Source organism: Ochotona princeps, chromosome 12 (assembly GCF_030435755.1).
Source record: "Ochotona princeps isolate mOchPri1 chromosome 12, mOchPri1.hap1, whole genome shotgun sequence".
Classification (NCBI taxonomy): Eukaryota; Metazoa; Chordata; class Mammalia; order Lagomorpha; family Ochotonidae; genus Ochotona; species Ochotona princeps.
Genome location: NC_080843.1, coordinates 46,971,022 through 47,115,200, shown reverse-complemented (window position 1 = coordinate 47,115,200; position 144,179 = coordinate 46,971,022). Strand labels below are relative to the sequence as shown.

The 144,179-nt window shown below is 41.4% G+C and overlaps 1 protein-coding gene and 1 non-coding gene across 2 annotated transcripts; both read left to right on the top strand.

Moving 5' to 3' along the window:
• Positions 1-78,670: 78,670 nt before the first annotated feature.
• On the top strand, positions 78,671-78,772 carry LOC118758036 (U6 spliceosomal RNA). The gene has a single exon (XR_004995497.2). It is a non-coding gene; the product is annotated as a U6 spliceosomal RNA (small nuclear RNA).
• A 7,973-nt stretch (positions 78,773-86,745) lies between these two features.
• On the top strand, positions 86,746-143,897 carry HTR2A (5-hydroxytryptamine receptor 2A). The gene is made up of 3 exons (XM_004577478.2): positions 86,746-87,375; positions 90,393-90,593; positions 142,637-143,897. The coding sequence occupies exons 1-3, from the start codon at positions 86,964-86,966 to the stop codon at positions 143,437-143,439; spliced, it is 1,416 nt and encodes a 471-aa protein (XP_004577535.2). The 5' UTR covers positions 86,746-86,963; the 3' UTR covers positions 143,440-143,897.
• Positions 143,898-144,179: the final 282 nt, after the last annotated feature.

Below are 144,179 nucleotides of genomic sequence, written 5' to 3'. Positions count from 1 at the left end.
AAGCAAATCAGAAGGTAACTGGAATGAGTGGTAAGTGAAACAACAACCTACAGTACCCACTACTATCTGTTCCTATAATTTATCAGCATCCCTCATGTCTTGCCTCTCCAACCAGGAACAAAGCGAAGTAACACTTTTGCATGTCATATTACTTTTGCCTTATATGAATGGAAAATTTAGCCTCTTTCTAGAAGGGTTAATGCTATACTTTCTGTTATTTTTCTTTAAACTCTAATATTTTCATGTTACACTTCCCTACACTCGGGAATTTTCCCTTCTACCATCTCCCTTCACCTCCCCCCGCTCCGCTTTCACCTATATTTTTAACAGCACTTTAGTCCCTCAACAGTCACAAGTTCATCATTGTTCTATTTAAGTGTATCCTGGCATAGATATAGCAAATGGTATGAAGTCCTGCACTTTAATGTCAAGGTATATTTGACATTTCATTGGAAGTCCATGCTTTATTCAGAAGTAGAAATGCATACAACAATGTATCTCCACTTCGTGGTATACTTGCCTCCATTGTACAGATCCTCTAGGCAAATGTACATATATACATGCCTACCCATACATCTATTCATCTTGCATTTTACAAGAAGGTTGCCTTATAAGAGAACATATGATCTGTTATTTTTCGATTGACATGTTTCACTGACCATAGCGATCTCCAGTTGGGATCATTTGAATGCTATTTTTATTCTCTCCTAGCTCCATATGCATTCCTCTAGCTCAAATGCAATCGTAGCCTTCACAGTTTATGAACCATGAGCTACATTATGTTCATGTTTAACATAACAGTAAGGCACAAAATGATGGAAATGAAACAGATTATGCATTCTTAAGTTCTGGAGTGAAGAAAGCGAAAGAGCTGACCCACCAAATAATGACCCTCATGAATATGTGCTGCACCTTGACAGCTGTCTACAGATCCTCCTAACTTGCCTTAGACATGTTCTTCCAATGACCTTTGGTGATCATGTAAATAACCACTTGACACTGCAAACCTTAATCTCCCTTCCAATTTCCATGGGATCCTTACTGCTGTCAAGCACATGAGATGCCCAACCCCAGATTCTCATTTTCTGAGATCAAAACTCCTGTAGGATTTATGAAGTTTGAATAAGGAATTTTCCACTACCTAGATTTATAGTAGGGTATAGTGTCTTGCTAACAAAATGAATTAATGAAATAACTTATTCAAGGGTTACATATGAAAATACTAAGTAGAAACTATGTATTTTAAGTTACTTTTGAAGTCCTTATTCTGGGTCCACCGCAGAAGAGCAGCGAAGTCACTGAGGTGAAACTCAGCACAGAGGTTCACGGAAAGGGATACTGAGGGAGCCAAGGTGAAGAAGCTTACATACAGCCACACAGCTGGTCAGGGAATGTATTAAAAAGTCACCCGGGTCCAGCGCGATGGCGTAGTGGTTAAGGTCTTCGCCTTGCAGGCACCGGGATCCCATATGGGTGCTGGTTCTAATCCCGGCAGCCCTGCTTCCCATCCAGCTCCCTGCCTGTGGCCTGGGAAAGCAGTCAAGGACGGCCCAAGGCCTTGGGACCCTGCACCTGCATGGAAGACCTGGAAGAGGCTCTTAGCTTTGCATTGGCTCAGCGCCAGCGTTTCGGTCATTTGGGGAGTGAATCATTGGACGGAAGATCTTCCTCTCTGTCTACCCGCCTTTCCAATAAAAATAAAATCTGGAAAAAAAAAAAGTCACCCAAGCCTCATGCTTCAAGAGTCTGAAGGAGCATACCTCTCTCTTCTCCGCTAAGACAGAGGTAACCAGTTTCTCCAAGCATTTTCAGTACATTGGCAACAGGCAGCCACTCTTCAATCAGGCACAAATGCAATCCCCAGCTCTGCAGCTGACAAGCTTTATGATCCTGGGGAGGTAACTCATTCACTTTCCCTCTATGGGAGCTAATTGCATTTTAGCATTGCTATGTGATGAACAGATCCGAGATCATGTCCATAAGAAGTCCCATCCTGTGCAGCATACTAAGTAGTACATCTTAGAGAGAGAAGCCATGGTCACACGACTTTTGTAAAAATCTTAGGACAACTCTATCACATGTTTTATTAAATAAGTGTATGAAACATCTGAAACTAAGAAGCAACATGCTTGGGATTTCAGATTTCAGCCCACTGGTAGAATCAAGACACACAGACTTGACTTCAAAGTCCTCCACTGAAAGGCAACTATGGGGACTGAAGTTCTCTGGATCTCAATCATAAAATACTGAAAATATCATGTAAATATTCTCCAAGCAGTAGAGGCCGAAGTATGTAAGACATTATCAAAAACTTCCAATACTAACTAGGAACAATCTTAGCACTTTAGTGAGATCCATGTGATAATCCTGAGAATTCATCACAGTTTAAGACTCAATGAGAATGAACAGATAAACCAGCTGGCTCGAGGTTCAAATGGAACCAGCCACACACTGCATTTCTTCACAGTCCATGAAAACAAGTCAGGGATGTGGCCCCACACCTCAGAGTCTACATACCACCTCTCAGCCGCAGTAAGATTAAGCTCATGAAGGAAATGCCTACAAGAGCAGAACACATACATTGGGTTGTCAATCCCAACTAACTGAGCAGGGGTACAACCCTGATCAAGTGACAGTCTTCTCTGTGGTCTTTGTGGCCTTGTATAGATGATCCCAAGCACAGAACAGTATACTAACGCTTGAATTCAAGCAAATAGCCAGAGGTTCTGCGTAAAGCAGGGGCTGCTTAGGAGTGAAATGCAACTTGGCCCTTTAAACCAGGTAGCTGAAAAACACAAAGTAAAAACAGTGAGGAAGATGACCTTCTCCTGGCTATGTCTGGAATTAATTTGAAGATTGGAAGACTATAAATCAATCTTAAATAGGTTATGAATAGTCAGACTGGAGAAAAAGTCAAATGATCCGGTATGAAAGTTTACTCTATTTTAGATCAAAGAGCAAATAAGAACATGAAGGAGAAAAACAGCCCTGGAGGGGAGAGTGTTACTTGAGGAAAAGAGTTGACTTTATTCATCCACCTTTCTGCATTTCTCAAAGTCCACCACTAAATGGGGCAGTATTTTCTACCCATGAACTTGAACCCCAGACTCCCATTCGTGCTACGTCAGGTTCAGCCAATTTTGTTCTACTCCAAGCTCCATCACTTATTGACAGTGTGGTAGACATGGAACTGGACTGCCCAGTCCTTTCTCAAAGTAAGCCTTGTCACCCAGCTCCTCAGAGTGGGCAGCTGTCATTTTCAGAGAACCACCTCCATACAACACTCCCACTGAAACCCTTAATAGATTCCTTTTTACACTGAGCTGGAGACAGATTTCCTTCTCCTGACCTTGGTTATGTCATTTAGTTTTTCTAATTTCATTTCTAACAATGTTATCTCCAATTGCTTCACTCCAGCAGCCCCAGATTCTCCTTGCTGCCGTAGGAAGTTTGCATATGAGATTCCCTCTTCCTGAAGACTCAAGTTATCCCCCTTTACTCTTTTACTCATCATCCCTTAATTCAAGTTTCACTTTCCCAATGGATTTTTTAAGCCAAGTCAAATCTTTCAAAATAGCTCTAATACCTTGTATCTGTTCTTTGTAATTGTGCATGTACATTATTTGATGATCGTTTGCCTTTCTGCAAGCTGTATTCCAGGAGCACAGAGAATGAGTTCAGTTTTACACATCATCTATTCCCAGTACCTATCACCATCCCAGAGCCTTGGGACCCTATATCCATGTAGGAGACACAGAAGCTCTTGGCCTTGGATCAGCTTAGCTCTAGTCATTATGGTCAGCAGATGGAACCAGCAGATGGAAAATCTTTGTATCCACTTTTCTCCATAAATCTGATCTGCCTGTCCAATAATGAAAAAAAAGAAACGTTGATGACAGTGTTGTCTCTAAAACCACACCTTGCTTGCCAAGAAAGCAAAGATCAGGAAACCTAAAAAAGAACTGTCATTGACATCGGCAAGTAAGATGCAAACTGACAATTATATTGTCCAATGTTTACTCTAGACGTGAGCAAAGAAAACATTAGGAAAACAATATGGGACAGCCTGATGCAACCAGTAAAGCTGTAGTGTGCAATGCTGGCATCCTATATGTGCACCAGTAGAGATAGTACTGACTGCTTCACTTCCCATCCAGCTCCCTGCTTGTGGCCTGGGAAAGCAGCAGAGGATGACCTAAAGCCTTAGGACCCTGCACCCACGTGGGGAACCCAAAGAAAGCTCCTGGCTTCGTATCAGCTCAACTCTGGCTGTTACAGCTGGTTGAGGTTTGAACATCTTTGTAATTCTGCCTTTCCAGTAAAAGTAAAATTTCAAAAATGACCTGAAACTTTGAAGATATGCCAGAAAAGAGGAAATGCTTCATGAATGGGCAAGGGTTATATCAAACTCCAAAGCACTGGAAATAAAAATGCAAATACACAAATGATTTCAGAACAAAGGGAATATATAGTAACTATAATAGAAACTATTATATTCAGATATGAAGATACAATTCAGTACACAGCTCTAAATTCAAATCAAAGATGGACTCCCGTTGAAACTGTTTCACATATCTTGACAACAGGATGCTGGATTCTACCATGGCCCATGCCTAGATTACCAGGATACACTTACACAGCTGAATGAAGAACTTAGGACTGCTTATGAAGGACTATACTATAGAGTATAGTGTAGAGGAAATCAGTGGAGTGGATGAAGTTTGGGGAGAGTAAAGGAATCCTACAGCCTATGGAATTGTATCATTTAATTAAAAAAGAAAAAACACCAAGGCAAACACAGTGAAGATGTAAGGGGAGAAAGCTGTACATCTGACAAGGGACTAACATCCAGTATACATAAGGGATTCAAACAATTCTATCACACACAAAAAAAGAAATCCAATTTAAAAACAGGCAGCAGATCCATATACAAATTTCTCAGGATTATATGCAAATGAAAAGATGTTCAACACCCGAAATCAGGGAAACAAGTCCAAGGAGATCAACTCACTCAAGCTACAGTTGTTACTATTTTATGAGAGTCAAAAGATAACAAGTATCAGTAAAAGTGTAGAGAAAGTATGGACGTTTCTCAGTGTATTATCATTGAACAGTGTATTATCCAGCAGCCCCATTGCTGGAAGTATATCCAAGCAGCATCTGGATCCAGAGTTTACTGAAGCACTATACATAACAGCCAAGAAACAGACAACATAAAAGGTCTGTCCACTGATAAATGAAGAAAATGTAGTACATGCACACAAAGGAATGCTACCAGTCATACACGATCAAAACGTCACTTGCAGTAACTGGATGGAACTGAATGTCACTAGTCAAACATGTCAAACAAAAAGTATCACATGATCTCATTCATACATAGAATTCAAAAATATTCTCATGGAAGTTACAATAGTGGTGGTTACCAGAGGCCAGAGAGGGAAAGCAAGAAAGACAGACTGAGAAAAATTAATGCATATCAAGTTAGAGCTACACAGGAATTAAAAGTTTTGAGGTTCCATTGTACAGTAGGATGAATACAAGTAATACTAGCATACTGTATCTCTGTAAATAGAAAATCCTATAGAACAGTATTTAGGATTCCTTAAGAAATAGAGATTTGAGTATCTAGATCATTTTACCCTGAATAGATATTGCACATATGTATATGTGTATCCAAATATCACCTGGGGGCCCATAAAGTTCTGAAGTACTGTGTGAAAACTATGAATTAGAGCCTCTGAAAATTAATGTATCTCCCTTTAATGCAAAGTTTTCCTAAATACTGAAATGCTGTACTCCTTCACATCAGTTTCAATTAAGGATGAATAAGGTCTAAAATTAACGCATAGCACAGTGACTAAATTTAAAAATGTCTATCTTCAAAAATGTATTAGTGTGGGAGAGTTGCAGAGGAACTCCCAGGCCCAGAGCAAGAGGAAGACATTCCATCCACTGCAGATCTCAATATCCAAAGCCATCAAGACTGAGCTAAGCCAAAGCCAGGAGCCTAGAACTCCATCCATATCTCCACATGGGTGGCAGAGGCACAACTGCCTGGATCTTTCACTGCTTTTCCAGGCTATCATTGCCGGGAGCTGCTTAATGTGCTGTGCCATAACACCAGTACCAAGTAATGTCTTGTTTATTTAAAAATTCACTGGGTAAATGGAACTTCAGTGTTTGATCACACATACCAAGAACAGTTAGGTGATACATGAGGTCATAGAAATTATCATAAACTTGATGTATGGTGATGTTTCTCAATGTATACCAAAACATCTTGTGCACCTGAACTGTTGTGACTTAGACTTCAATCATGCTGAAGAATAAACCTCAACTACATGCCATCTTAAAAATACAACACAAAAATGTGCTAATTCTGTTCAGGTAAAAAGTGAGTCATTTGAACATTATACTTTATTAAGTATAAGCCAGGGGCTGCCAATGCAATATAGCAAGAAAGGCATCCCATGTCAGAGTGCGGCTACATTCAGCACCATTACTCCATTTCCATCTCTCTTCCCATTGGTGTGGCTGCCAAGGCTGAAGACAGCCCAAGTGCATGGGTTCCTACTAGGATAGAATTCCCAGCTTCTGGCTTTAGCCAGGCCTAGATGTAGTTGTGGTGGCTATTTGGAGAATGAACCAGCAGATGATATCTATCACTCTTTAAAATACTATTTTTCAAAAAAAAAATTTGGAAGTATAGGTCAATATGGCAAGTAAAATAGATCAAATGTAGTAGGATCACTGCCAGTGCCTCCTAAAAAGCCAGATGCCTAGATTGCATCCTAGATATGAGAACTGGAACCTATGGGACCTGGGGGTCCAGTTGACTGCACTATTCAGGCCTAATAACCCTTGACACAAGTTCTATGTGCAATAGATACCACATAGTAAATCTTCAGATTCTAGTTTAAGACATTTAAAGAATGCATAAGCATTACATTCATGGTTGATGTACTGCAAATCTATACTCAAAATAACATACCGCCATCCTATCTTGGGCTCTGTTCCTTCTAACCCCTGAGTTGCAATTGCTGTACAATAAATGGGTTCAGAGTGTGGCTTGGAAAATACAATGTTCAAAACAGTAAGTGAATTCCCATTTTGCTACTATACATTGAAGTGATTCTGAGTCTGGATCGTCCTGTGCTGCCCACATTTTCCACAGGAATGAATGATATCACTTGAGGTAATGATGCTTTACCATTAGGAAACTGATGGCAAACACTAAGAAATTACAGCGTGTTTCAGTGGTTCTTTGGGGCACACTTGACATCACATATGAGATAGAAACAGAATTATATATATGGAACTATTTATCATTTTCTCCTAAAAACTTGTTTCTGCTGGTAATGACTATTGTGTAATTGTGCCTAATTATTTTAATGAATCAAAGATGATGAAATATAAGCACATCATGTAACTTTAACCATTCTTACAAGCCAAAGACTGGTCAGATGTCAGTCCTCTCGTCTACACATAGAAGTTCAATTAATCCATTTCTAACAAAGCCAAAGGCAGCTGCATACCAATTCTCACCTAATGAGATTTACTCAAGTGACAGTGACCTTTCTCATGATATTTAAATACACACCAACACCATTTAATGGGTCCCTAACAGTTACATATCCAAATTTTCCAAAATTATTCAATGAAATTTTAGTGGACATAAGCTATCCTTGTAAATAAAAACTATAAAAACGTTTGGTGACTATTAGAGCAACATTACAAATGTTATCACCACTTACACCTATTCCAAGAAGCAGAGGAAATAGAATTAAACTACATTTTAAAGGAAACAAATCTCAAGACTACCTCATTATTTTTATACAAATTCGATGAAATTCACAAGCTCAATCTTTCTACAACCATCAAGAAAAATACTACGTATCACAGAAGTACAATTTCTGTTTCCAACATGGCAGATTATGAAAAATAAAGTTGAAAGTCTCTGAAGTCTACTGCTTGATTTTTGGCAGAAATTCCATCCATTTTAAAACTACTAATATGTTTAACCTAAATTAACATCAGAAAGACATTGATCTAGTGCCTGCAAATGCACTGATCAACGTATCAGCTGATTAATAGATGTGAAGTCAGTTGGAAGTATTTATAACAGGACTTCACCTGGAAGGCCTAACCTACAATGGGATGCTGTCATTTACTTCAAAAATTTCAAGACCTTCCTGGGGACCAACATGCTTGCATTCCAAGGCTCACAGACAGACAGACAGACAGACAGACACACACACACACACACACACACACACACACCACACATCTAAAAACTCAGAAAAGAATTCATAGGAGTCAGTGCTGAAAGCCCACAAAATGACAGGTAGTAAGTACAGGCTGGATTCTGGACCCAAAAATGGAAACAAGATGTAGCTACCCTGTCACAGATCTGGACAATAGAACATGGGGCAAGGAAAAGAATCCAACAGTCAGTCTGATGACAAAGACAAGAGGTAATATATGAGAAAGCATCTTGTACAATGTCTTTCTCATAATATTCATTCTAAGTTTGTTTTTTAAAGTGTTAATTTTTATGGCATATGAGATTGAAGACTATAAGCCTCAAATTCCCAGAGTTCATCTGTGCCCATATCTGGCTATAATGTAAGGTCTGAATGGGTCAGTATAAGGACCTGCAAGAGTTTAAGAATAGATCCTCAAGAATAACACCAAGGAAAATTCAGCAGCAGGCAGGGTTCAGAACGAGAGGGTTCTTTCCAATAGATGCACACTTGCTCTTCTCTACAGAGGGCCAGTATTCTGCCAGTGTCCTGTCCTGCGATGTCCATCACACAGATACACTGACACGGAACACAGACAACTAAACAGGACATTGTGATGAAACAGCAACATCTCACTACTCTGATCCTTCCTTCTTCTGGCCAATTCTACATCTCAAGGGAAAGGGCTTTCTGAATTCTACCGAAGTAAAGATCAAAGCAAGATCAAAGACTCAATCCAAGCAAGCTAGCCCTGAGAAGTTGACAGCCTTTACAAAATCGAAATCAGGTTACTGCCCGAGAATGGAAGTGTGTTTCTAGAAATTCAGTGTGATGGAATTCCCAAGAAATCAGGTTAGAAGACGAATAATTTTACAGATGGAGAAACAAGATTTGGGGACTTCTTCCATGTGCCGGAGCTTACTGATAGTTTAGCATTGGACAAGTGCCCCATCTCCTTTGGGCCAAAAACATCAGTTCTTCACTGCTGCCTCTACTCAGGACAAATACTGATCACCCCTGGCCAGCAAAAAGCACAAATCAAGCTTCAGTGATCTTTTCCCTCCACTTGCCTTTCTATCTGTATCCAGGTAAAATAATATTTTGATGACCACAGACTCAGCCCCAATAGTGGAATTCTGTCTTTTTCAACAAAATACATCCAACTGGAAACCAGCAGGCTTAGTGTAATAAAACATTTCCAAAAGGAAAAATAGCATGTTTTCTGATATGTAGTGGTTAACACTGGATTAAAATATAGGTATAAGATGGGCATCATGCACTTTTGCTGATTTTGACTCTATACTCATATGTAACTATGGTCTTTCTACTTTTTATTTGATAAACATTATGGTTAGTTGTGCATTAAGCCTTAGATTGTAGAGTGCAATTTGTTTTTCAAAATTGAAGGAAAAAAAAATCAGTTCTCTGCTAGTATGCCTGGGAAAGCAGCAAAGATGGCCTAAATACTTGGGCCTCTGCACTCAAGTTGGAGACCAGAAGTCCCTGCATCCTGGCTCAGATTCAGCTGCCATGGCTACTTGGAGAATGAACCAGCAGAGTGAAGATTCCTTCTGTAACTTTCAAATAATTTATTGAATAAAATAAAAAGTAGGGCTACTGGGACTCAAACCTGGCACTCAGAAATTGGTATAGCACTGTACATTGCTGCTTGTGATCCAACACCTGCTCCATATTTCTAATTCCACAATTCATTTGTTTTTATTCCTTTATTTACCCCTTGTCACTATAGTCAGGGATAAAGCATTTGTGTAGAGATACTTTACGTATCTTTACTGAAGATAAGACTGCTATATATCAATGTGTAACATTGTAGTGAAAATTCTAAGTGTTTTTAGAATCAAGAATTATTTGTCTTAGAAACACAAAACTAGGGCCTGTCATAATGGCCCAGTGGCTAAATCTTCACCTTGCAAACACTGGGATCCCAGCTATTCCACTTCCTATTCAGCTCCCTGCATGTGGTCTGGGAAGACAGTGGAGGATGGCTCAAAGCCCTGGAATTCTGCACCCATGTGAAAGACTGAAAGAAGCTCCTGGATCCTAACTTTGGATTGGTCCAACTTTGGTTGCTGTGGCCACCTGGGGAGGGAACCAGCAGATGGACAATCTTTTCGTCTCTCCTATCTATCTCTGAATGAAATTAATCTTAAACACACACACGTAACTCAGTAAAAGAGGAGGATCATGGGTTGCTGAAGTGTAGAATTGTATAGGCAGAGCACAGAGTATTCTTAGGAAAATACATTACTCTGTATTGACATGATAGTTAATACATGGTATCATCCATGTGTCCAAACCCATAATTTATTCAACACAAACAAGCTCAAATGTGAACCTTGGACTTCATACATAAGTATAGGTGAAAAACATACCACTTTGGTTCAGGATGTTGATACTGAGGGAAGTTATGCTTGTTTAAGACCAGAGGACAGATGCTGTATCTTATCACTTCCATTTTCAATTTTGTAAGGAAACAAATTGCTGTTAAAACAAAGTCTCCCAAACATTAAGAATTATTATAGATCTTGATAAGGCCAGGGCTTCAATAGATCAGGCCATACTTAAGTATAAGGCCCTGAGATTCATGTTGACATGTTTACTTTTGTTTACTTTTCACAAAAATGTGTTACATATAGAAGGGAAACAAGATACTTCTAAAAAAGCGTCCGATAACAGAACTATTTATCGGCCCAGCATAGCCTAGTGGCTAAAGGCCTCACCTAGCATTCACTGGGATCTGATATGGGTACCAGTTTGTACCCCAGGTGATCCATTTCCCATCCAGCTCCCTGCCTGTGGCCTGGCTGTTGAGGATGGCTGAAAGCCCTGGGACTGTGCACCTGTGTGGGAAACCTGGAAGAGTGTCCTGGCTCTGGATGGGCTCAGCTCTGGCCATTGTGGCCACTTGGGGAATGAACCAGTGAATGGAAGATCTTTCTTCTCTCTAGATTTGACTTTGTAATAAGTACAAAATTTTTGGAAAAAGTATTTCTGTAAAGGTTTCTAATACGCAAGATAGCCCTTTAACAATTTTAGTTACACATTAGAGGATTACTTACTCGTATCGTAATATAGTAAGTCTAACTTGATTTTTTTTCCAAAGATTTCTTTTATTTGAAAGTCAGATACGGAGAAGAGAGGTATAAAGCAAGATTTCCAGACAGAAACAAATCCACAGACGAATGAAACAGCATGGAGACCCTAAGAAACGGTCTTAAAAATGAAAGTGAACCTTACAGGAAGTATTAGAAACGTGAAAAGTAAAGAGACTTTAGAAAGCATGCCTTAGAAATTGAAAGTTTTAAAAGTTTAACAATACAAGCACAAACTGGATTACCCAGAAGAAATGAGTGAATTCCTATAAACATTGTATTATGAAGGAACAGACGTGGGGAAATGTCATAATTATAAAACTGAGTCAATAGTAAAACATCCCGCTGCAGGTGATTTTTCTTAATTGATTCCTTTTACAAAGACAGCATTACCATAACAAAGACATAAAAAAACAGAAACTAAAGGCACTAATATCCCTAAAATTCTAAAATGCTCAAAATATAACTGTATTGTACAGTGTATCACAGGACCCATACACCACTATCATGCATGATCTGTTCTTGGGATGCCAAGATGGCATAGAGTGAAAAACCAATGCACAGTATAGCACATTATCAGAACTAAAAATTTTTATGACAATCAATAGATGCCATAACATTGGATGTCACTAAACTCCCTTTTCAAAGAGTTCATTTTTCTCTCCAGCCAGAAATAGTCACTATAGTTTAACAGATTTCACCTCTGTATTGAAATTCTGTATTAGAGAATTGCAAATTTTCAAAAGCTTCAGTAATATCCAAATTTACAGAGCAATGGTAAGAAATTTACAAAGGCAAAAACTAGAATTGCCATGAAGAATATACTATTGAAAAAACATTGTCACATTAAATTTTGTGGCTCTGATGAACTAAAAATCCTGTATGTCTGCTCAGAATTAAATGTTTCCCCTTTATGTGATCTTAACCCTTTACATATACTATTTTCTCCTTTAAAAAGTAAAGTTTCTTCTGGGTCTCCCATGCAGGTGCAGGGTCCCAAAGCTTTGGGCTATCCTCAACTGCTTTCCCAGGCCACAAGCAGGCAGCTGGATGGGAAGCAGGGCCGCTGGGATTAGAACCGGCGCCCATATGGGATCCTGGTGCATGCAAGGCGAGGACCTTAACCACTATGCCATCAGCTCCAGCCGTTGCGGCTGCTTGGGGAGTGAAACATCGGACAGACGATCTTCTCTCTGTATATCCGCCTTTCCAATAAAAATAAAAAAATCTTCAAAAAAAAGTAAAAAGTTTCATGGTTTAACAAAAAACATTTAAATGTTAAAACTGAATTACTAGTGATAATAGTTGGTAACTGCCAGTTTTTAATGCTGATGAGCAGGGTTTTGCTTTAGAACCTGATATAAAGCCAGCCATATTATACTCATTTAGCTATAGCTACAAAATTCAGGATCAAAAAGAGCTAACTCCTAGTGCACTGCACTTCCAAAGCAAGTGCATCGCAACAGTGCCACAAATTTGAATGGGAACTACTCAAACTGAGTTTCAATTTGAAAAACGTACCCATTATCTTGGGTCCAATTTGTCCCATACCTGATATTCAGGACACTTCTGACAAGAGAGCTAGTGTCTCAGGTTTCTCCACTGGCAGTTCATGAGTGTGAAACTTCAACCAGCTGTACAATTTAGTCCTCTTGTTTCTCCTATTATGTACACAGTTTGACCCCTTTTTAAACTGCTTAAATAAAACCCAGCAGTCAGCGAGTGCTTGTGGCTAAATACAAATGCAATGTCAGAGAACAAATTACATTTTCTACCCTCCAACCGATTCTAAAATGAGAAAATACAGCAGTCATTTGGAATAGAAATACATATACCAAGTCAATTAGGAGAACTTCACATTATGTTTGCTTTTCCTAACTAAATACACATATTTCATAATATTAGGCAGAATATGAGGGGTCCCACATAAACATGGCACAAAATAAATACAGAAATGCCAACTCCATTTTGCCTGAGACCTAAATAAACAAGTAGCACACAGTTGAAAGCATTAATCATGAAGTTTCAGAAATCAGAAGGCATTGGGGAGTATGTCTGATGACATTGAGCCCAATTGCATTAAGGGAGAAAAGCTGGGAGAGTGACTGAAGGGCTATAGCCTGTGGCAGCAGAAAAAGTGAATTGACAGAGGAAGAGAAGACCAGTTCAGAAATATTACCCAGGCTGTGATAGGGTTCTCTATTTCCTTTTGAAAGACATCGGTTTAACAGAATTTTAATCAGAAAAGCTACATGGTTTGGGGGATTTCAAGTGATTTCATTAGTTGTTCGGTAGAGAATGGCTTGTGGGGTCTGAGGGTGGGAGAGAAAACCAGAAGAGAATCTCAGGCAACCAGACAAAAGCTGGTAGTCTTTGACTAATGTAGTAATGAAGGCATGAGAAAAGGTTTGGGATGAGACTAAGATTTAATTCTAGTCCTGCTGATGGATATAGTAAGAAAAAAGGGCAATAAATTATTTCACCAGAACTGGGAGCCTATAATCAGAACACAACATGTACATCTGCAGCAGTAGGCAAAATCTGCACGATTCATTTTCATGAAAACAAGTTTAAAGTTCTCTACTTAATGAAAAAAATCTTTGAAAGTATTTGGGCTAATACGAATGTATGAAAAAGGATTTAGAGATCCATGTAAGTCCATTCTCCATGGAGACAGAGACACACACACACCAGGCTATATAATGGCAATACAGTATTTAGAGTAAGAAAAACATTCTCATCATTTCTTCCAGAGAATTCTGTTTTTACACCACACTGAAACATACTGCTTGATCAACATTTTCCACATGAAGGAAAGTATGAAAATCTTGTCTTGCTGTCAACACCTAAAGGGAATGAGATAGTATGAAGGACAGAGAGTAAGGAGCAGTGCAACAACTAAGTGCTAATGAACAAACCTGTTCCATATGATGATCTCCCCAAGAAATCGTTGAATGTATCTAGACAATAAGATGCTGGACTCTTGCTTGTTATATGCTTGCAATGAAAGAATCTCAACTGAATTTGATCTGTAATACTGCAACAAGGTGGAGGAATCCACCATGGGGGGGAGGGTATAGGGAGGGGTTGGGGGAATCCCAGAGCCTATGAAACTGTCACATAAAGCAATGTAATTAGTAAATAATGCAATGTAATTAATAAATAAAAGAAAAAAGAAATGCATGTGTTCCTTCTAATGCTAATACGCTAACATTTTCTCTTCTCTAAACACATATTGGGGCACTTTAAGAGTCAACTCCTAAGTACTGAAGCATGTAAGTGAAATTTTATAAAAAGGTCCAATTCAATCTAGGATGTTTGTCACCTAAGTATCAGGACCAGAAGCATATAATGTATATGTTTTTTGAGTAAGCAAGGAAAGGTAAAGGAACAAGCCACTTAAAGTTAAATGTTAAGGGTTTGGTGTGATAGCCCAGTGGTTAAAGTCCTTGCCTAGCATTCACCAGGATCCCATATGGGTGCCAGTTCATGTGCTGGCTACTCCACTTATATTTTCAGCTCCCTATTAAGAGCCTGGGAAAGCAGAAGACGACAGCCCAAAGCCTTGGGACCCTGTACCCACTTGAGACTCGGAAGAAGCTCATGGCTTCGGACAGGCCTCTCTCTGGCCACTGCAGCCACCAGGGGAGTGAACCAGCAGATGGAACATGTTTCAGTCTCTCCTCTATGTAAATGTGTCCAATTAAAATAAATATTTTAAAGTTTAATACTTGATTTGGTATGGTAGGCATTTCAATGATTGAGAATTCTTAATGAAGTTCTAACATGTTTATAGTGATGACACGGTATAGAAAAGTGAACAGAATGGTTAAATCCTAATCCCTAAGGAGTATTCTAGCTTTGCTCGATTCCACAACATAACACAACACAACGCAAAACATACCAAGTGGTCAGCTTGTGGTGACTGGTTAAGTCAACTTGACAAGGTGTTTACTTAGCTATGTAGCCAGTGGCTAATCCATGTGTCTCTGGGAAGGTAGTTCATAGATATGATTGAGAACTAGAAAAAATTGACTGTAAGTAAAGATTGCCTTTGTTATAGGTAGTTTTCACTTTGTTGCTGCACTTGAAAACAAGTTGCCTGCCAAAGGAATTCTGGCACAAAGCCACTGTATCAATTCCTGTAAGAATTTGCATCCTCAGATGCTAACCCATTCCATCACTTGAGCCAGGTCCTACTAGCTCTGCTTCTCTAGACAATGCTGATGCTGAGAGGGATGGGTCAATATTATCAAACTGCAAAGCATGAATTATTAGAGCATGTTTGAGCGTAAGGAGGGTAAGCGTAAGTTTGTTTCACTGCATGTTTTGACCTATTCAACTTAATCACTAATAATGATCTCAGTATTGAATAGGGCAACCAAAGGTACTAAATCCTGATACGGCTACTGTGCTTTTTCTACTTCAGTTTTATGACCTTTTTCTGAAGTGCAAAGATGGAATTAGCACACTAGTTTTGGTTCAAAACAATGAAGCTTCTTAATAGTTTTCAAATTCATACACACATTTTCCAGGATCTTTTCTTCAAGACCCTTCATAAACTTTCATCTCCTTAAATGTATAGATCTTTCGATTTGTTAATGTACCACTTATAATTTTTGCTCTTGTCCTAAAGACATTAGAGCTGTAAAAATCAAAAACAGTTCTTCCCAGGCTGTTGAGGATGCAGGCAACTCTGTAGCAGCTTAGTCATTGAGTTTTCTCCCTCAACACTTGACAATGTTATCTTGACAAAAGTAATAATTTCATTGTGGCAAATAAAGCATGCAGGCAATATATCCCGAAATGTCATAAAATGTTCAACTAAAGAAATTTGACAAGATTACTGCTAGTGAGATAGTCACCCTCCAAAGTTAGTCAAATTTTAACACTTCCAGCTTGAATAATTTCAATAGTCATGCAATGAATGACTTAATTCAGTCACAAGCACAGGTGGACCCTGTTCCAAATGACGGGATACACTCTACAGAGAAACCATAGGGAGGAAATCTTGGAAGTTGTGAGAAGACTAACATAGGTAGAATTCTGTTATAAACATTCTCATTTATTTTTACTTCATTTTAAAGGCAGGAACAAAAAGGGATGGTTTGGGGGGATACATGTATGCATGCATGTATACCTGCCATGTGAGTGAGTGTGAGAGAAAGAACTGAATGGAGAGAGATCCATTCAATTCTCTCCAAATGCCCTCCACAGCCTGAGGGCTCACTCAGCGAGAATTCAGGATCACAGAACTCAAACTGATTATCCCACATAGATGTTAGGGACTCAATTGGCTGAGCTGTCAGACTGCTACTCCTAGGATGTGCTTTGATAGAAGCCTCAATCTGAAGCACAAGCAGAACTTGAACCCAGGCACTCCGACGTAGGAGGTAGGCATCAAAGTGTTATCTTAACTGCTGCAAATTTCTCACAAAACGAACTTATTAAATCTACCAAATCAAGTTCCAAATTATCCAGTAACACTTTAAGTAGATGGAATAAAGTTAGTTTTTAGATTAAACATCAATACAATCACTTCATTCAATTTCTTTATTCCTTGAATATATCACCCAGTGAACTCATATGGTAAATAAAACATGCACCAGAGCCAGCATCGTGGCACACTGGGTTAAGCAATCTTCTGCAATGAGGAAGTCACATATATGCACAAGTTCACAACTCAGATACTTCACTTTTGATACAGCTTCCTGCTAATAGGCTTGGGAAAGCAGAACACGGTCCAAGTACCTGGGATCCTGCCACCTAGGTGGGAGACCCAGGTAAAGTTTTAAGTCCAGACTTCACCTGACTCAGTACCTGCTGTTGTGGGACATTTAGATTAAATCAGAAAGATCCAACTCTGACTCTTTCAAATAAAGTTAAAAATTACTTACTTATAGGGACCTTATTTAGTTGGCAAGGGGGACACAGAAAACTTAAACTGAGTTCCAGCTTGAATAATTTAGAGAACTGAAATTTCATGTTAATTGGAGAAATTTTAGTTGAGAAAAGGCAAGTTCTAACTTCAGAAGTTAAGAAATATTTGAAGAGGGAATGAAATGAATGTTCACTCAAGTTACAGATAACATAAGGAATAAACAAGCAGAACTCTTCCCAGAATAATGAGTGGTTGCGCCTTGCTACTTTAAAGAGTACCAGAGATGTTACCCACTCTGAACCTTCAGCATGGGAGCTTGGATAGTTCCCTTACAGATAGGAAGTCAACAAAAAGCCAACTGACTCAAACGGACAAAGCATATTTGGGTATAGAAGGTTAAGAACAGTCAACTTTATGATGCATCAACAGTCCAGATAAGCAGCAGCAAGGCTGTAACAATGATGCTCGGCTCCCTGGGAGTCAAGAAAAGGGAAATCATTTTTTAATCAGGTAAGTAGGAAAACAAGAGAATGCCATAGAAAACAATGGATTTCCAAGCTAATGTGCCTCTTGTCAATTCTGTCCTTCCTGTTAATCAATATAGTACTGCTCTCCATGCTTGGCAATCTAGGCACATTTGCATAAATTCACACTCCATGTTCACCCAAGAAGCCTTCTGAAATTTGCTTATAATTAGGCTTTTTCCAAAAGTGTATGGACTGGAGAGTGTTGGAAGTCTTTTGCTGTGGTCACCGAGTACCCACACTTCCTTCCTGAGTATGCACAGCCAGGTTAACTTCTGTAACTAGCCATCCAGGCAGTTACATGTGTCAGAGTGACTTATCGTCCCAAAGGAGGGGACCAAGTTGTTTTATGTTTACCAGAAAAGATTGTGAGCCTTGGCCATTGGTTCTGTCATACTACTACACATAGGCTTTGCATGTAGCCATCATGCCCTGTGGAACTTAGGAAATGGCTACTGCAGGGATGTTCCTGCTTTTGCTGTATTGAGTTGTCCTACACTTATACACATGTCTTGTATACTTTTCTACTTGGAAAATTATGGTACTGCTTTCCTCTATTAAAGTGGGTCTCTTAAATGAAAATCTGTAAAGGAGTTAAGAGCTAGATTCACAATGTGTCAGGGAGTAAATGGTCTCTCAAATGCCCATCTGTTTATTAACAATAGTTAAAACAATGAACGTAGGTCAGTTCGTGAGAGCTAAAATTTAAACAAAGTGCCTCACTATGATCCTGGTTGCTTTTGTTCTCCTATGGAGAACCTGGGGCCTCCATTATACATGGAAGCAAAACTGCACCCTGTTTCAATGCCCCAAAATTATAACTAACCATGAAGGACATGGAGAGGAGGAAAGCCAAGGACCATTTTCATCACTGAACTGAGAATCTTTAAGATGTAGTTAGTGCATGTGTACGAGGGTAAGATAAATACTAGGCCTTTAGATGATGGATGGCAACTTAGCTAGTATACCTGCAAAAGTATACTTCTAATCCAAGACTGGTGAGATGCAAAGTTCCCCAAACCAAATTCCTCTACAGAGATCAAGGTCACTTACTAATGAAATAATGGTAGCTTCTTTGGAAATAACTCTCAGTACATCCACTGCCTATGTACCCTGTACCCTGATTTGATAGCTTTTCCAAGGCAACTAGGGCTGAATACAAGGTTTCTCAATCCTCCAGTGAGACATTTAAGACTCACTTATTTCAAAAAGCAACAGAGGAAACGGGAATTTTTCAACTGCTGGCTCTCTGCCAAATAACCAAAACAGCAAGACTGGGCCAAGCTGAAACTCAAGGTCTAGAACTCCATCCTGATCTTCTACAGGAGTGCCTTAAGACCAAGTATTCGAGTCATCTTCCTCCGCCTTCTTAAACATTAGTAGAAAGCTAGTTCGGAAATGGAGCACTGAGGACTCAAACTGGTGTTTCTATGTTGGATGGTAGCATCCCCAGCAGCTTAACATGCTTTAGTACAATGTGGCCCTGGTTTTCAGTAGCCCTGTCTGCATGAGCCTATAACTCAAGACTTCTGCTCACTCCTGACAGTGAATTATATCAGTACTTTGTTTGCCATCACTGGTGTCCAACAGTTATTTACTTTTGGTCCATCTATGAACCACAACAGCAGCACTGGAAACTAAGACACTTCATGTGTTTGGATACTTACATGGTTTGCCAATCAGTTACTTCCCATTATGAGGAGGCTGCCATCAAAGGCAGAGAAATAGGGCATTCAACAAGCTCACATCCTTCTGTCATCCAGTTAAAGTGAGTTCAATATTTAAGATCACTAGACAGAATATATTAACACTGGAGACTACTATCTTGAAAATAAATTCTGCAGTTTACAGCAAAATGTTCTTCATTAGAGATCATTATGCTCAGTGAAATAAGCCAATCCCAAAATGAATCATGTTCTGTCTGATGTAAGGCAACCATCATGCAAAATACAAGATCAATATATAAGCAAACATGCATGTACATATTGTCCTCTAAGAGGAACTGTAAAATAGACTACCATATCCAGATGTGAAGATACAATGCAGTATGCACCCACATTTCCAAATCAATGATGGACCCCAAGGAAACTTTTACATTTATCTTGACAGCTCATAGACCCACTGGTGTGCACAAGATGTGACATTGGTAGAGGTTCTAACAGAGGAACTTGGCAAACTCCTCTGTCGGAACAGTCCCTGCAGGTGAGCACAAGAACCACTATAGGGAGCAGCCCAGACCAGACCAGGGAATGATGCCCAGTGGCATACATTTGGTGCAGGTCAGGAGCAGACCAGGCTGAACCAGTTCACATCACCTGCTGGCGCATCTGAGAACAAGAACAGTGTAGGTCAGGCCAGGTTCTGTAGCAACATGTACCACTACACATTAGGACTGGGACTGGATGCCTGCTGGACTGAGCTAGGCTGTAACCCCTACCATGTGAGCTGGAATTGGGGGTGGGATGGGCCAGGCCAGGCTACAGCACCTACTGGTAAATGCCGAAGTGAGGTGTGCCTTGCCAGACTGGGCCGCATAACCCAATCAGTACATGTGAGACCCAGGGGTGAGGGAGCAAAGTTGGTAGGGAGGCTGCATGGGTTTCCACTAGAGTGTGAGTTGGGATGGGGGCATACAAGACCAGGTGTGGCTACAACACCTGTGGGCCTCATGTGAGCCAGATCAGGGAAAAGCCAAGCTGGACTAACTGTTCATGCTGGTGCAAGCATAAATTTGGTGTTGGTGAGGGCTGGAGGGGTTTTGCTGCAGCATCAGCTGGCAGAGGCTGGCACTGGGGGCTAATTCTGTCAAGTTAAACTGCAGAACCACCTGCAGAGAGCATGATGTGGGAGTGGGCCCATTAGAGGAAAAGTGGGCACCTCTCTTGGGCTACCACTCCCACAGGAGTGGGGCATATGTGGCTGAACGGAACAGCACCCACCAGCATGTGTGTGGGCTGGATAGTGGGACTGGTTGGGTTGAACTATAGGCTTCAGTGCCCATTGACATGTAGGAGAGCTGAATGGGATGTGTGACAGACTGGACCAATCTGTTGTACGTACTAGCAAGCATGGGGACCAGGGCAGGGAGTGGGCCTGGTGGGGTTATTGGGAGTCTCCCCAGCTAGGCTGCAGCTCCTAGTGGTTTGTATGAGGGCTGAGTGTGTGGTGGGCAGAATCAGGCTTGACTGCAATACCCATTGGTTCCAGTGAAAGACAGGGCTGGAAATAGAACTGACCCAGCAATTGCAACGACCAGCATATGCATAAGCTTGTTGGGGCTATGGAAGGTGCCAGATCCAGTATCTGCATGCACACACAAAAATCAGGTCTGGTATCACCTTAGACAAAGTTTCTTTGGGGATTCCTCCAACTGAACTGCTGATCTCAGAACCCCAACCATGAAGAGAAGTGCAGGTTCCATGGTTTGACCATGGAGTGCAAGTGTCAAAGCTGAGCCTTTCAGAGGCTCAGATGAAAAAATAGACAGCAAATCCAAGTGCACATGGAGGATATGGCAGACCATAGGAACCTGCACAGGATAGTTGGTACCACAACAGAGGATGGAGGACAGAACAAATTTATATCTACCCTAGCCATCTGGTGGCAGTGAAAATCTGGGCAAATGGAGACTGTAAAGTAGATTAGGTCAGTCAGTGGATTCTGGAGAGATTTCATCGTGCTTGGAATGATGAGATCTGCAGCAATTCAGAACTGTTAGACTATCAAAACCACTTGAGCAGGACCCTCAGAGCATGCCCTACATCAGAGACCTGGGATGGGTGGGAGGCTGGGTGGGGCTTCTCCCTTTATTCTCCCCTAACCCAGATCTAGAAAACATAATGTGTAAACAATGGTCTTACCCACTTTTCCGTAGCCCTTGATCCTTTGTGCCCCAATCAACTATGTGAAGATTATCAAAATAGTTATACATACATAGTTTTATATATATATAACTATCTTGACGACGGAATGCTGGACTCTGCCATGGTCCATATCTACAATGTCAGGGTACACTTAAATAGCAGAATGACGTACTCATTGACTGCTTCTGAAGGACTAAACTATTGTAATAACATAGGCCAAATCAGTGGGAGGAGGGGAAATCCCAGAGCCTATGGAACTGTATCAAATTATAAATGAGTGAATTTTAAAAACAAAGTATTGGGGCCACTGTGGTGTTCAACAGACTAATCCTCCACCAGCCATCTTCCACCAAGCTAGTCCTGCATCCCATATGAGGCCAGTTTGTGTGCTGGCTGCTTCACTTCTAATCCAGCCCCCTGTTTATGGCCTGGGAAAGCAGCAAACGATGGCTCAAGTCTTTGGGACCCTGAATCCGTGCAGGAGACCTAGAAGGAGGTCCTGTATCCTGGGCTTTGGTTTGGCTCAGCTCCTGTCATTTTGGCCAGTCAGAGTAACCTAGCAGATCAAAGATGTCTCTCCAACTCTGTAAACCTGCCTTTCAAATAAAAATGTTTTAATCTATTCAGCGGAGTTAGAACTCTTTCATCTGTTGGTTCACTCATGAAATGACTGCAAAGGCAGGGATTGGGCTGGGCTAGGCTGAAGCCAAAAGCTTGACGCAGGTTTCCCATGTGGGTGGGTGGCCCAAATATGTTGGCCATCTGACTTCCAACTAGTATCTTCAGGGAACTGGATCAGAAGTATAGCGCTCAGGGCTCCAAACAGTACCCACACAGGTTTTTTCAGCACTTTAAGTAGCAACTTAACCTGATAATCCACAAAGCCAATCCCATGGGACTAGTATCATGTATACGAGAAATATTTAAATACAGCTGTTCCCCCCTCAAAGAAAACATACTTGGAAAATAAAATCAGGACACAAAGGGAAACAGCGCAAGACAGATAAGCTTTGCAGGTCAACAATTCTAACAGACCCTAACCCATCCTACTTTTTCCCCATTCATCCCATGTTTGAAGGGCCCGGTTAATTTATCTAATAGTCGCACTATGAATGCATGGCATTTGTGACTCAAACCTACAGCCTAAACTTGACAGGTTTCAGTAGCTCAGTGTGAGAGACCACATATCATGCATTTAAGTAGCCAGTAGAAAGTATACACGTAGAAAGGCTCACTTTGGATAGCATTGCGGGCATCTTAAACCCTTATATAACCCAGCCCTTGTAACAACCGACCCATTGGGCTAGCCAGAAGTAGTGGTAATTAGCTTAGGAAATTTGTCTTTGAAGAAAGAAAATCTTTCATATAGGGAGAGAAGGATTCATGCATGTTAAGTACTGACAGGGAAGGGAAGTTAGTATTCTCCTTGTACCTAAAACCTGGCAAAATCATCACATGAGCTTGATGAGCCAACCAGTAGCTAGGCTAGGATGTGTTGTCCGTATCCATGCTGTAGTTACAGGAGAAGTAAGCCAAGCATGACTAATTTTGCTGGACTTGATGCTATGGTCAAGACCTTCTGATGTGTATCTCCCCTTCCTAGTGTATATAAACACAGGGAGTAACAGCCTTGGCTCAGTGGAACTCATGCTTGTCTTCTGAGGCCCAACCAGCCTTGAGTGATGCCATATAAGTCAACTGAATCTGCAATCACTGAACAACACTGCCCATAGTCTTAACAATTGTCCATAGTAAACCAAGTGAACTTCAGTGATGAATTCTGAACCAGTGACCTTTATCCTTCAGGTTTTGTATTTACAAGTGAAATCACCTGGGTCATATAATATGTCTTTGGGTTCAGAGACTACTTTATGCATCCTTTCTTGTGTTCTGAATTCAACAGCACTGACATACCCCTAAAGTCCACATTCTCTTTGTGGAACATAGGACTAAGATATGTGTATGAAATCAGGATCTTCCTGTTACAAATATGAGTATTTCCTGGCCCAGAGACAATATCCAAGGTCACACCCTCAAACTTACTGATGAAATCCAGTCAGTGTCAGCAGGCCAATCTCAACTCCATCACTTGAGTCATAATGGACAATAGACTGATCTTAGGCTCTATCCTGGGTGAACAAAGTGCAACATGGTCACCTGTGTTTCATTTGACAGCATCAATTCCTGACAGATGAATAATCCACTGCATCATTGGTAAAGAGGCTAAATGACCATGTAAAGTAAAAGCCACTACTCTCCTCTGGGACTTTCTCTGCAGAGTCAGGAAACCTGGGTACATGACTAGATCCAATACTTCAGACCAGCATCAGCCTGCTAATCAGCAATCTGTTCACAGTAGCACTGTGGCTAGCATTTGATACAGCCATTGAGACAACACACAGCATGTCCAAATCTCATGCAAGTCCCTGGATTTCAGTCCTGCTTCCAGTCATCATTAGATTCCTTGATTACAAGGAATGTAATGTGCATCCAAGGAGGAACAAGCAATGGGGTCAAGTAGTTGGGTTCCTACCTCCCACGTGGTAATTCTGGATTCAATTTCTGATTCCTGTTTGCCTCACTCAACCATAGATGCAGCAGGAATTTGCAGAGTTAATCAGGAGATGGGAGATTTCCCTCTATGCCTCTCCAATAGGTGTAGAAGCCAAAACCAAACGATATATAAATTGAGTGCTGGTCAAACCCTTTTTTGTGCATCTAATTTAGGTTACCCACAGGGTGTTCTATCACATTTGATATCTGTCTAAGAATGTATGGCCAATGGGTGAACTATTGAGAGGGTCAGGCTATCATGTTCTCTGCAAGTTTCTCCATGTCCTGGCGAATGCACCAAAGCCTGACCTCCAAAGCTGGGCATTTCCCACAGCTAGTTACTCAGGCAAATAAAGAAGTCAAAACAACCACAGCAAAAATTATGTTACAACTTCTCTCCAGAACAGAGGGTAACTTGTTTCCAGCTTGCAATAAAAGGGGCTAAATTGTTTGTTCTGTGTTTCTTCCCTGTGGCACAACCTGCTATAGACTAGGCTTATTACATTCTCTGCAGAACTTAGGAGCAAGGAAATATCTATCCATTGATGCCTCTTTGCTGGTCTGTACAGTAACTTTCACTCATACCATTGTCTACTTCTGGTATTTATGCACTTTTGCAAACTCCGTTGCTCTCTATTATGAAATTGGAACACATCTGAAGAAAATTAAGGAAACTCATCACTAGAATAAACTACTAAAAAAGCAGTATGATCCTCATTACAGGAAACACAACTAAAGAGATGAAAGAAACCAAGTGAGGATGCGTGAACATAATCGTCGTCAGTTTATACATGTGTACTTGATACAGAAATAAAAATACTGATGGCAACCCAGATTAACAAAATGTCCTGAATCACTGACTTAAAAAGATTTAGAAAATGTTCTCTTGTGCACTTATGAAAGTCCAGCACATTGTTAACCAGACAGCATTATGTTTCACAAGTCTTCGTCGTAAAAGCAGTGCTAGTAAGTACTCATTACCCATGGAAACAGTACAGTTTAGTGGCAAATAACTGTTGTCACATGCATGTTTGGGTTCAAGAATCCTTCACAACATAATATTTTGTTCACTGGAAAATTACTCCCATTGTTCTTAGCTTTGTCTTCCCATGTGTACAGTAAGAGTAGCAAGAATCCTATCCCTGTGACAATATAGGATGAAGACAAATTTCCTTCATCCTATCTCCCTCCAGCACCACCTACTGACAGAGTGTAACATTCATTAAGACAGTTGACAAGATAAACAGTGGGCTCAAACATATTCCAAGCAATTTTAACTATGAAACAATTACATATGCATAAATCCAAGTACTTTTAGCAAAAGAAACACTATTTCAGTTTCTTGCATACTAAAAAGAAAGAATAAGATCCTCTTTGCTTGTTTCTCCCCCCAAATACCTGCAGGTGCTGTGACTAGCCCCAGTCCAAAACGAGTAATTCAATCCACAAATCTACATTGGGTGTCCAACTGAAATCAGCTGAGCTGCAACCATTGCTAACCAGGATTGTCATTGGAAGCTGCAATCAACAACCAGAACTTAGTACCTAACCCAGGCACTCTAGCATGAGATATGGGCATCCTAATAAGCCAAATGTAGAATCCTGACTTTTCATTCCAACATGTTCTGGAGGTGCAGTAGCTAGCACACCATCAGAACCGACCTGGTCTAAGGATCAGGACAGCTGCTTCCACTGCAGGAGAAGGATTTGATCTCAGTACCTCGTGTGTAAAAGCACCACTCTTTCATTCTACCACATTATCATGGATCTATTGAGTTAGAGGCAATAGATACCCATTCTCATTTAGGATCACACTTCTCAATGATCAAGGCCAAACACAAACTGGCAGTTGGAAGGCTTCACAAGATCTTTGTGTGAGTTCTAAAGTTTACTGAGTCATGGTCCTCCCTCCTGGAAATTGTGGCCAAGAAGGTACACAACCCTGGTACCTAAAATGGCACATGTCCAACCACAAGGTAGTAGGAACTTAAAATTGCAGCCTTTTTAAACACACACATACATGGGAATGAGCTGGAAATGATTTCTCCACAAGGTACAAGATAGAATATTCATCACCAGTATTTCATAAGCATCATGTTCTTCCTTGCTTTTGCTGTGAGGTCATTAGCTAAGGCCTTCTGAAGGAAATACTAAGAGGAAAAGTCTGAAAACATACCATGAAGGAAAATAGGTTCTTGCACCACCAGCATATTCACTGTTTTCATTCTCCCCTGCACCCATTTCTGCTATGAGTAAAGCACAAAGGTCTGATCCTGAGCACGACATACCACCATACAAGGAGACATAGTGCTGGGTTGAATTCCACTGTTGCAGCTTCTTAAAGGCAGCTTCTTAAAAACAGGGGTTAAAGGACTTAAAAAGCATATCAAAGTTTTGTTCATGCTACAACAATGGTTTTAAATTTACAGTTTCAGCAAACCAGTCGAAGTTTTCACTCAAGGATGCTGAACATACATTACAATATCATTTGGCCTAGTGTTCCATTTTTAATTATGTAATGGATAAAAGCTGAGAATAAGTTTTATTGAGCATTTAGACATTGATTATAAATGATTCTTTTGAACTATGCAATTGCAAATGTAATATGACTGGTTCTTTCCAACTTCTCAAACATCTGGGACAGCCAACATGTACAATATAGATATGATTACAAAACATTTTATATCAAATTTGTGACAACCCCAAGATGTGTCTGATGGCAATCCTTACTGTTCTCCTTTTACTGATACCCTGCCAGTGTTTGTACTTTGAAATGTTCCTACAATTGATACTTTTACCAGCCCTAAAATGGAATAATCTCACAACTCAAGCTTAAGGATGGAGTTGTTGGCTAAACGATCCAGGGGTGGGATCTTGGATTGGAATGATTATACTTAAACCTTATGATGCTCAGTGTTGCATTTAACACCATTAAGCTTCACATTTTTCCAGAACACACAGCTTCAAAATAACATATTTCTAACATGTTGGATGTCCTTGTCCCTTTATCTATGAAAGCAGTGTAATTTGGTGTAAAATGCTAAAATCTGTCTTTTTTCAAATATACATTTTATGTGAACTTATTGGAGCTACCTAAACAATGCCTGGATTCCAAATATTTTCCCAAACTGAATTCCTGTGTTCACACAACTTTTAAATAGTATTTTATTGCCCTGTCACTACGATATATAGAACTAAACTGTTGTCATTGTTCAAAAATGCTTACTAGATTTGTTAGTTTAATTACTGGAACCCTCTAGAGATGAAATCTTATTAATAACCTCATTGAGATCAGGCTATTTCTCTAGGGGAAAAAAACATGAAATTTTCTTTGTAACCACCAGGTCTGATTAATTTTCACACCCCATTTACCAGGTTACTTTATATGATTGCTGGTGCTAGTCAGTAGTTTCTATTCTTCATGGAGTTACTCATTTGCATAGATTTTGCTCACATAGAAAACATACTGCATATCAAGACCCAAAAAATATGACATTGGAAGTACCTTACTGTAATAATATTTTTAAAGATTTACTTTTATTAGAAAGACAGATACACAGAGACACAGGGGAAGATCTTCCATTAGCCGATTCACTCCAAGTGGCTAGAGCTGAGCTGAACTAAAGCCAGGAGCCAGGAGCCAGGAGCTTCCTCCAGGTCTCCCATGCAGGGGCAGAGTTCCAAGGCTTTGGGCCATCCTCTGCTTTCCCAGGATGAGAAATGGAATGCCTTGGACATGAACTGGTGCCCATAAGGGATCCCAATGGTTGCAAGGTGAGGATTTAGCCACTAGGCCATTGCACTGCACCTAATTTTTCTGAGAAAAGCAGAGCTGCAGAAAGGAGATTCTAATCCCATTGGCCCTGATTCCCATCCAGCTCCCTGCTTGTGGCCTGGGAAGGCAGTTGAAGATGGCCCAAAGCCTTGGGATCCTGCAACTGTCTGGGAGATCTGGAAGAAGCTCCTGGCTCCTGGCTTTGGATTGGCTCAGCTCCAGCCGTTGCAGCCCCTTGGGGAGTGAATCATTGAACAGAAGATCTTCCTCTGTCTCTCCTGTCTATCTGCCTTTCCAATAAAAATAAATCTTTAAAATATACATATTTAAGGAAGACTAACACCAGTCAAATGAAAACAAAGCATGTGGAGTGTCCTCTAGTTGTGCAGACACAAGGGGTTCACCTTTTTGGGCAATTTTAATAGAATTACCAAAATGGGTGGTCCATGTCTTAGAAATACCTAAGTAGATGCATGATGAATACTTTGTAATTAAGAGTTCAAGATTTACTGAATAGTTCAATCTGCTGCATGAATAGTGAGAGGCTCTTTGATTCATCTTCCCAAAGGAGATTTTTGGTTAAGTGGTTAAAACATTTTAAATTCTCATGTGATAACATTACAGGTTAATCCTACACACGCAATGCAGATGGGTGCTGGTTATGTCCTGAGTGCTCCAAATCCCAATCCACCTCCCTGCTATGGCCTGGGAAAGCAAAGGATGCCCCAAAGTGTTGGCCTATGGAAGACTCAGAAGGAGCTCCAGCCCCCAGCTCTGGACCAGCCCGCCTCTGACTGTTGCAGCCATTTGGAGAGTAAAGCAGCAGATGGAAGACCTACCTTTCCCTCTGAATTTCTAAGTAAAATAAATGCTTTAGAAAAGTAATTCTAAATTCTGATCTTTACTGTCAAACATACCAACCTTATAGAGTGGGCTATGACTATTGACTTCCACTGTTTCAATCAGAACAGAAGTAAATATTTTGCTTTTGAGAAACTAGCTTACAGGAATTAGGAAAAATTTAGATGGAAACCAGTAGCCTACAAATCGAGTTTAGTAAAGGTTGAAACAGACTAAATTTAAAAATAAAAAGAACTATTTACCATAACAAATGCCTTTTACTTCTCAAAGTGAATGTCAGCCTGATACGCTGCATATCTAATAAGGAAGTTAGAAATTATTATTCTTCATCATCTCATGCTATTAAGGCAAAAGACCTTTTTAAACTGCCTTGTGGAAACATTCTATATATGGCTTCACCAGCAAAACTATGCTCCATTAGGGACTGTTGAATTACTGTGGCCTGAAGTATCTTTAGAAATGTTCAATTCCCCTGTATCTTTCCTTCCTTATTTCATTGTATGAGTTGTATTACAGAAACATTAAACTTTAATGAAGGAACCACAAATTGTGAGGTAGGTAAGTGACTCCAGAGCAGAAATTTTTTTATTCTAAAATGTAATCTCTTAACCATTCATGAGTGCTTTCAGCATAGCAAATGAGAGGAAAATAAGCAGTCCCCAGCCCTCAGTTACTCCATTATTTGTTTAAAGTCTTCCTCTCTTTAGCTAAATAAACTACCTAAAAAGCCAAAACTTTGTCTTGTCATGGCTATGTGTCAAATGCTGACAACATAAATGAGAAGCAATGAATTGGAATAAGTTTATATTATCAGCATTATCTTGGAATACTCCGTGTAGATTCACCTGGCTCAATCTGGTAATCCTTGCTTTCACATAGGATGTCCATACTCAATCTTACAGTAGCTATTTAGCACAACAATGAAGACATCACTTGAAATACAACCATCCCCGTAGTCTAGCAGCTAAAGTCCTTGCCTTGCAAATGCTAGGATCCTTTATGGCAGGCCCGCTTTCCATCCAGCTCTCTGCTTGTGGCCTGGGAAAGCAGTTGAGGATGATACAAAGCCTTGGGACTCTGCACCCGCGTGGGAGACCTGGAGGAAGCGCCTGGCTCTAGATTAGCACAGCTCTGGCCATTGCGGCCACTTGGGAAATGAACCAGTAGACAGAAGATCTGCCTCAAAGAAATCTTAAAAAGATAAAATTTCTTTTAAAAAAAATAAACATGAGTATCCCACATCAGAGTGCCTAGATTCAAGCCCTGGCTCCTGTTTCAATTCCAGTCCCTTACTGATGTGCACATGTGGGAGGCAAGTGTTGATGCTTGAATTAAGCAGCTGGCTGCTACCCACATAGGAATCCTGCATTGATGTCTGGGCTCTTGGTTTTTCCCTGGACCAAACACTGTTATGGGCATTTGGAGAGGATAACAGAAGAGACTTCCTCCTTTGACTTCCCTAGTTTAAATATAAACTTAACATGTAAATATGTACATTTTGCATAATCAGCATTTCTTGTTATGACCAAAGCTGATCACTGTCTTGTTCATTAGATGTGGTTTCTATCACCAGTGTGCATAATTCTCATCTAACCACCTCACAGGTTTTTCTGAACCTATGAAGAATTGTCTTCCCATCAGTGAATTCTCCATATCCATCTTGTATTGAAACAACTGGAATAATTCAGTTCAGTTCTAATACCAACTTCTTCAGTTACTGCAGACCCCATGGGCTTGGGAGCTCAATTAGGCATGATATCACTTCAGGTGTCAGCTGCACAAGGGTGGTGAGGTTACTCAGTTCTGCTCAGCCAACTGCAAATCAGAGTTCAACAACCTCCACTCACACTCCAGGATTTATTGTGAATTACTCACAAAATTCAGGTCCATGATTTAACTCACTACTGAAGCTGAACCACAATATTTGAAAACATGGCCTGGACCCATGCCCTTTCACTTAATCCCAAGCGTCCTTGGCTCGTCTCCCCTTAGCACAAGGTGTCTGCCTGCTTTTTATCCAAAGGAATGCACCGACTTAAAGGAATGATTCTTCAGGAGTCATTCACCTCTCCGATCAGCAAGAATCTTAATGGCCAGGATGATCTGGAAGAAAATTCTGAGACTATATTTAGGTAACCCCTCTCCACGGACTACAGCCCACTGGATCATGAATCCCTTAAATAAAGATCATGGCATAGCTGGCCAGTCAGGAATGTTACACAAATATACCTCTCAGTCCCAGAATTCTGTCTGCAAGAACCTTCACCCCTTACTACTCAGGGAACCTGGGAATTAAGTAACAGCTGCCTGGCTCCTTGCTCTGTGCTTCGTAATAAATGCCTACCTTCTACTACTCCCATGTCAGTAAATGGTTTTCTGCACATTAGGCAAGCATATCCGGTTTCAGAGTTCTACAACAATGCTTCCAACCAGTTTGGGGTGCTGTGGCAACACCATCATTTTTGTTCCTATAGTGGACAACTGAGGAACAACCAAAGAAGGAATATGCATAGATCAAGGCACCAGAGAAGGGGCCTAGAACTAACATGCCCTTTCCAGGAATAGTATTCTCCCAGAAATCCATTGTGTTCACTGATCTGGAAGCTCCCCAAATCCTCTGTTAAAAGCTTTTATAGTATTCCCATTGTGCAAGCACTATTGATTAAATAATTGACCATTGATATAACTTAATATCCACCTTTTCTTTCCCTGGAAATTAGGGAGTAGAGGTGAAAGTTCCCCATCTCTAACCAAATCTTTATTTTTTTTCCACCTCCCAAAGCTGCCTCGGAGCTCACAAAAAATTTCAGTAGCATAAACTCAAGAACAGTTTATGAAGTTCTATTACAAATAGCAAGGGGGAAAAAATCTCATGATCTTTACTGCTTTAACACTTCTAAAGGCTCTAGCTTTACTGGAACAAAGACAAAATGTTTTCCCACTTTATTACATCATGATTGTCATTGCTCGTTTCCCTGTGATCTGGGATTATTGTAAAGGGGGAAATATGACATCCTGTTTGTGTCCACTGTGAAACTACAGCACAGAACATCCCGTGCTCCAAGGCACCAACATGACATAGCTCCCCACAGCCTCAATACAGCTCCACCTGTGTTCTTTCAAATCCTGTCCCTGCAAACCAGATCTCACAACAAATCCCCTTTCCCCATACTTAATGCCACTCCCTTCCTGTTGGTTCAAACAGCCTAAAAGATGTTCATGAGTTTCACACAACAATTTCTTAAAATAACTAAAGTTAACTAAAATAAGTACAGTGCCAGTTTAATTCTAGGATTTGTTTTTATTGGAAAGGCAGATGTACAGAGACGAAAGAGAAAGATGTTCTGTTCCTTGATTCTTTCCCCAAGTGGTCTTGATGGGCCAGAGCTTAGCCAATCCAAAGCCAGGATCTCTTTGTGGGCCTCCCACATGGGTGCAGGGTCTCAAGGCTTTGGACAATCCTCGATTATTTTCCCAGGCAACAGGCAGTGAACTGGATGGGAAGGGAGGTTGCCAATACACAAATTGGCACCCATATGGGATCCCAGCACATGCAAGGGAAGGACTTTAGCTTCTAGGCCTCCATGCCAGGCCCTACCTTAACTCTTAGAAGCTAAGCTTTCAGGGAGGCAAAAGGGAGAAGCTCTATAACCATAAAACCATAGTGGAAAATGAGAATTTAAAAATGCCTTTAAAAAAGTAGATCTTTCAAGTAATATTTCCCATATACTCCCTAGATAAGAAAACATAGGCAAAAAGCAATTAAACAATTTGCCCTAAACAATACAGTTAGCATGTAGGAGCCAAGATTTTAATTCTGGAAGTCTGGCTCCAAGAACCTACTAAATCAGGATTTACCTTATAAAGTAAAATCTAGAAACCATATCCAACTTTCATCTGGGACCTTATGAACTGTAATGCAGAGAACAGATCAGATAAAGCTGAGTGAGAATGCAGAGATAGGAGTAATTTCCATGGGCAAGCAATATTGATTGTGAAGTAGTACAAATCCTTGGTAAGAATCCTTCAGGGAGAACCAAGGCCACAGGACTGACAAATGTTGCAAATGCGCACACTTAGAAAAAATGCTCATAAAACAAGGGTTCATTAATATTCGGGTTTGCATGTGCAGTTTCTGGACATCCTGTAACCCTGCAGTCACTCCAGATGTCTGTAATCAAAGGGTAGAAATAACCAAAGCTCACATTTTAAGGCAGCAACTTCAGACTTGCATAAGTCCAGCTTCATTAGTGGCCTGCTGTCCAGCTGTATTTTGTAAAATGATTTCACTGTTACTTTCATCATGATTTTCCCTGTTATTTTCACAACTAAGAAGATCCCTGGGCTTTCACATAGATCAAACCCCTCATCTTCTACTGAATGGTGATAAGGATTCAATTGCATAATATCGCTAGTATTAGGCTCCTCATTGGGAATGTTATTTCTAATGTCCTGTCATCTGTTCTTCCTTCCTCCCTGTAAGCCTACCCATCTGCTTTCTCTCATTTTAACAGCTGCTCTAAGAGCACACTATCATACTCATGGCTCCTTGAGAATTGCTTCAAAACAGCAAGAAGGACCGATGGCGATTAACGGATGTATTGATGAGAACTCCAAAATACAGCCTCATATCAAACTCCAACTTGATGTGAAATTTCAGGCAGATGGATGCCTAAGCCTCTAGGACTGTGCTAAATAACTGAATTGCATCACAGATTATGGGATCAAGAATTACAACAGCTCTTAAAATTAAAGTAGCCTATCTCTGCCAATTATCTCTTCTTTTGGTGGGGCTGCAAGAGGGTCTTAAAATCTGTTTCAGTTTCTATCGGGGAAAAATGAGTCTTTGATTAACACCTGTGCCTTAGAGATAAAGGCTGACAGTTTCTCATGCCTCCCTGTGTATTTCTGCAAATAAACATGTACTTCCAGTTCCCCAGAAGGTAGTGTGGCTAGTTGACAATTTGATGCAGTTATGTTTAATCATAACTAGCATCAGGAAGTTGATAAACAGAATATTGTGCTTGTATGTCCATATGAAGTGATTAGAAATGCCTTCCTGCTATTAAAGTATTCTGTTTTCATCTTAGCTGATACCTCAAAGATAGTGCCACCTTCAAGTGTTCTGCTACCAGCTCAGAGGTTGAGTCCATTTGCTGTCTTATCCTAGTACCATGAAAAATCATTGGGGAAAAAAAGATATCAGCTCCATAAATCTTAGTCATGAACTAGTACTTGACTACAGTTCCAATCCAGCTCTCTAATGCATCTGGGAAGAGGAAACAAAAGATATCCAAGTGCCTGTCATTCATATGGGAGACCCCATTGGGGTTTCTGGTCCAATAGTGGCCAGGATAGCTATCTGGACAGTCAAGCCAGTAATGAAAGCTCTCCCTCCCCTGTGTTTTTGAAATTTATATTGTAAAAACAGAAGAGCAGCAAAAATGTAGTAGCTGAAGAAAGGATGCCAAATTAAACAAGCCAATGATGAGGAAGTAAACCTTCAGCATCGAGGTCCTTGGTAGGCTGTAACACTAGATCAAAGCATCTTAACTGAAAGAGAAGGTAACTAGTAATCTCAAATTTCCTAGCTATACTAGATTCCAAAGTGAAAACCATGAAGCTGATTTTGTATTACTCATTTCATTTCAGACCCCAGATTAACATCCTTAAGTAATTTCTGGGAACATTATCTGAAATGGAATTTTGGAAATTGTGTTCTGCAGTCCAGCCAGTTTCTTTTATAATTACACCTGTTCATGACATATTGTGGCTACGAAAGCAGAGTAGTTATGACAGGTTTCACATCACCTTAAACTTGAAATATTTACTGTCTGGCCTAACAGTGACAGAATATCAAGTTAAATCTAAGTTCTAGGTCAAAGTTGCCAATTCTGGGCAAAAATGGAGTGAGGATCTCTTACTCTTCATAAGCTTAATTTACTTCCAAAACCTCCACAAAATTCATGAAGAAGCTACTGAAGGATTCTGGAAATTGAACAGAAGTAAATGCATTGAGAATAAAGGATACAACATGCCAAAGCAGTGGGGATTTTGTTTTCTCCATTCAGAATTGTTACTGCTTGTCTCCACATAAATGTATCTATGGAAACCCAGAGCAAAGGGTAGTGAAAGCCTCTCATGTCTTTGAAATATGGGCTGAAAGGGGACCTCCAGCCTTTTTACTGGCCAAGTAGATATGGGGTAACCTTGTAAAATCAATTCCATGAAGTTGTCTATTAAAAACTGGATTCACTCATGAACTGTGCATACGTGGGTGAAGTATTAATCAGAATAGATATTGGATGAATAGCTTTCCATCTGTATACAAGTTATGATATATAAGCTATCAAAATACTTGGTTCTGGGCAACATGTAGTAAATCCACTCCTGACTACCTCTTTCACTGCATTCAGTTAGAAAACCTGGAGAGAATGCATGGGGAAGTTAATAAAGGATTCTAAATTAAGTAATGGTAGCTGCATCAGGGAGAAGAAATGTTGAAAACATATGTAAGACCCAAAACTCTAGAATTTGTAAGAGGCAATGAAGGAAACTTCACATCAGTACTCTAGGCAAGGTTTCTCAGGGATGTGACTGAATTAAATTTAAAAGCATCAATACACCAAGACAACCAGGAAGCCCATAGAGTAAGGGACAACATTCGCTAACCATCTGACTCATAAGGAGCGGATATCCAAACTATGTAAGGAATTCCTACAATTCAACAGCAAAAATAAACTAATGACTTGTGAAATGGACAAAGGGCTGGAGTAAACATTTATCTAAAATATGACTGAAATGTATATGGAAATGCTTGATGCCATTCACCAATAAACTGGAAATGCCAATGAAAACCAATTTGAGTTATCTCAACTACAACTATCATTGACAGGGCATGGCAGGGTGAAATCCATCTGCAAGAGTATAAACATAGAAATTCTTGTTCTCAGTTGGCCAGTGGGTGAGATTGCACAGCCTCTATGGAAAATCTCAAAAAAATATTTTAAAATTGTACCATCACTCCTACATCTGAGTATCTATTTAAAAATAATGGAGATCATGATTTCCATGCGGTATTAACATGCCCCTATTATTGTAGCACTATTCACATACCCAAGATATGGAAACCTGATTTCCTATGAACAAAGCCTACGCAAGCTAAAAAGGAAATTGTGCAATGTGACAATATGCATGAGCCTTGATAACATTATGAAATACGGTGAAAAACTTGCCATCATCTTACGGATAGAAGGTGTGTAAAACTGTCACATTCATGCCACCAAGGTCATCATCATGGGGTGGGGAGATGCGGAAATAGGCAGTTACTAATCCAGGGGTACTAGAATTTCAGATGAGAAATTAGCTCTAGAAATCAGTAAGATCGTCTATAGCAAACAATTACATGTAGGGCACGTAAAACATTTAAGTGGGTGTATTACCTGTTAGATGTTCTTGTCATATGTAAAATTGAGTAACTAGTAGACCAACACCTGCACCCAGGTCCCAGACTGGCCACTGATGGATACACCAATGCAGTAGATCTAAGCACGGCTGCAAGGCTTCGGAGACTGACTTTGGAACCACTGCACGTGGTACAACATTTGAACTCACAGCCTGATTCTCGGACTGCTTAAACAAAACTGCCAACATTTCCCAAAGCACTTAGGTAAACCCAGAGTCTCACAACTTAGTATCTATATTCAGACTTAATCCAGAATTATTTCTGCAAGGAACCAGGAAATTCTCCAGTTACATTAAGAGAACACTTTACAAAAATCAACACTGAAGTGATGTTACTGCTAGGGCTGTCTAGAGAAGAATTTAAATTTCAAACATTATCCAACTACCCCACCAAGGAATCGAATATTCAAGGGACATGACCTATAATGCCAGCATCCCCAAAGGGCACCAGTGCAAGTTCTGACTGTTATACTTGCGATTTGGTTTCTGCTAATGTACCTAGGAAAGCAGTGGAGGATGGCTCAAGTTCCTAGGTCCCTGCACCCATATGGGAGACCCAGAAGACACTCCTGCTTGATATCTTCAGATGGGCCCAGTTTGGGCTATTGTGGCCATTTAGGGAGTGAACAGCAGATAGAGTTTTCTTTGCTTCTCCTGTTCTGTAACTCTGCCTTCCAAACACAAAGGGTACAAAGTCTTCCAAACACAAAGGGTACAAGTAAAAGGCATAAGACAAAATAAAGTTTTGGAACTTTGAAGTTCTTAGTTTGGGCTGCTCTGAGAAGTTGCCACAGACCAAGTGGCTTAAATCATCAACATTTATTCCTCCAGGATCCTGCAGTTAAGAAGTTCAGGATGGACATACCAGCAGATCTTGTGTCTGATGACAGCCTATCTCACGACTTGCAGATGGCCACCTTCTCACACCCTCACAAAGCAGAGGATAGAGAGCAAGATTCTGGGGCTATGCCTCATGTTAGCACCCCCTTTATGACGGCAACACACATGACTTGAGTATCTGCCAGAGTCCTATCTCCAAATACCATTATACTGGAGCATAGGAATTTCAGAGACAAAAACATTGAGAAATTCAAGGAAAAGGTTCACTGTTGAAGCTCCCATCAGAAATTGGGCCCAATGGCTAAATCCTCACCTTGCAAGCACCAGGATCCGATATGGTGCTTGTCCCAGTAGCTCCACTTCCTATCTAGGAAAGCAACAGAGGACAGTCCAGTGCCTTGGGACTCTACACCCATACAGAAAACCAGGAAGAAACTCCTGGCTCCTGGCTTCAGAACCAGCAGATCTCCTTTTCTCTATAAATCGGCCTTTCCAATAAAAATAAGTATTTTTAAAAATGAAACACTAATTCTTTCAGAATCCACAGAAATGTCACACTGAAACAGTCTAAGTTCCAAGTTCTGAATATGAACTGCAATTTCTAGAAATAGAGTCCTTTGGAACAATTTCAAACATACAATTCATTAATGATGAATACTCGTATTTGTGCGTATGCATTTTATTTGTTTACTTGCTTTAAACTAAATTGCTGCCAAACTCGGTAGAATTCTGGCACCAACTTCTGACATTTGCAACATCGGCTAGGATGCTTAGTGCCACTTAGAAATAAAGACAACTGAGTGGGTCAGGAGGATACAGGACACAGAAAGGGCTGTATCTAGAGTAGTGTAATCAACAGTGAACAGTGAACACCATGAATTCATAATGGTGATTTATGAAAAGTTAATTGTACATCTTTGGAAGTACCCAGGTCATTTTTCCTGGAAGCCGAGAATGGAAATTAAGAGCAAAGAATCACCCAGACTTCAAAGTTTTTGGAGAAAGTATTAAACATGCATGTTTTCTTATTTAAACAATACAATTATTTACATACCAGCCACATAACATAAGATACTGTAAGTACCTGGAAGATCAGAGTATTCTGGAAGATGTACATAAGTCATCTACAAAATTTCACTGAAAGAATTCCACTCTGATGCATTTCTGTATCTGCAGGTGCTAGAAGCAATCCCACAGATAAGCAGGTAAATTCACTCTCATATTTGAGTGTGCCAAATTTTTATAGTCAAGTATTTTATAATGGGACGGCTTTTAGAGAAGCCATGAAGAAACAACAATTTCATGTCAACCTAGATTTGAGTCCTAGCTCTACTTTTTTTTCCTCCTTTTATTATTTTTAAATAATCTTACTCAGTTGATTAGGGTACAAAGGGTCAAGGGCTACAGGAAAGTAGATAATGCCGTTGTTTTCACACTAATATTTTTTTTTTCCTGTTTCTGGGGTCAGGGGAGAAACAGAAGGAAAAACCCCACCCAGACTCCCACCCAGCCTCCCACCCATCCCCAGTCCCCGATGTGAGGCACGTTCCAAGGGTCCTGCTCATGCAGTTTTGACAGTTCAACAGGTCTGAACTGCTGCCAATCTCGCCATTCCAACCGCAATGAAACCTATTCAGAATCCACTGGCTGACATAGTCTCTTCATGGTTGGGGTTCTGAGATCAGCAGTTCAGTGGCAAGGATCTCCAAAGAAACTTCATCTGAGATGATCCCAAACCTGATTCTTGTGTGAATTTGCCAGTACAGGGTCTGGCACAGTCCATCGCCCCAGTCAGCTTATGCACATGCTGGTCATTGCAATTGCTGGGTCAGTTCTGTTTCCATCCCCGTCTTCCACTTGAACCAATGGGTGTTGTAGTCCAGCTCGATCCTACCCACTTCATACTTGGTTCTCACGCAAACCAGTGGGAGCTGCAGCCTAGTTGGGGCAACTCCCCATAACCCCCACCAGTTCGGCCCCCTACCCTGGTTCCCATGCTTGCCAGTATGAACCGCAGGCTTGTTCAGTCTGCCCCAATTCCATTTAGCTCTTGTATTTGTCAATTAGCATTGAAGCCTAGTTCAACCCAACCAACCTACTATCCAGCCCACACACATACTGATAGGTGCCTTTCTGTCTAGCCACCCCTGCCCCTGTCCTGGTTCTCGTGCTCTCCAGTGGAAGTGGTTACCCATGAGGGAGGTGCCCACTATCTCCCAACTAGGCCTCTCCAACTTCCAGATTATGCACTCTCCAGGTGGTTCTGGGATTTAACAGAATTAGCCCCCAGTGCCAGCCTCTGCCATCTGAATCAGTAGCAAGGTCCAACCAACCCTCACCCACTCTAGTTTTTGCTTGCACCAGTCGGAGCAGTAAGCCCAATCTGGCCCTTCCCCAATCTAGCTCACATGAGGCCCACGGGTGTTGTAGCCCTGCCTGGACTGGTCTGCCCGCATCCCAACTCATGCTCTCCAGTGGGGGTGGTTGTCTAGCAGGGCAGCCCACATTCCCCTGCCAGATTTGCCTCCTTCCCGCCCCCCCCCGGGTCTCATGTGTGCTGTTTGGGTACTGTAACCGCATCTGGTATGGCTCACCTCACCTTGGCATTACTTAATGTGCACTGGTACGTGTTGTGACCGAAACTGGCCTGACCTACACTCTAGCTGGCGCTCGGATTCGCCCGCAGTTGATATGAACAGTTTCATCCTGGTCTGCCCCCCACCTATGCCATATGTATGGTGCGTATCTTCCTCTGGCCTGGTCTTGTTACTCCGTATCATGGTTCTTGCACTCACCTGTAGGGGCTGTGTCCTGACAGAGGAGTTTCCCAAGCTCCCCTTCAGAACCTCTCCCTGTGCCAGGTCTTGCACGTACTGGTGGTTCCATGGGCCAGCCCTCATTGCTGGCCTTCAATCCATTTCAGTTCTTGATGTTAGCCGTTTCACCCCAGCCAAGGCTTGTCCATACTCATACACTGCTCACACATGGCTCAGTAGGGGCAGAGACCCAACCTAGTGTGTTCTATATCTACCCAGGTTCTCCAGAGCGCCAGATGGTGCTGGCATCTAGCCCAGCCTGGTGCGCCCAGCCCCAGTCCACATTTGTGCCTAGCGAGATTGCAGCCATATCCAGACCCGAATGCAACCCCCGCTCCAGCCCCCGCACCCTCTCGTGGGAATCCCAACCCACCAAGAGTGTACTCACAGCTCCAACAGTCTATTCCCAACCCTAGATTGTGTGTGTGTCAGTGGCTGCTCTGACCCAGTTGGCTTAGCCCCTTACCTGCGTCATCCTTTGCCTTGGATACTGTGCCATAGTATTCCTGCCTCATGAAGAACAGTTGGGGTAAGAACCTAGGTCAGAATGACACATGCTCCATCCTGATTTCTTTTTGTGAGTTGAGGTTTGCTTGGCCCTGCCCAGTCTGCCCCCTTCAGGTTGCAGCTCAGCCCAACCCACATCCTATTTTAGGATGCAGCTTCGGGTACTGCTGCCTTGACCTGCCCAGAATGCCACTGGTTCCTTTGCCATGGTCACTCCTAGCTTAGCCCATCGCCACCCCAGCTCGCGAGCTAACCTACGGGACTTGTATTTCCACAGGGTTGGTCCTACACTTCTCCCACAGAGTTTACCCCCTGACCAAGTTCTCTCGTGTGCTGGTTAGTGTCTTGACCCTGCCAAATGTGAACAGTATACTATTCCACCACCAAGTAATGGTACCTAGCCCTGCCAGACAGCCCCCATCCATAGCTTTGGTGTTGACTGGTGTGTGGCAGTCAGTGACACTCTATGTTAACGGCCCATCTTAGGATTCCTAATTTAGCTAGTGAATCAGTCTGGCCCAAAAAGATCTTATGGACACTCCCCTCTAAACCATCAGGTCTCAGTCCCCATGCTTGCCCACAAGTTTCATGACCCTATTACTGTGAATCACCCAGAATTCATCTCTCACCTCTACTAAAACTGGCCTTATTCATGGGTGTCCCTAAGCAGCACTTTCATATCCTAAAAACCCCAGAGCTTGCCGCTGGGTGGCCAGCAGACAGAGCCTAGCACCGTTTGATGCACTGGCCACCCAAAGCCAAGGACTCGTTCACTGCCTTTCAGCAGTGGCTTTGGCCTGATTCCCCAGCCTTGGATCTGGCCTGGCAGGGGCACCACCCCCCCAACCAACACACTATAGGGAGCTGCAACCCGCCCCCAGCCCCAAGGCCCGGACCCCTCCCAGACTCAGCCCGCCGCAAGTTTTAGTGGCAGGCAGAGCTAGGACTTTAATCCAGTTCAAGTTCCCCTCATGGCGTATTCACCCTGTGGGGAAGATCCTAGTTCTACTTTCAGTTCCAGCTACCTGTTAACCTGAATTATATAAAGAGTGTCAAGTGATGGCTCAACTGGCTGGATCCACGCCACCAATTGGGCAACTTTGATCGAGTTCCCAGGCAATCAGAATGAATTAGTGGATAGATTCTAACTCTGTCAAGTATGTACACACACACACACAGACACAGACACACCCCTTAGTAACTTTCCATGAAAGAGTTGCCCCCGAGGACATCGTTAAGATATTCTAAAAATCTGCTAGGCTCCAAAGCTACTCTGAAAAAAGTTGGGTGCATTTGCAACCTCAAATATGATTTGCTTTCCAAGTTAATTTCAATGAAGAAAATTTTGAGGATTAAGGTTTGAAATATTTTAATATGCTTACTTTGGGGCCAAGTGTGGTGGTCTAACCCTCTATCATGCAGAGTTGGCATCCCATATGGGGACCACTTCATGTCCTGGCTACTCCACTTCCTGAGCCAACTCCCTGTTTAAGCATGGGAAAGCAACAGAAGATGGCCCAAATCCTTGGGCCCCTGCACCCAGCATTGGACCAGCACAGCTCTGGCAGCCATTTAGGGAATTTACCAGAAGGACGATCTGTCTCTTCCTCTTTGACTTCCCAAATAAATGTATCTTTAAGGAAACAGTTAATTTGTGATCTTATTCCTTACTCTATGACAGAATTCTGTTTAAGAACATCAGATCCTCCAACAGTAATAGAAATGACAGGGGAAGAGCAAGAAGGTCATTGGACCTCAACTAACTTCCTAGAGATTCATCTATTGCTTCAATATAGCCACTTCAATGAGGAATGGAATTCTTTAATATCATGGTCTAAATCGTGACATACAACTCTTACATCACTCGACCTCCTTCAGGTAAAGTGGAGGCAAGGCTGAGACATTTACATGTTATTTTAATAGAAATTGGCAGAGAAAATAAGCACTGGGAATAATGTATCAGGGATACTACGGGGGTAATCTTGCACCTTCAGTATCAGAATCACTTGAAAGTATGTTACAAGTGTTGCAGAAACACTAAGACTTAGTATGTCACAGTGTCTTCTGTCTGCACACAGGTCTCAGAAATCGGTGTTCCAAGAAGCTCAGGTGTTCCTCTCAGACAAGTTTTAAAACTACTGAGCTTGGAAACTGACGCATCTGGTGAAAAACAATCACTCAAATCTTGCTATGCCACAAATCACATAGGGATCTTTCAGTGGACTCAAGAGCTTAGAAAAACCCACATAAATGACTATCAGGATAAAACCTAGACATTGGGAGCTTAACATTCCAGATTATTCCAATCCACATGCACACTTGAGGACTGCTGGTCTAAAATTCCAGGACCCAGATATTCTAATGGGTTATCCAGATGAAGCTGAAATTCAGCCTAGCCTGAATAACAGTGAATGAAATGGCTTACATTCAAGCTTCACTGCATTCATCTTGACCTAAGGGTCTTGTAAGTCATCTTGCCACATGCCTCTACTCTGAAGTGCGTCCTTTTCATTGATGCCCATTGATGTCCTTTTCATGTATGCCTTAATGGTATTGAAGCCAAGAGTGCAAGACTGAAGAACATCAGAAATTTGTTTTCCATACTTCAGGGTACGCTTCCCAAGTTCTGATTCCTTCATGTGATGATTAGCTCTTTAGTCAGGAGACTTTTAATCACAGCAGACCTTACCTTCCTACTCATAGTGAATGACCTTACTTTACAACCTACCAGGGCAGTGTCACTTCAAGATGTGAACACAAGGCACTAATTTATAGCATTTGCAAAGACTTTATGTATGTTACAAATAACTCAAATTTCAGTATCCAGCAGCTGAAAAAAGATTATGCAAGTACCACATACATGCATAGGTTACTCTAGTTTATGATTTAAATTCATGTATAGTTATGAAGTATGTGGAGTATATATTGCAATGTTTCCTAAAGTCAAACAAATGTACCTAACTGATGTCATCCTGAGCTACTGCTATACAGGTACTGCCTCATGACTGTGCTGTAGATTCATATAGCTGCATTTGAACCCAGACCCACTGTTCTCCATCGGTGGGATTTTGAACTTATTTTATGCATTTGAACTTCAATATTTTCATCCATATAATGGTAGTGGTAATGGTATCTGTTCTTAACAATATCAACATTAGATTTTTCTATTTTATATACAAAGAGCTACAAAACAACCAAAATGTCAAAACAAACAAGCCACTCAAGAAATAGGCACGGGAAATGGGCAAACACTTCACAAAAGAACAAACCCAAATGGCAAATAAACATATGAAAAAATGCTCAAGTTCCCTGGCAATAAGGGAAATCCAAATTAAAACATCAATGAGGTACCACCTAACGCCAGTTAAGACTGGCCCACATGAATAAAAGCACCAACAACACTTGTTGGCGAGGTTGTGGGGAAAAGGGAACCCTACTCCACTGCTGGTGGGGCTGCAGGCTGGTACAGCCGCTATGGAAATCAGTATGGAGAACATTCAAACAACTCAAATTCAACATACCGTATGATCCAGCAATAGCACTCCTAGGAATATATCCAGAACACTTGTTTTATGAGAAACCAGCATGCACTCCTATGTTCATAGCAGCACAATCAGTAATTGCAAAAACATGGAAGCAGCCAAAATGTCCATCAGCAGACGACTGGATAAGAAAGCTATGGTTCATCTACTCCATGGAATACTACTCAGCTATTAAAAAAAACAAAATGCAGTTCTTTGTGGCCAAATGGGCCAAACTGGAAACCATAATGCTAAGGGAAATGAGCCAATCCCAAAAGGTTAAATACCACATATTTGCCTTAATTTAAGATGACATGATGTTATGTATAACATGTTATGTTATGAATGTTATATGTTGTGTATAAACTAAAATTGAAATGTCAATGAGAGGGTCAAGAAGGTGGATAAGAACTCGCATTTACTTTTACCATATTGGTTACTCATTACTATGTCAATTAATTCCATAATGATGTAAATTTGTGCTGAAGGTATGTTGGAGTTTTTAATTGATCGGGATGATACTCTGCTGGCTCTGTCTTCAGACCAGAGAGGGTATACCTAAGAAGCCGTTGAACTTGACTGGACAATAAAAAAAAAAAAAGCCTATTAAAGGTCTTGTAGTGGCCGGTCAATAATGGATTCAAGGAGAGAGCAAGATAATGGTGTAGGGTGAGAACAGATATAAACTGATGGGGAATGATTAGCCAGGGTGAAACAGTGAGAACAGATTCCAGGAAATAGGAAAGATTAGGCCAACGGTGGAGGGCCACCTAGAGACCCATGGAAAGAGAAAGCAGAAAACAGCGTGGTGTTGCAGAGACCAGATATCCTAGTGGCAGTCAGCTGTCAGTGATTGGTGTTTGGAGCTCTATCAATGATCAGGTGGAAAGTAGAGTTCACCAGGACATTAAGAGGTGAACCAAGGCTAAGAGTGCCCGCCTTGCTGACTTGTTTAATCTGGTCATGGGCAAAGACAGCAGCAGACCCCAAGCAGTGGTGTAGGAACAGGCTGTATTTCCTGGCCCAGATCCCCAACAATGCCATACCGGGTGCCATATTTTGTACTATGGCAAAAGCTGAGGGACCAGAGGGACAAGAAGCTACGCATGTGGTACGCTAGGAATGAACTCACTTCTGGTTCAGCACATTGTACTTATCCCACAGAGCAATCAGTATCAACATGGTATCCTAGAGGTTCCACCCAAAATATTTCTAAGTGGTCCCCAGACCTAACAACTAGCAGATCCAGAACCTCACCAGTGCTGTATCAGGTGCTGTTGTGTGCATTGTGGCAAAGGACGCAGAACTGGAGGGACAATAGTGAGGGACAATAGTGAGCTGCACATGTACTAAGCCAGGAAGGAACTCAATTTCATCTCAAGACACTGCACTGGTAGAAGTACCAGCATGGCATCCTATGGGTTTCTACCAAAATAGGTCCAAGTGGCCCTCAAACGTCCAGCAAGACCAGCACCCAGTGACTTAGGACAGCTGGCGTCTCCCTAATCCCAGGCATTGCTTGAACCTGGAGTGGGAGAAAGGCTGTGCAGGCAGGGTGGGGCCACAACATGGGATCACAGAGGGTAGACAGGGGTGAGCCAGGAGCCGAGGCGACAGAGACCAGGGAAGAAGCCTACCACAAGGGCATGGGAATGAAACTTGCTGTACGAGTGGCACAAGTGATTACAAATGAAGAACCACATACCAAACAAAAATCGACCTGCAGACCAGTGGTCAACACAGCCTTAGGAAAGTGTCTAAGCTAAGAATTTGCCTACTAGAAGTGTAATGACCAAGAGTGAAATAGACAGAGGCATAATGCATATTAGTGCTGCCTCCCCAGGGAAGAAGCTAAAACCTTTGTGAACCTCAGAGTTAACAGGAATACATTGAGCAACTGGGAGATACAGAATTCAGAAAACTCATTATAAAGCTTTTTTTTTTGTTTAAAAACAATGAGATCCATGTACCTTAAATTCTTTGAACTGTCACGCAGAAAATAGCAACCATGATTCACATAAAGCTGGTACGTTAGATATGAAGAGCAAATCCTAAACAGGTTGTAGAGAAGGCCGGGTTGCATCACCGATCAGCTCATACAAAGGCTGGCATGCAGGGGGCAGGCTGTGCTGGTGGGAGCCTGGCACCCACTGGCATATACGAGATCTGGGTCTGGGAATGAGCCAAGTGGGGGAACCTGGGCAACTCCCCCATTTGGGTCTTAGCTTCAGCTGGTGGGCACATGGTGCAGGCCTGGGTTTTGAGCAGGCTGGGCAAGGTAGCTATCCCATTGTCAAGTTCGCGGACTGGTTTTGGAAATGGGCAGATCAGGCAGGACCAAGAAAATCTTAGCCCACTAGCAAGTACAGAAACCAGGACGAAGTACACACATTCTGGGCTAGGCTACCACACCCACCAATTTGCAAAAGCCAGGGATGGGAGCAGACCAAGCAGGTACAGGTTGCAAAACCAGTGAGGGTTGGGACTGGGGGCTGGCCCAGTCAGGCCAGGCTGCAGCATCCAAATGCAATGACCTAGACAGGCGCAGGGGGAGCAGGGGACGGGGGGGGGGGGGGTGTTACGCCAGAAAGATCAAAGCAACCACTGGCATGCTAGAGATCTGTGGCTGGGAATAGGCCTGGTTGGGAGCTAAGGGAATGCCCTGGCTAGGTTGTGGTTCTCACTGGCAAGTGCAAGGGACAGAGTAGGGAGCTGCTGTCTGATCCGGACATGGATACAGTCTCCCTTGGTATGGGTGTGGACTGAGTCTGGGGTGTGTGCCAAACTGGGATAGATTCTAGCACCCATTGGAGCTCGTGAAACCCAGGATGGGTGTAGGATGGGTTAGGCTAGGTCTCTGTTCCTACTGAGCCATGCATGAGCTGTGTCTGGATGTGGACCAGGCTTGGCTGCGCTATAGCTCTCAAAAGGAAGAACCAGAAAGGGAAAGGGCCAGTCAGAAAAGGCCACTGTTCCTGCTAGGATGGAAGGTGGACTAAGTAGGGCTGGCCCATGGACCCACCAGTATGCACAAGATCTGGCATTGAGAGAGGTTCTGATGAGCTTGGGAAACTCCTGTTGGAACACAGTTCCTGCAGGTTAGCACAAGAAACAAGAAAGGGAGCAGCCCGGACCAGACCTGGTAATGGTACCCACTGGCATACATTTGCCTCAGGTCTGGGGCAAGCCAGGCTAGAGTACTTCATATTACCTGCTGGCAAATCTGAGACCCAGAATGGTGTGTGTGTCAGGCCGATTCGGGCTGTAATACCAGCCAGTTCACATTAGGGCCAGGACTGGGGGCTGCCTGGGCTTAGCTAGGTTGTAGCCCCCACCAGCATAAGCTTCAACTAGGGGCAGTGCTGGGCCGGGCCAGGCTGTAAAACGCACTGTCAAATGCCGAGGTGAGGCAGACCATGCCAGAATGGGCCAAAGCACTCAACCAACACACATGAGACCCAGGGAATAGGCAACAAACATAGTATGGGGGCTGCATAGGGCTTCCCAGCTGGATCACTACTCCTACTGGAGAGCGTGAGAGCTAGGATTGGGAGCAGACCAGGCTGGGAAGGGCTGCAACACCTGCAGGACTGCATGTGAGCTGGATTGAGGGAAAGCCAGACTTGGTTGACTGTACCTACTGATGTATGCAGAAGCCAGAGTAGATGTGGGTTGGTTGGGCTTTGCTGCAGCATCAGCTGACAGACACTGGCAAGGGGGCAAAATCTGTCAACTGTAGAACCACCTGGAGAGTTCAAGTCCTTGGAGTGTGTGTGGGCAGGGAAACAGTTGCCACCTCCCTCTTGGGTTGCCACTCCAACTAGTGAGCATGAGAACTGACTGGGGCAGGCATGACTAGAGTTGACACCTGCCGGCATATGTGTGGGCTGGACAGTGGGACTGGTTGGGTTCAACTAGGCTTCAGTGCCCATCACCATGTACAAGAGCTGAACGGGATGTGACAGACAGGACCCGTCTGCTGTGCATACTGGCAAACCTGGGAACCAGGGCTGGGGTGGGCCTGGTGGGGGTTATTACAGGTCGCCCCAAGCAGGCTGCAGCTCTCACTGGCTTACGTAGCCAAGTATGTGGTGGGTGGGACCATGTTGGTCTGCAACACTCATTGGTGAGCATAGAGGAAAAGGCTGCAGGCAGAACTCACACAGAAATTACCATCACCAGTGTGCACGTAAGCTAATTGGGGTGACAGACTTTGCTAGATCCTGTACTGTCAAGCACACAAGAATCAAGGCTGAGATCACCTCAGATAATGTTTGGGAATCCCAACTGAACTGCTGAACTCAGAACCCCCAACTGTGAAGAGAATTGCAGAGTCCATGTTCCAACTATGTAGAGCTTGTTTCAGATCTGGACCACCTCAGTGGCTTAGACCAAACAGTGGACAGCATAGCCAGCTGCACATGGAGGATGTGACAGTACATTAGAGCCTGCAGAACACCTGGTACCACAACAAAATGAAGGACAGAACTAATTGATCAACTACCTCAGCCAAGTGTTGGCAGTAAATATCCAGACAAACTCTAAGGTGGATTATGACAGCCAGTGGATTCTGGTGATTTCATCATGCTTGCAATGGCGACATAACCAGTAATTCCGAACTGTTGAACTACCACACTTGCTTGAGCAGGACCCTCGGAGCATGCACCATGTCATGGACCTGGGATGGGTGGGAGGCTGGGGGTGGTGTTTTACCTCCTCTCTCCCTTTCCCCCAGATACAGGAAAGGAAAAATGGGCTTACCCACTTTTCTGTAGCCCTTGACCCTTTGTGCTCTTATCAACAAATTTAAAAAGAGCACAATGAAGCGCAGTAAGAACTCCATGGAAAGTCTCAATAGTAGAATGGAAGAAGAAAAATTCAGTTGAAATACATTTCTTTTCACAATGAGGAAACAATCGAAAAGCTTGAAGGAGCTGGAACAAAGTTAAAGAAGAGACACTATTAAAAGGCCAAATATAAGAGTCATGGGATTTCTTAAAGTGCGAACAGAGAATCTGGGTTTGAAGATGCGCTCAAAAAAACTTGCTTAAGAATTGAGGAAAATACAGGCAGGGCACAGTACTTCCAAAAGGATTGATTAAAAGTCAATTATTACTAAGACTCATGATAATCAAGCTCTTTCCAGTTGAACTTAAGGGAAAGATCCTGAAATATGTACATAAAAAAAATACAGGAGCCCTAGGCAGATTCACAGCTAACATCTCAAAAGAAACGCTACAGGCCAGGAGATAACCGAGTGATATATTCCAGATTTTGAAGGGGAAGAATTGTCAACCTATAGTAATTTACCCAGCAAAGGTTTTTCTTTGGCTTTGAAAATGATACAAAATTCTTCCACAGTAAATAAAAGCTCAAAAAATTTGCCTCTTCTGGGCCTTCCCTAATATTGATACTTAAACATGTTCTCTTGACAGAGAAAAGGAAAAGCACATACCCAAAACAAAGGAAAGCTGGAGAACATACCAGTAAAAGGACAACAGAAGATTAAACCAAACAATGGACAACCCATTGCTCAGATGACTGCACACGATCACTACCTATCCATATTAACCCAGAATGTAAATGGCTTGTACTCAAAAATCAGATTAGTAGACTGGATCAAAAAACAAAATCCATGTATCTGCTGCCTACAGGAGACACATCTCACCAACAAAGGCAGGTGGGAACTAAAGTCAAAGGATGGAAAAAGATTTCAGGCTAAAGGGAAGGGAAAATGAGCTGATACAGTTATTCTTGTATCAAGTAATGAACTTGAAAAGCATTAAAGGAGATGAAAGACACCACGTAAGATTAAAGGATCCATTCAGCAAGAATAGATCACCATAATAATTGTATACAGATAAATGCCAGGGCACCTAGCTATATGAAACATTAATGGATTTAAGGAGAGAAATAGACAGCGACACAGTTATAGTGGGAGAGCTTAATATCCCATTAGTATCAATGGAGAGATCAATGGGACAAACTTATATAGAGCTCAACCGGACAAGCAAATGCACTTAATTGATATCTCCAGAATCTTTCACTCTATAGACAAATACACTTTTCATTATCACATTAACTTTTCGCAATATTGACCTTGTTATAGGCCACGAAGCTTCAAATTTAAAAATTGAAATCATACCATGCATCTTCTCAGACTATCATGGAGTGAAGCTGGAGACCAATAGGTCTAAATACCCAGAAAACATGCAGATACTTGGAGACTGAACATTATGCCACTAAATGAACAATGTGTTAGAGAGGAAAGCAATGAAGAAATTTTAAAAATGCTTCAAACAAATGAAGGCATCAACACATCAAAACATTTGGGACACAATCAGGGCAGTTTTAAAAAGGAACATTCGTCTCAGTCAGTGCCTGTGTTAAGAAATCAGAACAGCAGGAAGAGCCCACCCAGCCACCTGGCCCAGGTCCCTGGGCCCATCTACAGTGGTACAATGGTGGGTGCCAATATTGTGAGCCCCAGGGACAGGTCCAACAGGGCCTGAGGTTCCTGGCCCAGGTCCTTGGGTCCACCTGAGAGAACACATTTTCCTCAGTGGAGAAGATCACTAGACAGCGGGCCCTCATGCACATGGAGGGTATCAGCCCATTTGTGGACTACAGCGGATATCTCGTACCACAGCAAAGGAAGAGCAAAACAAACTGGACAACTGCCCCAGCCAAATGACAGCAAAAATCTGGTCAAATGCAGACTTTAAGGTCAACTATGTCAGCCAATGGACATTGGAAGGGTATCCACATCCCTGGATCAATGAAATTAACAGCATTTCAGAACTATCCAAACCACTTGGACTGAACCCTCAGAGTGTGTACCACATTGGGACCTTGAATTTGTCAGGTGACCATTCTCCATCCCCAGGTACTGGGACAGTGGGGGCGCTGGGAATGGCTTCTTCCCTTATCTTGTCCTTTCCCCCAGAAACACAAAATTTGGAAAGGATGCTCACACCCATTTTTCCCTAACCCTCAATCCTTCCCACCTTGGAAAGATCAAAAATTTTAAAAAGGAATTAGAAAAGCACCAAGTAAATGAGCTAACAATACATCTGAAGGAGTCAGAAAAACAGCAAAGCAATCCCAAGATTAGCAGAAAAAACTAAAAGAAAATAGACCAAGTAGAGTCTGCAAGAACTGTAGGGAAGGTCAATGAATCAAATGTTGATTCTTGGAGGAAATCAAAAGATACCTCGCTAGCCCACTAATCAAAAAATGAATATGATCAGACATGAAAAAGATAATAGGTACCTCAGACATCCATAGATATTAGGAACTATTACAAACTCAGCAACAGCAAAACTGTAGAAATGGATAAAGCAAACGAAGTAAGTGGGTGAAGAAATGAGTATTTCTCAAAATAAGAAATTCAATGGTAAACAGACACAAAAACATGCTCAGGCACTTAGCCGTCAGGTAAAAGCTGATGAAAACCAGATTGAGGTTCTACCTAACTCCAGGAGATTAGCGTGGAGAAAGGTATCTTCCTTCACTGTTGGGAGTGTGTAGGATAGTACAACCATTGTGGAGGTCAGTGGAGAGACTGCTAACTGAACTGAAGTCATCTACTATATGACCCAGCTATACCACTTCTGGAAATATATACAAAGGAAGTGAAATCTGTATGAGAGAAATCTGCAGTCCTAAATTCTCAGCAGTACAATATACAAAAGCAAAGACATGGAAACAACCCAGACGTCCATCAAAAAAAGTGGATAAACAGTGGTACATATCTTCCATGGAGTACTACTTACCCATTAAAAAGAATCAAATTCTACTTTTTGTAACCAAATGATCCTAAGTAAAGTCCATTACATTCAGGGAAATAAATCTATTCCAAAAGAACAAATATGTTCCCTCTGATGTAAGGTATCCTCCATGCAAAATAGAAAATCAATAACCCTTTCAATACTGTTAGATCTCAGGGGAGTTAATTTTTGTTTTTATTTTCATTCAAAAGTCGTATTTCCTCACTTATTCATAGGTCACACAGTCAAATTTGCTTCAAGAAGTTTGATTTTCATTTTTCCAGTGACACATTAGTACATTTAACTTTGTGTTGTAAATGTTCTATTTTTGTTCCCGATTTTGTTTCACACCTTTTAATTTAAGCAGATGTATAGTAACTAATAAACTACCACATACAGGTATGATATAATACAGTATACATCTATATTTTCAAAAGAAATATGGATTCCCAATGAAACTGTTCAATGTATATTGACAATAGGATGCTGGACTCAGCCATTGTCCCTGACTACAATGTTAAGCTACACTTAAATAACCAAATGATCCTAAGTAAAATCCATTACATTCAGGGAAATAAATCTATTCCAAAAGGACAAATATGAAAAGGACAAAATAGAAAATCAATAACCAATAATGATGGACTTAGAACAGATTATGAAGCAGTGTACTATTGTAATGATATAGTGGAAATCACTGGGGGGATATAGGCTCCAGGAGTGGGGGAAGGGACTGTATTGACATACATGCAACTGCATCAGAAAATAAACTTATAAGTGCAAATGTCTAAAAGTTAACCTGTGTCCAACACAACTTGAAGACTATCAAAACTCTTCAAATGTCTTTCATTTTCCAAATCTACTGTAACAATCTCACTTCAAACAATTTCACATTCAGAAAGTATTTGATTGGTCATGCAAATTATCAAAATAAACATGTTCCAGCTGGAAAAAAAAGGGACAGTCATCATTCTAGCATACCCGTGTCATTTCATGCTTCCAACTTAGCCTTCTCATTTACTCTACCTGGAAAATCTTTTGCTGTGGTCATCCTAATTTCTCCATCTAGTATTTGGTGAGGAACTCGTATTGCTGGTCCTATTAGATACTGAGGCTAAAATAAGCAAAGCAGAAAGTGCATGTACTCATGGAAAGACTTCACACAAATTGGAAATGCAAACATGGAAAATATTTGAGTTGCTAGATTGACAAAGTCTTGGAAACTCGTGTAAATATGCAGCCAGAAATTGATGTGTAGCCCAACCTAAAAAAAGCACACAGATTGCTCATGAATGGTGAAGTCTTGTAAGGAGAGCAGATATCCATAGCAAATAGGTTATACTGCCTCAACATCTTTACATTTTTCTTCTAAAACAAAGCCATCACAGGATTGATTAGCAAACAATAGTAGGCATCACTGGCAAGGCACCTGCCAGAGACCTCAGTGGGCTCATAGTGTATTATAGTGGGTTGAGCCACCCTTTGCAACACTTATACTGGGCATATCAGAGTGCTGTTGAAATCCCTGCTGCTCCACTTCTGACCTGCTTCCTGCCAGTCTTCCTGCTAAAAAAGTTGATTGCAGCCCCACTTCTCAGCTCTTGCCATCCACACAGGAAACCAAAATCAAACTCTTGACTTCCAACTTCAGCCTGGTTTAGCCCCTGGATGTTGTGGCCATTTTGAAGAAAATCACCCCCACCAGCTTATCTAATAAATCTGCAAGATCAGGAGAAGGAAAATGTGTCATCTGTGTACATCATTGAATTGTTGGTGTTAAATGTTAGTGATCACACAAATACCCAAAGACCAGCTGAACATTCATACAGTAAGATGTGTTCTCAAATTCATAGGACTTCATATCTGGCAAGGGACTGAATATCTCCCAGAGTTACATGGCAATGCACCGGGTCTCCTGAAAGGCAACCTGAAGAAAGATATTCCATATGGGCTCAAAGTTCAGAGAAGTTTCAGGAGGCTGCAAGGAGCAAACCTGCAAGAGCTGAATGCAAGTCAACTGCAAGAGCTTCTCCTATGGAAGCTCATACAGGGTAACTTCGGACTTTATCCAAAGTGGCTTCCTGGTCTTTATACAGTGTGTGAAAGGGGGAGGACAGAACTGACTTCCCTGAGCAAACTAAGGCACAGAAGCATGAAGACTGCCTTGAATAACTGGATGAGCCAGAAATGGTTTGGCCCCAATAGGTAAAATTCTCCGCGCATCAGCCACCCTAGAAGCGGATCAAGTTCAAGTAAAATGCTGTACTGCAAGAGTTTCTTCCAGTGTGATTGGGTTTGCTGGTAAAGATGGAAATGACGGGGGGCTAACAGACCCCCCATAAAGAAATTTACCACTATGATTAGCCACAGGTGTCTTCCCTTGCATGGGGGGGGGGGTGGCTCCAGAAAGAGCTACTCAAGTGAGCAGGCAACCTCTGCCAGTGCACATTTGCTTGTAAGTTGTTTTAGCCCTTTCAGGCTATCATGACACACCATGAAGCAGATAGCTGAGAAATTTCCCAATTTTGGAGGGGATGGGCAGAGCAGTACCGAGTCTAGCTGTAGGCCAGCAGAAGTGAAAGGAACCCACGGAGCCAACCACACTTAGACTGTGCGAGGTTGTCCTATGAACCAGTAACATTGTCAGGCAGGTGACAGAAAGCACCTGTGTTGTATGCCACCCTAAGCTCTGATACTTAGAACTGGCAGAGGATTCAACTAAAAATCTTATTGTAAACTAAGAGCTATCAGGACAAGGAATATATCCTGTGATGGCAGAATCCATTCAAATTATCTCTTGACCTATGTATCAGTCAATATCCAACAAGTAGATGTAGCAGCTTGAACACAGTCATGTGTGTTACTTCTATGGGTCAGGAATTTGGACAAGTGTAGGTTGGGTATCATGTTTCATGATAGTGTCTTTTGGAATCATTTTGCAGCAAACAGCTGACAGCTGGGCTCACCTGATCCTGCACTCACCTTCCTGGGAAGTGGTGGCGGAGCTTGCAAACTTGGGTGAACTTGAATCCTGAGACTTCTCCATTTAATCTCACAGCCTCTCCACAAAGTTCCTGTAGTGGCAGGGTACCTAGACTACACATGGTGGTCCCAGGCCCGAAGAATCAATAAGCAGGAACTTCAATACCTTACAGGAGAGACCCAGAAAGGACCTAGTAATATTCATACTCAATTGGCCAGGGCTACTGCATGCCAGTCCAAATTGACCAAGTAAATTCATATCCATCTCCCCACCCCCACCTCCGCTGCCCACTGTTGAGACCATCCTTTATCTGCCAAAGAAACACATAAAAGGCAGTTTTTTCTGATTTGCAAAGTGAGGCACAATTTCAAATACATGGACTATAAGCTATTCACACTATCCTCGAGCACAGAAACACAGAACTTCAGTGTCAAGGCGAATAAAAGAACATCTTGAGAGTTCACAGGAAGCCGAGGATGCTCACAGCTCTGCCTCCAAGCAAAATACAAATGGAGCTGCAGTCTCTTCAATGTCAGGTGTAGAACAGTCTAGGGGCAACCCTGGCTCTGAGCATCCCTGTGCATCACAGCAGCAGAGAAAGTATCCCAACCTCCACAGCCTGGCAGACAACTCAGATGATCAGCATAGCCTCTCACATGTAAGCTGTCACCAATCCTATGACTTCAGAGAGGAGCTTCAGGTTCAACCTCCTGGTAGACCGAGAATCTTGCAATATGCTTATATTCCTGTTCTATGGTTCCTTTCCCTCCTCATGAAATGCAGGTGCCATCACAGACACCAGTAACATTTGGAATCTTCTGCTAAGGCTGAAGGAAGATTAGCCTTTACATGGACTTACAGCACATGACCAGAAATAAGCAATTCCTGCCAAATAATGCTTTCTCTGTATTCTGGAATTGTCGTCAGTTTGTTCTGCTGTCAGATTTAGAAATAGTGACTTGTTGCGATCAGTGGGAGAATGAGAATGAAGCATTGAGGGTTTTTAACAGGACTGGTTATTCTGAGTACATATGCCTCAGATTCAAATCCTTTCCATACATGTCAACAGCACGACCATGATTTAGGCCCATACTGGTAGCAACACGGTATCAGATCCTTATTAGTGTTAGGGGGAAGAAACTTGGAAATAAAACATCACCAACGTCCTTCCTCTATTTCCTTCAGTTTCCATCCCTAACCTTTGCAGAAACAGAAAGCCCACCTAATCAAAATGTCTCTCCATCGCTTAGTATTCTTGTCATCCAGTAAGTTGGGTACTCTTAAATCTCATTTTGTTACCGGTCATGTAACTTAAGGTGGTACTAAGACAGCCTTAGACACAGGTGATAGCAATTCATGTAAACTAGTGTAAGCACAAAGAATTCCTGGCGGGACAAATGGGTATCTCATGGCAGAATACACTCAAACCAGACAGATCTGCAAGACTGAATGCCGCTGCTCCCACCCTGTCTCACCTGCAATAGGCCAGTTCTCTGCTTTTGTTTCTGTATTTCCCTCATCACTCACTACCTGCAGGTTGCTCTCCAAGAGAAAATGGATCATTCTGTCTCATGGTATCTACATTTCTGATCTCATGGCCTTCTTATACTCGATGTACACACCTCAACTTGGTACAGTAGTAACCAAGAAATTGTTCATCAATTACAATTGCCAAATCCTGAGCTCCACTTAGAGTTCAGCAGGCAATCAAAGTGGGTCTCAAAATTCTTGGACTTGAGATACATGCCACACTGGATGTCACATGACCAGTCCTGTGTTTGGTGAAACTGTAAAGTGTTCAAAGAAATCTGAACAGTGCTTTAAACTCATCTGGTAGCAAACTGATTGCTGCATAGTTTGTCTTTTCCTTTTTGTGAGTAAATGCAGGTGGTTTTACGTTTCACTGTATCTTTCTGCTTTGACATAGCATCCTGTTCTAAATCCACAGACTTTTTAGTCCCCACTTATCTGAAAGCCCTCTGCTAGAAACATCTTGCAATCACATTTTGTCAATCATATTCCCAAGTCTCCTTCTCCTGTCTATTTTTCAGTCATTTTTGAGACGTTAACTGGCTGAAGAATGTCAGTTCTGGGGTTTCACAGTATCTTGCTCTCCTGATTTCCTCTTACCTCCAGGACTGAACCTCCTCTGGCTCCTTGCCCAAATCACCCTCCTCCTGACCCACTATACATCAATACTTTTCATATCCACCTATTCATTCTGTTAGGCAATTCAAACGAATGCCTTTAAACACCATCTAAATGCTGGTAGTTCAGATATCATATTCAGACCTTCACACGTCAATTACATTCCTCACTTCAATTGCATAGTAAAGCTACTTGAGTAACTAGCATGCAACTCAAACCTTGTATATCCAAATTAAATCATTCTCCACCAAAAAGTATTTAAAGAAATTAACATGATTCCTTTGATTTGAAATTTCTTAATGTATACACAAATCAAAACACATGGTAACTGAAAAGTATTTACAGTTTCTACGAGTTTAACATTACATCAAAAACTCATTTCGCCTATAAACTCACACCTCAGATGTCACCTCCATCCTCATTCAGGCCAAACATTTTTCATTTGGCCTGACTGCTCCCTTTCTCACAACCCATATTCAAGAAATCAGCAATTTGTAACAGGACTTTAGACTAAGAAGTAAGAATGCTACAGAGAAGAGGCAGATTGACAGATAAAGTTTGAGATCTTCCATCCACTAGTTCACGCCCCAAATATGTCAAGCACAAATATGTCACTCCCCAAACTGCAACCACAGCCAGGATTGTGTCAAGCTGAAGTCAGGAGCTTCCTCCTAGGTCTCTAATATGAGTATCAGGGGCCCAGTACTTGGACCATAACCTGCTGATAACCCAGGTGCATTATCAGGAATCAAAAGCATAGCAGATGGGAAACCAAACAGAACATAGGAGATAATGTTGCAGGAGGCAGCTTAACACACATGCCAAAATCAATCACTGGGTTTTCCTTCAACACATTCCCAAGAGCAATATCCCACTATATCCAATGTTGGCTAGCTCAAGCCTATAGTATCAATTAGAATTCCAAGCTGGAAATCCTTCTCCGTTTACCTCCAACAGTTTTCTATTTAGGGACCCAAGTACTCTCCTGAAATTCCAAGCTTCCTACCCAGCGCCTAAAGAGCAGTTAGTAATCTGGTGGCTCCCTATTCTTAAAACTCATGCCTTGGGCCCGGCGCCGTGGCCTAGCGGCTAAAAAAGTCCTCGCCTTGAACACCCCGGGATCCCATATGGGCGCCGGTTCTAATCCCGGCAGCTCCACTTCCCATCCAGCTCCCTGCTTGTGGTCTGGGAAAGCAGTTGAGGATGACCCAAGGATTTGGGACCCTGCACCCACGTGGGAGACCCGGAAGAGGTTCCAGGTTCCCGGCTTTGGATTGGTGCAGCACTGGCCCGTTGCGGCTCACTTGGGGAGTGAATCATCGGACGGAAGATCTTCCTCTCTGTCTCTCCTCCTCTCTGTATATCTGGCTTTGCAATAAAATAAATCTTTAAAAAAAAAAACTTGTGCCTTACCTCTGACACACCCTTCCTCCCAAGTTGTATTGTCCCTTAACTATCTGAGTCAATTCCAAGGGGAGGTTATTTGTATTTCATTTTCCCTGCATCTTGCAAGCTTTCATCCCAATTTTCCTGAGAGCCCTTTTGTTAGTCCAGTATTGGCCTTACTAGTATCACTTCAGCATCAGTGCTGTGGCACAACATGTAGAGCCACTGTCTGTGGCACAGGTATCCTATAGGAGCACTGGTTTAAGTCTAGGATGCTCTACTTCCTATCTGGCTACTTATTCATGACCCTGGGAAAGCAACAGAATAGCCCACATCCTTTAGTTTCTATAGCTACATGGAGACCCAGGAAAAGCCCCTGTGTTAGGACTGGCACAGCTCCAGCTATTGTGGCCATCTAGGGACTGAACCAACAGTTAGAAGACCTGTCTCCCCCTCCCTCCCAATTTTAATTTTCTAAGGAAAAAAGTACATCTTTCAAAAAGAAATTTTATCTTCAGCAAGGCCTTTTACAACCATCCTAAGATACTGCCCACCTGTCCCTGTCAATTACTCTCCAGACACTTACATTGTGCCTTCATTCTTACTTGTAAGCATTCACTAGGACTTGGCCAAACAGTAGACATTTTGCATGTAGGCTTATGTTCATTCTTACCAAATGGAACCAAAGCTCTGTAGGGGAGAAACCTAATCCCACTCTGCTCATACCTGCAGGCCCAGCAGCCAGAGCACTGCATGCAAAATATTCAATAAATGGTTAATGGGTGAGGGAGAAAGGGTTATTTGAGAAATTGAGGGAGGAGGGTCGTGGTGGGATGAACTGTCAGGGTAACCAGAAATAACACATTTCAAAAAACATACCTCTGTTCAGAGAGCATTCTTAATCAGGGCAGAATATCTCCAAGCTAATTATGTTTGCAATAATCTGGTTTTTAAATACTGTTAAGTGACAGCATAAACACTGTAGAGGATGTCAGACTTCTGACAGAAATGTGGCACTTGGAATTTCTCAGCAATTATGTAAGCCTAGGTTGCAGCTTGAATCTCATGTTTAGTAATGGAAGTCAGTTATTTACAATTATCTGTAAATATGAAACTATGGTTCTTCATTTATTACAGATGGCTAATTTAGAATTCTATCCTTATTCTCAGGTTGGTTCATTTAGTTATCAAATTTCCCAGTTATTGCATAGCTAGTGCTTTCTCACTGTAACTAAGGAATAAAGCGGCAATTTCTGAAAATTTGAAAAGATCTCTATAGCATCCATCTCCTAATAGATTATTCAAAGTACATTTCTATCGTTTCTGCTTTTTCCATTCTAGCTGAATGTATATAACCAGGCATCATACCTCTACCACTTCTGACAGAAAAAAAGAGGACAGATACCCTAAATGAACTATTCAGATAGCCTTCAAAAATTTCAGAGGAGGACCTTCTCCTAATAGGCACAATTTTACTTTTTCTGCCAAGTACTGCCACATAATCCTCAGAGTTTCAAAAATTCACAGAAAAATGGAATTCAAAGATGCAGTCATCCACACACTCTAAGATCCTTGCCTATTATATCTAGAAAGAGAATATAACATGATTTTGGAGGTGGGTTCTGTGGCCAACATGCTCTACCAGAATTCTAGTTCAAGTTCTTGCTTCTCTGCCTCTAATTCAGCACCCTGAGAGGAAGCAGTGATGACTCAAGTGATTCAGTCCTTATCAATCAGTGTGAGATTCAAATAGGATTCCCAGTTCCTAGCTTCAACCTAGCCCAGCAATAGCTGTTAGGTATTTGGGAGGGTGAACGAATATGTAGAAGATTCTCTTGTCCCCTGTGTTATATACCTTTTGTAAAACAAAAGCTTCAAGAGATCTCTGAAAGAATGTAGGCCAGCAGAGTGCTCAAGCTCCATGGAACAGGATAGTAATGGTTTGTAACAACAACAACAACAAAAACCTGTGGTATGAAGTGAGTGAGTGTGTATGTAAGCATAATAGTGTTTTGGTCCCTTTTGTAGGTCTAGCCCCAAATGCCTGCTATAGCTATGGTTTCTAGCTGAAGCTGGGAATCAGGAAGGCAACCCGGGTCCTCAAGTCAGTAGCAGAAACCCAATTACTTGAGCCCCTACAGCTCCTGCTCAAGGTATACATTGTCAGAAGGCTGGAGCCCAAGTCAGAAGTCACAGTCCATGAGTTTCTCTTTCTGGGTTCCTAAGAATATGGCAAGTACAAAAAGCCAACAGAAATGACAAGCTCCAAGAAAAATGGGAGAGCGAGCATACATGCACCTAGCACAATGGTTCAATTGGCTTATCTTCCACCTCCAAGCTCCGGGATGCCACGTAGGTGCCAGTTTGTGTCCTGGCTGCTCCGCCTCCCTTCCTGCTACCTGCTCATACCCTGGGAAAAGGGATAATCCATAGTCTTGGTACCCTGCACCCAAATGTGAGACAAAGAAGCTCCTGGCTCCTGACTTCAGATTAGCTCAGCTCTGGCCATTGTGGCCAGCAGATTGATAATGTTTGTCTCTTCTCTCTTCAAATCTGACTTTTGAAAAAAAACTAAGACTTGTCGAGAACAAAAAAAAAAAAAAAAAAAAAAACCAGACAAAAAAAAAAAAAACATGGTGATGTTAAGTAAAACTATAGCCTGCTGAGGGAGTCAGTGTGCTTTGGAGAAGAGCATGAGCTAGCCAGGCTTTAGGGAACAACGTATTCATTCTTTTTTGTTGGTAGGAAACCTTGCAACAATCCCATGAGATTAGGGGTGTTTGAACAAAGACTGCCTTGAAAGATGTTTAGCCAAGTCGACAACGGAGCAAGTGGGTAGCTGTAGGGGCGAAAGCCACCAGCATTTTGGGCTGTGAAATTTCATCTGATGTCATTGGGGTTCTTAATTTTATACCTGGGAATCTGAGGCCCAATTAACTTTTGTCTCAATGGCTCAGCATGTCCTGATAATATACATATGATCTCATAACCATATTGTAATCGAATTATTAATGATTGAAACAAACGGAAGAATCTCCACATACGTGGAAATTAAGCTGAAGACAAGCCATGGACCAAAGTGGAAATCTCTAGAGACACTTAAACGTTAAGCTGATTCAATAGCCTAACAATTAACAAAATGTGACGTAGCAAAAACAATACAGAAAGTTAAGATTTAAAGGTCTACATGAGAAATTAAAGTTTCAAAGCTTCCACAAGAGTGGAAAAATAACTCCATGTGGAAATTATGAAAAAGCTAAAGTCAAAATGTGTGGAAAACAATTGATTTGAAAAGAATTCCATACTTAAACCGGACCAAAGGTAGACACAGAACATAAATTAAACCCCAAGTATCACAAAAAACTTTGCCTGCAAGGTTAGTGAGCAATACAGCAAGTGTAAATTTGGCAATTTAATGGGTCAGTTTCTTTGGAAGTACCAGATACAGTTCACTCAATATGGAATTTCTTGAAAATCTTCTTTCTTGAAATCTTCAGCCGAAATGGTTTCATTGTGGAATCCCACCAAATGTTTACAGATTAACCTCAGTATTATACAATACCTCCCAGAAAATACTCGTTCTGTAAAATAAGTTATACTGAGACAATCCAGGCCTGCTGAGGTCTTGGCCACACCTTCAAGTGGGCAGCACCAGCACTGTCCACCCATTTCCTAACTGATTAAGAGGCCGCAGTTGGAAAACACCTTACCTCCAAGTTCCCACCCACCAAAGAGGGGTAAGGGAATGCTGAAAATCCTAACATCCTTCCTCAAAGCTTTGGTGTCTCTCCTTCCACTTTCAACAGGCACTCCACCTCCTGGCTTTCTCGCTGGAGGTGCTTTCCCCTTCCCTCTCTTCCCGGCTCACCTACCTGGTCCCTTCGCAAATAAACTTTTCTGTCTGCAACAGATTCCCGGCTTTTTATTTCTATACTAAGCTGAGGAAAGAACCCACCGAGCATTTCTGGTAACAATTCAAAGAGGGAAATTGAATATCCCACACAAACACAAGAATGTATGATCATGTGTCAGCAAATATTAGCAAATCAGATTTGCTAGTTTAGAAAGAATTCAACACCATAACCAAGTCAGAATTACTCCAGGGACTATCTGCAGACAAAACTAAACACTCCACCTTGTTAATAGGTAACTGAAGGAAAATTAAAAGCTTCTTTCAATTGATAAAGAAGCATATTTAAGAAACTCCAACACATTCATTTAAACTCCATCAATGGGAATGAAGAGGACCCTTGACTTGGCAGAATGCCTGAAATACATTTACTGCTAACATTTGCTGTGTTTCTTTAACCATTAAGCATAAACAGTCTTTTCTTACCATTATCATGTATCATAGTGCTGGGAAGTTTTATCCATTAAGACAGCTAGGTAGACATTAGCCTATTAGAGGCCAAAGAAAATGAGAAAGGAATGCTACATGCAAAGAAAAGGAAGATGAGATCTATGTAGATGAGAAAGAAAGATCTCCTTTCACTGGTTCACTCCCCAGATGGCCACAACGGCCTGAACTAAGTTGTTCCAAAGCCAGGAGCTTCTTCTGGATCTCCCACAAACTGCAGGGTCTCTAGGCTATGGGCCATCTTCTGCTTTCCCAGGGTAGAAGCAGGGATCTGGAAGGGAAATGGAGTGGCCGGGATATTAACTGTGCCCATATAGGATTCCAACATGGAGTAAGGTGTGGATTTAGCCATGGAGCAATTGCACCAGGTGCAAGGCCATAAGGTTTAAGACTCAATAATCAGCTTTATTTTTATGTAATGTACTAACAATGAATCAGAAGCGTGGATTACAGATTAGTGTTTCCAAATTTATACAGGAAGGCAAAGAACCTAGAGCACTTATGAGCAGCAAGCTCATTTTTATCAAGTGGTATTAATATACTTTCAGTAAATGTAATATTGTGGTATTGGTGTAGGTATAAGCATTTAGATAGCAGAAATAACTTAGTAGCCTCACAAGTATCAAGTTTGCTTTTTTTTACAACATCATGAATATATGGAATATCTTTAACAAATAGTGATATAACACTTGGAAATCTTAGCAAGATAGGAAAATGAACCTCAGCCTGAATGGAACTTAGACAAACATTACCCAAAATGGATCAGTTACACAATATCAAATTATAAACCCTTAAAAATATAGGAATAAGTCGTTAGGTTTTGGGGCTAGTGAGGATGTTTAAACTGGATACTAAAATTCGACTCATGAAAGAAAAATGCTTCATACATTCCCTTGAAATTGTAAAAATTTTGTTCCATTAATGATTCTATTAATAAGATGAAAATAAACTACACAGTGGGAGAAAAATGTTTGCAAAGCACATATCCAAAGTATCAGCATCTTGAATATAAAACACAATAGTAACAAGAAATCCAATTTTGAAATGGTAAAAAAAATGAATAGTCAGCTCACTGAAGAGAATAAACTGAGCAACAGGAAAACATTTTCCGGATCATTAAATGTTAGGGAAATGGAGATTAAAAGCATAATGAGAAAATTCTAAGGTGGAAGTAGTAAAGCATGAACTTTGGATAATTAGATAACATTGAGTCAATGGTTTCATGCACACCTGTTGCAATTAATTTTAGCATTCTAACTTTATGAAAATTCTAGCAAGGATGTGCAAATCCCAACTCACTTACTGCTAGTATCTCTGTGAACAGTGCAATCGCTGTGGGCAATATTTTAGTAGCTTTAAACTCACACAGCTGACCTTAACAATCCAGCAACTGTTATGGGGCATTTGCTGCAGAGAAATGAAACCTTAGTTCATAGAAATACTTGCACCCAAATGTTTCAAAAGTTGTATTGTTAGTATCAAAAAGAATTCAGATTTCCTTCAACACGTAAATGATTAAACCATGGCACAAATGTGTCATGGAATACTAAAAAGCAAAAATAAGAGAAAAATGATTCATCCGAGTGATATGTCTGTGTTTAAGCATCTCACTAAGAAAATACAACTCCCTGCTGGCAGCAAGAGCAGCACCAAGAAGAAAACAGCTCCACAAGGCCTCCCAGGAAGACTAGCAAGGACACCGGACACTGCTTGGAGGGTAACCCCCACAAGGCAACCCTTCCCAACTTGTGCCTCCACCCCAATAAAAACAAAATCACACACACACAAAGAAAAATACAACTCCCAAAGTTTATTTTCTATAGGACTCTCCACTTCTATACTCAGATTAGTTATTGTAAGAAGCTATCAAAGGGTAGAACCGACTGTGACTATAAAAGGCCAACAGTTGGGCATGCCTGTGGTGCTGTAATTTTATCTTCACTTTATGATGCCTGTTTATGCTATTTGGGAAACTGGCAAGGTCATAGTTATACTCAGTATTATTTCTCACATCAGCCTGTGAATCCTCTCAGAATAAAAGCTTTAAATCAAAATTTTATTTTTTATTTTTTTATTATTTTTTGACAATCTTTACATAGTTAATTACAGTTAAAGAAAGAAAATTTAAATCAAAATTTTAAATAAGCAGCAGTACTTTTGTGAGCTTCAGCCATGGACTTATTTAAAGTAGAGACTTAAAGTCAATGTTAGAGTAAGGTATAGCAAAACATCTTTTCTAATAAAGATGGAAATTTGATCAGATATTGCTGATATAAAATCAAAAACATCTGAAGAGCTCTGCAGACAGGGCTCCTTGAATGCCTTTGGACAACCAAGTTCTTAGAACCCACATCACTCAAGGACAGGCACTTGCGAAACTCTTTCCCTTTAGTTGAGACTCCTTTGGGCTTACATTGGTTTGGGTGGGTTCTATGTACCACTATCAAACCATTCTCTTCAAGTGGTCATGTTTGTGGTTACCTCAGTTGTTTATTGCAAAAAATATAAAAGGTGAAACTGTTCTGACCATGTGATCCAGCAATCCTATGCCTTGGTATTTGTACTCTCCCCGCCAACACACCACATTCCCCCATATTAATGCAATAGTATAGTCCTTCATCAGTCCCAAGTTCATCATCCTGCAATTGAAGTGTATCATGGCATTGTAGGTACAATGACAGTAAGTTCAGCATTCTGTCATACCAAGAAGGAATATAGAGTGAGGTATGCATCTCTACTCCTGAGTAAGAAATGGATCCCCAATGCAACAGTTAAATACCAAAACAGAATGTGGAATTTTATATTTGCACCAAGACAATGTAAACTTTCAGGCAAAACAAGTGCATCATGTTGCACAAGTTGTAACATAGAACTTGGTCTTGTTGCCACCACTGAGAGTGGTCCCAACTAAAAAACAGCTTCGGGGAGCCTGACATATTTATAACAATATTACAAGAACATTATCTGATCTCTTTTTGTGAATGGGACAAGTGTGCAGCTTCTCCCTGCTCATGTGGCAATAGGATTAAATTGGAGCAAACACTTTAATGAGATCAATCATCCTGCTTGGGGATATTGTAAAAGCCCCTCTCGTCTTTCCTTTTTAAAATGTTTTGTTCTGAACGTATATGAATAGACACTATCCCAATTAGAATCCTAACTAATGCATTTATTAGGTGCCTGTCACATTCCAGGTGTTAGTACTTGGTACTTTCCTGGTTGTCACATTTAATCCTCACAATAATCCTATGCAATACTGCCACTCCATTTTATAGAGGAGGAATCTGCTGTTCAGAATGGTTTAGCAAGCACCGAGTTCCATGCTGCCAGATGGAAGTCGGACACCTCACACAGGCTGAAGAAGCAGAGAAGGAAGGGGGTATGGTGACCAAGGCGGCAAATTTCCATTTCAGCTCATCTTCAGTTTCTTTTGTTTCTTAGCCCAAGAACAAATTACTTGTAAAATTTTATTCATCTGAAAAGACACTTGCTATACCAAAACGATGAATTCTTTGAGTACTGACACAGTATTGAATGTCTACCTGCTATATAGAACTGCATTGGGTTAAAAACTGAAAAGATTGTAGAAACTAGCTAACAAACCTTTTTTATCATAGTTCATGAAGTACGTTAGAATGTAGGTGTATGTATCCATAGCAAAGGTACATGGAGAGCATTTAATGTTGTTCGCCACTAAAAGTCATTATCAACTTCTGTGCAACTGATTTTCCATCTAGTTTTACTTTAATAACTTGTCCCTGCTCTAGATGGATGACCACAGTCAAATCTCTAATGGTCGAAGTCAAGCATATACAGTCTGAACAATCTCCAATAAGCATCTACTGGAACAGTAAATGAGTCTCCCTATGAAAACTGTTTTTAAAAAGTAATTCCAGCCCCCTAGGTATGACAGGATTTCAAACTGTTAATGGAGAATGGGATTCAAAGAGTATTTTAACTCTCCTTTGCATTCCCCACAGAATACAGTACTTAGGTTTCCCAAGAACTACACATAACTAATCATGGCCCTATTACTACCAGCCTGAAAGTAGCTATTATTCCAAAGTGTATGAACAAAGTTGTAGTGTATTCACACAATAGAAGGCTATGCACCGTTTACAACTACATGCAACAAATGAATCGCACGAAATACCCAAAGATAATCTGACACAATAAACACACACTGGAGGATTATATTATGGTCAAACTATAGAATAGACAAAACTCATTTCTGCTGTTAGATGTTGGAATAGTGACTTTTCCTAGAGTGGGAGCGGAGGCTTGGGAGAGTAACTCAAAAGGGACACCCTCACGGATCTCTAGAAAAGTAGCATTTTCTGTTACTTAGTGTGGGCAGTGATAACCTAGATATATTCACTTTAGAAAAAAATCAAGCTGTACACTTGGGTTATAAGCAGTTTGCAGTAATACATAATACTGCAGTCTAATACAAAAAATGTCCTTAACAAGTCAAGGCCATTGCACAGTTTAAGAATCTGAAAGGCCAGATGTGACAGAATTTGAAATACATGAAGAAAAGGTGATGTCATTGAGAGTGTGTAATGGAGGCATCAAGATCTGGTAGCAGCATTGCCCATGACAAACTCAGCTCGAACTCTTGACTTTGAGGAGCATCCAAGTCAGATGCTGTTTCACTACTAACAACTGTCATCAAGAGCATGTTACATGTGGATAGAAAGTCTAGTTCTTAGCATATGATTCAAAGATCACTCACTCACCTCCATTCCTTCATCGTCTCTAAAGCAATATATCAAGATCAGTTTCATAAAAACCAATAGCTATAGTTTTAAATGCATACATAACAAGCATGTAACTTATTATAGGCAAATATGCTGTAACAAAATGTTGCTCAGGTTTAGGTAATTTGTGGAGGACTTTCAAATAGTTGTAATTTACGTTTCTAACCCAGGACAGCATGGAAAAGCACAAGTGGTGACTAAGCTAACAGACCAAAATCTTGTATCCAGATCCACAGGGTATACAGTGTGCTGTCTAAAACACCTGCTGGAACACACTGTTTAACAACCCTGGGACTGTGATCCTCACTCAGTGCGGTGTCCCTACACTAAGCATCACTACAGTAGGAAAGGTGATCAAACTCCAGAAGTCAAAGGCAAATACGACATAAAAACTTTCTAGGTATCAAGAGAATTTCAAACTGAATAGGAGCCAGCACTCAAATGTATCCACCTGAAAGCAGCTCATTGTCAGATGTTGCAAGAGCCGATCATTATCACATCCACTGCATGTTCCCCGTGCATGGAGCCTCTGCCCTCACTGTCCAGTCTCCATGTGGGCTCTGGAACAGACAGGACAAGTTAGTGTACAAGGGTTCTAACTCCAAACAACTAGGCACAAATTAAAATTAACCAGCATTACTCACATGAGGAACAGTACAGAGGAAGCTTCAACATGTGGTCAACAAAAACACAGCACATATGTATACATACACATATATATACATATATATGTATATATATGTATTATTGCACTTTTGCTGCCCATCGTATTGATTCCCTTATAACTTTCCTGGGCAAGAATGATGCATCCATCACTGGCTTTATTTTGATTTCAGGAAAGCACACACATTCAGGACATAAAAATCATAGTGCCTGCTTACAATATTTAAGTCTGAAAATAAAAGCCAGTAGTATGGGAGAGAAAGCAATGGTTGAATCAGTTGTTCTCCATTCCATAATCATACCATGGTCCCTGGTCATTAGAGACCATTAAAAAGGACTAGAAGCTAAGGATCATTCTCTTCCCCTGAAAGATAACAAAAGGGCAATTAGATGCCCATGAAGATCAATACACTATGTGATATACAAGATGACCAAAGAGCAGTGAAATATAACCTTGCTTCTTTTTTTACCTTTAAGTTTGGAAATTTAGTTTTCTAGCATTTTATAGGAAGCAAATTAATCACTTACACCAAGGATCAGGTCTGTGACTCAGAATTCACTAGAAAATTATGGTACATGTATTATTTGTTCAAGGAACAGAAATCGAAGATGGGGACTTAGCTGAAGTCAGTGTTGCTTCTTTTAGAAGCATAGGCAAATGCTTTAGAAGTTAAAGCCTTACATGTTTTCTGTCAAACATTCTACACTACCACGTACCAAAGCCACAGACAATATTTAAGTAAATGAGCATGAATCATGTGTTCTCAAAGTTTTGAGTACTTCTATTTAGCCTGAGAGGCCGTTTGTCAATTCCTGCAAGGTGTAGTACTAAAATGTCATTCCCATTGACAATACATCAAAACGTTAAACCTCCTAGTATCTACTGTAAGAGGTTACTCGTCCTTATGACGTATCAAAATATTGGGCACCCATCTCACTGTGAAACAACTATCTTCAAACCTGCTTTGGAAAAACCAACATCTTTGTTCTTGATTTATAAAACACACATTTCACCAATTTTCGAGTTTGTAAATCACATCAAGAACTAATTGAGGATTCAAGTTCACCAAGTCACTTGGAAGAAAGTCCAGTCTATGTGACTGATTCAACATGATTCAAACCAATGAAACAAAGATATAGCCAAGATAAAATATTCAGGCAAGGAGCTGGCACTTGACCTAGGAGTTAACATTTTGTGACATTTTCACATCAGGATGCTTGGTTCTGATCCCCAGCCTTGGCTCATGGTTACAGATCTCCAACACAGATCCCGGGGGACTAGTCACGGTTCAACTACTTGGGTCACTGTCACAGACGTAGACTGAGTCCCCGGCTCCTGGCTTCAGCCTGACTCGGCTTGACACCTGAGAAGGCAATCAGTGGATGGGAATTCTCGGCTTCTCAGACTTTATAGAACACATGTATGCCTCGCCCAGCCAGCCAGACATTTCTAGAGAGAATCAGTGGGTGAAATTTCAACATCTCCATCCTTCAATGTTGAAAATGTTTTAAAAGTAATGACTTTTTAAAATAGTACAGCAAAAAAACACCTTAGGTGTCATATTAACGCAGGCTCCATTTTTAACAAAATTGGTAGCCCAGTGTTACCTTTAACTACCACATGAGAAACTTTCCAACTTCATGGATTCTGAGTGCAACAGGCTAATTTCAAGAGTAGGTGCCTTTCTTAGACCGCTCGGCCATATGGTTCATCTACTCTATGGAATACTACTCAGCTATTAAAAAAAACGAAATGCAGTTTTTTGTGGACAAATGGGCCCGACTGGAATCCATCATGCTAAGAGAAATGAATCAATCCCAAAAGGTTAAATACCACATGTTTGCCTTAATCTGAGATGAAAAGAGAACTTGGAAAATAGTACCTGTATATTGTAATATTAGTGCAATCTCTTATAACCTGTATCCAATGCAATAAGATAACGCGATATAATCTATAAACCAACAATTAATGTCAGAATACTTAAGATCTACATCGAAAAACTGTAAAACCTACTATACCCTCAATACGCTATGTTAACCTGTAATGGGGGGGAGTGCAGGGAAATCTTTCAGGACCATAAAAAGAGTGAGAAAAAAGTACAATATAGCCTATCAAGATCAAATCTGGTAATTCATAGACAACAGACTCAAAGCAGCACTAAACAACAATAAAACTACTATACCAATGCATGAGGGGGGAATCGGGTGCGATCCTGACAACCTCTTAACAGGAGGTCATGTGCGTGGAGCAGGGGAGCACTCCAGAGTGGAGCAGGTGGTAAGGAGGAAGCTTGGATCCCAACCATGAAGACTCCCAGACCTTCACCACAAACTATTAATACGAGCAACAAGGACTATATCCCAACTGCCAAGGAGGCCACAGGGAATTGGATGCCCTCGGAGGCCGAGTACTCTGAGGTCACCCACCCCCAACCGGAGCTTCCACAGGGGATGGAAGAAGTCCAAACACTACCGTGCAGAAACCAACGTCATTGGAAAGACAACCAGAAGCCCTGAGTGGTCTGCAGAAACAGAAGAACAATAAACGTCCTTCGGGACCAGGGAGGAGAGCTTTCTCTGGTCCGAGCCTGGCTCCACCTCTGGACCCCCCCTCCCTCGCAATGACCATCGGGATCGCTTCGAAAACCCCTCACAGCAAACAAACAATCATACAAACTAAAAAACAAACAAACAAACAAACCTAAAATGAATAAACAACAGAAAGTAGAACTTGAAATCTGACAGGAAAGAGCTGGCATGGATTGGCTCATGCCTCGCTGGGTGGGTCACAAAGATTAGTTACTCCTCACCATGGTGTTGAGTATTTTCCTGCACACCCCCCCCAAAAAAAAAAATGTTCTGCACCTAAAATGTTGACATATATCTTGTTAGAGTTACAAGCCAGTCTGGATTATCCTAAAATCTGCCAAGATCAGCAAAATTTTACTTCAACACAACAACTGGCTAAATACTAAGATGAAATGGACACGAAACAGCTGAATGGTGCCTTATGGCCATTTTAAGGTATAGAGCAGCCGGTCCTGTATATGAACTAAAATTGAAATGTCAATGAGCTAATCATAGGTGGTGGCTAGGACTTGTTTTCCTTTTTTTTTTTTTTCTTTTTAATACACTGGTTACTCAAAACCATGTCAATTCCATAACATTGCAAATTGCTGTTGATGTTATATTGGGACTCTTAATTGACTGTGATGATATTCTGCCAGCTCAAACTTCAGACCAGAAAAGGTCTCCCCAAGAAACTATTCAACCCATCTGGACAATAAGTAGCTGGACTCTATGCTTGGTATATGTTTGCAATGAAAGAATCTTGATTGAATTTGAACTGTAATACTGCATCAAGGTGGAGGAATCCACTGGGGGGAGGGGAGGGGGAGGGAGGGGGGGATTCCCAGAGCCTATGAAACTGTCACATAATGCAAAATAATTAACAATAAAAAAAAAAAGAGTAGGTGCCTTTGACCACTGGTCTTGGGCAAAAGTGTACACATTTTCCCAAGGGGATGGTAAACTATGTAAGGGAAACCAATGACCCCTCTAATCAACAGAATGGGGTAGGCATGGATGCTGGTGAAATAACTTTCCTAAACTTACTTGGCACAGAAAATGCAGGGGTAAGTGAGAAACCAGCGAACAACCTGAATGGGCCAGGGTGACTAAAAGAGTATGTTTGCACTGCCCAATGTCCCACAGACTCTGCTGGCCAAGAAACACATACGTCATCAGGGATTTGCCCAAACCAGGTATGAGTCTACTCAACTTGACTAAGCAACCAGCCTCTGGCCCAAAAACACTTAGAGAAACTAAGAATAGAACAGATAAAAATATCCGGCAGGCCAAGAATATTTCTCCTGCCCAAAAAATTATGGAGATTACCATCTTAATCGAACATCTGATACAAAGTTGATAATCTTAAAGCATGATTCTGTTTAAACTATAATTTAAGCTGTGATTCTAAATCTTAAGGAATTTTAAGTGAGGTTAGCAGAAACACCAGCAGGAGATATATAGTGGGTGACTCATGAAAACAATAAAGACAAAAATATAGATCACCTTGAAAGCAAGAATAGGCATTGCAAGAATACAGTGCAACAAAAAGAACACAACTGCAAAAAAAGTGAAGACACAAAATGAAGGCATTATTATGTACTCAGAATTTGAAGAAATCAAGTAAAAAATGTTTAAATATAGAATGTAGTGAACTATGAAATTCTTGAATGTTTCCAAAACTAAGGAAAACAGCCCAAGATGTATCAAGAGGTAAGGCTTTGGAACAGCCATCAAGATACCCCTGGGACAGCCACATCCTATATGGTGCCAGGGTTTGATATCCAGCTTTGCTTTCAACGCAACTTCTTGCAATCCTGGCAGTTATTCCCATGATTCATGTAGAACAGACAGACATAATACACAAGAAATACCTGACAGAACCAATGATATAGAACCTGGTAAAAAAACCGATTTTCAAAATCTCAAAGTCTGAGCCCCAAGAAACAGCAACAATAAAAAGCCACTTAGTACATCTAAGAAACAGTCACTCAGTCGTCCACATCCACTTTCAAGCTCAGATGATTCAACACCTACTAAGTGTCATCTCTAGGTGAATTGTTCATTGAAAACTATTCTGAATCATTTGAAAAACCAGTGATTCTCACATATCCCAAACCAGCATCCTGCATCATTACCTCAGTGTATGAGTTTTTAGGCAGATAAAATTGAAGTATAAAAACAAATGTTTTTCCATTTTACAATGTTGCTATATGTACTTATTTGAAAAGCAGAGAGATTTTTCCATCCAGTGATTCACTCAAAGTCACAGTTAAGGCCACCCAGCATGGAGCTGAGAGCTCCAGTTTCATATGTGGGCGACAATGACCCCAGTACTTGAGACTTTGCCAACTGCCTCCCAGGGTACAGGTCAGAGAACTGGGGTTCACCACTAGGCACTGTGATATGGGATGTGAGGAAGTGGCAGCTTACTTGCTGAAAACATCCATCCTTGTTTTAAGCTTTTATGCACCAGAAAATATGATCCATGATTGTTTTCTGAGGAAACCGCAGAACCATCGTTACCCAGCCAAGAGCTAAAAGGATAGCCATGGAAGAATAGATGTGAGCATTTAGCCCATTCAACTGCAAGACTTGAGATCAGAGCAGTCATGGGCATTCACGTCACAGAACATTCTAAACCCTGAACAAGTTAGGAAGTTATGCTGGAAAAAAAAACAAGTAGAAACTCAAGAGACATAGGTTGACTTCTTCCTGTCATGCAGTGCTGCCACACCTTTTATGTCAGGAGAACACCTCCCAGAGCAACTCTGCAGACCTTGATGGGAGTCTGCTCAGTGCAAGTCGTTGATGCCACACAGTGCATTTTTAGAATCATCTCTGGACATGGTGTACCCCTGGACTTTTCCCCCAAGAACAGATGCAGAGAAAAACACATTATCTTTGTACAAATTATATGTAAGCAAATCACTAAACCCTAATTCCAAGTGAACACTGGTAGGACTAGGAAAAGTAGGCAAGCTGAAACAGTAGGATGGTGTTACTCATTTAAGAAAATCAAGGCTTTGAGTTAAACTTTGACTTCCAAAACATTGCTATATTTTTAGGACATCAAAATTTGCACAGAATTGATCATATAGAAAAGCTGTTTTATACGGAGACAACTTTAGATAATAAATCGGTGGTTCAAAAGACACAAGTATATGAACCTCACCCGAATTTTTAACATCTGTTTGTGTGAAAATCAGTGACAGGAAAACTTCACCTGCTAGTTCTTTCCAAATTCCCAGAACAGTGCTACATGAGGCAGGAGCCAAAAAAACCTTTCAGGTGGTAGGAGCCCAAATACTTCGGCCATTAACTTCTGTCTCACAAGATCTTAGTAGGTAGCTGGACCAGAAAGGTACAGCAGGGCCCAGTGCAGCATCCCAGCAGCTAAAGTGCTCACCTTGCATGCACCAGGATCCCATATTGGCACCAGTTCTAATCCCGGTGACCTAGCTTCCCATTCAGTTCCCTCCCTGTGGCCTGGGAAAGCATTCAAGGACCACCCAAAGCCTTGGGTCCCTGCACCCACGTCAGAGTCCTGGATGAAGCTCCTGGCTCTGGATTGGCTCAGCTCCGGCTGTAGCGGTCACTTGGAGAGTCAATCGGCAGACAGAAGATATTTGTCTCTCCTCTGTACATATAATTTGTTGGAAAGTCATATCTTTAGAAAGGAACAGCCAGAAGCTGAACCAACCCTCCCTAATAGGGGGAGCACATCTCAAGTGGTAGCTTGCCCCAAAGCTGCCTCGTGTAAAACACTGGATTAGGTGTGAGAAATATGCTCCTAAATTGCTGGGAGAGATCTGGAAGATTTATCTTCATATCAGCTTAAATTTGGCCCTGGAATCCAGTTGGGAAGTGAAACTGGATGGAAGATCTGTTTCTCCTCTATAAGTCTAACAAAAAAAATGAATTCTAAAAAAATGAACCTACATGATTTAACATTGAGAATCTTCACAGGCATGCCAATGTGAAATTCATGGAAGCATAATAGTTCCATTTGATTAGAGATGGAAAATACAGAAGTAATGTGACCTCAATGTATAGTACAGTCTTGAAAGAACGTAATTTGAAGCAATCTGATCCATTTCGGCTTTCTAGGACCCCATCTGATATACTTGAAGGCCTCCAGGGATTTAATGGTCTGTGTCATTGATGCCATGTGAACAGAAACCTGACATATTTTAGAAGAATAATTCTTGGACTAGTTAAATTATTTTTGCTTTATAGTTCTGCATTTTTTTGTTATAAGAAAGGTCACTTTGATCTGAGAATCTGAATATATTCATTTCTCCCAAGCCTAGGTCATGCCTAGTAGTAAATTTGACATTTCAAAAAAATACTTTTAGGTCACTGAGGTGCTATTAATCTCCAAAGCAGAAAGGCACCAAACAGCCTCTTTATGACCTGAAAGAGTGTGATGCCCCACACAAAGCAACTCAGTGTGAGCCACACAGCAGAGCCAATGTGGCTGAATGCGAACTACCGCAACTTCCACCAACAGAATTCAGAGTCACTTTAATAGCACAGGTAAGAATCTACTTGAAGATTCATGCTCTACAGCCCAGTGAAGGTAGTCCATTTTGTTGTCCTGACCCCTCACCACGTGGGTGCTCAAGCGTTTGGTCCATGCTATAAACGGGTCCTATAAACGGGTCAGAGATGGGTTGAGCCAAATTCCAACAGGAATCTTACCTGTAAGTAACAAAATGTGACCAAGTTAAACTCTGTTTCACACACTGCAATGATGTAAAAGTCACAACTGTTGAAGCTACCCATTTGAGATTGGAAGGGAGACATGCATAGAAGATAATAGGGTCAATGAGAAAGACTGGTTTTAAAACGCAGTCTTAAGATCCTTTCAGCCACTAGATCCAGTAAGACCTGAAATACAGTCAACCTTGGACTCAATTATGTGATAGTCTCTTGTTGTTTAACACTAAAGTTCTACCCTCTGCCAATAAAAATCCCTGACAGTGTGACAGCTACGACTGAAAAGTAACCTGCTTCCAAGTCTCACCTGGTATCAACAGGCAGAATTAGAATACAGCCACCTCTGATCCAATTCTCTTCCTATGAAGTTGCTTTCAAAATTCAAGTTAAAGCCACTGAACATTATAGTGCTTCCAGAAGTTTCCAAAATCCCAAATCAAGGGGGAAAAAAATTTGCCTTCACTGAGGTAATCACTATTAGGATTTTCAGATTTCCTTCCAGCTTAGCTACATGAGTATTTTGAAGCTGGGATCATATCCTGTATTATTCTACAGCTATTATTCAACACTGGTTATGTGTAATTTCCTACCTAATGAAATGTACTTCCAGTATGTGATTCTTTACAACTTCATAGTGTTTGGTGGGTGTGTCTCCTCCTTGAAACACCTGCTGTCTTGCCTTGCAGTGCATCATCTCTGCTGTCTTCTTCCTCTTCATCTCCAACAATCTTCCTTGCAGAATATTCATGCCTCCCTACTTAGACATGTCCCTGGCATCAACCCCAAGACTGCTCCTCTGAGACACCCAGCTAAGAATTCTCTCAGCTTTTATAAGGTTCAAGCATACATCTGCTGTCTGGATGTCTCTAGTCCAGGCTCTTATTTTTAACCGCCATGAGTTGTCATGTTAAAAAGCTCAAATTTAGCACATTCAAAATTGGGCTGCTAGACACCCATAACCTTCTGCTCCCAAATTCCTGTATCCATCAGAACTCATCCTTCCCCTTGCTTAACTAAAAAACCTTTAGAACTACTTTGTCTCCTGTTTGTCTCACCTCATATCCTTTACTACCCAACGCTACCTTCAAACACACTGCCACTACCAAAAGTTAAGTCACTACTATTTCTCATTAGAAAAAAAACCCAGCTTCTTCCCCCTCCTTCCTATTCATCGAATTCTCTTCAATGGAATAGCCAGACATCTATTCCTATGCACGTCATGGCAAACCTTTGCCAAGATCAATCCAAGCTCACTACAAGTACATGGCAAATGCTTTCTACGATCTATGTAATGCTTCTTATGACCCTGACCCCCTGTACTTCACTCACATTACCACACAGGAGATCCTTATTCCTCAGACTTTCACATCATGTTTCCATCCTACAGCCTCAATATGGAAAGCATTGCTGTTTTCTGCCCAGAACTCTGCCCCAGATATATACATGCTTCATTACCCAACCAAAAATGACCTTGTAGTTCCAATCCCATGCTTTGATATATGTATAACACTTGCATTGTGTCGTTTGCACCAACACTTCACGCTTTCTCAACAACTACCCACCCGCCCCCGCTGCAACTTCCCCCTTGCATTTGAACATTTTCACTGAAGCTTCTAATTAACACCACTCCAAGTACCAAAGACTCACCTTTTTCATCTTATATTCCTTAATGGTATCAGACCTCTCCATTGACTTCAGGGCAAATAGTCAAACACTAGGAAAGTGAGGATCTTCCATCCATTGGTTCACTCCCCAAACATCCACAGGAAGCCTGGAACTCCAACCAGGTTTCCAACCTGGGTTGCAGGGATCCAAGTACTCTATCTTCTACTTTCCAAGAAGCATTAGGAACTTGAAACTGTGCTCATATGGATTGCCCTTTTTTTTTTTGCAAGCAGTGACTTCACCCACTGAGTCACAATACTAGCTCCAATTTATTTTTTGAAATGCTTTTCTGATATCAAATCCCCCTTGTTCTATGAAGAAAGGTTTTTGCTGAATCCTCTTACTCATGCACCATTTAAAATTTATAATTGTAATATCGTCCCACTTGTTTCAAGTCCTCCATTCTTCACTGTTACCCTTTGTTTCTTACATTACTATCATGGGGTAGAATAATGTCCCTCGTTCATTCCTTCATCTCCATAACTAGTGAATGTTCTTAGATTACATATATAGCTTTATAGATTTAAGGACTTTGACTTGAGAATATTCTGAACTTCCAAGTGGGCCAAAATTTAAAGAAAAAAAAAGTTGTTTGAAAGGCAGAGTTATAGAGGGAGGGAGGGAGGGAGGGAAGAATCTTCCATCTGCTTGTTTATTCCAAGTGGCCACAATGCTTGGGGCTCAGCCAAAATAAAGCCAAGAGCTTCACCAGTGTCTCCCATGTAGACCTTTTCTAACCAGCAAGTCCCCAGAAGCACAGAACTACTCCCTGCTGCCAAATCACCAAGATGGTATCAGAAGGATTTAATCTTCAGTTGCTGAGTGCAGCAATGGCGCAAAGGACTATGAGCCAAGCAATGCAGATGGTGTCTAGAAGCTGGCAAGGTAGGTCTCCAGTCCTCAACACTAAAGTAGCTCCAAAGTTTTAATGTACAAATGTATAGTAAATTGATGTTTAAAGCAACCAAGTTTGTGCTAACTTGTTATGGCAGGAATGTAAGACCAAGTGTAACTGTAAACATTACCTACACTGGTTGGTGACTCCAGTGCATGCCTCCTGCCCTGACAGCGTTTGCATCCCAATTCAAGTGTTCAATACCCTTGACTCAATTCCTGATGTCTGCAACAGAGGCTGCTACTGTCTCATTTTCATTCTGTTTCTTCAACAGTCAGTTGGAATAGAGACCACACTTTCAGACTTCCCCCCTTCTGCCTTGGAACTCCAGTGGTCATATATCCAAGCTCTGGCCAATAAGAACGTGCAGAAGTGTCATGTGACCTAAGAGGGGAAACTTGTCCCTTCCTGCTAGCTGTGTTAGACAGCATGCTGGAGTTCTACTTCCCATCTGTACTGCTTCACAAAGCTTTGCTGCAAGGGTGATAAAACACCCAGACAGTTGCAGTTCCAGAGAACTATCAAGTCAGCCCTGGATCAACTACCTGCAAACACCATGTGGAAAAGGGCAAATTTTTAATGTACTATTACTCAGATTCTTGCCATATGCAATTAAACACAATCCTAATTAGGACAGTAAGATTCATGACAATTTTTTCCATGAAAAAAATTAACCCAGTCTTTCCTTCTTCCAGATGACACTTGATTGTACTTGACACCAAAAACTCAGTGCTGACTTCTCCTTTGTACCCTGACACAACTCTTCCACAACTCCAACTTTAAATATTGAAACATTGTGCTCGCTTCAGCACCACATATACTAAAATTGGAACTATACAGGTAAGATTAGCATGGCCCCTGTGTAGAACACTGAGTACATTATATATGAAGTATATTTCCTAAGTGGTCACAATGTTTGGATATACATAGTGTCAGATCTCTCCCCTATGTCCTACATGGTATTAGCCAGTACCATAGTTAATCCATCAATATTCCACCGAAAAGTTTATATTCCTGAAGTCTTATACTCATTTAGGCTACCAACCACATCAAGTCAACAAGTTCAATTCAGAATCTTGTCCAACTTCATGGTTTTACTCAGCTGAAAACAGTGTTAGACAGAACATTCAATTTACGTTAGGTCAGAACTTTAGCCTAGTGGTAGTTTCAAATGCCCATTTGCCTCACCAAGTACCTGGCCTTGAGTGTCAACTCTACTCCCAATCTTCAGTTTCCTGCCAATATGTACTCTGAAGCAGCAAGTGAAGTCTGACGTAATTGAATCCCTGCCCCATATACAAGAACTTTGATTCCAAGCTCCTGGCTTCAGCCCAGTCACTGAAGAGATTTGTAGCAAAGGAGTGAGAGATAGCAGATAGGAGCTTGTTTGCTTTCAATTGTCTATTGACAATTCATTTGTTAGGACAGGAGTTTGGAACCAAAGTTAAGGCACCATTCAGGACTCTTACTCCATATTTGATTACCTGAGTTTTAATCCTGGCATTACTCTTCATTCCAGCTTCCTGTAATGCATACCATGAAAGGCAGGTGTATGTGGCTCATGCACTTGGCTCCCTGCCACCCACTCTAAGACTTGATTTTCGCCTGGTCCAGCCTTAAGTGTGGCTGGCACTTACGGAGCAAGCCAGCAGGTTAGAGATATTTCAAATTAAGAAAACTAAGTTTTATGAAGTTAAGTACAATTAAACTTTACTGTGAAATAATTAACAATTTAGATTTCAGGACAGGTGTATGGCATACAATACTTTACTTGGGATACCTGCATCCTAAACTGTGGTCCCTAGATCCAAGCCCCAGCTCTGCAAATTCCAGCTTCCAGGGACATGTACCCTGGGAGGCAGCAGTGACTCAAGTGGTTGACTACCTGTCCCTCACATGCAAGATCTAGTTTGAGTTCCAAGACCCTGGCTTTGGTCTGGCAGTTGCAAGCATTTGGGGAGTGAATCAGCAGATTAAAGATCCATCTCTCCACCTTCAAACAAAATCAAAATAACTGTTTTTGTAAGATAGATGCAGTCATTAGCTAATTTCAAATAGTTTCTTTTGATTTAAATCATTGGAACAGAACAAGACAATTCAAGACATTATATATTCCAGGGATATGGTGGCCAAGCAGCCTGGCTTGTCCCAAATCAAAATTGGAGTATTTTGAACAAAGTGGTGGATTTAATAGCATACAGGAAATTCTGAAACTCTTCCTTCATCCTGAAAATACCATTAACATTTATGTTACAGAAATCTCTCAGGGACATGGTCTTAGGAATATGGAGAACCAGACTTCCATCTAGCCACTTTAGAATGAATTAGGTGGGCAACTGAGTAGACTCCTTGTGTCTTGAGAAGTTATAAAACAAGACAACAAAAACTTCTGTTCTTTTGAAGTGCCGATTCCTCACAATTCTAAGCCCTTAAGCAGTTGACTCACAGCAACATGGGTCAATGTCAAACATTCTGTGAAGAAAAAAATCAGACAAAACAGGTATATGAACTACATGTTTCCATTTAAGTGTAAGTACAGAAAGACCAGGAAGGAACTTTACAAGATGTAGGTGCCAGGTATTTGGATTGGGGCAATGACTACTCAAGTTTGTGTTTATCAAGATTCAAACTGAAGTTCCAAAAATATTTATATTTAGGAATGTAAATTAGAACTCACTTTTAAAAGTGTCCACCAGCAAGTGTTCTGAAAGAAGTTCCCTCAGAAATAAATATCTATTGCATGACCTCACAGCCATCAAGGTGCAATGTACCCTGTGTGTATCTTAGTGGAGGCTGCAGTCCACAGGATGTACCAAATTAAACTGCTCAAGACGAAAATTTCCCATACATCTGTTAGGCATTAAAGTTTCAAAAACCTAAACTTCAGTGTAAGAAAAGCTGTGTCACTAGTCATTTAAAAAAAAAAAAACAAGTCACCAATTTACAGCAACCATTTTCAGTGAACACTTCAGATTAAAGTAGTTGTAAATTGTGTTCCAGGTCCAATTAAGTACTGAATTATTGCTGCCCAATGTGTATTTAGTTTGTATATTTGGGTTTGAAATTCCTTCTAGCAGTGGTTAAGCAGAAAAGCTAGTTGTTTATCTTCAAGTACTCAGCAAGGAAACACTCAACATAAGGACAACTGGCCTTTTTGGCCTCTGAGACATTAAACTCACCCAGACGTTTATCAAGACACCAAAACCTACACTTAGAAAGGTAGGTCTGTCTTAGGTTCGACTCAATTTCAGATAGCAGACTTCAATCAAAAACTAAACGATTGAAAATGAAACAGGACTGAATGGGAGGCATCTTTGATTCAATCGTAATGAAGGCCTCAATTGCTCTTAGGAGCTTAAAAAGTAACACAGCCTGAAGGAGTAACCAGACCTTTCTAACTGTACAACAGACCAGTCACTGCATGCCAACTGCCTTAGGAAAGTATGAACATAGGCAAGGTAGTTCTTGGACTAGGAGTAACCGTCACAGAAATCAGCCATCAGCTTCTAATACTTCCAACCACAAGCAGCCTGGTTGTCTCAGCCAGAAGGGACAGCTGGACAATGCATCAGAGTCCACACTAGCAGCTGATGCACATTCCTGTACCACAGAACTGAAAAGGAGCTACCTGACCTGCAATAAATATTCCTAGGCCCAGCACAATGGCTTAGTGGCTATAATCTTTGCTTTCCAAGTACTAGGATCCCATCAGGTGCCAGTTCGTGTCCTGGCTGCTCCACTTCCCATGCAGCTCCCTGCTTGTGGCCTGGGAAGGCAGTAGAGGACAGCCCAAAGCCTTGGGACCCTGAACCCACATGGAGAGACCCAGAAGAAGCTCCTGGCCTCAGACAAGCTCAGCCCAGCCCTTGCAAACACTTGGGGAGTGAACCAGTGGAAAGTCTGTCTTTCTCTAAATCTGCCTTAAAATAAATGTAGGAATATTTTTCTTTTTAGAAGATTCATAGCAAATTCCTATGCTATTAGTGTTACGGTCTCCAGCAGTTCAGGGAGTGTGGAAGCCGTAACTCCCTCACCTTTGTAATCCTTTCTGCCCAACCTATCAGTCAAATCAGTCACCTAGCATCACCTGGAACCTGAGGGGAAAGCAGCATTGCATTGTTATGTCACCACTCCTCTCAAACCTCCACAAGGCCCATGATGAGGGGATCAGTTTCTTGGTCCCATAATCCTGTCACTTTCACACTCCGACCCTAGTCCTCCCAAGTACCCGCTTGCTCTCCCTGCTTCCCACAGACTTTGAGGACAGAGGCAGGTCCTGAGCATGGCCCACATATCTGTTTTCTTCACCCTCTGTTCACTGCTTGGGCGAGTCAGTGAAGATGCAAATGCTAAGGCTTTTCGTATTTCTAATTTGTCTACTTTCACAAGTCCTAGGAAGGGTGAGGCCTAGCAATAATCAAATGTGGGCAGAGAAACCAGGAAAAGGTGTGTGTCTAGGTTGTTCACTGCTTACACGTGTTGGACTAAATTATATTGCCAGGGAAGGTAGAACATAGGTCTTCAGTTTAATGGACTGATTTCACAGAAATGACCATTTCTTCCTCTCATGATTTTGACTGGATTGCCACTGGGACTCTGTTACCTTCTGTCAGATGAATAGTTGCCTAGTAGCTATTAGGAAAGTGGGATTTCCAACATGCTAGTGGTTACTGGATGAGTGCTGACATTGTCAAGCTTGACTAATAAAGACTCCTTGATGCTTCCTAGACTTATCTAGCATGTCATGTCACACCCTGCAATAATGAGTAGACAAGCTCTACTGACTAGCCGTCAGTAGCCAGGTGTCTAGGTTGGGTCCACCTTGCATCTTCCATAAGTTTTCATAACACTGCAGCAAAAAGTCTGTCAGACCACAGAACAAGAAATTTGTTGTCTGATTGTAGCATGCCTAGAAGCTTAACTATCCTTCAAAAGGATGGATAATGTAAGAACAGGCTTAAAGGAACAAAATTAAGTCATTTTCCAACACTAGTGTTTTTCATTACATTTCCTTTTAATCAAAGTAGGATCCCCGAATTACTCAGTTCTAGGTCTCTCCAATTCGTTTAATGTCTAATATTTTAATGAATGTGCATGTCCTGAAGACTTTCCATGAAACGGCTTGGTCTTCAAAGATGACAAAATTCACCATGTAATAAAGACATACGCTATGTGATTGTAAACCACTCACTCATTGAGCAAACGTATGTGAGCACCAATCCTGTTCATCTGAGTAGGAAAGTTTTCACTTGTATGTTCTTGACATACTATGTGATCAATGTTTCAGTAGAAGGCAGCAGAGGCTGGTACTGTTTTGTCCCCACTAGGACACAAAGGCCCACAGCAAGCTTAGAAGTAACCGTGAGAATATGAGACGAGTTTGATGGCTCAATTGGCTTATTCTGTGCCTGCAGCTCTGGCATTCCATTTGGGCATCCGTTTATGTTCTAGCTGATCCACTTTCCATGTAGCTCCCTGCTTATTGCTTGGGAAACCTTGAAGGATGGTGCAAAGCCTTGGGACCCTCCACCCAGGTGAGAGGCTAGGAAGAAGCTTCTGGCTTTGGATCTGCTCAGCTCCAGTCGCTGGTTATTTGGAGGAGTGAGCCAGCAGATGGAAGATCTTTGCCTTTCCTTCTCTGTAAAATCTGCCTGTCAAACAAAAGACTGAGAATATCAGTGACTGAACTAACTAGGTACTTAAATTGTGCTTCACAAATACAAAAATTTGTTCAACTTTCAAATCAGTATTCCAAGGTAGATATTATTGGTAGCTCGTGTTTTAGGAGAAGAAACTTAAATACAGAGATTAAGTAACTTAATGAAGCTCACACAGATAATAAGTGGCAGGTATGCCTGAGCTCTCCACAACAAGTAGGACTTTACCAGACAAGCATGTAGAGGGTGAACACATTCCAAACACTAAAACCCAAGTTTAAACATGCATGAAGTGGCCAGAAACATCCAGGTTCAACCCATCCCATATGTAGGCTCCACATGTCAAGAAAAGCCAGAATACTGACCTGAGAAGTTAGACAAAAGACAGGCAGGTAGAAAGAACTGTGTGTCTCACGAGACAGAACTTGAGACATAGCTATGTTGTCAGTTTTGTTACTTAATAGTATCAGAAGTGTATCAAGGCCAGAGTCCTGGCTGCTTGCAATCAAATTTCCTGTTCGTGTACACCACAGTAGACAGATGATGGATCAAGCAGTCAGGGCCCTGCCATCAACATGGGAGGCTCAGACTGCATTTCTAGCTCCTAGCTTTCATACAACCAGACCCGGTTTGTGGATATTTGGGGAGTCAGTGATACCGAGTCTGTCTCTTTACAGTTCTAATAGAATTGGAAGCGACTAGTACTTGAGATTATCCCCAAAGATAAAGTATTTGATACATGGTCTCATTTTAGCTTCAGACACTCTTGTAATGAAGGTACCACAGATATACCATTGTAAAATGGAGAACTTTGGGCTTTTAAGATTCATTCATTTTTGGTTGAAAGTGAGATTGACAGAGGAGATTGGAGGAAAGTACAAGTCATCTTTCATCTGCCGTTCACTCCTGAACTGGCAACAACACCAGAGCTGAGCTGATCCAAAGCCAGGTGCTTCCTCCAGGTCTCCCATGTGAGTGCAGGAGCACAAGCACTTGGCTCATCTTCCAATTTACCAGGCCAGAAGCAGGGAGCTGTATCAAGCAGAGCAGTTGGGGCATGAAGTACAACCCATTTGACTCCGGCACTGCAGGCAGAGGCCAGCGTAATGTATCACCATGTTGGCCCTGAGAACTCAGCTTTGACAAGACAAAGCCAATTGTTCTGGATCCCACTGCTTATACCTGCAGAGCCAGGATTTAATATCAAGGACCTTTCACTCCTACAACTTTGCTCCCAGCCAACTGATCCTGGGCTCATTGAGTTAAAGAACAGGAAGATCGAACAGGGCAACAGAGTAAGACAAATGCATCAGCCCAGGCAGCGACTGCAACCACCCTCAGCTACTGCAGTGTCAGCTGTGGGCAGAGAACTGTGAGAAACATGTAGCTGGAGGTTTCACTGGGGATTGTACGAGATCCGGCAGCAAAAAGCCAATGTCGTGACCAACAGGCACCTGTGAGAGGAGACAGTGCTTCCACACACCAGTGGATGGCAGTAACCCTAGGGGAGCGAGGGGTGCAAGGGGTGGGGCAAGACGGAGTATGGCAGAAGGTGCCGAGGAGGTCAGGGTCTCCTGGGCTATGCATGGAAACAAAGGGCAGCTGGAAGGGCAGAGCCGGAAGTCAATCACATTGCAAAGGTACAGCTGCCAAGGTGTTGCAGGATTTAGTGGTTAGATTGTCAAGAATCGTGAGAATGAAGAGCAGAAGTAGAGACCCAGAGATCCGAAGGTATCAGCAGGCAACCCCTATCATGCCTCCCAGGTAGGAAAGGCATCTGCCCGATACCCACCTACCAGACACAACTGCTACACAACATCATTTCTGTCAAACCAACTTATTTCTACCCCTTGCTAGGTTTGGGATCGTTTCTGGGCAGTAAAATTTTGCCAAGGAAACAAACTAACCAACTGGTTCTTTTGAAAAAATCTCTTTTCCCCACCCCCCAATTCACCAGGGTTGCTGTCAGATATGCTCGGCCATCTTCAATCCGCTCTGGGCACCAGCTAGCTCTGGCTGGGAGCTCCACCACTCCACTCTCCAGACAGCCCAGTCTGCTGCCTGGTTTCTGCTCTCTAACACCCTTCACCAAACAACACTGCAGAACAGCCAATCTGTCTGTATCGTAAATCTACATTAACAGCCCCGTTTTCAGTTTAAAAGCAATAAACTTCCAACGTTAGCACGTAGCAAGCAAAGGCAAAGAAAAAGCCGCTTTTGTCTGCCCTCACTGTCCATCACTACCTCACAGTTTGTGAGACACACACAGAAGGAGGTCTGCTGAAGTCAAGGAGGCAGCCAAAGGGTTGTTCATCCCCCTGGAAACCAGGAGCCCCTTCCTGCTGACGTCTCTGCCTCTTTTCCAGCCGAGCGACTCTTTGCATGACTTAGGGAGGGGGGTGGCGCTCTGGGAGGAGGTGGCTCAGTGGGTGCGGGCTGAGCCAGCCGCGCAGGGTGGGAGGATCCGCTGAGTGGTGTTGGAGGGCGCCAGCGTGGACCTCACCGTGCTGGAGGCGGCTCCAGTCTCGCATGCAGTTTTGAAAGTCAGCAGAACAGAAATCAAATTACTCTCAGCTGATGCTGGAGGGAGCTGGACCAGAGGAGCTTCATTACTATGCAAGAGAGGCAGCGAGGGAGAGAACAGCCCGGAGTGCCTCCCGTGTGGACCTGGAGGTAATGTAAGTTCTCACACAGCTGTGTTTTATAGCTGTGTCCCTTTTCCGGTAATTATGCTTGGTGGCTACAATGCCATCATTTTGATGAGAATTTCTAGCGGGAAAGTTATCTGCAGCTCTTCAAAGAGGTTTCCTCTTTCCTTAACTAAGCAACCTAGTGCAAGCTGAAATTCCTGAAATTGCTCATTCAGCCCAAGACCGAGAACTGTAACCCGGAGTCCAGCCAGCTACTATGGGATTACCATTGGTTCCGTTTTTATTCCACTTTCTCCAAAGACTTCGTCCACCCCTGCTGTTCTCATCTGCGTGCTTTCTTAATACAGCTGTGACTCAATACAATATGATCAGTACAGCCCACAGAAAGAAAAACAGTTAAACCTGACTCTTAGTAGTCAAAGTACTATTTTTGCCCAGGGTTTCTCCAGCAGCTCACAATTCCGCAACCTTGCCAACTCTGAAACTTTACCATAAAGTTCATTCTGCATCCCCCCCCTTCGCCCTTGTTTTTCTGTCCTTCCTTTGGATTAAAAAGATTAAGGCAAGGGTGGACTCTGCTGAAACCGGCCAGGCAGCTATAGGAAAAGCCACCTCAATCCTTGATTACCGTAATAATGGGAGAGGGGAAGGCAGCCACCGGAGCGCTGCTGGGCGCAGCAGCGTCAGTGTGACAGAGTGCGGGCACAAAGATGAATGGCGAGCACAGGCTGTAACTTGGGAGTCTTTCTACACTTCCTCTGCTGCATGCGGCGGCTCAGACATGGAGATTCTCTGTGAAGAGAACACTTCTTTGAGCTCCACAACCAACTCTTTAGTCCAATTAAGTTATGACACCAGGTTCTACCAGAAAGACTTCACCTCCGGAAAAGCCAACATGTCCGAGGCGTTTAACTGGACGGTGGACTCTGAGAACCGCACCAACCTTTCCTGCGAAGGGTGCCTCTCGCCGCCCTGCTTCCCCTTCCTCCACCTCCAGGAGAAAAACTGGTCAGCCTTGTTGACGGCCATAGTGATCATCCTCACCATTGCCGGGAACATCCTTGTCATCATGGCAGTGTCCCTAGAGAAAAAGCTGCAGAACGCCACCAACTACTTCCTGATGTCACTTGCCATCGCTGACATGCTGCTGGGTTTCCTAGTCATGCCCGTGTCCATGTTAACCATCCTGTACGGTGAGTGGCAGCAGCTTCCCAGCCCGACCCTGGGGCTGCCGAGGTGGAGTATGTGCATGTGTTAGCAGGAAATGGGGCTGGGAACTCATTCAACAGAAGGCTTTGTCTAGAGACCAGGTTGACCATGCTTTATTTTTTTTTTTTGACACTTTTCAGTGGAGTTTCACACACACACACAAAAAATACAGGTAGTCTGATCACTATGGTGCTTTAACATATGCGCATTTTATGTAGGAAATTAGTACTTTCGGACATGTGAATTCTATGTAGAAATGGGAACAAGGCAGTTTTGAATCCACTTCTGTTTGTGCCTTCATACCACCCAGAGGGCCAGCCTGCAGTAGAGAGTAGTTTTATCTTTGTCACACAGTTTTCCGCACTTCTAATGGAGTGGCAAAACCCTTCCCAATTTATAGTGAGAACATTAGTGGTGGAGTAGGGATGGTTACAATATGCAGAGTCCCCCATTAACATAAGTGAATTACTCCCTTTGGCGTCATTGTTCCCTACCCAGAAAAGCTAATTTGAAAACGTGCCTTTGAATTACGCCCTCACTCTTCAAAAAATGCCTCAGTATAAACTCCCTTCTGGATAGAGAACAGTAGGAAACACAGATGCATCTCATTGTCTTCCCCTGCTTGAAACAGGCACACCTCATACACAGTATACACTGTGATGACTTAAGCAGGACAGAGAATGCCAGATTTCCCAGAGAAGGAGAGGCGGGAGGGGAGAGCGAGACACAGCATGAATGAATGAGAGCTGAAACAGCTGACACTGGCACATCACCAGTAATCCAGAGCTCAGGTTGTGAGTGCCATCTTAAAGATGGGATTTTCTTGCCAACTCTGAGAGTAACATTCCACACCCACCCTGTCCTGCATGTGCAGGAAAGCCGGTACCAGTTTGCCCAGAGCTTTTGATATGCTTTACAAGGCCAGCCCCTGCTTAACCATTCAAGTATCAGACCCGAGTTTTTTCGTAAAACTTGCCCGTCATTTCTTAGGCGGAAAGGTCCTCACCGCCTAAACCCCCCCCCCCCTTGGGAAGCCAATTCCTTGGGGTGGCTGATTGTAACCAAAACTACCCCAGGAAGGCAGCGATGACCCCAGAGACACTACCAGCTCGGGGTGCAAGGGCGCCCCCTTGCGGCAGCCGCTCAGCGCTCAGGCTGCTGCTGCTAAGGTCCGGCCCCTTCCTGGGACCCCAGAGCCACCCCTGCCAGGGAAATGTCCCCTTCCCCTTCCTTATCTGGGGCCGGAGGCCTGAGGCCCCAGTTTACATGTTGACATCAACACACAACAGCCACTGCCGACTTCCCCTCTGAGCACTGCAAAAGGAAAGTTTCTTTTAATTCGACTGCTTTGCAAATATTGCAACTGAATGGGACCTCATCAAGCTTGTATCCTGCACCCTTTGTCTAAATAACCCTGTGCAAGTTTGTGGTACTGAATAGAATGACATGGAGCCTGGGTTTCATCTGTCTGCAGCACAATGGAAGAGTGTGCTTGATCGTTTTCCTTCTCACATGCAGGCAGAGCTAACACCATTGCTTTTGCTATGATAGCTAATTAAAGTCCAAACAGTCTTTGATTCCCTTCCAAAACACCCGTCAAGGCAGGGTCACTTTGCTCACCATCTATGAAGCATAGTCCACTTCAACAGCAAGTGAGCCATCATGCCCTAATAATGGAGTTGTCTAAGGAGCTTTAGTGTTTTAGTGCTTGCAATACGCCTCTGCCTGCCCTCCAGAAGTAATGATTTCATTGTACTAGGTCGGGCTGTGGGCATAAGAACCTACCCGAGAATTGTCCATGGACTCCAAACTGCAGCTGTACCTGAGAAGCACTGTCGTAACAGCCATTCTCAACATGTGGTCCGAGTCAGTTGACATTACCTGGGAACCTGCTATAAATGCCTATCCTTAGGCCCACCCCAGCCTAACCAGTTCAGAAAACCTGAGCCAAGAAAAATAGTCAGTTTCAACCCTCTGGGAGGCGGTTGCTCACTCGTGTAACAACTGCCCCTCCAAAGCAGCTCAGTACAAATCACCTGTGCTTTTGATTTTTCCACTCAAAGTTTAAGTTTAATGCTACAGTATCATTAGATAACGCATCTCTTGTTCTTCGGAACAAAACATTCCCATTCTGGATTTTTAACCTTTCAGCTATCCACTTCCATCACTGCATAGTAACTCATATTTGGCAAAGAGGTGATACATAACCTTGGACACCTACAATCCAGTTAAAGTGGCAGTACAGTAAGAAAGTGTACCTAAATGGAAGATGCCAGAGCATACAGATGTTTAGCTAAACCCAACTGTTGCGATTTGTTTGAAATGCAGAGTTAGAAACCAAGAGAAAGAGGTAAGTCGAACTTGGCATATGCTGTTAAGCATCTGAGGACAGCATTATGGTGTAGTGAGTTAAGCCACTGTAGCGCCAGCATTGTAGTTTGAGTCCCAGCTCTCTGCATCATAAGTGGAAAAGCAATGTGTGAAGTAGTGAAGCATGGCCAAATACTAGAGCTCCTGTTCCCCTGTGGGAGATCCAGAAGTTGTTCCTGATCTCAGCTTGGTCTAGTCTCAGCCTTTGTGCCCAACTCAACTTCAGCTTGGCCCAGCTCAGGCCATTGTGGATACCTAGGGAAGTAAAACAGCAAATGCAAAATGTCTGGTTCTCCCTGTCACTTTCAAATAAATGAAATCTCAAACATGTAAACTAGGGGGGTTGCCCCAGGAGGAGGGGGGTTGCCCCAGGAGGAGGAGCTCAAAGTTTTCTACCATGCACTGACAGAATTGCAGATACTAGAAATTTCTCGACCCAATACTCGTAAGCAGTGCACTCTTGCCCCAGAGAAGAGCAGTTCATAGGAGACTGCTGAAACATTGAAAATTCCTTGCATCACCATTCACTGCCACCCCGTCCTTCCCTGGCACTAACTGCTGTCACGGGGTGTGGCTCACATGTACCGAGAAGCACCAGGCTGCTTCCTGACAGTGCCCTTCTGCATCACAGGGTACAGGTGGCCTCTGCCCAGCAAGCTGTGTGCTGTCTGGATTTACCTGGACGTGCTCTTCTCCACGGCCTCCATCATGCACCTCTGCGCCATCTCGCTTGACCGCTACGTGGCCATCCAGAACCCCATTCACCACAGCCGCTTCAACTCCAGAACAAAGGCCTTTCTGAAAATCATCGCGGTTTGGACCATCTCTGTAGGTGAGTGGAAGTGGATTCCACTGACCTTGACACGACCGTGTGCACTTTCCAGAGACCTGCCCTGTTTTGTTGCACTGAAACCTGATGTGGCCAATGTGTTACTGACACAAGATATGTCCCAGCCTAGTAGCAGTCACAGGTGCTTTAGGAAAGAGCCTACTTGCATCACTGCCTGCCAATATGAATTTGCATTGCTTTGCATAGATAGAAATACCAGTAGGGTCAAAATCAGGGAGAGTAATACTGTTCTCCCCAGCTAACTTCCAAGGTCACAAACACGGAATTTCCCAGAGAACTCAATTTTCCATCATCAATGGACCTGTCATCAGTGCCAGGATACAGATTCCATACTCAAGAAACTTCTATGTCTTAAGATCTAGGAAAACATCTCAAGTGAACAGACGCTAGAACCTTCAAGGCAGAACAGATGATGTGCAACAAGTCACAAAGCGTGCTTAGGGTGAGTGCACTTAAGTGTGCCCAAGTCACTGTGGCCCTTCCTCATGCTGGACACCACACCCTAGATTAGTCAACCACTTCAACTAGGCTGATTATGCATACTGTATCACCTCCCAGCACTGATCTCCTCACACACCCTATAGGTCAGGAAAACCCAGGGGATGGCTCCCAGAGGGACATGCCTCAAGCAGCTGAGTCAGTTATGTGCATCACCCCTACAGGGCTAGCTTGTCAAAGACTTTGAAATTTGTAAGTCTCAAACTTTCCAGGTAATAAATGCTGCTGTAACTGAAGGCCACTTGACCAGACAGTTGCCCCTTGCAGTTTGAGATGGTTCCAGGACCACCCCTTCAGATACTGAAACATGTAGATAGTCAAGTCTTTGCAAAATAGTATCAAGGCAAACTGAATGAGTATTTAAAATGCCACTGGTATTTGCAAATAACCTGTATACATTGTCCCATGCACTTTAAATCTTCTCTGCTGATAACTCAATGTAAAAGTATGTTAAAACTTACGCTGCATCATTTAGACATTAAGACTTAGCAGATGCAATTTTTTCCAAGAACTTCCAGTTCTCAATTTAATCTGCAGGTGTAGATCGCACGAGCATGAAGGGCTGACTATATCCATTAACATGAGAGGACTTACAGGGTGGGGAGCAAGCGGAAATCAAGGCCTTGTGTGAGTCTATCAGATTGGTAATAAGAATGCCAATCCTTAACACAAAATTTGGCTTCCATTGTTTCCATTACTGTTAAAGATGTGAAGAGGCACTTTTAAGATTATCTCCATTCTATAGATGAAGAAACCTGGATTCACAGAGTGATGTGAACTTTGTAGCACCCACAGCATGGAAGTCATTGTAAGAATATTGTTCGATTATGATGGGAACAACAAGTTACACTTGTGTGATCTCTAGGAATTTTACAAGTCTGTATTTGATTGTGAATGTCACTCATTGGAAGTACACAGAATACCCTACTGTGTTTCTGATGCAGTAGGAATCCGGAGTACGGAAGGTTCATGGTTCGCAGGGTCCTATATCTCCCGTGAGCAACCAGGTGCGGACTCGGAGCTTCAGGCATCAATCCCTGTTCTTTCTACTGGATTTAGCCAACTTCTCTACGTAAGGAGGTTTTTCTGCAAGAACATGTTTATGGTTTCTGAACTTGTACATTCTTGGTCTTATGATCCAAGGAGTGACAGTAAAGCGACAGCTTTTCACAGTCCCAGCTACATAGAAACTCTTGGAAAAGTGAGTCAGTAAGGTACAGCCTGGGTGGAGGACTAGGCTAGATTAGTAGCAGGGGGAAATGGGAGCAGGAGAGGGTCAAGGGTGGCAGAAATGAAGCAAACTGCTTCACACATTTACTGCAGTTCTAACCCCCTAGACTGCCGCGCTACTGATACAAGCTGCAACAAGCAGGCACTGTTTTTATACTCAGCAATTCCCCATCCTAGTGCAGATCCTCTACAGCCAACACTCATTAGGCTCTATCCAAGCACCAACCCCAGACCTGGCAGTGTACAGAACATCAGTCCACAGAAAAATCAGCTGCAGAGAAAGTGTTACATGAGATGACATCACTCATCTAGGAGTCAATCCAGGTCATGAACCCCAAAACCCACACCCTGTCTGCCATAGAAGGCAAGCTGCCACTGGCTGGTTCTGGCTATCACCCTGGGAGACTGTCAGGCTAGAGTGGTTGCATGGGTGCTAGCCAAAGTCACTGTTCAGTGAACAAAACTGACTGCCTATCTGCTATGTGCTTGGCACTGCATCTTGTAACAAAACAGGCATTCAGCAAGCTGAGTGTGCTTGAAGGCAGGTGAAGAAAGCTAAGAAAAATGGATATTTTACATCCCATGTGCCAGAAGTATGCAAGCTTCATGGCTGATGGGGTAGATAAGTTGTGAATATAAGAAAAATTCAATTGAAGAAACAAACAGGCTCAGTACATGTATTTTGGGGAGGTTTTTAAATAGAATCACAGTAGTTAACACCTTTCACCTTAACCAGTTCAACTTTGTTTTTCTGGGATCTAAGCATATTTTTTTCATTAATTATTTCGCATTATGTGACAGTTTCATAGGCTCTGGGAATCCCCCCACCCCTCCCCACGCCCCCTCCCCCGGGTGGATTCCTCCACCTTGATGCAGTATTACAGTTCAAATTCAATCAAGATTCTTTCCTCGCAAACATATACCAAGCATGGAGTCCAGCTACTTATTGTCCAGATGGGTTGAACAGTTTCTTGGGGAGATCATTTCCAGTCCGAAGTTAGAGCTGGTATATCATCATCACAGTCAATTAAGAGTCCCAATATAACATCAACAGCAATTTGCAATATTATGGAATTGACATGGTTTTGAGTAACCAGTATGTTAAAAAAAAAAAAAAGCAAGTCCTAACCACAACCTATGATTAGCTCACTGACATTTCAATTTTAGTTTATATATAGGACCAGCTGCTATATACCTTAAAATGGCTATAAGGTACCATTCAGCCGTCTCGTGTCTATTTCATTTTCGTATTTAGCCATTTGTTGTGTTGAAGTACAATTCTGCTGATCTTGCAGATTTTAGCATAATCTAGACTGGCTTGTAACTCTAACAAGACATTTGTCGACATTTAAGGTGCAGAACATTTTTTTGGGGTGGGGGTGTGCAGGAAAATCCCCAACACCAGGGTGAGGAGTGACTAATCTTTGTGTCCCACCCAGCGAGGAATGAGCCAATCCACGCCAGCTCTTTCCTGTCAGATTCAAAGCTCTACTTCTTGTTGTTTGTCTATTTATTTTAGGTTTTTTTAGTTTGTATGATTGTTTGCTATGAGGGGTTTTCGAAGCAATCCCGATGGTCATTGCAAGGGAGGGGGGGTCCAGAGGTGGAGCCAGGCTCGGACCAGAGAAAGCTCTCCTCCCTGGTCCCGAAGGACATTTATTGTTCTTCTGTTTCTGCGGACCGCTCAGGGCTTCTGGTTGTCATTCTGATGACGTTGGTTTCTGCACGGTAGTGTTTGGACTTCTTCCATCCCCTGTGGAAGCTCCGGTTGGGGGTGGGTGACCTCAGAGTACTCAGCCTCCGAGGGCATCCAATTCCCTGTGGCCTCCTTGGCAGTTGGGATATAGTCCTTGTTGCTCGTATTAATAGTTTGTGGTGAAGGTCTGGGAGTCTTCATGGTTGGGATCCAAGCTTCCTCCTTACCACCTGCTCCACTCTGGAGTGCCCCCCTGCTCCACGCACATGACCTCCTGTTAAGAGGTTGTCAGGATCGCACCCGATTCCCCCCTCATGCATTGGTATAGTAGTTTTACTATTGTTTAGTGCTGCTTTGAGTCTGTTGTCTATGAATTACCAGATTTGATCTTGATAGGCTATATTGTACTTTTTCCTCTTTTTATGGTCTAAGCATATTTTAAGGACACTATTCCAGTGTTGTGCTCCTTATGCTGCCTATAGAAATGAATGTAACTACGCTTGCATGTCCACTGTCCTATTTCTTCTAGTCCCTTCCCTCACCACTGTTTGTCATTCAACATTTTAAGATTTCATGAAAAATTGAGATCGTGCATATCTGACATTTCACTATAATGCCTTCAAGGTTCATCTGTCACAAATGAAAAGCTTTAATGCACAGACATTTCTGATCCAACGTGTTCTTGTCAAGCAACTTTTCCAGCTTTTCCCAGCATCTGTAATATAATCACTTCTTCCCCTTTATTTTATCAATGTTTTGTGAATTTCTCTGTATCAAGCTGTCCTTGAAGTCCTGGCATATAATTATGATCATACATCAGATTAGGATGATTTTTCTGTTAGCACGTACAGATTTTCACTTTCTGGCTTCATTTGGATAAACTTGATATCCATCCACAAAATCCTTCCCCTGTCCCCATCAAGGAACTGAAATAGAAATTTATTTTTTTTTTCATTCAAGGATTAGTTGGAAAGCAAATGACAGGGAAACGAAGATTTTCTTGGGGCAGGGCCCGACCACATCCAACAACTTGATCCCAAAATCCCTTCTGGGCAACAGGGGTCCAAGTATGTGGACCACCTTCCATTGCTTTCTTTAGTACATTAAAAACCTGGATCAGAGGCAGAGCAAATGGGACTCCCATCAGCCCTGTAATATAGGACTACTGGTATTGTAAGCATTGGCTTGACACAAAAAACTATAAAGTCAGCCCTTCAATTTTTGCAAGACTAAAGAACAATCTATCTCTCACTCTAATGCTTTCCTATTATGTAATTTACTTGAAAGGCAAAGAGAACAGTTAAAGAGTTATTGGAGATAGGTATCAGTTCACTCTCCAAATGCCTGAAATAACTGGGATCCAGGGCTAGACAGAAGCCAGCTTTCCCACTGGAGTGTCAGACTCTAAAATACTTGAGCCATCTCCTGCTACCTCCCAGCATGCATTATCAGCATGAACAAGGAGTAGAGCTTGAACTCATACCCAGGCTCTGAGATCTGAAACAGGCTTCCGTAGCAATACCTTACCCACTGGGTCTAGGGCCACTCCTCTGTTCTTTGCTTTCTAGATTAATCAGGGACATCAAGTATTCTTAGGTCCTCTTTCATGCAGAAGACTGACTTTTTGACACTATCAGGTCAAAAAAGTCAAACACAGCATTTTAGAGCATACTATTTATATCCACATTATGTTTTTGGAAAACAAAAATAAGCACAGAGTATCATTTCAACTGTTGGATTTAATCATATGTGTCTGATTTTCTGTTCATGGATTTCCCCACCTGTGATTTTGCTTTTCATTATTCTTTCCAGTAGAACTTTTTCTTGCCTCTAAGTGTATTTTCTGCTCAAGGTTCATGGACACTTTTTCATCCCTATTTTAAAGGTGCTATTTCAGAGTTCTAATTTATGCTTCTTCTTTGCTTGTATCTTAGTCTTGTTCTGTGGCAACCACTACTTGTCAACATTTGCCATGCTACAATTTTTCACTTTAGCAGTTTTCCTGTGATGTCTAGGGTGGGTCATTTTTAATCTTTAACAGGCTTGTATTGGTTAAGTTTTTGGTATACGTGTTGCCTCTTTGGGAAAACTCTTGACCATTATTTCTTTAAATACTGCATTGGTCCTATTCCGGCAAACCTTCATTTATGGAAGCTTGAGGTCCCATATTTTGTATCAGTGTGTTTTCTACCTACTTCTCCCTATCTTGTTTTAGAATGGATAGCTTAATTGATATGTTTATTGTGTACCTTTTATTAATCCTATCAAAGGCTATTTCTAATTTTATTTGTCTGTCTAGCACAGTCTTAACTTCAGGCACAATTAGTTCATTTTTCTTGGGTTGTTCTGTGGACTCTTGTAATTAAGAAGGAAAAGCTAATCACGGGTATGTGAACTACAGGGAACTTTCCTAGGTTTTCCTGAATTCTATTTTCCTGATTTGCATTTTCAGTTGAATATCGGGCACTGTAAGAACCACTTAAGTGCTCTGTCAGTGTGATCTTTTTCCAGAGAAGATTCCCATAGCAGGTGGAATCCAAATTCTTTTAAATGGGTTTTTCAGGATCTATCCATTTTTACCTTTATAGGGTCAGATGTGTTCCTTCTTGATCAGATAGAAGCCTGGTGTGTTAGTGTGAGGTGCTCTGAGATCTTTTAGCATCTGTTCAAGTCAACAGGTTATGTTTTTCACAGATAAAATTCTAGTATGACCATACTACAAGTCCACCCTTCCATCTTTAGCTTTTGCAGACATGATTTTACTTTGTAGTCAGACTTAAAGCACCCACTTGAGCTACATTTTTTACATCCTTGGCACCATGTCACTTCTAATTCTACATAGCTACTGAACGTAGTAGTCAGCCCATAACAAGTAGCTGGAGTATATACAAGTAATTAGTACAATACCGTTTTCATCTACAAACAGCAGCTCACTATCATTTCCCTATTCAATCTTAGTACCAATTCCTGGGTCTTTGTCCCCCAAACTTTTGAATTAGATCTTCCACATAAAGAAAAACCAGAATCCATATTTTAAAAAAGCCAATTATAAAGCTGGTGTGGCCAGAATCAATAAGCAAAGTCAAAAATGTTTGTAGTATGTATCAATAAAGAGGTTGTTTTTTGTTTTTTTTTTTGTTTTGTTTTGTTTTGCATCAAAATGTGTTAATGCCGGGGCTCGGCAGTGTGGTCTAGTGGCTAAGGTCCTCGCCTTGATCCCATATGGCTGCTGGTTCTAATCCCGGCGGCTCCACTTCCTCTCTGTCTATCCTCCTCTCGGTATATCTGACTTTGTAATAAAAATAAAATCAAAATAAATCTTGAAAAAAAATGTGTTAATGCCTAAAACACTAACACTCCACTCAAAGAACAGGCAATTCACAGAAGCAGAATCTGGAGATAAACCTCGTTTAATAGTCATGGAAACAATTTAGAACAGTAGCACTTTTCTCCTGTATGACTGCCCCAGCAGATGTGAGAATACCCAACACTGTTCCGGAGTTGGTACAGTGGGTAGTCTCACCTGCTTCTGTGTATCTGCATTGCTTATTCTCAGATAATGCAAAGGGCATGAAAGTTACGTCTACTAATCCCACTAGAGAATCTATTCATGGAAGTGTACTTAAGAATCTTTAATACACTGAAAATATTTTGTGAACAGCAGCAAAGCAAGATTGTGTTGCAGTTCGGGTGTACTGGTTTAGTCCAAGAAAATATTTTGTATATTGTATTTTAACTGGTCTTAAAGTATGGGGAAGCACATGTGAAGAAATTCAGGGTGCTGTGTGCTTTCAACAGTATGGGTGTACCTCTGTTATGTTTCAAACCATTCAAAGACTTTACAATTAGGAAACAGATTATCTTTTCTTTACAATTTAGAAGTTCTACAGATGGGTGTGAGACTTAGGAAGTGTTTTAGATGACCGAACACTTTGAGTGTTGGGGCTGGTGTTGGAGCACATCAGCTTGAACCACTGTTTGAAACACCAACATGCCTGCTGAATTCTGATAGGAGTTCCACCTGCTCCACTCCCAACCAAGGTCCCTGCTAGTGTGCCTGGAAAAGCAGCAAAGAATGACGCAACTACTTGGGATCCTTCCACGCCTATAGGGGGCCTAGGTGAAGTTTTGAGCTCCTGGCTGTGGCAAGGAAAGGAAATGGGGGCATTCTGGAGGAGTTTGGCAGATAGAAGATCTGTCACTCTGGTTTCTAAATGCATCTAAAAAAGTGAAACTCTTCCATCTGTCGTGTAAGAGAAAACTAGCCAATATAAGGTTTGCTATCTGCCGTATGGTGATTTTGGTAACTGCAGAGATTACTCAAGTTCATGGCACTAGATATTGCTGATACTCACTGCATTTCCTCCTCAGTTCCTGCAATCAGCATGGTTATTTGTTTTGCTGCTCACCAAGGCTTCTGTCTAATTTTTAGAGCGATCATATTTATAAATCAGTTGTGTTTTTCCCCTTGTGAGCCTCTCTAAGTAGCAATGACAAAGAACTGAACCATTCTATTAAGAATGATCCTGGAAATCTCTGCAGATTATTTTCCCTTCAAAAGCTTAATTCCAATGCTTAGGGAAAAGTGTGACTTCACCATAATCTATGGAGCAAGCACATCATTTCTACCTGATCGCCTGCTAATGCCACCGGAGAGAAAGGTTTTACATTATTTCTCAATTGTTTATAGATGAAGTGTGTATCAAAATGAAAAATGAGTACTTGTACATTGTCGTAATCTCACAAAGACAGTGCTGTCATTAGTTCATTTGAGAGATGTATTTGTAGCTCATGGGGCAACTCTGAGTTATCACGGATCTAAATTGATTTTTCCCCCTCAAGGCCAAGTGTGTCCACGTGTTTTCTGTATTATTTCTGAAGCAGGAAAAATTCTAAGCTGTGCTACATTTCCTTGGGGCTTTAACCCTCACAGCTTGACCAAAGATTATGAACCTAGAAACCTTGGTCACCAGACCCAACTTAACTAGCTTCCTACAGTACATTTGCACATTTAAATACTGTCACTGTAGCTTTAATTTATGCTGTGGGATTTTTAGCATTTTCATGTTTGAAGACATTTGTATTGTCTTCTGTATTTGGCTGCTCATGGGTTCCCACTGTCGAATTTCATGACCTGAAACAGTCTCCGACTAGATGGGTCTACCCTTTAACCTGTGACCTTGGCCTAGTTATGTATCTTTCCTTCTCTGGTGCCTGGAAGTAAGATGGATGTAGCTATATATACAAAAAAAATTCAGAACATTGATGAGAAAATAATTAAAAGTAATTCAGTGGGTAAAAAATGAGCATTTCTCTGTATAATATTCATTTTCTACCAACTCCATACATTACGGGTATGTAAAATGGGTAAAACAGCACTAGGTAAGTTTCTAACGTTTTAACTTTCTGTAGTCTTAGATTTTTCCAATAAGTGATGAAGGTTAACTCTTCACCTGTATTATCAATATCCTCAATTCTCTCAATTCACTATTTTCCTGTTTTTACATCATCTCCTATGCATTCTCTTTCATGGCTTCTAACTCTTTAGATACCCACAGAACCTTTCCCATGACAAAGCTGCAAAGGAACCCTTCCTATGGGTTTAGTACCTGTATATTTACTTACATAACCATTGAAACACTTTCCATTTGCTTGTGCTCTAGTTTCATTGTTCTACATTGACACCTGTTATCCCAGCACCTGGGATTTGTATGCCACCCTGGTCTTCTAAATTCATTGGGATCTATACTCTTATGTACTGATTTGCTTACAACACTGCTAATTGCGGATAAATTTAAGGTTGCCTTAAGTTAACTCCATTGTTTCCACACTTCCTTATTCTCATTCAAGCTTAAGAAGTAAACCTTTGTCTAGTTGTAGGGCGGGAAACTGGAGAGAAAACTGTATGAACTTTACACCCATTTTAGATGGCATATTTTTGTACTTTGTCCTTTATTTCTTATATATTCATAATGCAAATGCTGTTTGGAATAAAGCTGATGCATAACACTTAGATTAAATTTAAACTCTTGTGAAAAATTGCATGGTACAAGTTTGATCCCTAGGCAGTGATATTCAAGTACCTATGTTAGTGTTCTTAGGATATGTATTCTTGGAGGAAAAAAGTACTTCAACAAAGTCAACCAAACAAAATACCCCAAACCAGATAGTGTTCCATTGGCAGTAATACTGCAGCACATTCCTAGTTCCATTGACTCAAGCAAGATTGAGGAATTCATTTGGGATTCAGTTTTCTGGGATCTTTCAGATTAGTTTACTCCTTTAAAGAACTATAAATATCCTAGGAGTAAATTCCAGAGACTTTAGCATCCAGATCAGAAAGGGCTTTGGGTATCCTGTTCTTGCTGCCATTCCTCGATCATATAGTGGGTTGGCATCTACCAGCATACAACACTAAATTTGTGAAACACTTGTCAAATCATTTCTATCACTTTCTGTCCTTGGAGGGGAAGAACGAAGATTTCAAAATTCCTCTCGTCCCTTCCCAACACATCACACCTCCCCAGAGGTCCAAGGGAGAAATTTGAATACCGTTCCAGTTGTGGGTGAGTAGGTTACTATCCAGGATTGTGAAGATGCTCACAGCCACAATAAGAAGGTGGTCTCTGTTCCTGCAGTACAGCAGCAGCAGAGTTGCCAAGTAGCCAGCCATGCTGTCATTGCCAGAAAGAAAAGCTACTCAGAGGCACCATTTGGCTCTCAAGTACAGTGACTCTTCCTCCACTATTTCCATGGGAGTACAAGAATTTATGGAGGCATCATGTCCAGCTAGCCCTAGTTATGCCTAGAAGTCAAAATGGTTGAAAGATATCACAAATTCCTACTTAGCACATTCTTTGTTGTCTTTCCAGTAACAAACCCATATGTAGGAAGCCCTCTAATCCCAAGCTGCTCCAAGCCTGGCAGAGTACTAGCCAACATCTCTGCATGGTCACCTCAACACAGTACTGATTAGCATCATTGTCCGTGGCCACTAGGAACTAGTGCAACAGCAGCAGACTATGAAATAGTAGTATGTTATACTTTGGTTACTCAGTTGACTTGACCTCACATGTGGACTTTTTCCTCATTATGCTCTCTAAAAGAGAAGTACGGCAGAGAAATGGAGTGTTTGCTGTTTCTGCCCATCCGTATACTTCCTCTATCAGGAACCCATTTGGTTTTAGGGTTTCTGATTTCTCCCAATTATCCATTCATCCATCCTAGTATATCGTAGAAATCATCAAGCCACAAGCTAATGGAGGATCATATAATGGAGTGGTTATCATCAGCACCTTTGGTTTTCTGCTCCTTCACTGGCTCAAGGAAATCCCAACTCTAGTGGTTCTAACAACCAGCCCTAACTATAGTTGCAGCCTGGGAACTCAGAACCAGCAGAAAAATAGCTTGCCCCCTCCTGGGGATTGGGCAGCACTACCTCCTGGCATTTCCAACCTCATCTGGATTGTTGTCAACACTCACAAATTTCCGAATGTGCTTTAGTGGGATTTTCCATATAACTCTTGCCTATTTATGTTCTCTTCAACCTTGAATTACCCTTCTGTCAACAGGAGCTTGTCCTGTTCTCCCTTAAGAAAATGCAACCCAGTCACAATTCGTTTCCGCTTTATTACTAGATCCATGTTCTTCCACACTTTTAGATCTACCTCTAGTTTTTCCTAAGGAATCTTCTTCCCAGAGATCTTTCCAATGCATGGTATTTGCCCCCACTATCACCTTTAAGAGTCTTTGTGTTTCCCACTTTTCCACTTCCCATTTGTGCCAGAAAATAGTATCTGGCCAGAATCTCATTCCCTTTTATTGCTCTTCAAAGTCATCAATGCCCCAATCATTCAACTGAATCCAAAAGATGACTTCTATGTTGGTGAGGTACTCAACACATGGATGTGTTCTGTGATTTAATACTTAGAACTAAAGGATGCAACATGAAGTTACCCTTCTTCAAACCCTGCCCCTCTAGATCAATGCTTTGTCTTTGTACCAACCATAAATTAGGCTGTTAACTCTTCAGCGCAGAGAGTAAGTGCTAGAGCAGCACAGCCAAGTGAAACCTCCTGCCCTCAACCCTTCAAGGCTGCCCCCAAGTCCTCTTGCATACTCTATCCTTTGATATGTTAGCATTTCAAGCAGTTTCCTTAAAACCCAGTTACCATTTGCTGCCAACTTTACTTTCTAGCCCTTCAGATTTTAGCTTCTCTCAATCAGATCCTATCTGCTATCTTTGAGATCCCAGTGTCATTTTTCATATAGAAATGAAGCAATCTTCTCGGGAATTGGAAATTGTTCTATTCATATGTAATCATAGAATTTTAGGAGTCAAGTACCACAAATCTGTTCTCAGAGGATACTTTGGCTCACATATTACAGTTTATGTATGAATGTAGAAATGTCAACTCTGTTGCTGCCCATTTCTCTGAAACTCAGTATTGAGGTCTACCTAGTTGCTAGATGCCATCTGTCATTTTCCTATCCACGAGTTTTTCATTCTCTACCTTGTCACATTTGTTTGAACCCTTTAAGTGCCTTGTCAGTGGAATACAGATCTTTAAAAAGACAAAGTCCCTTTAAATGACTCCTTCCCATACCTATTTTGTCTCCTACTGTAGTTTGCCACATCTTCAGTTCTCCCACTATAACCCACTTGTCCATTAGTTCCCTCTGCTCACTTACAGCCCATTTTTAATCTTACACCTCAAATGCCCTTACGTTTCTTACTTAGCTAGCCTCTGCTATCCTTTTGTTTTGGTCCCACACCCCTCAAGGAAATTCCCTTTTCTTCAGGGATTAGGTACTTGTCCTGCTTGGATTCTTCCATAACCCTTCCACATATTTATCTTTTCACATACAGTTATGTTATTATCTGTTTATTCTCCAATTAGGTCATGTATTTCCAGAGAACAAGGAATGGAAAGCCAAAAAAACCAGTGCACTTGATCTTGTGCTCCAACTATATAATACAGGATGCTTATCCAAGCATACATGCATATAGAAATTAATTTCTTGAGTCTGACACTGTGAAGGCACTATTAGAAGACATTCATTTCCTGGCAGCTTCAGTTTCAAAGGCTATTTTTCGTATTGGTCTCTAATTTAAATGAAAGTCCAATATTTATAGAATGAACTTTCTGCTTCATTTCAAACATGTTACAAAATGCCTACTTAGTGGGGTCTAAGCTGAAAATATGTTTTGTTTCCCCATTAGCTGATAAGCTCTAGCTTGAGATTTTTGTGCAACGTGTGCAAAATCATATTGTAAGCTAAGCTCTCGTATCAGAATCTGTATACCAACTCAGATTTTTTTACCTCATTGAATCCATTTTCGAAAGAATGTTACAAACGGGGCTGACATGCTAGCTCAGCAGGCTAATTCTGTACCTGTGGCACAAGCATCCCATACGGCCACTGGTTTGTGTTTTAGCTGCCCCACTTCTGACTAAGCTCTCCAATTATGGCCCAGCAAAGTAGAAGATGGCCCAAGGCCTTGGACCACTGTACCTACATGGGAGACCAGGAAGAAGCTCCTGGTTCCCACTTCAGAGATAAACTCACTGTTCGCCATAGGGAACATTTAGGCATAGTGAACAAGATGGAAGACCTGTCTCTCCTCTAAAAATCTGGCTTTGATACAGAAGAATCCTTTTAAAAAATTAAGTACAAGAAAGGATATAGTGTTGAAAGCTTCATATGCTTGTCAGCAGAAGGCCACCTTAGTGGTAACTTGGGAGTGGGAATTCAAATCCAGGCATAGAGTATTCACACTGCTACTACTAGCTTTAACCAGGAATTATCACACTTTGTTAACTTGCAGCAATCAAGTCATCCTCAACGCAGTTGTGTGACTTGTAAGCAATAGATCTTCCTGGATCCATTCTCCTGTATGGTACACTCCTTCCCAGTGGGCAATTCCTTGGGGAGAACCCCAAGCAGCAGTATTAATTGGATTAGGGCCCAAAACAGGCCAGGGGCTCTGGATGAAGCTTGAAAGAATAAAATCAAATGACTTAAACATTCTCGTTGGCAATTTAAAAAACATGAACCAAAATAAATGCACAAGTAGTCTGTAACCCACTGTAAAAGTTGCTGGAACAAAGCAGAATTTACATAAAGATGAAACATGTAGAACTTCACCAATGTCAGCTATCAGAAATTTGTAGGAGTTCCTTGACTTAAACCTTCAAGGCTGAGAATTTCAGTGGAAAAGGAGAATGAGGCATGAAAGTATATTATAGCTTGATAAGCAAAGATAATGAGCTCATTTACAAGTGCCTTTAAGGCCAATTTTATAACCCCAAAACACTAGCAAGTTTCCTTTTTCACTGAAGGAATGCTTGCAATTAGGCTTAAAAAATAGTTATTTAGAGGAAAATTTTAAAGTATCTTTCTCCTGAGCAGTACTTAATGCATGCTAATTTTCATTGTCAGACTCCTTTTAATCCTGTCTTGTGCATTGTTAATGTTACAATTCTAAGATCAGCACTGGCTTACAGCAGTCCTGTTGTAGGTTAGGACCCTGTTTGGTTTTTAGAGAAGCATTGGAATTGCAGAAGCAGAAGCCAAGACATATACATTGATCAGAACTATTTTGAAACTTTCTGGAGAAACCACTTACACAAGAATCTAAGATGAACAGTTTCACCCATTTTATTATCCTTCTTGGTTTTCATTTCAGAAGTTAACATTTCCTGACCAATGCTTGCTTTCTAAGCACTTGTTTATACATCTGTAATGACTTGTTTGATCCATGAGTTGGAGATCATGAGTTATGCTGACACTCAGATAAATTTCTTTGCCCGTTTAATATGTCCTTTTTAGTTATTTGTAACCAATTTTATAACTTAGTGGTGAGAAGTAAATGTGCCCCCAGAGCCATCTTGAGGACAGCAATGGTTAATGCTTTACCATTTTAGCTTTTTAGAAGTTTTTAAGATATGGAATTCTCTAACCTTTGCTTCCCAGTATTTGCCTATTTTTTTTTCTGATGATATTCTCACATTGCTGTTCTGAAACACAGAAACCCCAGAACATTTGAACCACAGTGAAGTTTATGTAAGTGACTAAGGCTGTGACTGTTTAAAGGCTATGTTACCATGGTTAATGCATTGCCAGGTTAATTTTCATTGTGCATTTTATCAAGGGCACCACTCAGATTCTGTGTAGACCCTTTCAGAGAAAAGCCACTGGTTATTGGAAAAAAAAGTCAAGATTGTTCCACCGTGGGTATTATTTCCTTAGTAGATTCATATATACACTTCTTTAAGACCAGTGCCTAAAAACTTACTCTGATCATGTGTGTGTGACTATATATATATATATTCAAACCTGCCTTAGAGTTGCTTGATTGGTTATGCTTGAAGCACTGTGCTTTTGCATCAACCATCTCATAGGCACAAGTTTCTAAATCCCTGTTAAGGTTCTTTGTGCCAGACACTATAAACCTTGCTACTCTGCTTACAGAAAGAAAACAGGGTTCTTCCAGTTTCTCAGCTAATTTTAACCCTCCTACATACATCCCTAAATTATTCTTCCAGTATCTTACAGCTTAACCATTCTATCCAGGTGTCATTTTGCTTCAAATATGGTGACCTGGTTTTTGACTGCTATTAATGTTATGGAAGAGCAAAGTTGACAACATCTGTTAATAGACTTGTTTCCTAAGTTATACTGAAGGACAGCATTTGCCAATTGGTATAACTTTAAGAGGGAAAATCAGTGGCCAGCAGCGGCATTTAGTCTAGCAGTCAAGATAACGAACACTTGCATCCCATATTGGAGTGCCTGGGTTTGGTATCCTGCTTCAGATCTGAGCTTCTGGCTAGGGTGTACTTTGGGAGGTAGTAGATGAAGAACAGACTAGCTGAGTCATGCCACCCCCATGGCAGACAGTTACAGCTTCTGGTTCTTACCCTGCTTGTTTTGGGCATGCTTATTTTGGAATCAAGTCCAATGGGAGCTGTGTCTCCCTGCCTGTCATACAGGAGAAAATGCATGTACATGCAGATTTAATAATCAAGACTCAATTATGCTTAATGAGTAAATGTGAAAACAAAAAGAGACATTGTTCCCTCCAGAGGTCTTTGTAGGTTTTCCCTGGTAGGAAAAACCCTTTCAAAGTACATGTTTCAAAGTGGATGTTCATCTATGCCAATCTCTACACATTGGACCTTACTACGCAAAATTCAGCAAGAGTTGGGATAGGCACCTCTGTAGCAGCTTTCAGTGTTTTTAGGTTTAATATGTTTCTATGGAAATAACTTTGGCAAAGCTGGTTGTAGATAGAAGAGTGAAAGACATACCATGAGAATTTCACATTCCAGTTGTCAGGCAAAACCACTTTTGTCTTTTTAATAACTTGGCATTTTGAACTCAGCAGGAGAAAGCCCTATTAATTCAAGCAAGAAATATTTTCATTATATTAATGGTATTTTTGACTGTTTACATTTCTCATGAAAGGAAAAGAAATTACAGGGACCATGCTAATAGGGAACTTTCCTCAGAGGAATGGAGAATTCAGACGCTGGTTATAGACTTCAAACTACCCCATTCACCACCCCATTCACTGCTAGCCATTTCCTGAAATAGCATCTTAGCTACTAACATTTCTGCCCCTCCCAATCTGAAGATCCTTTCTTTGGTTTTCAACTATCGTGTTTAATGTGGAGGACTCATTGAAGGAATCTGACCAAACTGTTCAAGAGAAATATTTGTAGAGACCCACTGCATGTACTCACAGGCAACTTTTTTAGGTATAAAATTAATGGCCACAAGTGAAGAACATCTCACACCATTACAGAACTACTGTTTCTGTAAGGATGATGATTTGAGGGAAATGACTGAAATACTCAATCGTGGAAAAATGCATAGTTTAAGCCAACTCAGTGAAAAGGTGGAGAAGTCTAAAAGCTAGTAAGCTCAAAGCAGAACTTCCTGTGTCACCACTTTAGGGTTTGGCTAGACTTAAGTATTCATGGATGCTGCTGCATAGCCACTTGTTCTTAAAATCTCCGGCGATGTTTACATAGCCGGTGTGTTTGTAAACAAATAAAAGTGTTGGCATAAAGTTATCAAAAACAAGGGTACTTCAATAATTCATGCAAATGGAATTAAAGTAAGTTTATTTTGGGTGCAAAAAATCTTGAGGTCTATACTTAGTTTTCATGACAGTTATTACCATGTTTTTAAGACTGTTATACAGAACATTCAGCTTCGGGATGTTGCAACAGTGTGCACTGTCTTGAGTGTCACCATTACCACAGCAGGCATTTAACCAATAATGGTTAAACTGACCATTATTGAACTATTTCTGGTTTCCCTCAACCAGCTGCATCAGCTTTGATTCTTTGTAATTCTTTGTTTCAAAGTCTGCATCTATAACTTATTAGGGAAGAAGCAGAAAGGTACTTGCTCCGACTTCAAATACCATGATGTCTAAAAGGCAGTACTTCCAATTAACAAATCTCTAGAACGCAAGAGGGAAAATGAAAGAAACCACTAAAATAATTTCCCTGATGCCGTTTTCAAATAGTTTAGACAGTCATCTCTTATGTAGGATTTGTCTAGAATTAGATTAGATTTCGATAATCCTCTCCAGCTTTGTAATTCCATTTTCTGCTGTTTGGTTTCCAAAGCTAAGGTTATTAACAAGCCTCTAAACAAAAACTACTTATTCCATTAGCTAGAGAGTCCACTTCCAAGTCCCTACATGACCTTCAAAGCCATACTCCGAGCCAGTTGTAGGTCAAACACAGGGAAGGGCATCTGAAATCTTACTGGCCACTGCAGTATCCACTTGCCTAGCCGAGTTCGGTGAACCTTGTACTTATTTCAAGCTAGGGTTGGTTCTTGGTAGAATAAGTCATAGAGCCCTTTCAAAGTAAAGCTAAGCATTCTGTTTGCAGCATTATTTGCCTTTTTTCCTTCCTGCAATGGCTGAGTGCAAGACAGATAACTGTTTTGCAACCTGACCAGCACCTTGCAGCCAATAAGAGGATGGTAACAGGCCAGGCAAGGATAGATAAAGGGATTCTTGCTTAATCCTGCGCCTTGCTGCATGTGGAATTGAACAGATCGAAATCAAGAGAAAGCTTAACAATTGATCATTTGCTTTTCAGGTAGAAATTGACTTGTGTAATAAACTTTGATCTTGTTATTACAGATCCATATTAAGCTTCTGCGTGCACCCAAGTCCAGTGATTGACATGCTGGATAATCTTAATAGCAATGAACTACCCAGGTTTTGTAGTTACGTCCTCTAGTACCAAGTTCAGCTAGTCACCTGTATAATGCTTGGTAATGAAGAGTTTAATGGTAGGGAGGAGATTTTACTTGCCTACTGACATGAGCAGAGCATTTAGGATCAGGAGACTGGGCTACATTTGGTTTCATCAGTTTCTTCATTCCTAAGGCCTGGAACTACCAAATTCCTGAACTAATTTTTGACCATTGCCTTAGTAATAAGAATTGAACCTTGAAGTCTTACCATTGCTATCAAGCTGAGAACATTTAATGAGAACCCAAAAAACAATGCAATGTTTCTTTCAGTTGTAACTTCTGTAAAGAACTGGTTTATCTCAAGTATCGGTAGCTCCGGCCATTTTTTCACAAGTCTGCAGATTAAAGATGTGTAGGAGCTTACATTGTGGTGTAAGAGCTTACATTGTGGAGTAGTCTACAATGCTGCTCCTACAAATCTGGCATCCCATACAGGCACTGGGTTGGGTCCCTGCTGTTCCACTTCTGATCAAGCTCCCTGCCCAGAAAACAGAAGATGGCCTGAGCGTTTGGACCCCTGTGCTCACCTGGAAGATTCACATAAACTCCTGCCTTTGGCCTGACCATTGTAGCCATCAAGTGAATGAGTCAAAATTTGCCTTGCCCACTTCAAATGCTTTTGAAACAAATAAATCTGTAATTCAACCTTGGAATAAAGGTAATTAACCTCAGGCTCCAAAGTTACTTTTCATATTACCAACACAAACATAAGGTATGAAGAGCACCTTTTCTATTTCAGGTCTTACTGTCAAGTCAGTATCACAGTGGGAGAGCTTGCTATTACATCTGTTGGTTCACTCTCCACTTGGCTGCTGCTGCCACAGCAGTGTCGGTCAAAAGTTGGGAACCAGGAGCTTCTTCCAGGTCTCCTACATGGGAGCAGGGACCCAGGCACTTGGGCCATCCTCTGCTGCTTCCCCAGGCCACTATCAGGGAGCTGGATATGAAGTAGAGCAGCTGTGACATTAATTGTTGCCCATATAGGATGTCAGGTGGAATGTTAGCTTTTTATACTGCATCTCTCCATTTTTCCTTTAGAAAAACATAGCAGAAATATTTTAACCCTACCACAATTGTTCCCATTTTATGTTGTCACCTACACACTTAGCATGGTTTCAGATATATGGTATTTACATCCTCATCTTTTAGTACTGCTTTCAATACTTCCATTTTTCATATAAGCTTCAAAGATACTTTAATTTCTGTAATTATTTCCTCATGGCAGTATACCCCAATAATTTCTGTCCTCACTGCGTTTCTGGTCTGATCGTTAAAGATGCAGTATATTTGTAAGTCATTAAGCTATCTACTCCAATTTTTCAACTCTTGCATTCATCTTTGTGTGGCCATATATACTTTAAAAAAAAGGAAATTACTGGGATTTTAAAGAATAACTTGTACCAGCATAGAATTTAAACAGGTGTATACCTTCCTGTTGGAAAAGGTGCTGGAGCAAATATAGGACTTCCCATGTTCACTTTGTGAATGTAACCAATGCCACTAAATTATACAATTTTGTGCTACCATCACTCTGCTTCCAAAACATCTTCATCCCCCTAGAAAACTATGCAACTATTAAGCAGTCATTTCACATTGCTTCCAAGCCTCGTTCCTTGCTAACTTCTGACTTTGTTTCTGTATCTTTATCTACTCTATAGTTCATATAGGAGGGATCCTATAATGTTTTTCCTTTCTGTGCATGTTTCTCATTCAGCACATGTTTTCTATGTCAGCTGTGTTATAGCATATATCTAAACTTCAGTCCCTTAAATCTGGAAGTGATTGTTATATGTGGACATTTTGCTGTCCTTTGGAGGTCATTTGTATTATTCATACTTTTGGGCTATTATAAAGATTACAATGAATGCTGGCATACAAGTAGTATTTAAGCCCTGGTTAATTCTTTGGGCCCTAAGCCAGGATAGGAATGACTGGATCATATTTGAGATAACTGCCAAAAAAATTTCCATACCAGTGGTTTCATCTTATACCCTCAATATACAGGTGTTTCCGTTTGTTTAATAGTCAGCACACATGAGTGATGTTACTTTGATTTCCCTGTCCCTAATTAATGATGGTCAATATCATTTCATGTGTTTATTTGTATAGCTTCTACAAAAAATGTCCATTTAAATCCTTAATTTTTAAATTAGATTGCTCACTTATTGGATTTTAGTCATTCTTCGTGTGTTATGAGTAAGCTGTTATTGGACATGATTTATATGTATCTTGATAGGTCGTCTTTTCATTTTCCTTGTTATGCCCTTTGAGGTACAGTTTAATAGTGAGGTCAGCTTATTATGTTTCCCTGATTTTGCTGTTGATCTACCTTGAACATTGTATTCATCTAATTTACCTTTTCACTCCATGGATTCTTTACAATTAAAAAAAACTTACAAAAAGTTTTAAACGTATTTACAGAAAGAAAGATCTGCTGGTCATTCCAAATGGCTGCAACTGCCAGAAATGAGCCTGTCCAAAGCCAGGAGCCTCTTCTGGGTCTCCTATGCGGGCATAGAGGCTCAAGACTTTAGACTATCCTCACCTGCTTTCCCAGGCCACAAGCAAGGAACTGAATGAAATATGGGGTCCTGGGTGTTGAAGGCAAGGATGTAGCCACCAAGTCACCACTCCAGGCCCAAACCTTGTCTTACTTTTGAGTTCAGTCACTTTGTGTATTTAACAATGTGTTTGGAAATAAGGAATGTTAGTGAGGCATAGCAAGCTAAGCCTCCACCTATGATGCCAGCATCCCCTATCGGCACCAGTTCAAGTTCTGGCTGCCCACTTCCAATCCATCTCTGCTCATCTGCCTGGGAAAGCAGAAGATGGCTGAAGTGCTTTGGCTCCTACATCCACGTGAGTCCCAGAAAAAACTTATGGCTTCAGACCACCCTGGCTCCATCTACTGCAACCACTTTGGAATGAACCAATGGATGGAAGATCAGTTACTCTGCCTTTCCATTAAATAAGTAGATGTTTAAGGGGGAATGTCTGCAAAACGTCTTACATAACTTCTGGCTGAAATATTTTAGTAAGTACTGAATTTCCCTCATGTGGGTGTAACAGTTCATTCTTGTTTCACATTTAGAAATGACAGTACAGTGGTTAGTTAACATGGTTACATCTTAGGATTTTTTTATGTTTGTATTTTAGCCACAGGGGTGAGAAGAGAGATCTTCTCTGTCCATGTGTTGACTCCCAAAATGCTTGCAACTTCCAGGACTGGGCCAGCCTGAACAAAGGCTGCATGGAAATCCACATCTACCATGTGGGTAGCAGGAACCCTACTATCTGAGCCATCCCCTACTTCCTCCCAGGGTGCGCAATGGTGGGAAACTAGTTTGGAAGCACACCCAGAATTTGAACCCAAGCACTTTAAATGTGATACAAGCATCCGAGTCATCTTAACCACAGTGCCAATGCCTACCCTGTATGTAGTTCTTAACAGTATTTGAAGGCCTTTAGGTTAGAGAACTGCCTAGACTTCAAGAAGTACCTGAAGGAAATGCTGTTTCTAGGACAAAACAGGAGCTCAACTTAAACAGTGATTCAAATATATTCCTTAAGGGAGGGTTCTAAGAAGTAGGTACAGTTGTTACATTTTCAAGGGTGCTAACTTAATTTGATAAAAACAAAAGTAAGATTTGAGCTGTTCAGTAAGAACTGTAAGTCTTTAGATTTAGGAGTTGGGTTTTGATCATAGTCATTGATTACTCGAATCCATGATCCACTGAGTGATTTTCATACTTTGGAAACATCTTTATCCAAGAACTTTGCATACAAATTTCAATAGGAGACTGTCCACATTTCCCATTTCATCTTTAGATTGCATTTCCAGCATCTCAGAAATCTTCAGTAACTCCCTTCAGCTACCCTAACCCAGCTCTGTCAGCTTTGCTCAGCCAAGGATACCGAGTTTAGATGATCCAAATGTCAAAATTTCCTGAAGTCTGACCTTTCTAGGCAAAACTGCCAGGTAACTCTAGACAAATGGTAAATTACCTTTATTTTGAAAGGCAGAGAAAAGTCTTAGTGCTTGTTCAGTCCCCAAATGCCAGAAACATCCAAGGCTCTGCCAGGCCAAAACATAACACTTGTCTCAAATGAGTGGCAGGGATCCAAGATTTATCACTAATGACTCCAAGGGTATGCATAACCAAGAAATTAGAAGTAGAGCCAGGACTCAAACCGAAGTACTCAAAGATGAGACTTGGATATCCCAAGCATTGTCACAACTACTGCACTAAAACCCCTCCTCCCAAAGCTTTAGCAAACTTTGAAGGAAAAGTTTCACAGTGAAACCAGAATATCAATGGAACCAGAATCTCAATTGTTTACATTCACGGGTTGTCATCTACGTGTTCAGTTGCCCAAGGAAACCAACTGAAGGAATGACTTTTTGAATGAATTCTGATTCAATTGATTAATCACATTTGCTGTCTACACTTTATCTGGATATTTCATTCAGGAAAAAAATTAAGAAGCCGTCTCAATCTTATGTTGCAAAGATTGTTCGTTTTTAAATTTTCTTCTGGGCGACATCTCCAACTTCAATAGAAATCAAGATCAATGGTCAAGTCCCAGATCACAAGTAGAATTTAAAGTCAGACTGCTAGAGTTCATGGATACTGGCAGTACACTAGAGACTCTAGGGTCAGAGATTCAGCACAATTACAATACCCAGAATGTAACCACATTGTTGCACTGATTGTCTGAGCCATGGTTTTGTACAGACTGATGCTAAGAGGGCCAAAAGACAGTTACACACAATGAGAATTCTATTACAGAAAGAAAAAACCATGTGCTGACATACATAATTTGTTGTAATTATCAGCAAGCCAGTTTGTCCCTTGGTCCAAGTGGAGTCATTATCTTCCAGGATAGGCAGCCACTTAGAAAATTGTTTCATAATTTTGTACTGTGGTACATGTATGTACCAGTGCAATAGCTAATGTTGGTAAAAGCTCACAATTGTGAGTGGTGGAACTAGACGGGTTTACCTGGGAAATGGCCCTTTCCTTCATCCTGGAAAATGTAGGCTAATGTGAAGTCCAGTCAGCACGAGCATGGACACCCAGCATAGAGTAGTTGTTATCTTCAACTGAAGTCACCAGCATTTGATTTTTGTCTCCTCTGGATTCCAGTCAGATTTGGAAAGCAATTCCAGCTGAGTACATGCTTCATGTTCAAGTCTTTGCTTAAGTCAAAGTAGTATGGCCTATCCTGCTTCCTACATAGAAAGTGAATCATCCTTTCCTATCAGCTGTCCTTCATTTACCCAGCCTGGATTTTTGTTTTCAAAGCCAGATTCACTACCTTCTGATATTTACTTGTGTTTTGTTTTTGATCTTAAACACACCTGCTAATCTAACTTTCATTAGAGTAGATTTTATTCTGGCTCTCTAGTCAATCCACCATCTGTAATACATAGTCCATCGTGAGTAGTCAGTATTTGCCAGATGGAAAGAAGTCTAGAAGAGACTAAGTGCCTCAGAAATGTTTCAAAATTTACAAGGCAACACTAATTTAAAGTCCATTACTGCATCCACTGTGCAACTCTTCTTTCCCCAGCCTCTCCCTACCTACAGGCCATGAGCTACTGGCACATCCTTCCACACTTCCTGAACGGGGTCATCTTACACTTGCTGAGGGGGGGAACTCACACCCCAACAAGCAGATGTAGGCAGGGAAGAAGATCTATGAAGTGGGAAGGAGATACAACTGGATTTCCAAAAAAGCACGTGGGCTACCCTGATAAACTGTATCTGTGAGCCTGCCTCCTAGGTTAGGATCAGATTCATCGCTCTGAACCCTAAAACAGGAGCTGTCAGAAGTCTAATCTCTCCAAGTCAGGACTGTCAAAAGATATTATATAGAATTTTAATCTACAAAGCAATTTGTAAAACTCAAATGAATCCTCTTAGGACTCCCAGGATGTAGGCAAGATAAAGATAGCACAACTTGAAAATAATGAAATTCAAAGACGGCAGAAAGTTTTCTTCAGATGGCTGGAAAGAGCCCAGAAAAGCTTTCTTCATCCCAAGCATCCAAATGTTCTTCTTGCTGCTAAAAACTTCCAGGACCTCTTGTCTTTGGTATCTACGTCCTCCCATAGAGAGGAGTGCTACCCACCTTGCCACATGACATTCACTTCCTTTCAGTTGCATTCATTCTCTAATCATACAATTTCCCTTGAACAATACTTCTGTGCTAATAGTAGTTACTAGCACCAGGTATTACTGTCTATTTGATTTTTGAAACACTAGTACTTTCAGTGATTAGTAAATGCACAGCTGATTGATGGTGGGGATATGAAATTTGTCCATAAGTAGTCATTGGATGGACCCATAAACATAGTCCAAACGATGCAGGTCAGGCCCAATCTGCATCTCAACCTAGCAGAACTTGATTTTCTTCTGTATTGACATTAAGTGATATAACCCAATGTTTTTCCCTTTCTCTCGATGAGCTTTGAGCCATTGCTTCATCTTATCTTGCCTTTCGCATTCACGGAATTTGTCTCACTAATCTGAGTCCCCTGCAGCTGAGCCTCTTTCCTCCCCGTCACTTGCAGTCCTCTTAACTAGCTGTAATTCCTAGCCAACTGTAGCTTAGGACTATCCACTCTGCTTGTTATCTAATACATACAATTTGTCTTATGTTCAAATTGGAGAGTATTAGGGATAGGAAGAAGATGGAGAAATAGGAAAATATGCTGAAGTATGAAGTAGGAATTGTGATGGTTAAGCTGCCATTTGGGATGCCCACATGCGATATCCAAGTCCCACGCCTGTTTCCATTCATCTTGCAACTAATGTACCCAAGAGACAATGTGCCAGGTACACTTGCATGCCTGTTAGCCACACAGGAGACCTGGCTGAAATTCCTGGACCTTTGTTCCAGCCTGGACCAGATGTAGGGGACATCTGGAGAGTGCATCAACTGAAGAGCTTTCTTCACTCTGCCTTTCAAACACTTCCAAGACACACACTCTAGTGTATACAATGTGTGTTATCTGGTTTGGCTAACTTATGGCTAACCCAGTGAAATTACCTAATGGCATTTGTAGGCAATGTTTTACGAGCTTTCTGAGATATGACGAGCTTTCAGTATGACGTCATGGTGGGGACACATTAAAACAAATTTTTCCCCAGAGAAAACTTCGAGAGGAAACAGTTTTGTAGTTGAACATTCAACTACAATGGAATGCATCTCACAGGAAATCCACCAAGATTGCCAAGACAGAAGGAAACTTCATCCTTATATAACTAAGCCAACAATCCATTCAAGCCCTCAAAAAAGTAAGTCTCCAAGTAAGAGTACTTGACCACAACTTGCCACACAAAGTTTCTCACATCCACCCAATATTTCTTCACTATCTTAGGCTCTCTTGCCATATAGAGAGTCACAAGAAAACTTAAAGCCAACTACAGAATTCATGCACTACAAAGTTGTGGTAATAGATATCAATTAAGCCAGAGAACTGTTCTCTTCAGAATAGGACAGGAAAAGAGAGAGACTCCTCCTGCTGTTAAGAGTGTTGTCTCTCTTCCAGATGCTAATTTATCTGAAATAATGCACTCCACATTATTTCAGGCCCCACAGGACATTCGTTTAGACAAAGGTTTTAGTTGATAAGAGCTAATGGGTTCAAAGTTATTACCTCTTCCAGAAATGTTTGCATTTTAAACAGAGGTCAGAAAGATCAAACAATCTGACAGAACAGGCCTCTGCACTGACTTCCAAGCTGTGGCACAGCAGCTGGCTTACCTTTTCTATGGCTGGATTTATGGGGGGGTGGCGGTGTAAAAGTCTGGTTTGGTGTTCCTTACTGTCAGGTTCTGTGCCTGAACCTGATGGGAATTTGACAATCATTTTAAATATAACACGGAAAAACTGTTGCAACTTAAAACTGAGTAAGAAGGAAGCTGCTAAGGAACCAATCCTTCAAAGGAAGGCACCTGTGCATCTGCTGAAGCTTCCAAATATTTCAGAAACACCAGCACAACATAGCGTTCTCTTATTTATTCCCTATTCCTGCTTCTGAGATTTTCTCCAACTCCCATATCTGGTTGTCTCCATTTAGTCATCTCTATACAGCTTCCTAACAGCTATCATGAATTAAGTACAACCTTAAGAATAAACTTATTTGGGCCCAGCGGCGTGGCCTAGCGGCTAAAGTCCTCGCCTTGCACACACTGGGATCCCACACGGGCGCCGGTTCTAATCCCGGCAACTCCACTTCCCATCCAGCTCCCTGCTTGTGGCCTGGGAAAGCAGTTGAGGACGGCCCAATGGTTTGGGACACTGCACCCGCATGGGAGACCCGGAAGAGGTTCCTGGTTCCCGGCTTCCGATGGGTGCACACTGGCCATTGCGGCTCACTTGGGGAGTGAATCATCAGACAGAAGATCTTCCTCTCTGTCTCTCCTCCTGTCTGTATATCTGACTTTGTAATAAACTGAATAAATCTTTTAAAAAAAAATAAACTTATTTTTTCCCACCTCAATTCTCATTTCTGCTTACAGAAACACATCTAGTAGGTTTAATTTTACATGATAAACCTGTTCAATATAGTTATTAAGAGATGCCTATGTGCATTTGCGTTTCATTTGGGTGCATAGCTTGGGTGCCCTTCATTTTTCATCAAGCTCCCTGTGCATTCCATTCCTTCCTCACCTTCTCCCTGTGGTCAGCCTGAGGAAGCAGTCCTGTTACACTCTGAAGCAAGATCATCAGCAAGTGTTAATAGTGGACTGTCAGACTTCAGTGTTTTGGTAATGCAGTATGTCAGCATCAGCCTCTGACTTTAATGACCACCTTGGTGATAAAGAGGGTAACTGCAATAACATTCGTTTTAAGCAAATAAAGATGCTTTGATTATAGATCCACTCTACCCAGGAGTCCCATTAAGCCAGTTTCGGATGTAAACCCATTTGGGATCCCTGCACTTGATACAATCAACAGTGGAAATTTGACTTCACTTTTTAAATGACATTCTCTTCTGAAAGTAATACGTTCTCTCTCATCCCAAGGAAAATCAAGACGGTTGTTGTGTGACATTCTCGTGCCACACAGATCTCCCCATCTCAACTTAACCCAAAGCCACTTTACAGATAACCCATCCACTTACCTGATGTGATTGCTTTATATTATAGGTGAACCCAAATGTGTCCTTTGACTAGCCTTCAGTTTTCATTATACAAACAGGGGAGATTTGTTTGGAAGTCTTGGCAGGATAAGCGAAAATATTTAACGTGTACAGCAAACATCAAGTAGAAACAATTCTACAGAATTTGGGCCAGGTATTAAGCCTTACATAGTGGGTTGTAGAAAACGGCATGGATTCTAAAGGAATTAGAACATGAGGACTCAGGGGGCAGAGAGAGAACTCGGTTGCTGGCTAGCAGGTACAGAAAAAGGTCAACTTTCAACAAACATTAGGCCCATGGTAGGGATGCTGGCTGCAAACAACTTTTGAGAACAGGCTTCTTCAATCTTTTGGTTGTGAACCAAGATATCATTTAACAGTAATTACACATACCTCATGCTGCCACTGGTCAAGAATTAGGTAAGAGTAGCAGATGTAACCTCCACCATCAAAGATGAATAGGATAGTAGCAGAGGGATCAGATTAGAGAAAGTGTTCAAGGAAGCTTTTCTGACCATTTTTATCTCAAATGGTGATAACGTAGTCACAGGGTACCACCTTGAGGACTTGGACAAATTATGTTACAGCAAAATATTGGCATCTGATAACTTGGATGCTATACAAGCGTTGCCATAGCGGCAGCTCGTCAATTTTTAACATACCTATATTCTTTTAAAAACCTTAAGTACCTTAGCAAGGAGTGAACTAGCAGTTCCCAAACCTTACATTTAAAGAAGTAGAGTGACATTAGCATAAATTCTTTATTGCAAATGAGCAATTAAAACGGTTTCCGTAGGGAACATGAGTTCTAATTTCAGTGACACGACTTTAAGTGGAAAATCATGTTTTCTGGCCCATTTGTTCTGATTGTCTCATACACATATGCCTTGTTACTCCTGATACTGCCCATCTAACCAGGTGGTCCAACCTCTGCCAACCCACACATGAATGTCACCTTTGCCATCTTTTAAGACTTTTTATTGGAAAGGCAGAGGAGTAAAGACAGGAAAATCTTTCAACTACCGATTCACTCCAAGTGGCCTCAATGGCTGTGCCAATCCAAAGCTAGCTCCTTTCAGGTTTCCCATGCAGGTGCAAGGTCCTAAGACTTTGGGCCATCCTCTACTGCTTTCCTAGACCACAAGCAGGGAGCTTGGTGGAAGCGTGGCTACCAGTACACCAACTGGCGCCCATGTAGGATCCCAAATGTGCAAGGCAAGGACTTCAGCCACTAGGCTACTGTGCCAGGCCCAGCCATCTTTCAGGAGATAATGGTCCTCAGAAGTTCATGAAGAAAAAAAGTTTAACTTAGCATCTGAATTGTGATATCTATGCAGACTTCTCATAACTGAACCTTTTAAAAACATACTAAAGCCCCTTTAGTAGATGCATTTCCAGAATTGGTCCAAGGTTCTTCCAAATCCTATTCATGGCTGGTACCAGTCTAGTTCCTAACAGATGCATCAGCTCCAGCCCTACACACAAAATACCAGACATCAAGATTTACCCCCTGCCTTCCATCTTTACCTCTAGAGCAGCCTGGTTTGAAAGAACTACACATGCTTCTCCTAGCACTCTTCATGGTCCTCATCCTAGTGTTTACCATACTGAATTATAAAGTATTTCCCACTCAACTGTCACCACCATAATAGGACTATAGCTATTTCAGACAGAGCTGTACCTTTGGCGCTTAGCATCATGCCAAACACTTAAGTAGAATTAGAGGACATTCCTTTTACCCAGTTAAAAGTTTCTCAGTAATATCCCTGGATAAAAGTGTATGTATAGAGGCCCGGCATCATGGCCAAATGGCTAGAGTCCTCCCCTTGAACACGCCCGCGATCACATATGGGCACCAGTTTTAATCCCCGCAGCCCTGATTCCCATCCAGCTCCCTGCTTGTGGCCTGGGAAGGCAGTTGAGGATGGGCCAAAACCTTGGTACCCTGCACCCACATGAGACCGGGAAGAGCTCCTGGCTCCAGATCAGCACAGCACTGGCCATTGTGGTCACTTGGGGAATGAATCATGAGATGGAAGATCTTCCTCTCCATCTCTCCCCCTCTCTGTATATCCGACTTTCCAATAAAAAAAATTAATCTTTAAAAAATAATAAAGTGCATATATGAGTCATTGCACTAAATTACACTAAAGGCCCACTCACCTTAGTATTCTGTTAGGAGTTCAGGAAGCCAGGTGGGGAATGACTTCATTTTGACAAATTTAAGTTATGCAAGGCTTGCATCCTATTCCTATTCAAAACTTAGCTCTTCCAGCTTTTCAAATTCATCAATATAGTACGTAAGGTAATACTTCTTTACATTTTTCTTATCTGCCTTTGTTAGCAAAAGTGAGACTAGGTTTATTAACATTTCATTGTGAAGAGAAATGTTATTCTCTAGTATTTGCATTAAATTTTTAAGTTTAATATTAATTTGATTATGAACCTGTAAGGGATTTTCTTTTTAATGAATTTGTAGTTAAGGATTATCTAAATAGGGCATTCTTATTAAAAGTGATGAAGGGACTCGGCTTCCCAAGTCATCCCAATCCACCATTCGGAACATGACATTTTGTTTTCTAAGATGCACAACCAGACATGAAGCATGGCAAAGTGTTATTTCAGGCCTTTTGTCTAAACCCACATGGAGTCCCCAATCCCATCATTCCAGGTGTAAGAATGCGCCAGCCAAAAGGAAGTGCAATCATGAGACAATGCTGACAAAGACTATTTGCTCCAATTCCTGAGGCCATTTCAGAGTTTGCAAAAACAGTATACCCAATTTCCCCCACATTTCTCCTCCATTATGCTGCCACATTACTTATAAAACCGTAAGAACTGATCTGTCTATTGGATGTTGCATTTCAATTGAATGTTAATTTTCATATTGCATTTTTTTGTACCTTGGACCAACACTTTTTCCCCCACATGGTTCTGAAGTGCACATAGACCACTCAGAAGACCAGACCCACCTACTTACAATCCTACCTTGGGTCTTTCTAGGAAAGAAGTGCTTTTGGGTAATGACTCCCGTTACATTTTTCCTGGATACATGGTATAGGGAAGAGCACCCAAAGAGAAAAACAGGATGTCTCCATTGGGAACACCTTCTTCACATCCCTGATTCAAAGGAGAAATGGGAAATTCAACAAGACAGCTGTTATTTGTCCACAGGAGATTGCAAGTAAATATGAAATAGCTTTTTCTAAAGGGCAGTATGTTTCATACAAGCCTTTCCATGATTCAAGTTCTACCTGCCCCTAATGCCCTTCAGTTTGACCCATCTGGAGCATTTTTCCTGGAAGGCAGGGGAAAGGGTTTACTGGTTTCCTCAGATTGCTGTAGTGAAGTGCAAACTCATTGCCTTGGGGCAACAAAGTTATTAAGAGTACTGCAGGTCTGTAAACAGATCAGTAGGTTGGTTTCTGATGCATGGCTGCGGGACAGCTTGTTCCTGCCCTATCGTTAGCTTCTAGTGATGTGCTGGTCACCTCTGGTCTTCCTTGCTTAGTAGACTGCATCATCCCATCTGGCTTCAACCTCACAGTATAGTCCCTTAGGGTCATAATTTCTTTCACAAGGGTATCAAGACTAAATCACCATCCTAATGACCTTGTTTTGGTTTACAAGGAACCTACTTCCAAATAAAACCATGTTGACAGCTGATGAGGATTAGGACCTTAACATCTTTAGTGGGGTGCACTCACACCCGTAACAGGTACACAGAAATCTACAGTCTCCTGGGCACACCACTAAGTACACTGCTAATTTGAGTGCTATCAATCTGAAATTATCACAGCCCTGTGCCTATGAGCTTTTACTAACTTGCATTATTAGTTGTGCAGATCTTGAAAGCCCAGGAAAATTTTGGCCTAGAAACTGCTGAAAGCAGAGTGGAATGAGATCTGGCATAATAGTATTGTTTTGTTCTGACACACTTAAAAACCACTCCTGGGAGTCCTGACCTTAAAAATCTGCTCTAGGAACTTCAACCTTGAGCTGATACAAAACTAAAATGAACTGAGTTGTACGAGTTCCATGAGGTACCCCTACTGTCACGCAACTATGAAGCAGTCCAATAAAGTGAATGCCAATGAAGTGTTAACAATTCTATCAGAGCAGCAGCATTGAGGTGCTGGGGAACCCCAAATCCTGCAAATGCAGCCTTTTATGTGGTTCTTTTACTCTTGTAGAGCTCTTCACTGGTCAGTAACTGTTAACATTTCATCCTGTCCAATCCCAAGGTTCAAATTTGGTTAACATGCCAGAAGGTTCTGAAATCCCATTACTGCTAGTTCTTATCCATTTTATCTTATTTAATCCCCATAGCAACTCTATAAGGGGTGAAGCACATTTGCCAAGGATCAAGCTGCAGATGTCGCACACTACATCCTATTCTTATGAGCTCCCCCACCATCGATAATGCTCTAAACCAAACTCAAAATAAGGCCCCGATGACCAGGACTCCCTGTTTTAGTCACCAACACTAATTTTCCTTCATTCTCTCAGTATGCAAGTAAAAGCGTATTTCCAGGATATATCAGAGGTAAACAGACTATGGACTGCCCTCTCTAAACTAGAGATAGAAAAAGGGAGACTGGCAATTTGGAGCACCAGAATTAGAACTATCAAAAACCTTAAAAAAAAAGGTTAAGATCACATTTGAGAAATGTACTGTAGAAGGCAGGGAGACTCAAGAGCTCAAACCAACAGGGTTGATAGTACACTGGTCTGGTGCCCACGCTGCCCCAAGCTATTAACAGCCTCCCTAGTGACTACAAAGTAATGAAACAGCAACATTCATCAAGATTCTTCTGGAACAAGCCAGTGATTTCAGTACAGGCTCGGGACTGCACAGCTCAGCCTTAAACGTACGTAACACGCACCTGGAAGCCTTGACCCATCCACGACGTTCACCTGGGACTCATGGAATCCAACTCCAGCTATGGAAGCAACATTTTAAGCTGCCACCTGATTCCAATGTGCTGCTAAGAACCTCAAGAAGCACAGAGTGAGGAAGGAGAGCAGCCAGAGAGCCTCTCTGGTCTTTCCTGACACTCATAGCCTAAGTGGCAGCTCTGCAAGCCAAAACAACATCCACCAAGGCAGGATTCTGGTGTTCACACTGTAATAGAGTATTACTTTGCCATGAGGCCCAGCCCCTTTCCTAAAGAAGATCACCACGAGGGACACAGGACAGGCCAGAGCCATAACCCCTCGAGACACAGTAGCTTGTATCACTCAGGTGAAGACAATGACACAGGGAAAAAAATCCCCAGGCCCCAAAGCAGCTTTATCTGCACAGAGAAGTGAATCTGCATACTAAATTTGAGAGGTAATGAAACCAAAAAAAAAGCTGTTGCTAGTTGCATTACTGGATGCAAATCATCAACACAATAGATAACCAAGAAATATCTGTATAATGAAACAAAAGCAAAACCACTTAGGAAACACAAAACCTAAGATATTACATGTTCCAAATACGATTTGCAGCGGTTGGTTATGTCAGTAAGCCTTAGGTTTTGTCACATATTAATCCACAGCTTTAATCCAAGTGTTACGGGAGCAAAGCGATTTTGAAGTGTTCAGCAACACAGGTTCATTCCATCCAGAACCTGTGTATGCACAGGCCAAGGAAGAACAAGGCTGATTCTACTTTCCATCTTGAGCTTATTGCACCTCACAGGGCTACAGCTGTGACTGGCACACAAAATATACACCACATGCTGTACTGTATTTCGTATGAAACAATTATCCTGCTCACATGAAAAATTAGTTGACATGGTCATTGAAATGACAGCAAAGCCTGTTAAGCACACCCCTCTGACAGTTTGTGTAGAAAATTCCACTCCTGAAGCAAAGAAGCTGAGCAAGGTCACTGCCATCAGAGCAGAGGAGGGCTCTGTGCACACACACACAGCCCTCATAGTCTGACAGACGCCCCTCTGCTAAACGTCTCCCTGAAACGCAACAGCACAGCAAACCTGGACCCCGCAACAGGCACAGTTTGACAAAAACGTGCAGCAGCTTCCAAGAACTGCTGTGACAGTGGCTACAAACTTAAAGATCGCTTTTCTTGTAAGCTTAAGAGATTGCCAATTGCGTTACTTACTGTTCCAGCAGCAAGAAGAGCAGGATAGGCCTCATCCACACAAAATCCAAGTGTTGGGGTGAGATTCTTACCAGCAGCTCTCAGGAGCAAAGGCGGCCTGGTCTTCCCCTAGGAGCAGTTTCTCCAGCTTCAAAGCTAGCCAGAGCAGGACTGAGGCCTCCTGCCTCCCTCTCCCCTTTTAACGACTCATGATTGATTACTAGGACCACCTGGAGAACACAGGCACCCACTTTAAGGTCAGCTGAGGTGCATCTCCAATTCCATCTGCAACTTCACTCCCTTCTGTTTGTGCGGCTACTTAGTCACTGGTTCGAGGAGTTGGATGTGGGCATCAGGTTCAAATATTTAGCAGTGTGGTGCTAACTATAAGCATCTCCCTATTACTATCAAAAAAATTTACAAAAACAGTGAAGCTATTTTTAGGAAGTCTGCAGCTTTTTTTTTTTTTTTTAGCTGACTCTGACAGTGGCCTCATAAGCTCGGAGCACCCAGTTATACCAAATCCATCCCACCCTTCTAAAGTTTCTCAGACATCCCTGTTTCCATTATGTGCAAATCTTTACATATATGAAGTGTATATATACATACATGTGCAAGTATTCCCAGACCTGACTTCTCAGAAAAGCGGCAATTTTACCATGTTTATAGGGCCCCACAAATTAACTTTTCCCCAGGTTCCTAATGTGTTGTGCACATCTATGCATGCGTGTGTGTGTGTTAACCAAAATACATAAATCATCAAGGAACTCGTGCCTTACTCTTTCTGCCAGTTCCTTGTGAATGCTCTGACTCACAGATTCTAACAGTGATTTGTGTTCCTTAATGTCTTTTAAATTACAAATGACTCAAGAAAGTACTGTCCATAGAGAGAAATGGAACTACGAAACAATGAAACAATGGTTTGAGTACCAGGAGGCACATAGGAACTACACATATGTTTATATATGTTGGGTCAGTGGTCTAGAATCTTCTTTGTATTATAGAGAACTGAAGAAATTGCGTCTCTCCCTAAAAATACACACAACCACATGCACAAATCTTGTGCACTCATTTTCACAGCCTCTACACCACTCCCACCCTTACCCACCAAATCATCTACAGGTGAAGTTGGGAAAGAACCATTCAACACTTGCCCAGGACACCAATTAGCTAGAGCCTGTGCAAAGAAATTAAGCATTGTGAGAAGTAGCAGAGGAAATGATGAGCTTAAAAAACTGTTACTTTGGGGGTTGTGTTTTAAAGACCTATCATAAAAAAATACTTGTTCCTTAACATTAAGCTGAGAGAGATGGGTTAATTTTGTATCTCTCCTCTAGGGAGCCATGACCAGGCCGCCCATCAATACCATCTTAATTCTCTAAATGTGAGATGCATAACCACTGTGACACATGCGCAAGTAAAAGGCAAGTTCTCATAAAAATATTTTGAGATTTATTATTTAAAAGACAGAGAATTAAACAGAAATAGAAAAGGATCCTTAGCATACTCTTTCACTCGCCAAATGCCTGCAAAAGCCAGGACTGAGCCATGCTATAATCAGGAGTCAGAAACTCCTTCTGAATTTCACACATGGCTAGCAGAAACTCACATACTTTAGCCATCACCTGCTGCCTCCCAGGTACATTAGCTGGGAGTTTGATCATACAGGGAGGAGCCAAGACTCATATTGGGCACTCTGATATAGGATGCAGGCATCCCGAGCAGATGTCCAACCTCCTACAAGTAGATACCCATTCCATAAAAGGTTTGATAGGTAGGGTACAGCATAAATTCCAGGCACCTGAGCCCAGTGATCTATAATCCAAGAACCAGGCCTGACTGGTGTGACTTACTAAGCAGTAACTTACCTAAACTGAGGAAGTTTGACTCCTAATTCTGTGTGCCTGACAGCCAAACTGTGATTAGGGTATACAAAAACACAGTTTACAGAGCCAGGTTGACTGTGGTTAAAAATCCTAGTTCTACCAGGCACTGTGTGATCTTAGGCAAGTTCTTGACCCTTCCTGTGCCTCAGGTTTTTCATTATCAGCCAATAAAGATAAGACTACCTCACAGAGTTTCTGTGAGGAGTGACTCAGCTCATTTGTGTAAAACACTTACTGCCTGGTAACAAAGTAACATCACAGAAGTATTTACTGCACCAATTATGATGCTTATGATGGTTCTTACTATTGCCACTAATTGAAGCCTACCCTAGTGAAGAGCTCGTTTGTAAAGATACAGGATTGTTATTAACTAGGATGTTGAAGAAGCACCAGTGTCTGTGGGAAGTTCTCATATCAAGTAACCTTTCCTTCAACTCCTAGAAAGCCCATGTCTCCTACATGGGCTATGTTTAGACAATTCCTAGCTATTTCCTCTATAACTAATGCAAGAAGGAAATCTACCGTTTATTGTTTTCTTCCATTATGTTTACGGAGTATGTTTTTCCAAAGGCCTCTGTATTTGTTCACTTGTCCCTCAAATCTCCATTAGTGTTTTGCATTTAAATTCTATATGCCAGGCACTGCCTTTGGAAAGGGTCCTAGTTTTGTGGAGCTCCCATTCATGCAAAGGGACTCCCAAAATGCAAATAAACAGAAAATAATCTCATATGTGGCAAGATGCAGATGGAGTACACAAGCCAGGGAGATGTGTTATAAAGTGGCTTGGGCTTATACAGTTGAAACATCAGAAAGTTACCCATGAAACTACATGATAAGAAAGGGAAGGCGAGAAAATGAAGAGGGAGAGGAAGGAAGGGCCATGCCACAGGGTCTGAAAAACAAATAGGAATTTCTATATAGCCCTGAGTCCAAAAAGGACTTTGGAGGGTTTTAAGCTTGGGGTAAATAGATAAGAGTAGAAGCAGTGGGAAGGTCAGACTAGCGTCACAATGGCTTAGTATCAGAAGTGACACTGAAAATAGAGACGTGGACATATCTGGACATAATTTAGAGGCAGAATTGGCAAGGACTATTAGAATTATTAGGATGCTGGGAAGGATGATTCTGATGTTTCTGAGCTGTGCGTCTGGATGGATAGCAGCATCATTTGCTGAGATAAGGACAACTGAAGAGGCAGGGGGGTGTGCAATCCAGATTCTGTTGGGACCTTGTAAGTAAGGTAGGGATGCCAGTTAGAGGCATCTCAGTTGGGAAGCAGGAAGCTAGAATCTTCAGTTGTTTAGTACTTATGACAATACCAGTCCTTGGAGTGGAGATTCTGTTTGTCTTCCATTTCCTCTTTTACCCCTGTTCCTACTTCCTAAGTATAATGTGGGATCTCATGAAATTTTGATGTCCCCAAAGCTCTTTATAAGCACATACTGTTTACTCTTTCACACACAACTGAGTGGCAACATGAAAGCAATGGAGAATGCAAACTAAATATTCTAATGTAGTTACAAAGAATGCTAGACAAAGACTCATGAAGTGAAGGTCCCCACAAAATATAAAACACCCAAGAAAACAAATCAGGCCTAGATTAAAATCCTAGTCCATTCATTTTTTTTATTTATAAAACTTACAGGGAGCTGGAGTATATCTTGGACCCTTAGTTTTTTCAATCTTCAAAATGGGAACAACAATCCCTGCCTCATTGATTCTTTATAAAGATGAAATGTACCAGCACCTGCGAGGACTTCCGCAGTGCCTGACACATTATGGACACAATAATTGTGTTTCTCCCTACTTTTCAACTCTCCCTGAAAATTCGTACTCAACATTTCATATCTCCAATTTGTGAGAATCGGATGTAGGAAAAAAAGTGATCAGTAAGCTCATTTTCGTATTCAAATGGAAATTTGCAAGTGATCCTCTTAACAACAAGCAGATAAACTTTTTGACTAAAGCTGCTTTTTCAAATATTTAGTTAATTAACAGAGAGAAAGAGAGAGTTTCTATCTACTGGTGCATTCCAAATGCTCATAGCAGCCTGTGCTGAAACCAGGAGCTGGGAACACAATCCTAGTCTCCTGGTGGGCTGCTGAGAGCCAGCAATGCTGCTTCCTTGGGTGTGTAGTAGCAGGAAGCTGGAGTCAGAAGCCCAAGAAGACAACTGAATGTGTGCATTCCTATTTAAGGCTTGCAAGTCTTTTTTTTTTTTTAAGATTTATTTATTTTTATTGGAAAGGAACACATACAGAGAGAGGTGAGAAAGAAAGGAAGATCTGTCCGATGATTCACTCCCCAAGCAGCAACAATGTCCAGACCTGCGCCGATCCAAAGCCAGGAGCCCAGATCTTCTTCTGGGTCTCCCACGCAGGTGCAGGGTCCGAAGATTTTGGGCCGTCCTCAAATGCTTTCCCAGGCCACAAGCAGGGAACTGGATGGGAAGTGGGGCTACCGGGATTAGAATCGGCATCCATATGGGATCCCGGGGCATGCAAGGTAAGGACTTTAGCCACTAGGCCACCACACCAGGCCCAAGGCTTACAAATCTTAACTGTTAAATAAAATTCTTTCTACTGAAGCTGCATTTTAACCTAAAATCAGCACATCTTTCTGTAAACTATTGGCATCCTTAGACTGGGATATACTGAGCATTCACAGAAGAAAATAAAACACAAAAACCATTTTCTTTCCAAATCAAATATTCTATGGCGTATATAAGTTTGCAGAGGAGTAAATGAAATCTCACTGACTGAGCAACAACTTAGTCCCCATCGCTCCGTGCAAGCAGAGGCTGAGAGAAACCAAATCCAAAGTTCCTCAATTCAGGCTTTCCCCAGCTAGAAGAGGAGTTCTCAGCTCTGGTCAATCAGGCTGTGGACTGCAGACAGGTGAAAATTGTGAAGAAGCTCCCAGAATCCCAGGAACTCAGAGGGAAGAGTAGCTAAGATAGGCGGGATACACAAGAGCTTAGCTAAAAGAGGGACTTCCTACATCCCCCACCCCTGAGTGGCCAGGGGCACTGTCAGAGCAAGAATGTGACCTCAAGGAGCAGGTGTCTGAAACCCAACTTGCAAAAGACCTTGCTTGGGCTCAGGACTTAGAAACCAAAATCAAACTTATTTAATGGCTGTGAGGGGAGTAATGTCAATTTCTCAGGACAAGGATAGTGACCCCCAAATGCAAGAGAAAGATGAGAAACATGTAAGAGACAGGAATAGAAGAGAGGGTTTTAAAGCCCTACATCTCTGTCAAGCTACCTCTGCACAGGAAAGATTGGTCAAACATTCAGATAATGTTTTTGTATGGCTTGACAATGTGGATCTTGTCAATTTGCTTTCAAGCTCTGTTCCCCCAATCTTCATGTACCCAACCACATAACTCAGCTCTCACCAGCCCCATAAGCAGCTGAGCTTATAGCTATTGGTACCCAGTCTGCATGTCAAAACTGCTTCATTTTAATGCTTGAATACATTCTGACCGCAGAGATCACAGAAAAGATGAAGAATCATGGAGAAATAGGGAAAATTTGAAAAGGCCAGAAATTCTAGCAGCAGTACCCTAGGAGGAAGCATCCTCCTACCAACCCACCCACCCACCCACAGCAGCTGTCAGTCTGGCCTTAAGTCAAGTGAGGTGGGTGTTGGCCACAGTCACAGCTGCGGATCATTCTCAACCAGCCTCTCATGTTTTGGAATGTACCCAAGAGTCAGAACTCTAATTCCCAACCTCTCTTATAGTGGTTGCCTTGGCTTTAAGCTTGAGTTCCATCAAAGAGCAGCACCCCAGCGAAAGTGCCTTTTGCAAAGGATTAAAACGAACAAATAGGATGAACAGGCTGCCTTGGTTTTTGGCAGTTTCAGCAGAGATGTTAGGCTTCCAAGGGTTGGCACCACTGAGGCCCTGGCAAGGAACCAATACCAATGGCACAGCTGCAGCATGTCCCTTATTTTTCTCTCTGGTGCTCAGTGGGTGAGGAAAAACAGCACAAGTGTCCTCACTGGCTACTGCCTTGGTCATGCATTTTACTCCTGAATCTTAACCTGGAACCAAGCAAACCCTCTCAAGAATTCTGAGTGGCAGGTGTTCGACACAGCAATTAAGACACCACTGGGATACAAATCCTATGAAGGAGTGCCTGGGTCAGCTGCTGACTTTGCTTCTGATTCCAGTTTCCTGCTAATGTGCACCATAGGAAGTAGATGGTGATGATGACTCAAGTACTTGGGCCCTGCCACCCATGTGGGAGACCCAGAGGAAGTTCTTGATCCTATCCCTGGCCGTTGTTGACATTTGGGTAGCGAATCAGTGGGTGGGTAAAAAACTCTTTCTCTGCCTTTTAAATACATACAAAATGTTAAATGAAGGAAAGAATTATTTGAAGAACTCACTATTTTCTCATTTTATCAAACTCATGTCAGCATCAGCTTCCACTGCAAAAGAAAAGAAAAGAAAAGAAAAGAAAAGAAAAGAAAAGAAAAGAAAAGAAAAGAAACGAAACGAAACCCTGACTAGTCTATGATGGCAGGCCCTTCTTTAAGAACCTCTCACTGGACAGCTTAGGAAGAGCACCATCTGTATTCACTGCTCTGAACCCCAGCACCTAAGGCTGCTCCTGGGTCCCCAGAAGTAGACAATGGAAGCTTCTCCAGAGACTTGTTCTGTGACCCCCAAGGTGTGCTTCTAAGGCAGTGGGACATTGTAGCCTCCCCAGTCAGGAGTCTTCACTGTTTCCATTCACAGAGGAGGCTGTTCCATAGTCACTGGGAAGTCCATTATCAGCCACTCTAGGATTTGTTCTTGCCTGTCCAGGGCTCTACCTTGGGTGATAAACTTGGTTCATATTAACTCATATCTATGTGCAGGGGAGGCAAGAAATGTCTAGAGTTTTAATCCAAGCCATAAGAATGATAGCAAATGGGTTTTCATGTCTCTGGGAGCCAAGCAAGAGTAATTGGCAGGTTCAGCTACAGCAGATATGTTAAACAGAAAGAACTCTGAAGAATTCTTCTCCATCAGCTGTTAGATAAAACTATATTTACTATTCATGGTACAACAGTTCTTACATAGGTTCATATTCCTCGTGATACGATGGTTCTGTGGGTAACACAAAAAACCTCTGAGAAGCTATGTAGAACCTAAAACCTTACAGGGCATGCACAATGTGCACACATGTTGGAGTTAAGCTACCGCGCAGGAGAGAGCCTAGGTCAGGAGGACAAACACACAGTGGGTGTGGGTGAACACTCCTTGTAGTAAGATGCCAGGCTAGGCTCTTGACCTAGGCTCTCTCCTGCACGGTAGCTTAACTCCAACATGTGTGCACATTGTGCATGCCCTGTAAGGTTTTACATTATACATTCTCAGAGGTCTTTTGTGTTGCTCACAGAGTCTCATGCTAAGTAAGTTAAAATTTCTTTCATCTAAATAAAATGTACCATTTTACCAAATAATTCAGATACAGTAAAACATTCTTTTCTCAAAAAAGCCTTGCATGAAAATTAGGGGATGTTTTTCTTTGTATTATCACCACCTTAACAGAGATTATTTAAAACTAGACTACCTGGGTCTGGCATTTGGCCTAGTGGTCAATATATCCAAGTCCCATATCCAAGTGCCTGCATTCAATTCCTCACAGGCTCCCGGTTTCAGCTTCCTACCAATGCAGACCCTGGGAGCCAGTGGTTATGCTCAAACAATTGGGATGTTGCCAGCCACTTTGGAGACCTGAAATGAGCTCCTGACTCCTAGCTTCAGCATTGGCCAGTGCAGCAATTTGGGGGACTGAACAAATCGATGGGAGCTTTTTCTCTCTGTGTCTCTCAGATTTATTTTAATTTTTAAAATACTAGACAACCTACATATCACTCATTAATAATTAACAATGCTAGATGACCCTGTATCTTATGATTCTAAATTCTGTGCTTTTCTCACTGTATCATTCTCTGCTTTTCCAATGAATACTTGTTAAATTTACCTGAAAAAGAGTTTTGAGAAAAGTAACACGCCTGAATTAAAGTATGAGTCAGAACAGACAGTCATAAACCAAGGTCTCCTGATTCTCACCCGGAACTGCATTTCAAAGCAACTAATTTCTCTTGTGATTTTAGCTGTTTACGTGCTCAGCTCAAGTGCTGGTTAACACTATAGGTAGCTGTCTTACAAGAGCATACAAATTACGTATCATATAAAAGTCCATTTTCTTTTTCTCTTTCCTATGTGGTTAATTAGCAGCCTCATTACTATATTTTCCCCAGCAAAAAATGAAGAGATGTATTATGACATTATTGAATAATTTCAAGCTGTGTCTGTAAATTACATCATGAAATTCCCAGTCCTCTCTTTTTTCCTCCTTCTCATGTGTTTAGTCATCAATCCTACAAGCATGTGCCAAGCTCCTGATAGGAGCAAAATTGCAAAAGATGCCAGAGTGTCTTATGATAAGTAAAAAGAAAAGACATCCTTGCCATCAGTGAAATTACAATATCAGGGGTAGAATGACATTTCTAGAGAAAAACTCTAATGATATGGGAAGTATGTACTGGTACAAGACGCATTACTAAGGAAGTGACAAGGGAATATGAAATAAGGAAAACTTTTATCCTAGACAGAAGCAATTTTGGGAATGATTCATACTGGGGATGAATCCTGAGATATGCATTCAAAAAAATGTGGTCTTCACCTACAACTCCCCATAGCACCCCCAAATAAGCATGCAATAAAGACTATGTGCTTTCATTGCAAATGTAGCACCTTGATCATCAGAAAACTCACTTGGACATTTTCCTGGCCTGTGAGGTGTTGTGTATCTTTCTCCAGGCTGTCTGGCTCCCTCATGTCCAAACAGTTGCTACCCTTAAACTTCTGCTACATGGAAACCCTGGGGGCCAATGTAGATAGAACATTGCAGAGAGGGAGTTGGCATGCAAATTGGTCAAAGGGAGAAATACAAAGTGGGTCTCTATGCCTCCTGGTAAATGTTTGCAGTGGTCCTTTCCCTCACAGTGCTCTGGGATTTAAGGAACAGCTCTGCATGTCTCTGTCATCCCATCTGTCTTCAGGCTGCACCCCTGAACTATCTTCTGTGTCATCTGTCCTATGCAAGCTTTCCTTTCCAAAGCCTCTGCCCTGAGGTGTCTCCCTACTGTGCATCTCTGTGACCTTGCAATTTCACTTCGGGTTAATAGTCAAGTTAAGTTACAAATAAGTGCACAAATAGAATCAATCAAACAATGGACCACTGAAAGACACCAAGCAGACTACTGGACAAGATATATGTGAAAGGGGATAAGTCCAAGCCAGGTGACTGATTACAACAACAAACTGTGTGATAGCCATCTCTTCCACGCACAATGCATAGAGACAAACACTATTAGAGAGTCCAAAATGAGTGTTGAATAGCTATGTCAAGATCTGACTCCAAAGACCTATTAGAGTGGGCTGAGTAGTTAATTGCTCCAGCAATCACGATAGTGTAGGTTCTTCATAGCTTAACATGACAAATGTGGAGATTTAGGACATTATGTCCAAGAGAGGCTGGAAGAAGAACAGACTGCGTGTGGGCCTGGATTATGTGGGCACCTGCTGCAGCCTAACTTTCCAGACACTGTGACAGTTTCTATACACTGTCTAGAGGCTAGTCTCTGAAATAAGACATGTCACATGTCAAAATCACTCTCTAAGCTTTCAAAATCACTCCAAATTCTGCTCCATCAACAACACAAGAGCAAAGATAGCATTCTTTCAAGATGACATCAACAATGTGCAGCAGCAATGAATTTTTTTCTAAATAAGTCTTTGCTTGTGAGCATGTTGCTAAATATACCATCTAGGGAAAAAAACAACTGTGAATGGTCGTATTATCTTTACTTATTAAGAAAGAAAGGTGCAGTGGAAGACAAGTTGAAGAGTTCTGTTTTTTATCATTAATATTATTTTTCACAGGAAAATATTATTTTATACATTTATGGAATAGAATGTGATGCTTTGTCAAACAGATATATAGGTAAACATGTGTATGAATATGTTCTTATATAAACCTATAATGGAGACTAACATACTGGAAAGTAAAACTTCATTGCAGAATGCATCTCTACTTCCCCAATAAATGGAATACTCCCAATGAAAGTGTTAAATATACCTTGACATTATAATACTAGATTTTCCACCATTGCCAATACTTACAATGCCATGATATACTTAAATAGCAGAATATTGGACTTGTGACTGTTGCTGAAGAATTATACTGTTGTAATAAGTGAGGGGGAAATATGTGAAGGGAGATTGGGGAGGAAAGAAGGGAGTGGAGGAAGAAATCCCTATACCTACAGAACTGTATTATGGAAAATAAGAATAACAATTGAAATACAAAAAAATTGAAATACAAAAATAAGAATAACAATTGAAATACAAAAGAATAACAATTGTTACACATGTAATAAAAAGTATTAAATCAAGTTAACTATCTCACCAAAATTTCCTTTAATATTTATGATTCCAACAGCAAAACAAGTTTAAGATAATTTATTCAAATTGTATCATAGGGTTCAGATTCCATTTGGTTTTTGTAACCTATTATCAGGGGAAAATAATGAATGGAAATAAAACTGCCCCAGATAGTCCTCTGGGTGTTGCAAGTTTATGACTCAGAATTCAATCTTTGCCTTCACTATGGTTTGGATGTGATTCAAGTGCACCCCCAAGGGTATTAATATTAGAAAATTAGCCCCCAGTGTGGTAACATTGGGAGGTGGTGGGGCCTTTCAGGGCTGGAACCTTGTAAGAGGTACAATATAGCCTATCAAGGTCAAATCTGGTAATTCACAGACAACAGACTCAAAGCGGCACTAAACAACAATAAAACTACTATACCAATGCATGAGGGGGGAATCGGGTGCGAAAAAAAAAAAAAAAAAAAAAAGAGATGATGGGTCACTGAAGGCAGGACCCTCAGAAGGGATTAGTACAGTCTTATTGGAGCATGCTTAGTTCCTGTGAGTTAGAACAGAACTGGCTGCTGTCCCCTCAGATAATCTCTGCCTCTAGCACATGTTCCTACCATGAAACCCTCACCAGAGGCTAAACTAATGGGCTGCTCAATTTGAAGGAAATGAGTCATATTCCTTTTTGAAGGACATAGCCTCAGGCTTTTTAGTACAAGAAACAGACAGATACAACCTTTCAACGCAATAGCATCATATCAAGAATGCAGCCTGTATGCTAGGAAACTGAAAAAAATGGGGATGGGAGACATTCAGAAAAGCCAAAGACCACATTGTTAGGAATCGAAGAAAGAGGACAGTTAGCTCCCCATCTCCTAGAGTGTACCCTTGCTTAGACTCTGGGGCTTGCAGGGGTGTTTTTGGTTTAATGTCTATGCAGGGCCCAGGCATTCATAGTTTTTAAAGTACTAATAGTAGAGCCCCTGGGAATGCAGGCCAGGCAATATAATTTTTTAAAGTTTCCCAGGTGACTCTGATGTGCAGCCAAGGTTGAAAATAACTATTTTATAGGAAACTAAGTATTTGTGCTAAGGATCTTATTTTGAAGACATCTACTTGGAATCCAAGAATGTCTTACAAAAGGAAAATTTGACTTTAAGAATAAAAGAAACACATTCCAGTGCTTTATCAGGGTACGTGTGTGTGTGTGTGTATGCAGGTGTGTGGGCATATGTGTGTCTTTTATGAACGTGTACCACTGATGTAACTTAGTGATTATTATCCACATTGGGAACTAGAACTTTTATAATAATCTGATGAAGGCTCTATCTTTCTCCATAGAAATATACATAAATCCAGGTTTTGGCAGATTTAGGACTATCACAGACTTCCTGAAACCAATGTTAAGAACCTTCAATGTAGGCATAGACTTTGCAAGCTACCATCCAAGGAATAAATAAGCAGTTTTTAAAAATCAACCATAAGTATTAGAAAACATAAGTAGGAATCTTAATTTTGTTCCTAAATTTCTGTGGATTCTAAACAGATGAGTTCAGATGACTAGGCCTCAGTTTTAGTATTTTTATCTGTCTATAGGACAATGTAATGCTTTTAAGGTTGTGTAAAAAAATTGTACATGTGGTATAAAACTGTACATGTGGAGTGAATGAATATATGTGAAAGTACCTTGAAAAGTTGCAATTTTTATTAGGGTTATTCAGAATTAATTGAAGAAGAAACATACAATTTCTTGGGAAACTATCACATTCAGCTAGCTCTCACTTGTGTGTACTTGTTGACACACAAAGAACTTAGTAATTCTTGGGCAGGATGATCTGTCTCGGGATGATGAGTGCCAGACACAGTACTCTATATAGTCGATCTCTCTCTGCCTGCACAATAAGGATAGTCTTGCAGTGTTTTCTTTTTCTTTTTAAGATTTATTTTATTGCAAAGTCAGATATATAGAGAGAGGAGGAGAGACAAAGAGAACTATCTTTCATCCGATGACTCACTCCCCAAATGACTGCAATAGCCAGTGCTGCGCCAATCCAAAGCCAGGAGCCAGGAGCTCTTCCAGGTCTCCCATGCAGGTGCAGGGTCCCAAGGCTTTGGACCATCCTCGACTGCTTTCCCAGGCCACAAGCAGGGAGCTGGATGGGAAGTGGAACCAGGGCTGCCAGGATTAGAACCGGCGCCCATATGGGATCCCAGGCGTGTTCAAGGCAAAGACTTTAGCCACTAGGCCATGGTGCTGGGCCCACTGGCAATGTTTTCAAACTGCTAGAAAATCCACTCTTCTAACTTGAAAAACTTCTACATACATTAGAATGCAAAGGAAAGGTGAAAGTTTTAAGAGAAATGAAACCTAAGAGAAAGATTTTCACAAGATCCTTGAAATATTTGTTTCTTCCCCTACTTCCTACTCTACTTGAAGCCTCGGGGACTTCCCTTCAATCCATTGGCTATGAGAGGACCACTACCTAGGTAACTGAGTATCCCCACTCCCAAGATATTAAAAGAGACAAACCTGGGGTTTAAAATGAAGCCCTGTTGCTGGCATTGTGGCCTGCTGGGTTAAGCTGCTGCCTCGGATACCTGCATTCCATACCAAAGTGTCAGTCTGAAACCCAGCACCACTGTTTCCAATCCAGATTCCTGCTAATGCATTCTGGGAGGCATCAGATGATGGCTCAAGTGATTGGGCTCCCGCCACCATGTGGGAGACCAAGGTGGAGGGGGCTTGTCGTTGGTCTCCTAGTCCAGCTTATTTCAGCCCTGATGCCTCCCAAGCAAATGAAAATAAATGCATAAGCATCAAGAAAGCATCTTTCACAGCTGCTGGTTTAGAGTTAGAGTTCCAGCTCATGGTAAGATGTCAACCACAAGCACATACTTTATACACAAAGAATAAGCAAAGCTAGGCTAATGGAAAGATTCCAAAGCCTTCGCTCTTGTAGGTTTAACATTTCCCATTCATCTCATTGTATAAGTTTTGACAGAAAGAAATGAAAATTGTGCATCGAGGGTCCAATACTAATACTGAATTTTGATTGCTATCTTCCACTCCTCAGAAAATATATTAAATAAAATGCAGAGTCACGTAGTTCAAGCTACTGTCTGTTTCTCATAAAGGAAAGTGCTTTATATGCAGAAATTTCAAGTGAGAGGGGATGCTAGGACTCCAAAAGCACCTATTATCAAACAAAGCAGCCAGAAAATGAACGCACTGGAGATGGCTATGACCACAGTCTGGGACATCAGCCAGTGTCTTCCTCTCACGTGGTAGCAGCATGTTTTTGAACTATTTACTGCACCCACTAAGCCTCTCTGAGTGCTGTAGCTCTTTGACAAAATGTCTTCCCTTTTTTTAGACCACTGCTTTAACTTTCTGGTTACTCTTTCTACAAAGACTTGCTGGCTATTCACGGTGAATGAAGCAATGAAAAGGAATGGCATAGAAGACTAATCAGGTTGTTTTGTGTATGGATATATGCATCTATATTATACTCTCTTGCTCATGTGTGTATGTGATGGATGAGTCATTGGAACACCTAATGAACTCAGTTCTCCTCCTCAAAAATAAGAGGAGGGTGGCAGGGCTGGGGGGGTAACATGGGCAGCAGAGATGGTAGAGTAGAAGTACCACTACGCTCCGAAATCTGTATTATGAAATAGGTAAAGTTTGTTCATGTTATCTAAATAAGTTAAAATAGCAAATTAATAAAGTAGCTAAACCTCTACAGAAAATCAAGGTACCTCTTCCACCCCTTCCAGATGCAGAACAGTGTGCTCTATAACCTCATAATACACCCTTTGCTAAAGCAGCTCTTCATCCCAGGCAGGGGAAGAGTGTCTCTACTTCAGTGCTGTGGCTCATCACCCCATTTCCCTTCCCAGCTGTGGAAATCCAGGTCTTCTAGAGCTGTGTGTGTGTGTGTGTGTGTGTTCTCCTCAACCAAGGACATTATTCTGAATTACAGATGGTTGAAAAATTGCATGTTTTAGGTGATCTCATATTCTGGTTAATTGATATATATCACTTTTATAAATTATAAGGTCTCAAACACATGGAGAAAAACAATCTCAAGGTATTCATCAGGAAAATGAACACCTACCACATTAAATAACAATCATATACCTTTTTTTGGACAATTAATATTTTGTTTATATATATCATGACTAATAGCAATGAACAGTAATTCATCACTTTGGAAAAGTAATCAGGAATTCTAGCTGCATAAAATTATAATTGATTGACATTCATCTCAGCTATATATTGGCAGCGAAATACGGGGCAAAAGGAGACTTTAGGATGGACCATATCAATCAGTGGACGACCTCATCGAGCGAAACTGGCAGTGATTCATAACTGGAGAACTATTAAAACCACTTGAGCAAATATCTCAGAGCATGCCCCACATCCGGGACTTGGGGTGGGCGGGAAAACGGGTGGGGATTCTCCCTCAATATCCCCCTTTGCCTCAGATACATGATGGAAACAACATGGACATAATAGTATTACCCACTTCCCTATACCCTCTGAACCTTTTTTTTTCTTTAACCATAATTAACTATGTAAAGATTGTCAACAACAATACAATAAAATAGATTAAAAAAATAAAATTATAATTGATTGAGACCCTTTGTCACCCTGACAAAAGCAAGTAATAAAGTCATTATGAACCATTAATAGACAAAATTCTTTTTAGCTTCTTTTGGTTTGCAAAGATCCCTTATATAAAGCCTAGTATGTACAAACTAAGCACAATAGATAAGAACAAAATAACAAGATGTATTTAATCCAGACAGTTCTGCAGATAAGCAATTTGTCTACCATTGGTAGAATTTTTCTTCTTGACTGAATGTTGTCATGGGCACTCAGCTTATGTGATGCGTTTTACCCTTAGCACATTCAAGAATGCATGGTAGTGTCAGCCTCATATTATAGATACAGACTGAGAACCATCAAGATGATGTACATCATGCTGACAAGATGCCAACCCAGAGGTTATTCAGTGAATATTCAGGCATCCATTCTAATCAATGAATGACAAAGGATAGCCTGTCATAATACAATCAATGGATTCAACCAACTGTGGATCAAAAGTATTTTTTTAAATGCTGCAGCTATACTGATTGTATACAGTTTTTCTTGTACCATCATCCAATGCAGTAACAGTAGTTCACATAACATTTACACTATATCTGGCATTATAAATCATTTTGAGGGTTTTTTTATATTATGTTTATGTGAAGATATATAGGTTACATGCAAATATGTAACATATCTATATGTATATATATACACATATATACACACCATATACATGGTATGTTTCAGAATTCAATATTTACAGGGGGGCCTGGAACTAACATACATGATTACTGAAGAATGACTATACATTACTGACAAAGGAAACATCTTTCACAGATATACTCAAATATTGATAGAAAAACCACTCTTTTTAGAAATCATATATTTAAGCTAGTGCTGTGGCATAATGGTTAAAGCTGGCACTGGTAAGGGTCCCAGTCCCAGCTGCTCCAATTCTGAGCCAGCTCCTTGCTAATGTGCCCCTCTCTCTCTGTCTCTCCCTCTGCCTCTCCCTCTCTGTAACTCTGTATTTCAAATAAAATACACAATTCCTTTAAACATTTTTCATTATTCAGGTATTATAATATGGTAAGAGGAAAATGGAAAAAAATGAAATCATGTGTTAAATTTCACAGTCAAGAGTTTTTATGGGGCCCGGCGGCGTGGCCTAGCGGCTAAAGTCCTCGCCTTGAAAGCCTCGGGATCCCATATGGGCGCCGGTTCTAATCCCGGCAGCGCCACTTCCCATCCAGCTCCCTGCTTGTGGCCTGGGAAAGCAGTTGAGGACGGCCCAATGCATTGGGACACTGCACCCGCGTGGGAGACCCGGAAGAGGTTCCAGGTTCCCGGCTTCGGATTGGCGCGCATCGGCCCGTTGCGGCTCACTTGGGGAGTGAATCATCGGATGGAAGATCTTCCTCTCTGTCTCTCCTCCTCTGTATATCTGACTGTAATAAAATGAATAAATCTTTTAAAAAAAAAAGAGTTTTTATGAAAGACAGGCGAAACTAAAGATTATCCAAGGTCTCAGAGGATGTTCCCCTTGGAACCAAACCTCTTCCATTTCTTCTTGGCCCACGGAATGTTCCTAAAAGGAAGCCAAGAACAGAGAGGAATGCAGGAAATCAAGACTCCTTAGATACAGTGTGTGTCCTTAAGAACCATGCTGATGTCATTTATTTCCACCCTCCAAGAATACTGGGACATCCTTGAATAGACAAATGATAAATATTGTCATTTAAGTCTGTAAATGTAATGGCAAATGATACTAAGAAACATACTCTAGCACAGACTCCTGCCAGAGTGTCCAATGTGAAGTGATGTGAGATTAAAACAGTTTTATTGGGGTTGGATATAGCCAACTCAGAGTAGACGGAAGTTTAATTATGAAACCTTAATGGAAATTTCTCCAGATGCTGCCACTAGCAAGGCAGTGGCCTCACTGCTGGATTACACCAGTGCTCTTTGACTTTCTCAAGACCCCCTCTCTAGGCTGTGAGGCAGCAGTTTCCATGTAAAGCTGTGCTACGGGTCTGAAGGAGCTTAAAACCTAGGCCAAGGGAGGCGAAAACTTTCTCTTTCCCCCAGAATGTCCCTCTGGAGGATACACTTCTTACAGAGTATTGCATTTTTTCTCCTTTCTCATCACCCTGATTCATCCTTTTTTCTAAAAAATAAATAAATAAATAAAGGTTTATTTTCATTTGAAAGGCAGACTCACAGAGACTAAAGGAGAGATACAGAGAGAGCAAGATCTTAAATCCATTAGTTCATTTCCCAAATGGCTGCAACAACCAGAGCTGGGCTGGTCCAAAGTTAGGAGCCAGGAGCTTCCTCCACATTACTGCATTGTCCCAGATACTAGGACCATCCTCTGCTGCTTTTCCAGACCACTTGCAGGGACTTGAATATGGGAGGCCAACTCTGCAGGTAGAGGCTTAACTTACTAATTAACCATCCATCTCATGAATTCTTTGGCCTGATCAGTTACAAGCCAATAGAGAAAGATACTCTTCCAAGAGCAGAAGCAGGCTCCGTTGGGACTGAAATCTGCACAGAAAGGTCCAATCTTCTGGCATATCCTGAGCACAAGAAATGCAGGGCAGAGATGTTGCCACATAACAAGGTCAGTGTAAATTTGGGCCATGTTCTTCTGACATAGCTGGCACCCAGCGGGAAGCTGGAATAAAGTGGAGCAGGCAGGACTTGAATGGGCCCCCATATGGGATGCTGGTGTTATAGGTAGGCTTAACTCACCTCACCACAATGCTAGTCCCATTCTTGGCTTTTTACTGTCATAAAATCTTAACAGAATGATGTGACATTTGGAGTTTCCTGTGGAATAATACAAAGGGGGTGCAAGCAGATAGGTGTATCTGTGAAACAAGGTTAGTCTGCAATGATCTTTGTTGAGCATAGTGGTCACAAGGAGGTAGAATCATTCTACCAGGATTTATTGCTGTTATCCTTCTGTGAGTTTTCTTTTATTTTTTTAAATATACTAAACATCTCTCACAATAAAGACTTTTAAAAACCAAAATTGGTTAAAGCTATGTTAAATTAATATTGAAAACATTTTTCTAAAATAAAGTATGTGAAATTTCCATGGTTTACTGTTATGTGTTTCATGATCTATTACTTATGTACTGCATATATGAGCAGAAATAATTTATGTATATGTGTAAATGGAAAAATACAGAACATGGTTGCTCTTAGCTGGTGAGAATTCTTGATATTTTTCTTTATTGATTGATATACTTTTGTATTTTCTGAATTTTATAGAAATAAAATATGTCTAATTTGATAATGTTACTTTATATATCAGCTACAATCATGGGACAATAAGGCCCGGCAGCGTGGCCTAGCAGCTAAAGTCCTCGCCTTGAATGCACCGGGATCCCATATGGGCGCCGGTTCTAATCCCAGCGGCTCCACTTCCCATCCAGCTCCCTGCTTGTGGCCTGGGAAAGTAGTCGAGGAAAGCCCCAAGTCTTGGGACTCTGCACCTGCGTGGGGGACCCAGAAGAGGTTCCTGGTTCCTGGCTTTGGATTGGCACAGCACCGGCCCGTTGCAGCTCACTTGGGGAGTGAATCATCAGATGGAACATCTTCCTCGCTGTCTCTCCTCCTCTCTGTATATCTGACTTTGTAATAAAAAATAAATAAATCTTTTTTTAAAAATCATGGGACAATAGATAGGTGGAAAGAAACAGAACCCCAATTGTGTTTCTAAATGTGTGCACATGGTATGTGGTGAGTGTTGATCTAAAGTAAACAACATCAACCTGTTAATGGTTCTTACAGCTAGATAGCAGCATGTTATTCATTTTTTTGCTCCTGTGTCTTTTCTTCTACTAATAAGCATAATGTTTTAACTGAAAATGTGGCATGGAAAATTAAAATTAGATTTACTGTAGTTTTTGATAGAGAAAAAGCTATCTATTTAGGGCACTACAATACAACACATAATGATAAGAACTCCAAAGTCCAAAAGAATCTGAAATTCTCCATGAAAATGTATGCTTTTAAATAATATTAGTATGAAATTCTTTGAACAGACACCATCTGTTGGCAGTGTTCTTGGTTTCATGTATTCCATTCCTTAATAATTCTGATTCATTTGCTGTCCATTTCTAGGTATATCTATGCCAATACCAGTCTTTGGGCTACAGGATGACTCCAAGGTCTTCAAAGAGGGAAGTTGCTTACTTGCTGATGATAACTTTGTCCTGATTGGCTCTTTTGTGGCATTTTTCATCCCCTTGACTATCATGGTGATCACCTACTTTCTAACTATCAAGTCACTCCAGAAAGAAGCTACACTGTGTGTGAGTGATCCTGGCACGCGTGCCAAATTAGCTTCCTTCAGCTTCCTCCCTCAGAGTTCCTTGTCTTCAGAAAAGCTCTTCCAGAGGTCCATCCACAGGGAGCCAGGGTCCTACACAGGTCGGAGGACGATGCAGTCCATCAGCAATGAGCAGAAGGCTTGCAAGGTGCTGGGTATCGTCTTCTTCCTCTTTGTGGTGATGTGGTGTCCCTTCTTTATCACCAACATTATGGCTGTCATCTGCAAAGAATCCTGCAATGAGGATGTCATCACGGCCCTGCTCAACGTGTTTGTCTGGATTGGATACCTCTCCTCAGCCGTAAACCCACTGGTCTATACCCTGTTCAACAAGACCTACCGGTCAGCCTTTTCACGGTACATCCAGTGTCAGTACAAGGAAAACAAAAAACCACTGCAGTTAATTCTAGTGAACACTATACCGGCCTTAGCCTACAAGTCAAGTCAACTCCAGATGGGACAAAAAAGGAATTCCAAAAAAGATGCCAAGACAACAGATGATGACTGTTCTATGGTGGCTCTAGGGAAGCAGCATTCAGATGATGCTTCTACAGACAATATCGACACAGTGAATGAAAAGGTTAGCTGTGTGTGATAGACTAGTTGCCATGGCAATGGTGGAGGACATGCTGAGCAAATTTTCACCTTTCTGGGGGGAAAAAAGTATTATGGAGAGTGGAAAAAAATTAGGCCAGTCTAATGGAACCAACAATAATATCTGTACTCCTCATTTTATTCTGTTGATGAGAAGCAGGGTTAAACGCCACAAATGTGCACTGCAAACATGTTCTGGCAGCATTTCTGCTGTGAGCTTTATGATACTTATTTTTAACATTGTAAATTATATACCTTTAAAATAATTGGCTTTTATTGTATAATTGTAATGAGGTCCTGAATAAATCTCAATTAACTTTCATTGTCACATGGAAACCTTGCTATTGGATTGTTAATTGATGGTTTGGGATTGAATTGGTTATCTCTTCCTGTAAATACAAATAGGTATCAATAGTGAAAAATCAGTTCAATTGAGTGGCCTCTTAAATAAGGAACACTTGTACTTAAAAGTTACTGAGATATATATTTTGAAAGAAAAGAAAGATCTAAGAACAGTGTTATAATCTATTGCTATGACAATTAAATGAAATACTTGACATTTTCATTCCTGTTTTTTCATAGATGCCATTTTGAAACATTGCAATAGTTGCTGGCCTTTGATGCATTTTGAGTTCTTCTGCTAAGAAGTGAAAAGACTTTAAATGTTATTAACCAATTATTGCTGCTTTCTCTTCTACTTCTTACGCTATATTATGAATTTCCAATGTGGTCTTGTTTAAT

Coding starts and splice junctions, on each gene's coding strand:
- HTR2A (XM_004577478.2), top strand. CDS start 86,964: ATGGAGATTCTCTGTGAAGAGAACACTTCTTTGAGCTCCACAACCAAC. Junction 87,376..90,392: donor CATGTTAACCATCCTGTACG/GTGAGTGGCAGC, acceptor TCTGCATCACAG/GGTACAGGTGGCCTCTGCCC. Junction 90,594..142,636: donor GGTTTGGACCATCTCTGTAG/GTGAGTGGAAGT, acceptor GTCCATTTCTAG/GTATATCTATGCCAATACCA.